At 41.4% G+C, this 144,179-nt stretch overlaps 1 protein-coding gene across 3 annotated transcripts; it reads right to left on the bottom strand.

Moving 5' to 3' along the window:
- Window positions 1-25,133: 25,133 nt before the first annotated feature.
- On the bottom strand, window positions 25,134-134,132 carry TSPAN8 (tetraspanin 8). 3 transcript variants are annotated; one of them, XM_054718841.1, is made up of 9 exons: window positions 134,115-134,132; window positions 59,189-59,356; window positions 45,053-45,115; window positions 39,531-39,665; window positions 36,622-36,696; window positions 36,415-36,522; window positions 32,117-32,251; window positions 29,257-29,340; window positions 25,134-25,428 (listed from the first exon to the last, which is right to left on the bottom strand). In XM_054718841.1, exons 2-9 carry the CDS (start codon window positions 59,246-59,248, stop codon window positions 25,375-25,377), a joined length of 714 nt encoding a protein of 237 aa, XP_054574816.1. In that variant the 5' UTR covers window positions 59,249-59,356; window positions 134,115-134,132; the 3' UTR covers window positions 25,134-25,374. The 3 variants fall into 3 exon arrangements, with proteins under 3 accessions (XP_054574816.1, XP_054574815.1, XP_054574817.1); XM_054718840.1 differs by lacking the exon at window positions 134,115-134,132 and adding an exon at window positions 103,574-103,592; XM_054718842.1 differs by lacking the exons at window positions 29,257-29,340; window positions 134,115-134,132 and having other exon boundaries at window positions 59,189-59,624.
- Window positions 134,133-144,179: the final 10,047 nt, after the last annotated feature.

Genomic DNA, 144,179 nt, shown 5'->3' with positions numbered 1-144,179 from the left:
GGTCTAGCTAACGTGAGAAATCTAACAGAAAACTCCTCATGTAGCTGGTTTTCCAATGGGCTCTGCCTTCTGTGTCAAAATGAAGAGGAAGTAAACCTGCTGTGTGGTTTACCCATGTGAAACTTTCCACTGATTGAAAGTAGAAAGCAAAAATACCCCCCGAGGATTGGTAACAAGTTAACACCCACAGTGGTTTATGGCCTGAATTCATGCTACCCATATAGTCTGAAAAACCTCAAACCGCTTGGGTTGGTGGCATCTCCAGGCAACAAGAAGAAGCAAATACAAATCATCTTGGAGAAACTCAACTGCACGTGAAGCCATAAAGAGCTCAAATAAGTAAAATAAATTCCAAGGGAAATAATCATCTAACAGTCAAAGCGCACAATCAATATCTGTGGTGGTACAATTAACAAAACAATTATTTTAAAAATCAATTTGTCTGCTTGGAGGTGTGCATTCTCATGTGACCCAGTGGTTCCATTCCCAGGTGTATTCCTTAGGGAGACTCCCCTGTACTGTACAAGGATATGTGAATGTGTTCATGGATGTTGAGTACAGCCTGTTAGTAACTCAAAAGAAGTGAAACAGTAAACTGGGATCGTCCTATGCAGTACCTTACAGTAGAATAAACTCTCCTCAGTAAGTCTCAGTATTACAATGTTGAACTTTCATAAGTCAATTACAAAATTATGCAGGCAAGTTGGCACCATTCATCTAGAATTTTAAAACTCAAATGACATGGTTATGTACATATATATTTAAAACCTAAGCGTATATGGAAGAATTTTAAACATTAACCTCAGGACGGGGGTTACTTCTGGGGAGGGGAGGGGGAGAGAAGTTGTGGAAGGCAGAGGAAACTAAGACTTCAGCTATGTCTGTGATAGTGACATCTTTTCTTTTTTGTATGAGATAGATATAAATCAAGTAATGTATTTTAGTCATAGGAGACTGTTTTATTCTTGTCTTGTCTGTATGTTTTAATGATAAAATTTGAAACAAAACAAAAAGAGTAGAAAATCAAAACCTAACTCATGTTAAAAAAAACAATATCTATCATTAGTTGCCTGGTTTAATTTTACTCAATAGTATATAATTAATGACAAATAATCCTTTTTAAAACAACAAATATCTATAAAGAATCTTTTTAAAAATTTATCTTTATTGTTGAAAGTATTACAGATATTCCTCATTTTTCCCCCCATTGACTCCCTCCACTCTGATCCCACCGCCCTCTCCCCAGGCCTTCACCGCGTTATTGTCTGTGTCCATGGGTTATGCATATATGCATATAAGAAAATAAGTCTCTATAAAGAATCTTAATTTGAATGTGATTTGTAGCAGAAAACTTGAAATCTACTCTCCAACAAATATGTCATTTATTACCATATTTTATTCAACTTTGTTTCAATCTTATAATCTAGTGTTATTCTTTAAAAAATATTTTTCCCAAGGCTGTTATTATTAAAATGTTCAAAACTCACAGAAAAGTTGAAATAGTACAGAGAACATATGTATTTTTCTCCCCTCACATAAAAATTAATAATAATTCCAAAATATCACTTTATATTAATACAACTAATATATATTATTAAATATTAATGTACTTACTATTCAAATTTCCCTAATTATTCCAAAAAGGTTTTTATAGTTACTTTATTTAAATTAGGACTGAGAGTCCATGCAGTATAGGTAGTTGTTATTTTTTTAGTCTTCTTAAATCTTAACCTCCACTCTTTTTCCTTTATGACCTTCATAATCATGTCTAGGCCAGTTATATAGTAGAAAGTTCCTACAAAGAAAGGTTTACCAGATGCTTCCATCTTTACTTTTGCTTCAAGGACATACGAGAATTTGATTCTTGATGGCATCTTCCTTTCAATATTAACTTAAGGAATTGTTGGGAGTTTATCTACACCATATCCAGAAAAAAGAGGATCCAGGAGAGAACTATGCACCTCATTTTCTAAATTGTTTATCAAGTAATGAGAAACCGGTCTTAAGAGATGTGTCCACACTGGAGAATGGAAGTCAATCATGTACTTCTGAATGTATCCTACAGCTGAGGCTCACGTGAGCCAGCTTAGCCTCCTCGCTGGGGACCACACGTGTTCCAAACGCAGAGCTGTGCTCTGGAAGTAACAAGCCCTTCACTATGTTGTTTAAATGTGCTTATTGTGTGCTTTTCTTTTCTGAATCTTTTCGTAAAATATATGTTTATGTATAGATTAATATACATATGTATGTGTGTGCTTTTAATTAACTTGATTGCAGGAATGCACAAAAAGCAGTTGACCATACTAAATGTCAATGTCAGGTCTATCTAAACCCAAAGCCAACAGCAAACATTTCCCTCTCCAGATGGAAAAGAAAGTGGTGGTGATATGCTGCTACACTGACAAATGTTAAAACTTGATTTTAGCCCTGGCTGGTGCGGCTCAGTTGGTTGGAGGTCATTCTGTGCATCGAAGGGTGATGGATTCGATTCTCAGTTGGGGCACAAACACAGGTGGCAGATTTGATCCCTAGTCAGGACGCATATGGGAGGCAACCGTTCGATCCATCAATGTTTGATCGATAGATGTTTCTCTCTCCCTCCCTCCTCTCTCTCTAGAATCAATAAAAACATATCCTAGGGTGAGGATTAGAAAACACACACACACAAAAAAAACTTGATTTTAAAATATAGCTGAAGGAGGATGGAGGATGGTGAAAAGGTGAAGGGGAATATAGTCAATACCACTGTGATAAGTTTATATGGTGACAGATGCTTACTAGAATTAGTGGGGTGATGGATTACATTAAAAAGCATAAAAGTGTCGAATCACTATATTGTACACCTGAAACTAATATCCTACCTTATAATAGAGAAACATGCAAATTGACCGCACCTCCGCTATGCCCATGATTGGGCCTGCGAGAGGCTGGGGGCGGGACTCCGGGTGGCCTATCCGGCTGTTGAGAAGACCAAGATGGCAGCGCCCAATCCTCTTAGTTCCGGGGGTCCCGGGGCGATTGCCACCCTGGGGGGGCATGGCCGGGCCGAGCCAGCCGTTCCCGGGAGTCCCTGGGGAGATCGCCAACCTGGGGGGGGGGGGGGGCGTGGCTGGGCTGAGCCAGCTGCTCCCGGGGGTCCCTGGGGAGATTGCCAACCTGGGGGGGCGTGTCCGGGCCCAGCCAGCCGCTCCCTGGGGTCCCTGAGGAGATCGGCACCCCGGGGAGGTGAGGCGGGACTCGCCCGGCCGCTCCCAGGGTCCCTGGTAACATTGCAGGCATGTGGTTGCTGAGACCCAGACCAGGCCTCTGGCCACAGATTCATAGCTTTGCGGAGACCTAGGGCAGGGATCTGCCTCATCTGCAGAGAGATAGAGGTTTTGCAGTGCCCCCAAGACGTGGGTGGGCCCAGCCAGGGATCAAGGGGCATGGAAGAACACCTGGCAGAGGGGCAAGGACCCTCACCCCTGAGGCGGGGGTTGAGGGGTGGAGCCACCTCAGTGAAGGGGTGCTGCACTGCAGGGTACTGGACTGACTGACATGATTCAGAGAAGCTCCCAGTGCTAATGGGCCTCCCTCAGGCAGCCTTCACACTCCAGAGGCAGTGACTACTGCTCCTGCCTTGACCCAAAAGCAAGCTCGCTACACCCTGCCCCATAGCAGAGCATGCCTAGGCAGTGAGTGGGAAGCCTTCCACCTGCTTCAGAGAAGGGGGGGCAGTAAAGAATGGGGGGAGAGGAAAGAATGTGGAGCATCCGCAATGAAGAGGTGCTTGAGAAAGAGGCTGGGAAGTCTGACTGGAAGGTTTGTTCTGTTTGCTGGGCCGCTGTCCCTTAGGAAGCGCAAAGAGCATGGCTCTGAGGGCTTCCTGTGTGCTGAGTCAAGTTCCACAGCCAACTGGAATTGGCCTCAGTTTCCTGGTCTGTAAAATGGATGAAGCGTGTCCCAGTGCCTTCACTGAGCTTTGATGGCCAATTGAGATACTATATAAAGAAAATGAGGGAAGAAGTGAGAAAGAAAAGGAAGGACAAGAAACACAAAAGAAAGACTGAACCCATTGTCACTTAAATAGGGAATATAGTCAGTAGTGTTGTAACGATGGTATGATGCCAGGTGGGTACTAGAAATATCGGGGAACAATTTGTAAAGTATATGATTGTCTAACCACTATTCTGTAACTAATATAAAACCTGAAACCAATACAAAATAATGTTGAATGTAAAGAAATGAAAATTGGAGTGAAATTTTTATAAATTTCAAAGTTTAAATAAAAGCTGTAAAGGAAGGAAGGGGAGAATAAAAAGTGTTTTTCATTTTGCCACTTCATTAAAAGGACAGTTGTCTTTATATGGTGCTTTTATACTTTTCTAAGTCATTATCTCATTTTAATTTCCGGGCAACTTAAAGACAAGATAAGTATTCCCTCCACTATTCAAAGAAAGGAAATCTTGGTGTCTGGTCCTAATGATTCAATCGTCAAGCCCTTATTGTAAAGCAGGGTTAGTAAAATTTTCTGTGCAGGGTCATATCTATACTAATAAAAGCCTTGGGGGTGATCAGGCCAGCAGCGGAGGGTATTTGGGGGCAATCAGGCCAGCAAGGAAGCAGTTAGGGGGCAATCAGGCAGGTAGGTGAGCGGTTAGGAGCCAGCGGTCCTGGATTGTGAGAGGGATGTTCAACTGCAGGATTAGGCCCGATTCCACAAGAATCGGGCCTAAACCTGCAGTTGGACATCCCCCGAGGGGTCCCATATTAGAAAGGGTGCAAGCTGGGCTGAGGGACACCCTCCTCAGTGCACGAATTTTGTGCACCGGGCCTCTAGTAAAGAATATAATACTGTATACCAATTACACTTCAATAAAATAAATAAATTCTTACAAAATTAAAAAATAAAATGTAGATGTAAAAATCGTTAAATAAAATTAATAAGTAACATAAACTTTTTAAAAAATTCTCACCTGAGGATATTTTTCCATTAATATTTTTTAGAAAGAGTGGAAGGGAGGGGGAGAAACAGAGAGCTCCGACCAGGGCCAGGGATCAAGCCCATATCCGAGGCGTGTGCCCTTGACTGGAATCAAACCCAGGACCCGTCAGTCCGAAGGCCAATGCTCTATTCACTGAGAAAAACTGGCCAGGGCAAATATGTTTTTTGATAAATAAAACTTTATATGTGTATACAAGAGAAAAATACAATTAATATTAGTCATCTACTATTATACTAAAAAATGTGGCTAAATGTCATAAACATAATGTATAGTGAAATAAACCAGACAAAAAGTAGTAAATACTGATATGATTCATTCATATAAAGTCTAGAGAAAAGGGGGAAAATCTGTGCGGTTAGAAGTCAGAATTATAATTTTCAGGGAAGAGGGCAGTGACTGGAAGTAGTAATGGAGAGAGTGGAGAAATGTTCTACTTCTTTTTTTTAAAATATATTTTATTGATTTTTTACAGAGAGGAGGTGAGAGGGATAGAGAGTTAGAAACATCGATCAGCTGCCTCCTGCACACTCCCTACTGGGGATGTGCCTTGCAACCAAGGTACATGCCCTTGAGCAGAATCGAACCTGGGACCCTTGAGTCCACAGGCCGACGCTCTATCCACTGAGCCAAACCAGCCAGGGGCATGTTCTACTTCTTGATCTCAGCACTAAGGTGTTCAGTTTTTGAAGTCTTTGATCTGTACACTTTTGTATTAGTTAGTGTTTTTTGCATAATAAGTTACTGAAAACTTAGAGGCTGAAAGCAACAATAAATAGTTCTTATATTTTGCAATTTCTTTGGGCCAGGAGGAGAGGCTTAGCTGGGTCGTTCTGGCTCAGGGGCTCAGGAGGCTGCAGGCAAGCTGCTGGACGGGACGCAGTCTTCCAGGCTGATTCACTCCGAGGCTGTTAGCAGAGGCCTCACTTCTCACTACATACATCCCTCCATAGGGCTGTGCAGTGTCCTCCCAACCTGGTATCTGGCTTCCTCCAGAGCAAGTGCTTTGAGGGCAAGGAGGGAGCCATCATGCTTTTTTTTACCTAATTTCAGAAGTCACACTGTCCCTTTCATCACTTTCTAGCCAATAGAAATGAGTCACTAATTTGGACCCACCCTCAAGGGGAGCAGAATGGGGCTTTACCTCTGGAGGAGGAAGTGGTAAAGAATTTGTGCACACATTTTAGAAATTTCACCCTAGCAGATCATTTTTCTGAATACATATCATACTTCAAGTAGAAATTAAAAATATACAACTTAAATCTATTCTCTAAAATACGCATTGTTAGGGATGTTTCATCCCTGTATTTGATATGTCTTCCATATTCAGGAAGCTCTGTTAATTTAACTTTTTAAGACTCTTAGTATATTCTCCCCACCCTTTTCCCAACATCACCCTATCCTACAGCCCTCCCCTACCCAGGGAAGTCAGAGTGATTCATCCGATGGTAATTGGGGATAAATAAACTGCGCCTACTTGGCTTAATTTCCCCTTTGGAAGCCAGCATGTCTGTTGGATAACTCACTCCAAGGCAGGATAGTTTGGGGAGTATCTCAAACCCAACATGTGGTGTTTGTGCTTTGAACACTGGAAAATACAATTGGAAATAGAGTTTGTCAGCCATGTCAAGAGGATTCTCCAGGGACTTGTGTTGATGGACCAGGGACTTGGATGTGTGGGTAGAGAATGCCCTTGGTGATTCGGAAACTCATATTTATACCATGCCCAGGGGTTTTCACCTTTGGGTGGCTAGCATTTCCCTGTTGCAGCTTGACCTTGACAGCTGATTGTTTCTTTTATGGCCATTTTGTCCACAGGCCAGAGACTGTGTAGTAGAGGCAGGACTGTACACCTGGGAAGCTCCACACAAATCTTCGGGGCCTGCAGGCCTCAGCCAAGCACGGAGGTGGGAGGGAGGAGCTGGGCTGGGTTGAGGAGGTACAGTTCAAATTTCAGAAAAGGTGTGGGTGCTAGACCTTTGTCAGCCAAACGGTCCAGGCTTTATAACCACCACCACCCCCACCCCCCCACACACACACACACCCAGGCCTCTTACTCATTAGACACACCTGAGGCAAAAATCCATGGCTAAAGAAAACATCATCATTCCACACTAGACAGTGGGAGGCAGAACAAGGTTTTGCTGCTTTCAATGCAAGATTGCTGAGTCCGACCTAGGCTAGGGAACACTGGGGAGATAACATCCATGGGTTGGAATTGTTTGTTCACATCTCTAGAAAGGCAGGGCTTGATCGGCTATTCCAAGTTCTGCTCTGAATCAAAGACCAAGACAGAAGCTGTGGAAGGTCGGATGTTGAATTTATGAGGTTTGTACACAGGCTCAAGAGTGGAAAGTATTTAACACACTGAGTGTGTTTCAAGGTGATCCTGTGGTTGTAGGTGGCATGCAGGCGCTCTGAAGGAACACGCCTGAGAAAATGTACGGAATTCAACAGCACAGAACAAAAGGTACTGGGAGCAGATACTAGTTCTCACTGGACTCTTCTAAGGGCCTGGTTACCAATTGCAGCTGCACATTGTAATCACCAGTTAATTAAGACTCGCTAGGGGTAGGACCCAGGCATTGGTACTGAGACACTGACTTGGCAAAAAGTATGTAAGACTATGTGACCTTGAGCTTGGTTCTGGGAGCTGGAGTCATGGGTTCTAAGTCTGGCGGTGAACCTGGCTCTGTGTAATGGCATCTACTAAATAAATGATGGTGCCGGCAACCACTTCCTCTCGTAGATGCTGTGGTCTTCCCTTTTCCTAGGATGTTTGGATGGTTCCATAAGGAAGTTTAATTATTTTATCAACATTGCTTCATAACAGTAGGTAATCCAACATTGCAATTTATTTCAGCAATATCACAAAAGTCTATGTGGACAGAGGTTTTTTTTGGATTCTTAGTGGTCTCATAAATCCCAACATTGCTCCTTCTGTTTCCCCTCCATTGTCTAAAAAATACAAGTGTCTCATTCTTTAACCAGGACACATTGCTACCATTTAATCATAAAGATATAGGATAATTAATATGAGAGCAATCTGGGTGGTAGGAAAAATAGAATTTCTGCTTTATATTTGTCAAATATATGCCCTTGCCAAGATACTTTAAGATTTTATTTTTATTTTTTTTTTATGGCTGGATGCTTCCCAGGAAAGAAAGTTGGTTCTTCCATCTGAAACTTGCTCTTTCTATCTAAGGATTTCTAGGTCTTTAGATCTTTGGAAAGTACTTTTCAAAGTCCAGAATTTTAAACCACTGAGGGATCATTAATGAGGATAAAGAAGGCATTGGGGGTTTAGCCAGCATCACACAGAGCCAGGCTCACAGCCTGACTTACAACCCACGGCTCCGCTTTCCAGAACCATGGGACTCTGCTTTTCCCAGTTCAGCAAGTACTCACCACATCCTACTGCTCATTATACACATTTAATACTCAGTTCATTTCAGAGCACTTAGTGGGCTTAGTCTGCTTGACTTGCCTGTCTCTATAGTAAGCAACTTTTTCGGTTATGGTATTAAAAACACAAGCCCAGTTGCCAGTTATTATGGCTTCCAGTTATTATGAACTAACCAATGATTTCTTGCTTGTTTCTTACATTCCTAACCATTTTCATCTCAAATTTTGCCATGAACCCTAACCTGTTTTCCAAAATCACAATTTCTTCAGAGAACAACATGTTCTACTGGAATTATTTGAAATCGTGTCACAAATTGCTCTTGGAGCTGTGGTGAGCCAGGTGCAATGTCATGTTCGCCTAGTTAGTTACTGCTCTTGGCTTTGCCACAACTGATGCTCAGATTGTATTAAATAGACATGACTTATTGGGGTCTCACCTCGCCGGCTGAGCTGGCGGAGCTGTCTCTCCACTCGATGTGATGCGCGCTCTTTAACAACATGCTGGTTCCTGGATTAAATCCCCTTTCAATTACTGTCTGTCATCCGATGTGGCTCAGTTCCTGGCCCATTATCCCTTCCATGTCTCTTTGGTTCCATTGCTTAACATGAGCGCTGGACAGCACAGCCTTGGAAAGAGCTTCTGAGCCGAAGATTTATCTAATTTTGTGCAAGAGTTTGTACCAAAATTCATTTTAAAAATTCAGAACTTTGAAGATGAAGTCCTTGACAGCCCTAAACTTTTTGCAAAGGGTAAAGAAGCTTCATAATCAAAACCAAAACTAGAGAAGTATTTAAATTCTAATGTTAATTCTACTTACTCTTACAATAATGATATTATAGCTACTAACACTTAGTAGCTATATGTTCCAAATATTGTGCATAGATTGGTTTATTTAATCTCACAACAGCCTTAGAAAGATTTTTTTAAATCTCTGATAAGGACAAGGCAAAGAAAAAGTAACCACCTGATGATCACTCAGCTACTAGATGGTGAACCCATGATTTGAACCCAGACAAATCAGATTCCAGATTCCATAGCTCTTAATCACCACCTATCTTCTCTTTCTATTATGAAAGAAGTGGAAACTAAACAAAGTGGAAACTAAACAAAGTCCTCTCATGAAAAGTGACAGGACATTCTAATCTCTTGGAGTCCATTTAATCGTTTGCTAGTTTCAGAACTTATCAACTTTAATTTATGAATGTGGCCATTTTAATGTCTTTAAAAATGTAAGCACTATTTCTTATTCTTTCATTCACTAATCATTGATTGGGCAACCATCTGTCAAGTATCATGCTATGCATGGGTAAGAATAAAGTTTAAAAAGACATATTTCCTGCCTCAAATTGTTCCAAATCAGAAAAAAAAAAATACATGGAAACACAGCCTTGTAATACAGTGTGATAAGTGTGATGCTGAAGGTGTACACAAAGTATCAGGGGGGGGAAAGGAGACCACTGCATTTGGATTTATGGTCATTTGTTAATACACTTTGATATTCAAGTGTCACCCGCAATAATTCAACTACTCTGGAAAGAATCTGAAACTATATTTTTAAAACAAATTATCTTTTTTTGCCAAGAGATGTACTACAGCATTGTGGTTTAAGAATGTAAGCTGGATAGCTGGTTTGAAACCTGGGCCCATTAATTTTGGTCAACTTAACCTCCTTAAGGCTCAGTTTCATTATCTGTAAAATGAGGATAATAATTTTAGTAACAGAACTGTTGTGAGAATTAAATGTAATATATGTGAATGCCTCAGAGCAGTACCTAACATACAATAAGCACTATATGTATTTGCTATCTATACTAATAAAAGGGTAATATGCTAATTAGACCAGACATCTTCTAGGTGACCTTCTGGACATCCTTCTGGACAAAGCCACAGTGGCAGGGCCAAGGCAAAGGCTGTTAGGGGCGATCAGGCCAGCAGGAGAGAGCAGTTAGGGGGATCAGGCCAGCAGGGAAGAGCAGTTAGGGGGATCAGGCCAGCAGGGAAGAGCAGTTAGGGGGATCAGGCTGGCAGGGGAGAGCAGTTAGTGGCAATCAGGCAGGCCGGCAGAGAGGTGAGGGGTAATCAGGCAGGCAGGCAAAGTGGCTAGGGGCGATCAGGTAGGTAGGCAGGTGAGCAGTTAGGAGCCAGCGGTCCTGGATTACTAGTGGCATGTCCGACTGCCGCTTTAGCCCTGATCCCGAGGGGTTCCAGATTGGAGAGGGTGGGTGCAGGCTGGGTTGAGGGACAACCCCCCCCCCCGCCCCCGTGTACAAATGTCATGCACCAGGCCTCTAGTTGTTATTATAATTACTAATAAATATGTTGATAGTCAATGAAAGAGCTTTGTAAGGTAAAAATTAATGCCTTTCTTCAAGTGGACCAGGTGATATTAAAAACAACATATATGTGTTGAGCTTCTAATTAATATTCTAGGTGCCATGCCAGGGTCTGGAAAACAAATTCAATTCAGGAGCTCAGGAGTACTCAGGAAGTTTATAATGAAATGGAGGCAACAAAATACTAGCCAAAATATATTAGAATACATGGTATTTAAATACAATGTGCTATGGGAAAATGCAGATGAGCAGAAAAATTAAATCAGTCTTGATGGACCCAGAAAAGCTTTATTGAGGAGGTGACATTTGAAGCAGCTGTTGATGGAATCCAACAAAATGAGTACCAAGGTCAGCCCAGGCACAGGGAGCAGCATGGCAAAGATATGAAGGGATAACTGAAGAACAGAACGTGAAGACTCATGGGGTACTTATAGACGGGTGTCTGGAGATGAGCAGGGTGAAGTGAAATTAGTTCTTGTGAAAATCCTGTAGTCAATTCTAATTTGGGGAGAGAGTAATGTAACAACATAACATCTGCATTTTCAAAATATTTTTTGTGGCACCAGGGGAAATGGACTTGAAGAGGGAACAAACGAGGATAGAAAAACTCATCGAGAGGTTATTATAACAATCCCAACGAGGAATGATGATGGCCTGAACTAGCACGAGAGGAAGAGAGAAGATAGAAGTCTCCACAAAACAAGGTGACCAATTAAACGTGGTAGACAAAGAGATGTTCGATGTGACTCTGAGATGCCTGCTCTGAGTCACTAATTTTTAATGCTGATAACCAATATCAAAAAAAGGCAGGAGGAAAAGCAGATATGCCTATGCCATCTCTATCTAGCAGCTAAAATTTCAACTCAGAAGGGCAGTCCTGAACAGGGATATGGATGTGGAAGACTTGAGAGTTCACTGGGGATTTGGAAAGAGTTAGGATCAACAGGAATAGAAAGTAGAATAAAAAGAAGACTAAGACTAGAACCCAGAGAAACTCCCAAATTCTAACAGTGTGCAGGAGAAGAAGAAAAAGGATCAGAATACAGATTAGATATAGAAGGAGCAGCCAGAGTGATGAGTACCTGACGGTAGCAGTCAGAGGGGTGGTGAGAGCGTGGGAAGCAGATGGAAAAGGGGAACAAGGACAGGAGGCAGGAGAATTGTGGAAGCTACAAGACAAGATTTCAAGTTAAGTTGTGGTGACAGGAGAACAAGAAAAGAGTAGAAGCCAGTAGTGTCGATTCATAGAAACAGGAAAAAGAGTAAGTAAGCTCTATTTTAAGTGCCCATTGTGGGGAGGAAAATAGTGGTTTATAGAGATAGGATATAGAGATAGAAAGTTAATCTGGCCAGTTTCTGAAAACCTGAGCTACGGTGGGGGAGTTGAAGGAGCCAATCTGATCATTGTTCATAAGGCCCACAGTTGCACAGGTGGCACCACAGGAAAGACCTCATGCCTTTCAGTCTCACGGCCACTTCTGGGACTAATCCATACTTGAGGTGGAGAGCAAGACTTTTCCTCTTACGCTGGTGCCACAACTGGGACATGTTGCTATTTGGAACACTTCCGTGCCCGCTCTAGACATAACTGTCATTCCTTCCCCGAGGGCTTGCTGCCTCACAGGTGCGTAGTCAAGAAGTCTTACTTCACACACACACACACACACACAGACAGAGAGAGAGAGAGAGAGAGAGAGAGAGAGAGAGACTCCCACATTTTGTCCTCTCATTCTCTCCTGCCCACAGTTTGGGTCTGGGAGATACATATTCTAAGTTGGTGATGGACCAGCAATGCCCCAAACTCTCTGCCTCACTTCTCCCAAATATTTGGCTATTCCCCAAATTCATCAAATATCTCTGAGCAGGACACACAAACTTGAATGTGTACGACAGCTGCACAGGTGACGTAGATGAAGGAGAGGCCCATGGTGGCCATGCCAAACTAGAGCTCTAGCAGCCCATTCAAGGGGCAGGCATTGTAGAGCTCTAGCCACTTCCTCTCCATGAACATGCAGACCCAGTTGTGCCTGATCTCCCAGAGTTTTATTTTATTTTATTTTTTTTTTTTTTTTTTTTTTTTTTAATTTCTTTATTGATTAAGGTGTCACATACTTGTCCTCATCCCCCCATTCCCAACCCCCCCTCTCCCCACGCATGCCCCAATCCCCTGTTGAACTTAACCGTTGGATAGGCTTATATGCATGCATACAGGTCCTTTGGTTGAACTCTCCCCCTCCCCCCCACCCTCCCCCTACCCTCCCCTATCCTCCCTCTGAGGCCCGATAGTCCGATCGATGCCTCCTTGCTTCTGGTTCTGTTCTTGTTCCTCAGTCTATGTTGTTCATCATTTCCCCTAGATGAGCGAGATCATATGTCACTAGATATATACTAATAAGAACTGAATGTGAGACGAGCAATAATAGTTATGCTGACAGGCAAATGAATCAATCTGTAGCGAGCTTCCCCCTGGACCAACAGTTCTTTTGAGACCCAATTTCAATGTCCAGTAGTTCCTTATGTGTACATGTCAGCACTGACCCCTCAGCTCTGGATGGTGGACAAATGGTGGTAATGGAGGTCCGACTCCCTCTGGTTTGGTCTCGGCTGAACCCAGGGGCACGGCGTCACCCGGACTAAGGGGCACGTGGCCTCACCCATACCCAAGGGGCGCGTGGTCTCACCCGGGCCTGGGACCCAGCCTCACCCGGATGGATCCAGGGGCGCACGGCCTCACCCGGACCCAGAATCTGGCTTCACCCGTACCCAGGGACGCTTGGCCTCTCCCAGACCCAGGGCCACTTGGGCTCACCCGGGCCTAGGTGCACGAGGCCTCATCCGGATCCAGGGACACATGGTCGCACCCGGAACCAGGGACGCTTGGCCTCTCCCAGACCCAGGGCCACTTGGGCTCACCCGGGCCTAGGTGCACGAGGCCTCACCCAGATCCAGGGACACATGGTCTCACCCGGACCCAGGGACGCTTGGCCTCTCCCAGACCCAGGGCCACTTGGGCTCACCCGGGCCTAGGTGCACGAGGCCTCACCCGGATCCAGGGACACATGGTCTCACCCGGACCCAGGGACGCTTGGCCTCTCCCAGACCCAGGGCCACTTGGGCTCACCCGGGCCTAGGTGCACGAGGCCTCACCCGGATCCAGGGACACATGGTCTCACCCGGACCCAGGGACGCTTGGTCTCTCCCAGACCCAGGGCCACTTGGGCTCACCCGGGCCTAGGTGCACGAGGCCTCACCCGGATCCAGGGACACATGGTCTCACCCGGACCCAGGGACGCTTGGCCTCTCCCAGACCCAGGGCCACTTGGGCTCACCCGGGCCTAGGTGCACGAGGCCTCACCCGGATCCAGGGACACATGGTCTCACCCGGACCCAGGGACGCTTGGTCTCTCCCAGACCCAGGGCCACTTGGGCTCACCCGGGCCTAGGTGCACGAGGCCTCACCCGGATCCAGGGACACATGGTCTCACCCGGACCCAGGGACGCTTGGCCTCTCCCAGACCCAGGGCCACTTGGGCTCACCCGGGCCTAGGTGCACGAGGCCTCACCCGGATCCAGGGACACATGGTCTCACCCGGACCCAGGGACGCTTGGCATCTCCCAGACCCAGGGCCACTTGGGCTCACCCGGGCCTAGGTGCACGAGGCCTCACCCGGATCCAGGGACACATGGTCTCACCCGGATCCAGGGACGCTTGGCCTCTCCCAGACCCAGGGCCACTTGGGCTCACCCGGGCCTAGGTGCACGAGGCCTCATCCGGCTCCAGGGACACATGGTCTCACCCGGATCCAGGGACGCTTGGCCTCTCCCAGACCCAGGGCCACTTGGGCTCACCCGGGCCTAGGTGCACGAGGCCTCACCCGGATCCAGGGACACATGGTCTCACCCGGACCCAGGGACGCTTGGCCTCTCCCAGACCCAGGGCCACTTGGGCTCACCCGGGCCTAGGTGCACGAGGCCTCACCCAGATCCAGGGACACATGGTCTCACCCGGACCCAGGGACGCTTGGCCTCTCCCAGACCCAGGGCCACTTGGGCTCACCCGGGCCTAGGTGCACGAGGCCTCACCCGGATCCAGGGACACATGGTCTCACCCGGACCCAGGGACGCTTGGCCTCTCCCAGACTTAGGGCCACTTGGGCTCACCCGGGCCTAGGTGCACGAGGCCTCACCCGGATCCAGGGACACATGGTCTCACCCGGACCCAGGGACGCTTGGCCTCTCCCAGACCCAGGGCCACTTGGGCTCACCCGGGCCTAGGTGCACGAGGCCTCACCCGGATCCAGGGACACATGTTCTCACCCGGATCCAGGGACGCTTGGCCTCTCCCAGACCCAGGGCCACTTGGGCTCACCCGGGCCTAGGTGCACGAGGCCTCACCCGGATCCTGGGACACATGGTCTCACCCGGACCCAGGGACGCTTGGCCTCTCCCAGACCCAGGGCCACTTGGGCTCACCCGGGCCTAGGTGCACGAGGCCTCACCCGGATCCAGGGACACATGGTCTCACCCGGATCCAGGGACGCTTGGCCTCTCCCAGACCCAGGGCCACTTGGGCTCACCCGGGCCTAGGTGCACGAGGCCTCACCCGGATCCAGGGACACATGGTCTCACCCGGACCCAGGGACGCTTGGTCTCTCCCAGACCCAGGGCCACTTGGGCTCACCCGGGCCTAGGTGCACGAGGCCTCACCCGGATCCAGGGACACATGGTCTCACCCGGACCCAGGGACGCTTGGCCTCTCCCAGACCCAGGGCCACTTGGGCTCACCCGGGCCTAGGTGCACGAGGCCTCACCCGGATCCAGGGACACATGGTCTCACCCGGACCCAGGGACGCTTGGCCTCTCCCAGACCCAGGGCCACTTGGGCTCACCCGGGCCTAGGTGCACGAGGCCTCACCCGGATCCAGGGACACATGGTCTCACCCGGATCCAGGGACGCTTGGCCTCTTCCAGACCCAGGGCCACTTGGGCTCACCCGGGCCTAGGTGCACGAGGCCTCACCCGGATCCGGGGACACATGGTCTCACCCGGACCCAGGGACGCTTGGCCTCTCCCAGACCCAGGGCCACTTGGGCTCACCCGGGCCTAGGTGCACGAGGCCTCACCCGGATCCGGGGACACATGGTCTCACCCGGACCCTGGGACGCTTGGCCTCTCCCAGACCCAGGGCCACTTGGGCTCACCCGGGTCTAGGTGCACGCGTCCTCACCCGGATCCAGGGACACATGGTCTCACCCGGACCCAGGGACACTTGGCCTCTCAGACCCCGGGGCACGTGACCTCACCCATGCCTAGGTGCACGAGGTCTCACCCGGATCCAGGGACACACAGTCTCACCCGGACCCAGGGACGCCTGGCCTCCCCCAGACCCAGGGGCACGTGGCCTCACCCGGGCCTAGGCGCACGAGGCCTCACCCGGATCCAGGGACTCACGGTCTCACCCGGACCCAGGGACGCCTGGCCTCCCCGAGACCCAGGGGCACGCGGCCCCACCCGGGCCTAGGTGCACGCGGCCCCACCCGGATCCAGGGACACATGGTCTCGCCTGGACCTAGGGGTGCGTGGCCTCTCTCAGACCCAGGGGCACGTGGTCTCACCTGGACCTAGGTGCACGAAGCCACCCGGACCCAGGGGCGCGTTACCTCTCTCAGACCCCTGGTCGCGTGGTCTCACCCGGATCCAGGGGCTCACGGCCTCACCCGTACTCGGGACCCAGCCTTACCCGGATCCAGGGGCCCACGGCCTCACCCGGACCCAGGGTTCAGATTCGCCCGGACCCAGGGGCACATGGCCTCACCCGAACCCGGAATCCAGCTTCACCTGGACCCAGGGGCGTGTGGCCTCACCCAAACCCAGGGGCGTGAGGCCTCACCTAGACCCAGAGGCGTGTGACCACATCTGAGCCCAGAGGCTCGCAGGCTCGCCTGGACTTGGGTCTCAGCGGGGTTTCGTCTTCTTGATCCCAATTCCTGTTGGTCAATTCCCTCTCAGCAATTCCTTCGGTCATTTTCTCAGAGCTCCAGGGCGGCTGCCACAGAACTCGTTGGGCGGCGGGCTCGGCAAGGCTCTGGTGTGCCCGGTGCCCGGCGGTGGGCTGGTCCGGTGTCGCTGCGTCGGCCCTTGGGTCTGCAACGGTGGCCAGTCGCTGAGCGTGCGCACCTGGCCACTTCGGGGCATTGAGATTCTTGAAGGACTCGGAGGTCAGCAAGCACGGAGTCTCCCTCCCCATGTCTCCCAGGGGCTCGTCTGTCCGTGCTCGGCAGCGAGTGGAGCCGTCCCCTCAGCCGGAGACCGCCGGGGGAACTGCGCCGAGCACGTTCCAGGCCACCATTGTGTCGCCTGAGCCATAGTTCTTAAAGTGTGGACTTTGGGTCACCGGCATCAGCATCATCCTGCGTACCCCTCTCTTTTATTCTAGTTGTAGAGCATCTGCTCAGCCAGCCCCCCGGTCTTTCTGGCTGGTGTCTGCTCTGCTCTCCCGTCGTAGACTCAATATTGTTGTGGTAGGCAACGATCAGGCTGCCGCCCTATGTCTCCATCTTGGTCCTCCTTTGTACAGTTAAGTCTTGATTGTTGTTGGTGTCACTGGGAGGAATTGTCCTCCAGGCCAATTGGCCGTGAGGACCCTCTTTGTCTATATAGGAAGAGTTGCTGTGCAGGAGACATGTTTGTGGGCCGGGTCTTGATGCAGCAATGCCTTGGCGCTCACTGAGTCTGCCTCTAGAATGCCTCCCTTATGCAAGTGATTGAAATCTGGTGTCATCTCCCACCAACCACTAGATGCCCTCGTTTCTGGGTCTCCAATGTAGTGTGGGTCAGCCACTACCTGAGGCACTCAGCAGGAAAAAGCTTCTGCTCAGCTTGGCTGGGGCGGAGCTACAGGGTGGAGCCTACAACCTTGGCTTCCTGTCAGCCCCGCCCTATGAGGCTCCTGTGTCTGTGTCCCTCTGTATTCCTTGCAAACACCTCTGAGAGAAACGCGCCCTGGAGTTTCGCCCACTGCCAAACAGTCCAGTCCCTCCCCTAATGAATCTGGACTCCCAGATTCTCGCCTGGAACTGGGTTTCAGTGTAGTTGGAACTGGGTCTCAGCGCAGTCTGGCGTTCCTGTCTCCTTCCCAGCAGGGCCACCCAGTGGCGCAGGCAAAAGTCCGTCCTCTGCGCACCTTCAGTGCGCGCGTCTGGAGCCGCCGCTTCTCTGTGCCTCCGCCACCACAGCCCAAATTCATTCCCCCAGCGTGTGCCTGGCTTCCCAGGGTTTCGCCCGGAACTGGGGTTCAGTGCAGTCGGAACTGGGGTTCAGCACGGTCCTGAGCTTATGTCTCCTTCCCGCTAGGGCAGTTCAGTGGCGCAGGCAACAGTCCGTCCTTTGCGCCCCTTCCCGTGCGCGCCTCTGGAGCTCTGCCTTCCCCCGCTCCTCTGTGCCTGCGCCCCACAGCCCAGATTCATTCCCCCAGCCTGCGCCTGGCTTCCCAGGGTTTCGCCCGGAACTGGCGCTCAGTGCAGTCGGAGCCGGCGCTTAGCACACTCCGGAGCCTTTATCTCCTTCCTGCCAGTGAACGCCGGCCAGGCCGTCAGCCGCCCCTTCCTCTCCGGCTCCATCCTCCCCGCAGGCGCGCGTGCTCGTGTCTCCGCCAGTTTCTCCATACCTCAGGCTTTTACGGCTCCCCTGATTGTCCCCGTGGCCTTCTCCTTCCCCCCAGCTGTGGGCATTTCAGTCCGCCAGCTCTCCTGTGGTTCTGGACGATGTCCGTTCTGACCTCTAGTTGTGCCTTTGAAATTGTTGTGCCCGGCTGCAGGTTAGGTGTTTCACCTATGCCGCCATCTTGGTTTCTCCCAGAGTTTTATATTAAGTATCCCAATTTTAAGTGCTAGGAACTATTTAAAACATGTTATACACTGTGAAGCAATACAGGACACCTCTGAAAGCAAATGCAGCCCAAATGCCAGGGGTTTAAGACAACTGCCTCAAAATTCTAAGTTCTCAAATGCAAAAGCTAGAAGCACCGCTGATTATTTCTGCTTTTCCCTCTTTCCCTTCCTCCTTGAGGGTCCCTACTACGTGCTTGGACACTGTGGAAGTTTAAGGGTGGTGGCGAGACAGGAAAGAGAGAAAGACCAAGATAAAAGTGTATAGCTTAGTATGTCAAAAGTAGTATACAGCAACACAAGATAAAGAAGAATTCAAGCCAAAAATGGGCAGAAAACTAACATTTATTGTACATTTTTATATAACCAATAACATACATGTGTTATCTCACTCATGCTTATAATGATCCCAGTAAGGATGAATCATTATCCTCAATTTACAGGTGAATAACTGAGCTTCAAAGGGATTAAGCAACTTGGCTGTGGTTACACAATGATGGAGCTGGAATTTAAACTCAGATATTTTTTATTCCAAAAGTCATGTTCCTATTCAAACTGCTTTCCAAGTGGCTGAGTGCTCACATAATGAGAAATGTGGGTTTTGCTAATATAAAATATGAATGTGTTTAGGGCCATCTGTTTCTCTCCAGTCCAATACCCATTACCATTTTCCTTGGGGAATAATATATGTTTTGGGAGTTGGCCCCTGTCACTGCTCCAATGATGGTAGCTCCTATTTCATTCCATCCAAGCTCTTCCTCCAAATCTCTTTGTTCTTTCATACTTGTAAATTGCCTAATCAATAATGTTGCTTAAAATGGATTTTTCTTTACACATATCCCTAATCCTATGCTAAATTTTAGTATAATTTTTGTTACAGATGAAACTAGCATCACTAATTCTAGAATTTGTAAAAAAGACAAAAACAAAAACAAACAAAAATAAATCTATGTAACTTCTTTGCACACCCATGGAAGATACCACCTCTATTCAACATTGCACTAAAGGTCTTACTCAATTAAATAAATCAAGAAAAAAAGAAATAAAAATGTGTAATTATTGAAAAGGAAGAAATAAAGCTGTATTATTAGCCAATGACACAGTGGTAAACTAGTACATAGAAAATACACAATATAATCTAAAATAAATTATTAAAATTAATTAGTAAGTTTAGCAAGGTTACTAGATTCAAAATCAACACACAAAAAATGTATTTTTTAACATGTTTTTATTTATTTAAGAGAGGAAAGGAGAAAGAGAGAGAGATAGAAACATCAATGATGAGAGAGAATCATTGATCAGTTACCTTCTGCACGCCCCACACTGGGGATCGAGCCCACAGCCTGGGCATGTACCCTGACTGGGAACCGAAACATGACCCTCTGGTTCATAGGTCAACACTCAACCATTGAGCCATGCTGGCCAGGCCAAAAATTGTATTTCTATATACATTTATTTCTCCTAAGGATGATTTATAAATTTTGTATTAAAAGGCTTGCAATTATTCATTATATTTATTATTAGGTATTTAACATTTCATAATTCTTCGTAAATTATTTTTTAAAAATTCCCACTTATACTATTTATAGTTGATATAAAACAATTTTGCATGTGGTGACTTGAATCCAGCAACTTTGCTAAACTTACTTACTAATTTAGACAATTAAAAGATTTCTAACAGAAAAATGCTGAAACATTATTAAAAACAATTAAAGGAATCTAAATAATAGGATAGCTATACCATGGATAGGGAGACTCAATGTTGTAAAGATGTAAACTACAGATTCAAAATAAAAATTCTAGTAGAAATGTGTGTGTGTGTGTGTGTGTGTGTGCACAAACTGACAAGCTACTTCTAAAATTTCTATAGAAACATGAGGGCAAAGAATAACTACATCACTCAACAACAAAGTGAGAGAGCTTATTCTATAAGCCTTATAATGTTCAATAGCAGGGTATTGGCCCAAGGATAGAACAGAAGAGTTCAAAAGCAGACTTGAGGCAATTTGGGACAATATCCCACCTTTGCCAGTGGCTCATTGTTTGTCTAGTACAGAACTAACTCTTCAAGGAAGGTGCTTAGGAATGGTTTGTATTGTCACCTGACACCGCCATCTCAGTGTGCTTTCCAGTCTGGGCTACAGAAGTTGCAGTTTTTTTCAATTGTTCACAGTTCAATTAAGTGACTCATGTTCAATTTAAAAGACAGGCATCAGGGAGGGTCTCTTTGATAAAATATGATAAAATTCTACTCTAATGCTCTATGTGGGGTTCAATAAATTTAGTCACTTAAACGATGTTCTTATGTTATTGAAAGATTACCTAAAAATGGGAGCAGCCTGCTGCTGCGGAAGACTCACTAATGGCGTGTACACTGCGTGTGTTTGCTAGCTGTGTTAAAGAGCAGTTTCACTGCAGTCGGTGGGGGTAAAGAAAACATTTTAGTTGGGCTCATTATACGCTCATAAATATCAGCGATGTCTCCGTAACAGAGACAAAGAAAGGAAGGATATTGAATAGACCATTAGTTATTTCTACCTCAGGAGGGATTGTGGGAGATCACATAGGATGGTAGCCACAGGGAAGCAGAAAAATGGAAAGATTTGAGAACCATTTGTCAAAATGTAATATATATTTTATATCTAAATGAGTGCAATTGTACAATCTTAAACATAATGGAGATAATTTCTACATTTTTCTTAATTAGAAGAAACATTTCTACCTACATTGAGTTACCAATTTGACCACAATTTCTTTTTATTTTGTTCTTGCTGTGTTCTCAACTAATTTAATAAAATGTAATATGTTTTTTTTTTAATATTGTGGTTTGTTCTGGGAAGCATGAAGGTAAAATATGAGCTTACTCTTAAATCTGATCTTAATATCCTTCCCTTATAATCACCTTCAGTATCAAAGATCAAAATTAAGACTTCAGTAAAATATCATAAGCATATAGCTTCTAGATAAAATTTCTCATTTGGAGTTGATGAGACTTAAGTGAGTTGCAAAGATTACACAGTCATCAAGTTCGGAGCCGGGCCTAAAATGACTCCAGACCCCAAAGCAGTTCCCTCTCCATGATAGCAGGCACCTCCTTCCCTGGGGCAAGAGGATATGTTGTTGTTCAGACGTGATTCTCTAAAGCAGGGTTTGGTAAGCACAGCACTATGGGCAATTTGGACCATATAATTCTTTGTTATGGGGGCACTTTCCTGTGCATTGTAGGATGGTTAGCAGCATCCCTGGTCTCTGCCCACTAAAGGCCAGTAACACTTCCCCTCCGCACCAGTTGTGACAATCAAATGTCTCCAGACATTGCCAAATATCCTGAGGCAAATGGCTCCCAGTGAGGAACAACAGCCCTAAAAAGTTATATCCCTAACACTCTTCGAATTTTTTTCAAAACAGAAAGAACCCAGGAAACTTTGTACCATTTCTCATAAGAATATTAAATCTGCTCTACTTCCCACAAGTTAATCAACGACTTCAGCACCTGTGTGCTTGCTCTTTAAACCTCCCATTGCCAAGACAGTCTTCCCAGTCTGCTCAGTGCAGTCCTTGATACGCTCAGTTAAGCTTCGTATCAGAGGAAACTACATTATCCAGGGGTCCTTGTTTCTTGGTTTCTAGGTGATTTCAGCCAATGGGAGGTGCAGGCAAAATTCTGGAGTGAGCAGGAGGGAATGAACCTGGGCACTTCTCCCCTTCTCTGTTCTGACAGTAGCCCTTGAGTCCCCCTCCTAGACAACCTTCCCGCTGTGGGTCCTGCCATGGGTTCCATCCTCCACCAGGGGGCCCTGGATCCTGGGCTGTGGTAACATTATCTTCCTCTTTCCAGTCCTAAAGGTGGTAGCAACTTCCTACTGTTGCTAATTTCTGGTTTACCTTGCTATCCTGTTTGGCTTCTTCTTCTATCATCTGTATAAGCAGCTGCTATGGACTGAATGTTGTCCCCTCACTCCCCAAATTCAGGTTTGGGCCCTAACCCTCAGGGTGGCTGTGTTTGGCATCAGGAAGTAATTAAGGTTAAATGATATCCTAAGGATGAAACCCTGATCCAATGGGATCAGTGTTTTTATAAGACAACAGAGAGCTCATTTGTTCTCTCTCTGCCATGTGAGGACACACAAGGAGGTGATCCATCCATAGGCTAGGAAGAGAGCTCTCAGAAAGAACGGAATCTGCGGCACCCTGATGGACTTCCAGCCTCCAGATCTGTGAGAAGATCAATTTCTGTTGTTTAAGCCAACTAGACTATTATAGTGTTTTGTTATTGCAGCCCAAGCTGACTAATATAGCAATTCCCTCTACTATATTTCCATTTAAATAGCTAGAGATTTTGTTTTTCTGTCTTAGTTTTTTTATGCCATTGATACCATAACATATCCTAATATGTGCCTGACACTATGCAAAGGCACTTCCATATTCACTTCCTCGCCTATTTCTCTCAATATCACTGTAATGAGCACAGGTTTTGAGTTACTTAGACTGAATCACAGGTCCTCCACTTAACTAGCTGCATAACCTAAGAAAAATTAGTTAACCTGAGTCCTGGTTTCCTCGTCTATAAATTGGGTCTAATAATAGTACTAACCTGCCCTAGCCGGTTTGGCTCAGTGGACTAAAGGGTCCCAGGTTCGAATCTGGCCAAGGGCACATGCCGGGTTGTGGGCTCGATCGCCCGCATTAGGGGACATGCAGGAGGCAGCCAATCAATGATTCTCTCTCATCATTGATGTTTCTATCTCTCTCTCTCCCTTCCTCTCTGAAATCAATAAAAAATATACATTAAAAAATAGTACTAACCTAAGAGTGTCATTTTGGATTAAATGAGTGACCCCCATGCAGAATACTTAGAATGGTTTAGGCATATAATGAGCTCTCAATAAATCTAGCTAACGTATTATGTTTAGCAACAAAATGGGTACAATTGAGTACCCATTATGTGCCAAGCACTCCAATAGGTACTGGGGACATAATGGCAAATAAGAAATAACCATGCCTTTAAGGACTTGCAGTATACTAACAGAGGCAACACATGAACAGGTAATTATAATAAAATATGGCAAATTTATTAGCAGCCATGTCATGGGAAAGCCAAATAATGATTCTCAGCCAAGGCTTGGGAGATAGGAGTCAAGGTTTGAGTCCCAGTTTCACCAGTTACTAATGGTTTGGCTCTGGGCTTAGAGCTCTAATTCTCTATTTTCTCACCAGCAAAATGAGGATAATAATAGATAGTGTTTGCCTCATAAGACTGTGGTGAGAAGGAATGAGGTAATAAAAGTACAGTTTCTGATACAGTGTCTGGGACATGGCCTGTGCTCAGAGAAGGACAGTTACCTTTACCATCAATCGGGGAGCACAGAATCAGGCTGTGTAACCCAGCCAGCGCTCCCCCAAGTTTTCCACTCCTTGCTGGTCACTCTCATCTACTTGACAACGACTGCCTTTCTTCCTCTTTCTCCTCCTCAGAAGAGGAGTACAGATACAGACTTAAAGACGTACAAGAATGTTTATAGCAGCTTTATTCACAACAACGCCAAATTGGAAGCAAATCCAACAGTGCCCGTCAGCAGGAGGATGGATAAATACATTGTGGTATATAGTCCTGTACAATGAAATACTACATAACAATGAAAATTAACTACAGTTGCATGCAACAATGTAGATGAACCTCACAAACAAAATGTTGAAGAGAAAGAAGCCAGAGTGTATATTTTACTATTCCATTTATAGAATGTTTAAGAATAGGCAAAGTGAATCTGTGGCCACAGAATAAATTCAGAAGAGTGATTATCTTTGGGGAGGTATTTGCTGAGAAGGGCAGTGACATACTAGTAACTGTTTAACAACCAGCTCTTGGAAAAAAATCCCCAATCATATGCCATTTGCCAGTTTCCATGGTGTAAATACTCCCACCACCGCAGATTTAAGGCACCGTGTGATGCCGCTGAGCACAGAGTGGGGTAGAGACCCGTGTGGATGGTCTGCTCTGGCATAGCACTGGCAGGTGGCATGCAGGGGCACTCTGGTGTGTTGGAAGTGTCCTGTATCCTGATCTCATCATGCTTACATAACTGCATACTTAAGATTGCTCACCTTATTGTGTGTCTACTATACCTCAAGAAAAGGTAGAATGTAAAAATGTCTGTGAGAACTAGAAAGATAGAAGCCGTTGTAACTATGCTCCAGAGAAGGTCCAGAGAGGAATCAGAGAGTCGGTGGTTAGAAAGACGGCACGCACATCTTCTTGTCCCCATAACAGAGAGGAAAGAGAGACGCCATCCGTAGACATCGGCATAAATAGCAGGGAGCCAGACCACTCTCTCAGTCTTTCAACTTGTGACTTAATTTAATCTTATCACTGATGGCTGAGGCACCACCCAAAGCAGCATTGCTTCTGAAGAGCCTGGATGCACTGCCTTGACTACCTGCCACTCAGAGCCGGCTATTCCCCGGGCTGGCTCCAGGTGAATGCTTTAAGCACAGAGCCACCTCAACACAATGATCGGACACAAAAAGCACCAGTGTAAAGAATGTCACTTTTATTTTGAGTAAAAATGCACTTTCATATTACTTTTCTAGCATCACTAAAATCCTAAATATATCCAATATGTCTGGAAGATAACTAGAGTCTAGCTAAATAAGAAATTTTAATAAGACAGCTGCTCCTAACATAGACAGCACTCATATATTTAAAGTTACAAAGGCAAAGCAACCAATTTAAGGAGCTTGACTGATGACAGCTCGACATATCCACAGATTCACTTGTTCCCAATCTGGCAGAACAGGACCATGGAAAATATCAGACCAAGTATCTAGAAAAGAAAACAATAGCGTTAACATGCAATGCAAGGGGAAATGCCAGATACATTATAAATAGACAGAAAGAACATTATATATGAAAAGATTCTGGCTATGGACAGTTTTAGTTTTTTTTAACCTACGTCATTTCTCTTCGTGGGAAATTAGAGACTCCCCTGGGACAAGAGAGCAAGGAGAAAGTTCTCTGAGGGGTCGTTTAATCGGGGTTTTCAGCTGCCAGTCCACCTCTGATGTGCCCCGTCTGGTTGTTCAGTAGAAGCTGTCCCCAGAGCACTCCAACCTTGGGGGACACACACCCTTCTGTGGGGCATCTGCCCCAGAGCTCAGGGGAACTCAGGTCCCTGGACCCTCGATATACCTATTGCTTCCATGGAAGAGTTATGATCGTCTGGTTTAGATCATCTGCATAAAAATCAAGGAGTCTAGAATTTCTCTTGCCATAGTGAGGGCATTGCCAAGAGGAGTGAACAAAAAAAAGTAACATTAAAAAAAAAAACACAACAACTTCTAAATCTATGGAGAATAGCTTAATTCAGAAATGTCCTCTGAAGTGAAGAAGCACAGCTAAAATCCGGGGCATAGTTTCCCACTCATTAAATGGCTCTCCCAAGAATCAGGCATCGCAAAACTTGCCCCAACTGTCTTTGCAGATGGTGAATCGCATGCCGTGGCTGTGATGTAGGAATGACAGAAGGACCTGTGTGTGTGGCCAAGCAAACGTTTTCCCCCACCAGCCTGCTTAGAGGGGAGGCAGGAGGAGGATGAGCCGCTACTTATGCTGAGTCGTCAAAAGTGCTCCTCGTGTATTAAGATAATAATTTGTTCCTGAAAATGCATTTCAAATGAGAACTACTGCCCAATATTTGTCATCTTAAAAAAAAAAAAAAAAAAAAAAAAGCAGACACCAGCTCTCTGAAAAAATAATGATTTTCATTCAGAGTGTTCTCAAAGTCATTCTTTTAGAATGACTTCAAAAAGCCTTGAAATTTAGTCTTTTTGCCTTGATCCCAAGCCTCAAGTCTGGGAGACAGGTATCAGGAAAGAATAAAGAAAATGGGAAAAATACCGAGATAAGGCAACTATCCTCTTTCACTGTCACACCCTTGAAATAGAAGCCCAATACTTATCAGCAGACTAGACAGTTAATATCCTACTTTCTTGCACTTCGCTGCCTCTGAAAAATTTTTTTATCATTTTTCATAAAAATAGCAAGTAATTAAAAAGAGATGCATCATATGGTAATGTATGTGAAGACTCAGGATAAACTTGCTATAAGTAATGTGCATGAGTTCCCATATTCTGGAAAAGTCTAAAAAATGTAAAATTACCATTTTTCTCTCTTTTAACTACGCTATTCTTGGGACCTTCTGTCAGGATAACGTTTATCCTACAAAGTGATGACTACCAGTGTCAGTGCCCTTTTTTCTTAGTTGAAATGAGAAGAGAAAGTGCTGATCATTTTTGTGCTTGTAAGTTCTATAGTTAAATAAGGAGAGGTATGTTATGATAGTCTGATTATTTAATTTGGAATAATGAGAATTCCAAGAATGTCTATAGCATTTTCTTGCAAAATAAAGCGTTTTGCATAGATTCATAGCATCTTCTCTAAGAAGAATCGTCCAGGTAAGTGGTCTTAAGAGCCTTGAAAATGACTACTGGCCCACTCCATCAGAGCCTCTGCATAAACAGACTAATGCCAACAGTCTAAATGTCAAAGGGTCGTGTTTTCATGTGGTTTTTTTAATGGAGATAGTCTGAATATATTTTATGCATGGAGATGTTTGCCCCTGTTTCCTTTTTAAAAGTATTTATTAGAGAGATATTTTTTTCTCTCTATGAGTCTTTGTGTTTACTTGAATGTAAACTTGGGAAACAAGGACTAGGTATTAAGCCTTAGAAATGGGTCTGTTAGTCAGCTAGGAATAATGAGTATAAGACAACCTAATGTACATATTTTGATACATTTTTATAGGCTGAATATCAGAAGACTATTTTCAAGGCTACAGTTCCTTAAACCAATTATCATATCTACATATAGTCTAGAAATCACACTAACTGGCATAACTAAAAATGTTATATTTTGTGATATTAACATATATAAATTTCATACCCATAAAAAAGGTATTTCCCTAATCATATATTTAGAACCCTCAATAAAATATCTAAATATGTAACAAACACATGGATATACCAATTTCACAGGCTATGTTACTCCTCTTATAATCTTACTTTCCATTAGATGTATTTAGATTCTTGGCAATGCCTTTGACTATGATATATGAGATATCAAACTCCCCAGCTGATTATGTTCTTATTTTCTCTGGCTTTCCTTTTGAGAGACTTCTTAAAAGCATCTGTGGGTTGTAGCCAGTCAGAGCCAATTTGAGTCTAATATGGAATTTGACACTTCTATTGATACTTGCATTGAATACTTCATTGAAAGGCTGCTCTTTCAATCATTCATTTCAAGTCTACTCTTGCAACACGTGTGTGTGTGACTTCTGAAAATATGTGAGTACATGTGTGTGTGATTTCTCTCTCACCTCTATCGCCACTAGCTCATATTTCTAAACCAGAATACAAAGCATTAACCCAGAATACAAAGCAGAGAAATAAAGAATATTTCAAAAAAGGAAGAATCGAGAAAAATTGACTTAATACAGCGCACCATTCAACTTTGATTGTATATCAGACGTAGAGAAGGACATCCATGTTTCCAGCAGAGAATGCTTTATACTAGTATTTAGACCTATTCTGGGCTACCAGAAAGTAATACTCAACACCCCAATTTACTGCTAATTGTCCCAACCCCTTTTCTAATGATTGGCTGGGAATTCCACCAGTAACCTTAATGACCACTTGGGACACTAAGTTGCTTCAATCCCAGCTGAAATTCCTTTCTGGCAGTGATGTGGCACAAGTAAGAGGCAAAAAGCTACGAGAAATCCCAAGGAGGACGTTGTACGGCATTCCATACAAGTGAAGCAGTAGTCACTCAACTGAGCTCACCAACCCTCAGAGCATTAACCAGAGACACCCCACACCTCGTCAGGACTCCAGCCAATGCCCTGCACAGGATGCGAGGGAATTTGACTCACCTGATACTTAAATTCACCAAGAGCCAGGATGATTCCAAAAACCCTTCCCTGAGATCGTTTTATTTCATCTATTTGGCAAACATTTTTAGGCCATGTAAAAGGTATCACTCAGATTCTTTTAAAAATGCCAAGTAAGGCCATCAAGATAAAAACCCTATACAGGAATTGTTTTCAGCATCAGTAATCAAATTGATGAGAGTAAATTTGAGAAATTTTACTCAGTGAGAAAATTAAAGGCAACTGCTTCAAATTTTTAAAACTAATTAGATTTCTGTGGAATGGAATAGCAGGAAAACAGCTCTTCACACTCTTGAGTTAAGTTTTTATTTTCTCTTTCAAAATCAGGAGGAGAGATAAGAAAATGTAAAGACTGTGTTTTGGATTTGTCTGGGCTCTTCCTTCTAACTTTAACTCTTGCATTAGATTTCAATGGGAAAAAGGTACCTGGGCCTAAGAACTATGTGGAAGTTAATTCAAAATTTATTTCCTAGTAGAGAGATCATTCAGAAATAACAGTAATAGGCTTAGCCATGCTCAATTCATACAATTGTAATCCCCTCCCCAGACTCAAGGTTGATAGAGGGAGAAGCTGGACCTTGGCACTTGGTCCCCAGTGCTTGTCTGAAGCACTTGGTTTTTACTTGGCTCACCATAAATGTGCTAGCAGGATTAATGGACAAGCAAGAGAAAAAATAGAGTCATTAATGAAAGATTATACTGTACCTCAATAAATGCCATTCCAAATGCTATTCCAATAATTACGACGAGATGTTTTTTAATTAAGTCTTTTATAAAAACAATGCATGCCTGTTAAAAAATATATATATATAAAGTTACCTTTAATCACATTTTGATGACCTTATCTGAATTAAGATTTTTTCCATTGAGTTGATTTTTTGCACTGTTACCAAGAAACATACTCAACAAAAAGAAATTGGATTATTTCCTCTGCTTCAAACTCCTCCCCCCTCTGAAAGGTTATAGCCAGCACTTGAGGAGCAAAATTTTGCTTCAGCTACATCATTGCTGAATCTAGGGATCTCTAGTTATAAATAATAATTAATAATTTTATCTCAACTGGCAATTTTATAGTTGCTATCACATTGGCTGTGTATAATTTTAGGTTTGTAGTCTGCAACAGAGTTCTCTGGTTGGGGTTTCAGTTAATTATAGTGAAATTTTTCCATTTTTAAAAGGAGATTTATAAAAATTCCCTTTCTAATCTTATCAGTTTATTTTTACCTTAAAAATCATATGTCCACTATTATGTCCTTTAGATAAAAAAAGAGAATTTTGGAAGTTATTTCTCTACCACACTTTTTTAATTTATTCAAACCAGCATGCAATTCCAAGCTTAAAAAATTTCAGACCAAGCTAAAAATTCCAACAATTGTAAATTACATGAATAATTTTAAAAATGAAAAATACTGCATGATGTAATAGTGCTATTATCTGTATTACCAGAAAACATTTCATTCCCATAATAGTCTTATGTGTACAATGGGCTAGCAAAATATTGCTATTTGTTAAATAAAATATACGTTTTCCATAAGGTGTTTTTTTTCCCCTTTGTTCCTGGGTTTCTCCATTCTCATCTGATCCAAAGTGGTCAACATTAGAAGAAATGATCACATTATTTATGGTTAACTATGCGATTAATGATCTACTGAGTCATATTTGTTACGCTTGAGGAGTTTTCTCCCCCCTCCCCTTTAGATAATCAGGTTATCTTGGCAAAAGGAAAGGCGGGTGGGGGGTAGGGGAAGAAATAAATTATGGCCATTTAGATTTCTTATTTTTCCAGACTTCTTGCAAATGACACAAGGCAGATGGAAGTATTTTGTGAATTTATGATCATCCTTTTGGGAAACTTGGTGCAGCTATCACCCTGTATTCAGCTGAATTATGTGTGAATTTGGAGGGAATGTCTTTTATTTTTGAGGATAATGCTAGGACTTTTCAAAATGTATCCTAAAGAAAAACATCTTTGCATTGAATCTTTAACAGAACATAACAATCTGCAATTTGCTATTGAATTTACCATTTTCTTCATTATCCCAAGCAGAAACTACATTTGCTTATACCGTATTTATTTCCCTCTTCCTTATAGATTTCATGTCACTAACATTAAGTAGGGAGGAAGGGAGTGGGGAGAAATGTAAAAAATAAGAATAAAATATTTTTACTGGCATTACTTGGACAATGAAAGACCGGGTAGCTTTGTAGTGGGATAGATAACTTCTTCCACACCTGTTACTTTAAATACCAGTAACAGAAATTCCCCTTCAAAACACAGTCTCCTTCATTGTGATAAGTTTAGTAAAAGGGATGTGATAGTCAGCAGGAGAGATGTTTCTCCTGAGACACTTTCTATGTCCTGATATATAATTCATCTCAGTAGCCATTACTAAGCCAACACTAAATTGAAAATAATCTTGAGGCATTACAGAAAGTAATTTATTGAATCACATAGCTGTTATAGATCTCGCTTCCACCTAGACTATAATCTTCTTGAGGAGCCAGAAGTCTGTCTGATTCTAACAAGGGTCAGTCTGACATATAGTAGGCACCCAAGTATAATAGCAAATAAAGGAAACATTAATATCATTAATATCAATTGTCATTTCTGTACACGATCCTTTCAGGCATAAGGAAAAAATTATATGAAACCCTGTGGCAACAGGCAGATATCAGGTCCTCCAGGAAGCCATAGCTTGTACCTCCAACGCTGAATTAGATGGGGTCCCATAATTCTTGTGCTTGGCCCTATCCAAGAAATACCAATAGTTCATCAAATGGAAGTTGCCGAGTTATCTGTCTGTCCTCCCTATTTGAGCATCAGCTCCATGAGGGCCTACACTGTGCCCTGCACAGAAATTGGTCTCCAATGGCTGGTAGGAGGTAGTCAATAAGTGTGGGATGAATTAAGCAGTAAGAAATATGACATGCATATATTGACATCCACAAGTGACATAATAAATAGGCCATCTACAACACATAAAAACTAAACCCAGCTTTTTCAATTGACTTTAAATATTTGAGGCAACTTTTAAATTTGAGCACTAATTAGATGAAGTAGTAAATAAACATAAATCTAGAGCTGAAATCCCTAAAGGCCAAGTCCTTTCTTTAGGTCGATACAGTTACTTGAGAAAAGGAATCTTTGATTAGAAAGTGGAAGCTTCACTTTTAAAATTAAAGTGAAAATATAGATTTCTAGAATTTATGTTAAAGTAGAAAAAAATGGAGGAGAATAATAATTAAAGTCACCAAAGAGAAGACAACATAAATGTGTATCTGTTAGTTTGCACTTTGCTTCTTCTTGCAAGAAGAATGTTATTTTGATCTATTAGAGTTGAGTTTAAATGATTGCCAGACTCAAAGAAGAAATGAAATACTTTCATCTTTTTATATTGGCTTTTATCTTTAAATAAGGATTTCTTTTTTATTTGGGAAATTCCTGGAACATTTATGTCACGATTCCCATTATAATTGTTGCAATTTAAATTTTTGTGAAGTCTTCATTCTGAAAAAAAAAAAAAAATCAGAACCACTTACTGTGACAAGTTTGATTTTTTCTTACCTGTTTGTAAACATGTTTTCCTTCATAAAGTATACATGAGGAATCTGACATATCTGAACATTCACAGGACTCAGAATTCTGTTGAAAATTACTTCCCCAGTCAGAAGCTCCATCGATCAAACCACAGCATTTGAACTGTTTGATGAAAACATAGATATGAAAAGCAGGCACTAGAGAAGATAAAAACATTGTCAGTACACTGAATCACATTCTCCTGAAACCATTAAGATGTTTCTTATAATAAAATGTCATATATTTTCACCCACCTCTCTGAATATTAAAGCAAAAATAAAGGACTACTCCTTTTGTTCTTAATATTAAAAAGGAAAAATAGGTTGCAGGAGCAAAAGTCTGAGGAACTTTGAGATGATGAAAAACGTACCTTCTAGATTCTAATGACGAAAGAGGAGCAGAATCAGTTCGACTTAGCCTAGATTTTAGGAAAGAAGCTCCCAAAGAGTTTATGAGAGAGTCAAGATCTCTTTAAAGAACTTTTGCTCAAAAGAGATGAGAGGTTTTAAAAATTGAACTTCTATCTCATGATCTTTGACCACTTCTGAAGGCTAGGAAGAAAAGGGTGAGAGGCCTCTCAAAAGCCAAAGATGCTCAGTGGCCCTCCCATGAGATGAAATGGTACATGGACCTCTGCACACGAGGGAAAGGGGCACCAATGAAAGATTCAGCTCTTTGAACGATGTCAGAAAGGCCAAGGCCCAGAACAAACCGAAACATGGAGAAACACTAGGGGAACCTGTGGCCGTGCTTGGGGAAGAAAAACAAGGAAGTGATAAGCCCAATAACACAGAGTAGAGGGCACATGTTATTAGATGAGGGAGAGAAGGAATTATCCCTCATCTGGTCCTACTTGCTGTATTAGATTGGGAGAAAACTCTTCATGCAGAAAGGTAGGAGAAAATGGAGCCAACACTGGGCCCAGATGTATTGCGATGCCAGGAAACTGAAAGGACGTTCACGTACGGGCTGGGTGACCACATGACCCATGTTACTCAAACCTCTCTGTGCCCCAGTTTCTTCATCTGTAAAATACAGATAATAATAGTTGCAATAATAGTATCAATTTGTAGATTTGTTGTAAAGATAAAAATGAGAAAACCAATGTGAAGATATGAAATGCTTTACCCAGTGACTGGCTTATAGAAAGCACTCACTGTGTGGCAGCTGTTATTGTTGTTTTGTTTTGCAGTTGTTATTTCCGCTATGCTTACACTGCACATGATCTATTCAACATTGATATCAGTGATTTAGAGAAAGATATAGAAAGTATCTTTTCAACTCTGTAGCTGATCTAGAAGCTGGGAGTGATGATTAATACAGTGGAGAAAAGCAAAGATAGTTCAAACAATGGATTCAAACTAGCAAGTTTAACTGGAGGATATAAAAAGTCTGCACTTTGACTCAAAGGCTCAATTGCACAAATACAGAGGGGGGCAAAAGTGTGTTTACAGCTGTGAGTATGCAAAATGCAGACTTTATTCTTGTATTATTATTATTGTATGATTTTTCATATGAACAACTGTAAACCTAGTTTGGCCCCTCCCTGCATATGACTCAACAGGCATTTATATGAGAGAGCTGGAGATTTCTGGTGGTTCAAAGGCCAATCAATATTAGCAAATAGGGAAGTTTTGAAATAACCTCATTTCCTGTTCCCATGGTAGATACCAATAATAGCCCACTCTTTCTGATTAAATAATCTTGAATAGTGTTGACTGATAGAGATACTTCAGATCGAAATGAATATAAGTCCTACTCTATGCATTCACAGATCAGTCAATATTAGGAACACAGTGTACCTCAGGAATCCTCAGTGAGGTACAGAAGACAGGGTAGAAAAGCTAAACTTGGCATGATATCTAGTCCCAGATCGGATGTGAGAGAAGCTTGGAAGAAGTCGGTCAGAATGTGTTGAAGGAGTTATAACTGCCAAATGAACAAGGCACTGTGCAGGGAATGAGACACAACAACCTCTAGACTAACAGTCATCACAAGAACCCAGAAGGTACATTACATTAGTATGTTAGCAGGGAATTTGTGTGGGAATTCCCTAAAATCCAAAGAGAAAGCCGTTTGTTATCTAGAACTTCTGTCCATGTGTGGTGGAGTACAGGTCACCCAGCTAGAGTTTGATGTAGGATTTTTTGTTCCCAAAGAAGCAAAAGGAAGGAAGGAAGGAAGGAAGGAAGGAAGGAAGGAAGGAAGGAAGGAAGGAAGGAAGGAAGGAAGGAAGAGAGAGAGAGAGAAAGAAAGAAAGAGAGGGGAGAGATCAACCAAGAGACTTATATGCATGCATATAAGCATAACCAATGGATACAGACAACAGAGGGTGAGAGTGAGGGCAGGATTGGGGGGTTGGGGGGCAAGGGGAGATAACCACACATTTGTAATACTTTAATCAAAAAATAAATAAATAAAAAAAAAAAAAAGGAAGGAAGGAAGTCCTGATGGATAACAGAAAGTAAAGAGAAAAAAACACACCTCAGAATGAATAATAAAAAGGAACTATGGTCCTATGACATAAGGAACTTCAGATATAGGATTAATGTGCAAGAATGAAAACAATTCAGAATTGTACTACAACAAAGAGAACATTTAGAACCCCATTGTTGGCACTGAGACCTTGGATAACAGAGACAATGTATAATAATTATGACTCAGGACCCAACCCAGAGACCCAGTGGTTAACTGTAGTACATTTGATTACAGGTCAGCCACCAGGGAGAGTCAAGGATGCTCAATCCCACTCAGTGGAGGAATTGAATTGCCTAAATTCTTTCTTGATTAATCTGGGGTTCAGGGTGGGAATGACCCAGAGGGGAGTGGACCAAAGGATGCAGCTATGGGGAAGCTAAAAAAGCACAACACAGAGAAAGTTACACAGGACTGACTCATATCAGGTTATGGCTCTTGAAGATGATTCTTAAGGCAGAATTTTTACAAGCTGGAGTCTATCCAAATGGGGACTGAGTAATGCTCTGGGGAAAAAAAGTCATCTGATAAGTAGCTCAAGAAAGGATGTTTGAACTTGAAAGGCAAAGCTTTTAGAAGTCACATGATAGCCATTTTCAAAGAAAAAGTTGCAGCATATAGGCCCATCAGTAGATTTTCTTTTTCCTCTGAAACTCCAGAAGAAAGAATGGGACTAAATGATGCAAATCTTAGGGAGGCAGATGTTGTGTCCAATTAAGAAAGAGCACACTAATGATCAGATGTGGCTCTAAGTGGGATGGGCAAAAATTGGTAAACATTCAGCTCTTCCATAGTTAATTAGAGGGTGTATGAACATAGATATAAAACACGTCAGTCAATGAGAAGTCAGGTTAAGTATTCTATAAAATCCAGCTCTCCTCTAAGATTCTGAGAGTTTCCATGACATACGTGAAATGTAACATGTAATTAAGATGATGGGGATTATGGATAAAGAAGGTGTGGTTGGAAGGAGTTTCACAGAGTAATATTTTAGTCAAGCTTTAAATCACATGTATATTTGGAAAGAAAGAGAAAAGTAGTGAGTGCATTCCAAAGGTGGAGAACAGTGCAAAAGAAGAGAAGCAGAACCGCTTCACATGTCCTGCGTAGATAGACCTGGCTGGACTAGAGTGTTTTTGTTACGGAACCGTGTTTCAGAAAGTTAAACTATTAGGCAAGAGCCAGATAGGAGAATACCTTCGAAGCAGACTAAATAAACTAACTAACAAATGAAGGAGTGGGGGTGTTAATGTACTGATTCAAAAGAATAAACTAGTCAGATCTGAGTTAAAATTGCAACCCTATCACTTGTTAGCTGTCAGACCCCTCATCTGTCAAATAGGGACGATGAAGATAATTATATTATCTACCTCATAGAATTGTGAAGATTCAATGAGCTACTAAATGTAAAGCCTGGTACCTAGTAAGTAGTAATAAATGATCATTATAATTATTTTTATGAGAGAGGGAGCAGTCATGAAGAGAGGGAGGGAGGGAGGGAGAGAGAGAGAGAGAGAGAGAGACCCTCCAAATGCCCAAGCACAACATAAATATTAAAACAATGACTGATTTGGCCCTGAAGCTTGCTCTATCATAAACATATCTTCTTAATCTCTGTCCTTGTGAACTGCTTTAGAACTTTGTAAGATGCTGGAAAAAAAATAGAAATATTCTTGGATTTTTCTTATTGCACTGTGACAGAAGATCTGCAAAATGGATTTTTTAACCTTTAAGGAACCCACCTGTTAAAAATTAAGTAAACACAGAAGAACTAAGTCTAACTCCCCAAATGACCTATGAATTCTGATTACCTCTTTTTGAAAATTAATCAGGGCTTTCTGGAATGACTTTGCTTTTTCATCTGTTCCACTCAAAAGATCTACATTGTTATGGAGAGTCTCATTCAGGATATGCTCATACTGAAAATTAAAAAATAATGTTAAAATTATTCATGCCAGAGGTAGTATTTTTATTTTTCAGACTTTTCCAAAATTATCAAGTATCATATGTGCACACACCTCAGATCTGTAGGTAACTCCTACAATACCTGCCGCCACCTGCAGGAGCAGGATCAAAAGCAAGCCTATGAAAAACTGAAAAAGAGAAAAAGGAACATATGTTATCCCCCAGTGCATTCAGTAACATCTTTGGACATCTCAGCATGGTGTTTCATTCTGCAGTCTGGGTCATGTTACAGTTTGAAGTAGTAACCATGTCCTTTATTGATTCTAACCTTTGCCTCAAGAAGCAATTTTTGGGACCATTACTACTCAGAAATATTTGCTCAAAAGACTGACTATAGAAAGCAGTAAAAAAGAAAAATTATTCATAGAATTGTAGGCATCAGTATGCTATCGAATGGGGAAGTTTCAAAACTCAGATGAAATTATTTGAATACCAATGGCTGGGTGCACGAAATTCATGCAGCGGGGGAGGGAGGGTTTCCTCAGCCCAGCCTGCACCCTCTCCAATCGGGGACCCCTCAAGGGATGTCTGACTGCTCGTTTAGGCCCAATCCCGGTGGAATCGGGCCTAAACGAGCAGTCTGACATCCCTCTCACAATCCAGGACTGCTGGGTCCCAACTGCCTGCCTGCCTGCCTTCCTGATTGCCCCTAACTGCTTCTGCCTGCCAACCTGATCACCCCTAACCACTCCCCTGCCAACCTGATTGATGCCTAACTGCTCCCCTGCCAGCCTGTTTGCCCCTAACTGCCTTCTCCTGCAGTCCTGGTCACCCCTAACTGCCCTCCCCTGCAGGCCTGGTCATCCCTAACTGCCCTCCCCTGCAGGCCTGGCCCCCCCAACTGCTCTCCACTACAGGCCTGGGTCCCCCCCAACTGCCCTTCCCTGCAGGCCCGGTCACCCCCAACTTCCCTCCTCTGCCAGCCTGGTCACCCCTAACTGCCCTCCCCTGAAGGCTTGATTGCCCCCACTGCCCTCCCTTGCAGGCCTGGCCCCTCCCAACAGCCCTCCCCTGCTGGCCATCTTGTAGTGGCCATCTTGTGTCCACATGGGGGCAGGATCTTTGACCATATGGGGGCAGCCATCTTGTGTGTTGGAGTGATGGTCAACCTGCATATTACTCTTTTATTAGATAGGATAGAGGCCTGGTGCACGGGTGGGGGCCAGCTGGTTTGCCCTGAAGGGTGTCCCTGATCAGGGTGGGGGTTCCCTTGGGGTGTAGGGCGGCCTGGGCGAGGGGCCTGTGGTGGTTTGGAGGCCGGCCACACCCCCCAGCTATCCAAGCAGAGGCCCTGGTATCTGGGGTTTATTTATCTTCTACAATTGAAACTTTGTAGCCTGGAGTGGAGCCAAGCCTCCTGCTTGCTCCGTGGTGGCAGCCATTTCTGTTGGGATTTATGTATCTTCTATAATTGAAACTTTGTAGCCTGGAGCGGAGGCCAAGGCAGGCCAGGGCTTCAGAAGCTTGGCTTCCTCCATCACTGGGGGCAACCCTAGCCTCCTGCTCTTTCCAGCTCCGTGGTTGCCGCCATTTCTGTTTGGATTTATTTATCTTCTATCATTGAAACTTTGTAGCCTTGAGTGGAGGCCTAGCTCGGCAAGGGCAGGTGGAAAGCTTGGCTTCCTCCATTGCCGGGGAAACCCAAGCCTCCCTCCTGCCTCTCTGTGGCTGCAGCCATCTTGGTTGGGTTTATTTGCATATTTGTTCCTGATTGGCTGGTGGGCGTGGCTTGTGGGTGTAGCTGAGGTATGGTCAATTTGCATATTACTCTTTTATTAGATAGGATATATATATATATATATATATAGAGAGAGAGAGAGAGAGAGAGAGAGAGAGAGAGAGAGAGAGATATTATCTTTCTCCTCTTTCTTCCTCAAACACAAACTTTAGAACTGACTGCAAAACAATGTTTCTACTGCTATCAGAATCACCGGGTCTTGTTATAAATGTAGATTTCCAAACCAGCCTCAGATCTATTGAATCATAATTTTGGAGAACATAGCCCAAGCCCAGAAATTGATTTTTAAAGCAAGCTCTTCAAGTAATTGAATCTCCAATTGCAAATGAGGCCTTATTAATCTAAAGGCAACCACTAGGGATGCTAATAAAGTTCTGTTAAAACTCCGTCCTTACCTTCCCACATAATAAACAAACACTTAAAAAATCTTTTTTAGGGACTGACACAATACTTACTTTATGGGAGAAACAAGTTTAGGTGAATTCTCATAGACACTTATGTCAGATTTATACCTAATAAATATGTGATGATTTTTCTAATATGTTTTCTATATCCATTTATTATTTTCTACTATGTATTTAAAAAGTGGAGTCTGTGGGTTATCCCAACTGAATCCATCCTCCGCAAAGTTTTCTTAGTGACAGATCGGATTATCTCACTCTCTCACAATTTTCTTAGCATGAAATATGATTTGCCACAGCCCATACTCAGACACATCTCCCATTGTTTACCAAAAGAGCCTCTACCACTCTAGCCATGCCCAAGGCCTAACAGTTCCCCAAACAGGCCAGCCATGCCCAAGGCCTTATAGTTCCTCCAAAAATCCAGCGTGTTTTTTCTTGGAAAGCTCATCACAACCACGTCCTTATTTACTTCTGTTTCTGGCTTGAAGTTCTCTCCTATACCTCCCATATCCTTGCACTTTTCTTCTTGAGCCACTCCCACAGTAGCTAATTATTTATTTGTCCATCTTCTTTAATGGGTTCTAATTGTCTTAATTCCTCTGCCTCATTTAGCACAGTATCTGGCATGTAGCAGGTACTCATCAATAATGAATAAATGAAGGCTAAAATTTATCTTCTCTCAGGGTACCCTCTAATCAAAGCTAAACATATTTGCTTCCAGAATCAAACCTGCTAAACAGAAGTCAAGAGTTTCATCAATCTTGGCAAGACCTTTTGGCACACGGTAGGGGTGGGTGTTGGGATTGGCTGGAGAACTCACCACCAGAAGCATGCAGCGGCTCTCTCTCATGGCTCCACAGCATCCCAGGAAACCCAGAATCATGATGGTAGCACCCACAGCAATCAAGATATTTACAGCAATAGAAGGATGCATGCCAGAGTCCTCCTGGACAAACTGAAAATAAAAAAGAGAAATCAGAAAACCCCTTTCCTTGATGTGTTTTATTCCACAAAAATCCATTGGGTGCCTACTATGTGCCTTAGTACCTTAAGATACTTCAGTGATCTACACCAGCAAAAATATCTGCCCTCAAGGGGCTTACATTCTATTAAGGTGTTACTTGTCTGGATAATGTTTCCAACATTTTACTTTTCTAAGAGGATATATTGGATATTGGACATTGGATGGAGGCAATGTAAAGGGCCTTGAAACACCAATTATTTTAAATTTAGAAGGACATGATGTGTTCTTTGGTTTGGATATTTTGTGTTTTATACATAAAAGTAGCATTGTAAAGCATGTGTTTCTATGGCAATTAAATTAATTATAAAGCCCAAGTTTCTCAAACTACTGAGAGACTCAAGAATATGAATGAATCTCAAAAATGAATGAATCTCTTATTGAGCTAATTAAGCCACATTCAAAAGAGTGATTATTGTATGATTACATTTATATGACGATCAAGAATGGGTAACTCTAAGCTATGATGATAGAAATCAGAGCAGGGAATGACTTTTAGCTGTATAGGAGAGAAAGGAGGAGCTGACTGCAAAGGGATGAGGGAGCTTTTATGGGTTAATAAAATGTTTTATATATTGATTATAATAGTAATTTCACAGGTCTATACATTTGCCAAAACAAACAAAAAATTTAAACTAAGAAAAAAAATCTAGTACCTGACATTTCATATCAATTCTATCTCCTTGTTCCCAGAAGATATATAGTCCATAGAGTCTTCCAGAAACTCTTCAATTTGCCTGACTGTTAAGTAACAGAATATTAAGGGGGAAAAAATCTTAGGTCCCTATGTGTGGGTTGGGCTATACAACCTGCATAATTTGATTCTTCTTCCCCACACACACTCTTCTTCATCACTTTCCTAACACCTAACCTCAGTCTACCACTTAAGTACATCATAATTGAACAGTGAAACCTTGTGCCTGTGTTGAGTGCCACGTGTAGCCCGTCTCTCTTGTATGACCTCTGTTTGCTGGTCTCTTTCTAGGAAGAGCATTAGTTCTTAGACCATCAAAGACTCTGCCTCCTAGAATCTGCTACACATTATGTGGATCAAAACAAACAAACAAACAAAAACACACTACTATGAATGATCTTTACATTTTAAATGACTTTTTCAACCAATTCATAGTCTAGGGGGAACCTTTATTTGACAATCTGTAGGAAGGAATGTGCTGAAGTTGTCAAAGCATTAGAACCAAGATCTGTATTCCAGTGGGTCCTAACATGTAACTAAATGTCTAACACTCGACTAGTCAACTAACAGCCAGGCCCAGTTTCCCATTTATAAAGAGAAGTGGGTCAGCCTCTGTGATATCCAAGGCCTCTTTTGTCTCTAAGAGTCTGTGCTGACAGATAATATTTCAATTTACATATTTAGAAACCTTTCATTTACATATGTCCTAAAGATATTTTTGTCTGTTGTGCATGTTTTGTGTTCGATTGTGTTCTGTTTGCTTGTTAAGATTAGAGCTTAAAAAGTCAATTTTGTTAATAAGGGCATGGCATCTGGGTCAAAATCAAAAATGACAAAACCCCACAAAACATCATTAAGAAACCCGTTCTACCCAGTCACCATCAAATACTGCTTCACTCTGGGACCAGTGCAGGCAAACCCGACCACATCTGAGAGTATTGAAGCCTCACTCACCGAGTTATCAGAACTTTGCTTAGACAGCCCAGACACAGAAGTAATAGGCCAAACATCTGCAAGGGAGACCTGACTAAGGGGTGCGGCCAGCACTTGGCAGGTTAATGAAGCCCGTCCACCTGATCTGGGCGGGTGACCACAACCAAAAACGTATGAGAAAGCAGTCAGTGTGTTGATTTTCTGTGCGTCTCTATTCTAAGTCCAGCCCAACAAGTGGCTTTTCTTATTCAGAAAAGAGGTGGAAATCGAGTTCAAGTGTTTGTTCCAGGACAGGGAAAACAGAGTGTTAAAAGCTGTCTTGGATGAATAGTGTCTGCATGTGTCTTAGGACAAGGGAAGAATTTGTAAAGAAAGAGGAATAGCTGAACCTGGAAGAAAGTGCCTCAGGGTCCTCTTTGGATTCTAAGGGATCTCCTGGGACCTCAAGATGCTGAGTGTTTCCTGAAGGAGAACAAAGCATGCCTGGGAGACACTTTAGTACAAAGAGGTACCCTAAAAGATGTTTGTTAGGTCGAGGCATGGGGGAAAGACCACAGCCATGCAAGCACCCGCAAGGTAGATGTGACGAAGATAACTGGCGCCTTCCCAGACCCTTGCTAGCCTTCCCAGACCCCTGCCCAAGGCAGGAATTCCACACCTCTTATGCTCTCCACCCTCCCCTCACCAAACGGCTGTATAAAGGAAGTACCTAAGCCCCTGTTTTGGCGCGAACTCCCCTGGCCCACTTTCCGACCGGCGGTGAGTTTCGCCCAGGAGCGCAAGATTAAAACCTCCCCCCCTTTTCCATGGCCTGGACTCTGTGTCTTGTTTCCTGCGTCGCAAACCTTTCAATGTTCACTTAGACCTCTCTGACACCCTTCTTTTCTGTGTTTATGCTCAGGTTTCTCCTCCCAAAATTGCAACCACTGTTTTCCACTAGTAAAATTCAGCTCTTTGCACAGCCTGGATTCTTTGTCACTGACTTTGAATAAATATAAATCAAGCCGATTTAACATAAGTCAAGCTGGGTAATGTTGTCCTAAAAAATAATGACTTTTGTTCAGAGTTAGAACCTGGCAGAGGACAAGAAGCAAAATGTGACTAAAGATGCTATCCAGCTCTATTAATTTATTCTTATCCTCAAGGACACTTCTTTAATGCATTTTATCTGGGTAATTTCTTAATAGACTAAACACCAAATTTGTTTACCAGAAGCACTGGGGGGAGGGGGGGGATGTTCCCATATCAACCAGTAATAGTAAAATAAAATAAAATACAGGCTGTACACACATCTGAAAAGGCAAAGCACCCTCTAAATAGGTGGCTGTTAATATATGTTCTTTAATTTGAGTCTCAAAGTCAGAGATCAGTTTCTAGACAACAGAAAGTCTGTGCATCTTCAAATACCATCAATAGGCTCAAAGTTCAAAGCCCAGGGCCATTAGAAAGTCACAGTTACATTTATCAGCAAAAAACAACACATGAAATCCTGATGGACTAGATTAGAATATTACTAACTAGTTGCCACACCTGTCCCTCACCCAATTTCTTCAACACAGTGAGACACAGAATGAGGAACCAGCTAATTCCCACTGTGATTCTCTGGTTTCTCTAATGGTATAAAGCATACATTTAAATGAAAAGAAATAAAAGTAAAAAAGAGAGAGAGGGAGGGAGGGAGGGAGGGAAGGAAGGAAGGAAGGAAGGAAGGAAGGAAGGAAGGAAGGAAGGAAGGGGAAGCCACTCATTTAGAACAAATGTTAATTTTCTTGTAATCTTTCTTTCAACTAGGCTATAGCCAAAGGCATTTAGCTGCACCATGGTATAATAAGAATTAATGGAAAATGCATTACCTGTACAGTACAGGGCGTATAGTCAATAGTATTTTAATAACTATGTATGGTGTCAAGGGATACTAAACTTATTGGGGGATCACTTCATAAGTAATATAAATGTCTACCCACTATGATATACACCTAAAATTAAATAATATTGAATGTAAACTACAATTGAAAAATTAAACAATAAAAATTAATTAATTAAAAAATTCATTACCTTAATTGACAGCTTAATAATAACTTAATAATCTATACTAATAAAAGGATAATATGCTAATTAGACCGGATGTCTTCCAGACATCCTTCCAGACAAAGCCACAGTGTCTGGGGCTATCTGGTCATCAGGGGAGGGCAATTAGGGGCCATCAGGCCAGCAGGGGAGGGCAGTTGGGGTGATCAGGCTGGCAGGGGAGGGCAGTTAGGGGTTGATCAGGCCAGCAGGCAGAGGTGGTTAGGGGCGATCAGGCAGGCAGGCAGGCGAGCAATTAGGAGCCAGCAGTCCCAGATTGTGAGAGGGATGTCCGACTGCTGGTTTAGGCCCGACCCTGGGATCATGCTTAAACCGGCAGTCGGACATCCCCCAAGGGGTCCCAGATTGGAGAGGGTGCAGGCCGGGCTGAGGAACCCCTCCTCCGACCCCTGCATGAATTTCATGCATGGGGCCTCTAGTCATCAAATAAGAGTCATCATTTCTCTTAGAGACAACTTTTTGGTAAAGTTCCTTGGAAAGGCTCTAGCCATAGATAATGTGATCCTGAGTAGTGGCAGAAGCCCAGACAACAAAGAACAAGAAAACTGTCCTGAGGGCAGTAAGGATAATACTTTGAAGGGTGGAGTGACTCAGAGAAGACAGGAGAGAAAAAGTGAAGCAGGGAAGCAGGAAATAGTGCCAGGCATGATGTTGGGTTAAATTAATAGAACCACCACCCCACACCCTCACCCTTTTCCCCAAACACACACTCTTCCACATTTGTGACACTACGGTGAGGAACAGAAACAGCACTTGTGGAATCCAAAAATTGGATATAGAGCTAAATATATGAACTAAACTTCCTCTAGACCTGTGGAAATCTTGGTAAGAGCTTTGCCACAGGACAATGCACAGTGTGTGTTGAGGGGGAAGGGGCATGCTAATCCTATCTAGACAGCAAGGAGCTGGAAATCCCCAGCCAACTGTTGAGTTACACCAGTGTGACCAGCCTCTAACTGTTGAGTTACACCAGTGTGACCAGCCTCTAACTGCTGAGTTACACCAGTGTGACCAGCCTCTAACTGCTGAGTTACACCAGTGTGACCAGCCTCCATTGCCAATGGCCACAGGTAATGATTAACCATCTTTGTACATTGCTGCCTTTAAAACGCAGATGCAAAATCTCCAAGAGGACTTCGTACCTTTTTCCTTTGGACCAGCACCCCACCTTGGGATCAGCCAAATTATTGCCAATACCTTATACTACAAAAATTGTTCCTGGTGGAGAGGAAAGGTGATCATTATCGTCCAGCTACACTTCAGGCTGGCCTTAAGCACATGAAGGAAAAGACTAACTTCCACTCAGGTCCCTTCCCATCTCCACTTTCTTTGTGATCTTCCTATTTTTGGATAAATAACACCTTCATTCTCCAGAAGAACTGTGTCATGGATCTCCAGAAGATCCATGCCCAATACAGCCAGGCACATAGTGAGTACTATTGATTAATTAAATTTAATTATGTTATAAAATCCCTTATCAATGTAAATAATTATATGAGTCAGTTAAAGAAAATGCTATAGAAACACTTATTATAGTCATTACTTTCATCATTATAGGAAAAATGATCTACTTAGGGATAGGAGAAGCTTGTATTTATTTATTTACCTCTTGCTCAGCTTTGCTTACTCGTAGCCATATTGCCAATGCCAGGATCAAGATACCACATAGCTGCAGGAAAAGAAAAAAGCATATATTAGAGTACAACTAAGATAACTGCAACTCTAATCCCACAAACCCCTAGTCATACTGGTTACAATGGTCTATCTGTTAATTATACCATTATACCCTAAAAGACATAAATAGGGCATATTCCCATGCAGGTAACTGCTAAAATGGTCCACTGTAATTGGTAAGTTTGATACGAATAATGTTTCCCATGTACAGTCCAGTCATAGGTCTAAGACAAAAAAATCATCTCCAGTATGGGGCAGATGAAAGATGATTTTCCATTTTTCAACTCTAACTTGGTGGTTTTGCTAGATTTTAACCTACAAACGATAAATCACAACAGTTTAAAGACAAAATATCCTTATGAGGCCCTAGATTGCCTCTGAAAAGCTGTCTTAGACCAAAAAGAAAAAAAAAGGGGGGAGAATAACTGACTAATTACCAAACATTAGTCAAGATCCAAGAAATGAGAAGTTAGACAGACAAAGAAAAGTAGAACGTTTGACAAAATTTGCAGTTAAGCAACAAACATTCATAGCACTTTCTGTACCCAAATAAACTCTTTTAAAATAAGCTTTTAGGTAGTAAAGATTACTCAGAGAAGAGCAACAATGAGGAACAGTACTTAAAGTCTTAAATTCCTTTAATGACTTTACCAGATTATTTAATTTGGACCAAGGCCAACACATAAAATGTGAAACACATTTTACTTTCGTATAAGGAAAACCCTTGTCTTTTAGGGTGTTTTTTTTTTGTTTTGTTTTTTTGTTTTTGAGATATATATGTTGTGTTGTCAAAAAAAAAATTAAAGATCTATTATTAGATAGAGATGTTGAGAACAAACTAGGTAACATACCAAATACAGCAGGCCTTGGAGGACTTTCTAGACTATTCTGGCCTTATGGTGCTCTGACACCCAACTGGCTAAGTCCTCCAAAGCCCAGTGACCCTGCAGTATCATTGCTTTCATGCACAGTTGGACCACATGTCTGGAATCCCAAAGCAACAGTTTCATTTCTAATGGCTTCTCATAAAGTTTGCTATGGAAGTAGAGTCAAGGGCTTTGATGAGGAATAGGGAGTGCCATGAGTAGCTGAATAACCCGAGAATCTGTGTTCCCTAGAAGAACTCAAAATTCATCGAGGTTCAAACCCTTCTTTTCAGGTAAAGAAACCAGAACCTTTAGCAGATCACAGTCATATCGTGAAAATCCAGCACTACTGATCCAATCCTGCCTCTACTGTATGCTTCTACTCCTACAGAATAAGGAATGCAATGGAAAACCAAAGCTCTTTATCAAATCACCAAGTCCGCTGTACAATTTAATTATCTCATAGGCATACACTATAAAATACAAACCATTGAAAAAACAGCTTTGGAGCCTGAGAACCCTCCTTATTTCCTCTCCCTGTTTCAACTAGTTCTAATTTCATTTGCAGATGAAGATAAAATACACATGTTAGCAGTTCTTTGTTAATAAGTAAGTCTAAGAATTTATGTCAAATGACAATGAGACTCGCTGGGATTGTCTATAATTTTATAGCAGTTGGATTTTTTTGTTATTTTCTTTATTCACTGATATTTTCTTTCTTTTTCTTCTTTCATAGGAAGATTTACATTGATTATCTTAATAATTGTTCTGGCTTTTAGATTTAATTGAATATAGTATTAATTATCTAAATAGATATGATTATCATCCTTATCTGATATTTATTGATGTCACTATTAAGAAAACTTTAAGAATTCTAAGAGAGTAAGAGTACAAGATTGTTTAAACCCTTACTTTTTATTTTGTTTCTATGTGACCTTTAAGTTCACTTTTTCAATGTATTTAGACATCAAATTATTCCAAAATCTTTTGAAATCAATTATATTTCCCCCTCAAATGATAACTTTTAGTCTTCTCAACCACTGGAAATTATCTGTTACATTAACATTTAAAGAAAGGATATGAAAACAATGAGATGCCACTACACACCTATTAGAATGGCCAAAATCAGAACACTGACAATCCCAAAAGCTGATAAGAATGTGGAGCAACAGGAATTCTCATTCATTGCTGATGAGGAGCAAAATGGTACAGCTATCTTGGAAGACAATTTGGCAATTTCTCACAAACTACATATACTCTTACCATGTGATCCAGCAAAAATGTTCTTTGGTATGTACCCAAAGGAGTTGAAAAACCTGCTCAAGGATATTTATAGCAGCTTTATTTATAATTGCTAAAACTTGAAAGCCACCAAGATGTTCTTCTTTATGTATATCCAGGCAATGGAATATTACTCAGAGCTAAAAAGAAATGAGGTATCAAGCCATGAAAGAATATGGAGGAAACTTAAATGTGTATTACTAGGTGAAAGAAACCAATCTGAAAATGCTACACACAGTATGATCCCAACTATATGACATTTGGAAAAAGGCAAAACTATGGGGTCAGTAAAAAGTTCAGGGATTTCCCTGGCAGTGTTGCCAAATGGTTAGAGCGTCAACAGAACACTGAAGTTAGATTCCAGGTCAAGGGCACATACCTGGGTTGCAAGAGGCAACCAATCACTGTATCTCTCTCTCTCTCTCTCTCTCTCTCTCTCTCTCTCTCTCTCTCTCTCTGTCTCTCTCTCTCTCTCTCTGTCTCTCTCTATCTCTCTCTCTCTCCTTCCCTTCTTTTGCACTCTCTCTAAAAATCAATGGAAAAAAATATCCTCAGGTAGGGATTAACAATGACAACAAAAAAAAATCAGGGATTGCCGAAGGGAGGATGAAATGAATGGGCAAAGCACAGAAGATTTTAAGCCTGTGAATCAATACTCTGTATAATAATATAATGGATATATGTAAATGTCATTATACATTTGTCCAATCTTCTATACAAGACTAAGAGTGACCCTTAATGTAAACTATGGTCTTTGGGCAATTATAATGTGTCAATGTTGGTTCAACAATTATAACAAATGTACCACTGTAGCAAGTGATATCAATAATGGAGGAAGCTATGCATGTGTGGGGACCAGGGGTATATGGGAAATCTCTGTACTTTCTTAATTTTGCTGTGAACTTAAAACTGCTCTAACAAATTACTTTTAAAAAGAAAAAGAAAGAGTATTCAATTATTTCAGAAGTCAAGAATATTTTGCCCAACTTCAATCTTCCCAATTAGATCAATATTCTTAGGGTTTTTGAAGTTGGCCAAACTATCATTTCCATCCCTTTTTCAAACAACATCATTAAAAACAAGAAACAAATGCTTAAAATATATCATCCTCATCTTATAGAAGAAATTCATATGTAAAAATCAGAGTCTTAATAACATGAAATCATTTATAAATTTATTAAAAGACTTTAAAAGTAAATTGATTTTCTGTCAAGAACATCATTCTAGTATCATGATTGATACTAACCTAATTTATCCCAATTGTTTTTAGATTGGTAATAATAGTACTTGGAGCTCTTTTCCAGTTTGTATTTATGGGTTTGTTCCCAATCTTTTTATAATCCTATCTAATAAAGAGGGAATATACTAATTGACCATCACTTCATCACAAAGATGGCTGCACCCACAGCTGAAGCCAAGTTCCCATAAGGAGCCTTAACAAGCAATCAGCAGGGACCTGAGGCTACGCCCTCCCCCGCCCGCATGGGGCTTGACAGGGGACTTCAGGCCGAGCCCCCCACCCCAGCACCAGGCTGGGGGACCTCAGACTGCACCCCCTGCCCAGCAGGGCTTGACAGGGGACCTCAGGCCATGCCCCCTGCCCCAGCATTGGTCCAGGGGACCTGAGGCTGCGCCCCCCCTGCCTGGCTGGGCTTGACAGGGGACCTCAGACCACACCCCCCAACCAGCGGGGCTTGACAGAGAACCTCAAGGTGCACCCCCAGTGCTGGGTTGGGGGAACTCAGGCCGTGCCCCCCACCCCAGCACCAGGCTGGGAAACCTCAGACCGCACCCTCCACCCGGTGGGCGGGGCTTGACAGGGGACCTTAGACCACACCCCCCACCTGGCGGGGCTTGACAGGGGCCCTCATGCCATGCCCCTCGTCCTGGTGCCGGGCAAGGGGACCTGAGGCTACGTCCCCTGTCCAGCGGGGCTTGACAAGGGTGGGACTGGCCAGGTCTGGATCTAGCCCAATGGGGGCGGGGGCTGGCTAGGTCTGGGTCTCACACGATTTTAAGGCACATGTGGGTGGGCGGGGACTTGACTCTGTGATGTGCCCCAGACTCTGACATGAGGAAGGTTTTCATATACATTTTACTAATTTTCTTTCATCTCTGACACTTCTATTATAGAGAAAGGGCAAATAGCAATATTAAATTATTTCCTCTAATTAATCCCCTTTTAATGTGCACGAATTTTGTGCACTGGGCCACTAGTGTTTTAAATAATTGGGAATATAAATTAAGAAAAAAAAAATGTCTAGCTCTGTCCTTTCTGTTGTTAAGGTTATAAAAGAAATGGGTTATGTGGGGCCCCCAGATTAGCCCAGTGGACACTGCAGAACTGACTAGGTTTACTTCCACTCCCATCCCATCCCCCAATGAGTTATTGTGGTTGTCACTCAGCTCTCATGGGACATCTTTCTTTCTTTTTCAAAATATTTTTATTGATATTTTTTTAGAGAGAGAGAGAGAGAGAGAGAGAGAGAGAGAGAGAGAGAAATATTGATGCAAAAGAGAAACATCTATCCCCTGCCTCCCACAAGCACCCTGACCAGGTATCAAAGTTGCAACCTGGGTATGTGCCCTGACTGGGAATCACACCGGGCCAGCACACAGGCCAATGCTCAACCAACTGAGCCACACTGGCCAGGGCAGAGCATCTTACTTTTTATGGAATTAGGATGCTGTTGATCTGAGGCAGCATGCTAAGAAATGAGGTAATTTTGGTTTGCTTATGAGCATGCTGTAGACTAAATTATATTGGGATGTTGGAAGTCCTAACTCACAATGTGACTGTATGTTGAGGTAGAGCTTTTAGGAGGTAATTAAGGTTAAATGAGATCATAAGGGCAAGATCCTAATCCCATATGATTGGTGACCTTGTAACAAGAGAGAGAGAAAGAGAGAGAGAGAGAGAGAGAGAGAGAGAGAGAGAGAGAGAGAGAGAGAGAGAGAAACCTTTCCTTTTCTATGTACACATAGAGGGAGGAGAGGCCATATAAGAACACAAAAGAAGGCAGCCATTTGCAAGCTGGGAAGAGAGGCCTCACCAGAAACCAAATTAGATCTTAAACTTGATCTTAGACTTCCAGCCTCCAGAACTGTGAGGAAAAAAAATTATGTTGTTTAACCTATCAACTCTATATTATTTTGTTATGGCAGCCCAAGCCCCCTAATAAAGGGCAGGAAGAAAATGGAAAGCAACATCCAGGACAAACAAATGGTATAGAACAAGCCCATTTGTCTTCACAGATAATGTGTCCTCCAACCATCCTTACTCACTCTCTCTCAATTCTCTTTTTATTTAGGTGATTATCAAAGTGTTTTTGAAGAATGGAAGAAATGCATAGTGCTATGCTAAGAGGAAGAATATATTGTGAGCTATGTCATTATTGGTCCAAAGTAGACACTTTTAAGGTAAACTTAAGAGAAACCTTATGCTTCTCCTGAGAGGTTACAAATAAATAAGAAAATATCCAAATGGATAATTTAGATAACTACAAGGTTTGTTTTTACAATAACCCCAGAACACAAGAGATCATGAGTACAGTCCTAACAGTTTGGGACAGTACTACTGTTGTTAATTTTCAAGCTTCCTCTTTTATTAACCATTACTCAAAAGTCTAGTTTAATTGCATGGTAATAAGATAATATGGCCTGTGAAATTGTTGCTCATGAGAATTTTTATAATTTGATCCTTGTTCTGTCCTCTGTTCTCTCAATCTCTCATCTCCTTTCACATCATTTTATCTCTTTTTGATTCTCCTCTGGCAGAGCTTCTCAATTTGGGATTCTATTTTATTGTCTCCATGTAATATGATTTCTGGAGTGGATTTTAATTCTATCATTGTGTTTCTGGTTTACTTAAAGTACTTCTTTATTTTATGCATTTCCCTTTTCATCTCATCCTATGGTTTTCCAGTTAGCTTTATCTTCTCTTATGACCTCCAACCACCATTTCATGGGGGGTTATTTCTTGTATTGCATATGGATACCAATTTCCTGATATTTTTTCAGGACGCTTGAGTGTTTTTTTCAGGGGTGTGTACTTGTCCTCTAAGGCTTCAGAGTGACATTCCTTTTTACTGGTTCAATGGGGTTTTTTATCAGCACTTATGCTGGTTTTCCCTTATTCACTACTTTTTTATTTAAAAATTTTTTTTATTGATTTCAGAGAGGAAGGGAGAGTGAGAGAGACAGAAACATCAGTGATGAGAGAGAATCATTGATTGGCTGCCTCCTGCACGCCCCCCCATTGGGGATTGAGCCCACACCCTCCGGCATGTACCCTGACCAGGAATCGAACCATGACCTCCTGGTTCATAGGTCGACACTCAACCACTAAGACATGTTGACCAACCCTTATTCATTCTTTATTGAACCTGTTCTAATTTCTTATTAATTTGCTTCTCTCTCTAACAACAGGGGATATGTTAATTCTCAGATCTCCTGTTGGAGGGAGGTTGCTGTGAATTTTCTCTGCAGGCATGGCCTAATGCCGCTCTGACTTACAGAGTCGGCCTCCAGCCTTCAGATAATATTGGATTTTCTGATGCTCTAAAGTTAACCAAGAGAGTAAATTAAAACCTTCGATTCTTAGCAGGCTCTGCTACTATGAGTGATATTTTGGGTTTTCTACCTTCCCTATGAATGATATTTACTGTATTAATATGTGTTAAATACACAGTGGCGTGTCCCTGTGGTTGCATTCATGTGCATTTTCTAAACCTCTGAAGTAAGCCAAGAACCCTGCATAACTACTGCAAATTCTAATGTTAAATATCTCTAAATTTAATGGAAAGAAATCAACCACATCTCCTTCTGACACAAATAGGTCCTGGGCAAGCATACTTCAGGTTATCTTTCCTGAAGCATAAAATCACTAAAATTCACATAACTTCAAAATATATAAAGAGAGTTGAATGTTCAGCATTTGATTGGCATCCTAATGTTTCTGAACGATGAAATGATGCACATTCAGGAATTTTTTTAGCACTTTGTTTCAAAGTACATTTGCAGGGCCTGGGGCAAGAATACAAATATCAGACCACAGGTCTCTGTATTGAGAAGTTATAACTCAAGTGATAAATATATACAAAATGTGTTCCATCTTCCTGCTGTCGCAAATGTACCTGCTTAACGACCTGAAGGACAAGGTTTGATTTAGAATTTTCAGAGTTCACTAGCAGAAGGAGGTGGCCCAGGCCCCCATCCCTCACTTCCGGCTCTGTCTTAAATTCTGAGGGGTATAACTGAATCGGTATGGATATCTCAGCCTGCAAGCCAGATCTGTTACAATTTGTCCTCATTCCTGGCAAATAGCCCCCTGCTGACCACCCCTGCAGAAGGGTTTGTGCAGACCCTGGAAATAGGGCCATTTGGGGAGGAAAATTGAAGCCATTGGGCAGGGAAGTTGTGGTCCTGGGTACTCAAAGTAGAGGTCAAATTTAGGGTGAGCATATTCCTCTAGCTATAAAAATATACAGATTTCTTGCACTATGAGACTAGAGGAGGGTCAGAGTAGGGCTAAAATCATATTTAAAGACCATCATGTATAAAATACTATCACACCAGATTCCAATACTTTTAAATTAAAAAGCAGTATGATGGTTGGACTTGGGGAAAATACGATAACCTGAGCTATTATTGTATGTCAATCCTTGGTTATAGGCATTCATAAAACATCTCAGTGAATCCTGACAAATAAAATTATCACCCTCATTTTACAAGTGCAGAGACCAGGGTACAGAAAAGTCAGGGAACATGTTCCAGGCCACAAAGCAATATGGGTGAATTCAGGAGTTGAATCCATCTGTCTGTTTACAAAACATGCTTTCTTTCCATTCCCTTAATTTATGATAGAAGAATTTCTGCCTTATCATAATTTTGACATTTTATTTCACCCTCTGCTTGAAAATCCAACATTGGGATGTATTCATCACTATGCACAATGGTTTTATATTTTTGTCTCATAAAAAATGCCTATAAACCCCAGCCAGTGTGGCTCAGTGGTTGAGCATCAACTAATGAACCAGGAGGTCATGGTTTGATTCCTGGTCAGGGCACGTACCTGGATTATGGGCTTGATCCCCAGTAGTGGGTGAGCAGGAGGCAGCTGATCAATAATTCTCTCTCATCACTGATGTTTCTCTCTCTCTCTCCCTCTCCCTCTCCCTTCCTCTCTGAAATCAATAAAAATATATCTTTTTAAAATGCCTATACAATGTTGGCTGAAGTGTTTGTTTTAAACATTTATTTAGTGTTATTCTGAGTTCTTTATAGAAATGAAATCACTTAATCTCACAACAACCCCATGAGGTAGATACCACTACCACCTCCATGTTACAGGTGAGGAACAGTAAGGCACAGACAGGTTAACTCAGTGGTCGGCAAACTCATTAATCAACAGAGCCAAATATCACCAGTACAATTGAAATTTCTTTTGAGAGCTGAAAACCGACTTCTGCGCATGGGCCACAAACTTTCAATCGCACAGTACATGCGCGCCTGCATGTGGTATTTTGTGGAAGAGCCACACTCAAGGGGCCAAAGAGCTGCATGTGGCTCGCGAGCCGCAGTTTGCCGACCACTGGGTTAACTAATTTCCCCACCGCACAGCTGGTGAGGAAGGAGCCGAGGTGAGCCTGAGCACTCAACCACTGGGCTCCGATGCCTTTTGTCATTGTTATAGTTCCACACGGATTGCATACTGGCAGACAACTGCTTTATTTACAAAGCTCACACGTTTCTGCCATGGTCAAATCTTTATCTCGAGGGAATTTATCAGCTGACAGAATGAAATATAATTGTGCCCTATTTTCTAATTTAGCCTATCTCCTAGTTATGTCTGTTCTGCATCAACTCTTTTAATTGCTCTCAGAACATCTAATGTAGAGACCCAGGCACCACATAAAATACAATGATGAACATCAAAATGCTGGTTTCTGGACACGCTCCAAACTCTAGCTTCCTTCTGCTCTCTTCAAACTGCTTCATGCATGGGCTTCTCTCTCTTGCGGATCCATTTGGCTTTACATGTTGGCTCCTCCTTACCTCACCTCATTTGCCATTGGTAACGTTCCTCCACTCTGCTCTCCTTCATACAGAGCTGGCCTCTCCATGGCTCTCCACCACCGGCAATGGCTCCTCTGCACCCATGAGCCCAAGGCCCTGTGTTCCATGCTCCCCCAGACTCCTAAGACACCTCAAGCATGTACAGTACTCCCAAGCCTGACTCATCTGAGAGGATCAAAAGGAAATGTGGGCAGTTCATCTGTTTTGACAAAAGACTAGAGAAATAGGTTTTGTACCTATAATTTATCTATTATTTATATCATTTGCAAGTCACTGTAACTCACACCACCCTCTAGCATGAGTGATTAGAAGTGATATTCACTTTCACATGTTTTTCTTCAATGACTAATTCTAAAAAATGGAAATCACAGCATATTTGTGTGGCATATCTCAAGTTCTCTCACAAAAGAAGCTGGTATGTTTAACTTAAGTGACCATATGCATATCTTAGAGATATTTCAACATCTGGCCCTACTTTGCAAAGGCTTAGTTTCACAAGTTACACCAGAAAGAATGCATTTAAAAACATAAGGCCCTGGATATCTATACGAAAACCACATCAGTGGGACCCTTGAAATTTTGTGTAAGTAAACATTAGGAATGTGACAAATTGCTAATTTCCTATGAAGGACTGTAAAATTCCAGCTGAGAACTCTGGGTTGCGGGTAGAGAGAAGAATAGAAAGAGGAATGGCTCGCTAACCTCAGAGCCTGCTCCTGCTGTCTAGATTTTGAATGAAAACATGTTGCCTGGAGGCTGAGACGTTATCATTGGTCTTTATAACTGTTGCTCTCACCCAAAGCCTCCATTTCAAGATGCTCATATAGAGATTGTAGAGCTCAGCACTCTGCTGGTGGTAAGAACAAGGCCTCTAGCCCAGGGAAGTTAGAAATGTCTAACTGAAATCTACAGCATCAGACTTTGTCTTCATTATCAGAAAAACAAAGAAATAATGAAACAAAGAAACAAATACAATAATCAGAGCACCCCAGGGAAGCAACAGTAATGTCAAGTAACAGCTTGGTACACATGTCCACAACTCACCTTGAACTCTACTCTTAAATGAATCATGCTGAACCTATAGCATACCCATTTCTTACACCATCTTTATCATAGTAGTTTAAAATTCAGATTTATTCCAAATTCCTGCTTACCTATTTATACTGAATTCTAATGTATTCACTATGTATGCTGTATTTTTACAACAGAGACATATTTCCACTGTTTTATCCTATATAATAAAAGGGTAATATGCAAATTGACCCTAACAGCAGAATGACCAGAATGACCACTCGACCAGTCACTATGAGGCACACTGACCACCTCTTGGTCCCTTTCCCCGGCTGGCAGGCTCCCATTGCCCGATGGCAAATGGGGAACTGGGGGTGGGTGGCTGGGTATGTGGGCGGTACCAGGCCAAGGCCCCCAACCCACCGGTCGCCCCACACACAGAGGGCGACCCGCGGCGGGGACAAGGTCAGCCAGCGGGCTGGAATTGCCTACCTCTTGGTCCCTCCCTCCCCTCACCCCCCCCCCCCCCCACCAGCAGGCTCTGATTGCCTGATGGTGAATGGGGAACCGGAGGTGGGTGGCAGCAGGGGGCGAGGCCAGCTGTCAGAAGCCGGGGAAGATGGCCCTGATCGCAGGCCAGGCCTAGGGACCGTACCCACACACGAATTTTCGTGCACTGGGCCTCTAGTAATTTCATAATGAGGATTACTACTGGTTCGAGTACTTTGGGACATGTTATTAAAATAGAAGCCATGCACTTATTGGCATATTCATGTTTTGGTTTGTTTAAATGAGACATATTCTGTACCATGAAAAGACAATGGTTATAGTTTTTTTTTAAAAGTGGATATCAGTACTTCTTGGAAAAATAGCTGAGTCCAGGCTGGGGCAGGAAATAGGGAAGTGAGCCTGAAATATCTTGTCATACCTAGTAGTGAAGAAGTTATCAAAGTTCTAAGGATCATGGTAAAAGAACTCAGGAGACAACTTTTAAGGATGCTCCCACTGGCCAAAGATGGAATAAATTATACATCAATGAAGATGAGAACTCTAATGGCCTTTAAATGTATTAATGCATAACCTACTTAAAGAAAATACTTGCTTATTGCTGTTGTATGATACCAAAAACTTAACTCATCATTTTGAAATCTGCTGGGTAACGAGTAAGAAACATTTGTGCTGCCTTTTAAAATAAAAACTGGGTACCACAGTTAATCAATGAGTCAATGATACATTTCTCTTCATGGAAAACATTGTAGCTAATAAATAAAGGAAAAATAATAGAAATGTAATATCACTCGTTTAAAACTCTTACAGAACTAAGGATTTAGGTTCTTGAGTATCTGTTGCTACTAACATCATCAAAAGTAACATGTTCAGACATTATGTGCCTCCTGATGAGAGAACACAGTGTCACTTATAATGTAGTTATACTAGTGGCCTAGGACATGAAATTAGTGCAGGGGTGGGGGGAGATCCCTCAGCCTGGCCTGCACCCTCTCCAATCTGGGACCCCTTGGGGGATGTCCCTCTTGAAATCTGGGACTGCAGGTTCCTAACCGCTCACCTGCCTGCCTGCTTGATTGCCCCTAACCACTCTGCCTGCCAGCCTGCTTGCCCCCCAACTGCCCCCCCTCCACTGGCCTGCTCACCCCCAACTGCCCTCCCCCTGCTGGCCTCATGGCCCCCAACTGCCCTCCCCAGCTGGCCTCATAGCTCCCAACTGCCCTACTCCTGCCAGCCTCATGGCCCCCAACTTCCCTCCCTGGCCGGCCTCATGGCCCCCAACTGCCCTCCCCTGCCAGCCTCATGGCCCCCAACTTCCCTCCCCTGCCAGCCTCATGGCCTCCAACTGCCCTCCCTGGCCAATCTCCCAATGGTCTCCCGGTCTAATTAGCATATTACCCTTTTATTAGTATAGATCTGACAAAAGAAATAACCTGAATTTTTTCAAGTTGCCAGATGTGACTATTAAATTAGAGTAAATACAGAGAATGGGGAACATGTTAATCTATATACACTGTGGGTATGACAATAGCAAAATCCAGATCGTGAAAACTGTGACAAGACAACACACACCAGTACATAAATTTCAAAGGGGGAAAAAAAAAGAGATAAAGATGGAGGGATAATCTAAATGTGAAAATGGATGTAAAAGATATGTCAGTGTGTGGGCACAATGTATGGGCCTTATCCGGATTCTGATTCAAACAGGGACATTTACAAAGCCATGGGAAATTTGAACCATGGATGGATATTTGATAGTCAATTAAGAAATTCTTAATGTTTTTAGTGTGATAATGACATTGTGGTTACATTTTTTAGAAGAATTATCTTTTAGAGATATATACTAAAATATTTACAGTTGAAATGCTATATCCAAAATGTGCTTCAAAATAATATGGGCTGGGGAAGTTGGATGAGACTATGAACAGGAAAAGATTTACAATGGTTTCATGGCTATTGGGGTTAGATGATGGCGTTGATTACCCCTGTCCTGTTATGTGGATGTTTAAAGTTCTCCGTAATAAAAAGCTAAAAACAAAACCAGCCATTTCCTTGTTTACATTCTACTCTTGATGTTTAATCAATTTTAAATATCCAAGGAAAGAAATTTATCAGGACTAACTTAAAAAACCAGCATATATTCATGCACTTCATTTACTATTTACAAAGGCGGCCCATTTTTTTAGAGAAAAGAGAAAGTACAAAGAACAAACCTTCTTTATTTTATCTATTTATATGCTCACTGACTTCACCTACGTATCATCTGTACTCATTATGGCTACTGGACATGGAGTGGAAAGTCAGTCTGTACAATAAGACTGTATTCTTATAGTTATTGTTTAATTAAGTATATCATTAGTTTACTAGAACAGAAATTTACCAACATTTAGATACCAGCTGCCTGTTTACTAGAGGTAACCAGGTAAAAAACAAAACCACAACTCTCTTCTGCTTATACTGCATTAGCCAGTTTTTAAATCAGTATACAAAATGATATTTTCCTTTGAACAATCTAAAATTGCACCATATTACTAAAAATAATGTCAGTTTTCCTACATCCCTGCCTGCCCTTTACTTTATTGCCTTTCCATATCTTATTTTTCCATTTTCCAATGTTAGATTCCACTTACCAATTTATTTGCTATGTCTTATGTCAATAGACTTTTAAGGAAAACGTAAGAACTTGCTAAAATACTAAACCTGTTGATTAAAAGGTGGGGTGATGACACATCAAAATCCTAACTTTAAATTGCTGATACAAACCGAGTGGCTTAGTTTCACCTTTTCACGATTAAATACTACTTTTATTGTTTCCTTCTCCAGTTCTTTATGACCCATTGTTTCTTCTGTGGGTTTCTGAAAATAATCCTTTTCTCAGGCCTTTATCTTCTGACATCCCACCGTCCACCTGCTTCAACCCCAGATGTAAAGGTTACAATTCAGGGGCTTGGGCTTCATCCAGATGGAATCAGATCAGAATTTTCCCACAGGGTCCTAACACCAGGGAGGCCTGCATGATATACAACTAAGAATAATTATCCTTTAATTAGGGGGTATTTTTTCCTCTGTGATTGTTTTGCAACAATATCAAAATAGTTATAAAATGTTTATCCTCACAGATCCTGAGGTGCTCTTTCGAGAGACATGGGCTCCTTTTCAATGACTGAAATAACCAAAGAAAGAACAAACAAACCCAAACAAGTAAATGGAAAATACATTTTCCTCCTCCTCTTATTTCTCTAGTACAGAGCCTATTCTCGTTTATATTTATATCTAGATCCCCTTTGTTGCATAAAATTGATAATTAAAAAAAAACAAACACTTACCCAGAACAAGAAGTTGAAGATAAACATAGAATATTTTATACAGTTATTCACACCTGCCATGTCGGAAAAGGATCAGGAATCAGATGCTGAGAATTTAGCTGTTCGTTATAGGATTGTCCGGCAATATGCTCAGGAGTAATTTGCCTGCAGAGATTTCTGTGTCCGCGGCTTCAGAGCAGAAATAGAAAGCAAAGAAGTGGAGGGGGGGGGGGTAATCTAGTTATTAAAGTGGATAAAAAATTAACCCACACATTTAAATATCTCAAGGGCTATCTCTAGGCGAGTGTGTTCTTTTGCTTGTCATGGCTCTGGGGCACCAGGCCAGGATATTTATGATCCTTTTTCAAAAACTGCCTCCTCCAAAGTAAACAGATATCAAGTTAAGGGAGTGGCACTGAACCGGGAGAGAATGGCACAGCGATACTAGGCTGTTAGATTTCAGAAACCACAACCTGACTTGCCTGCCCCCTATTTCAACTATACGGAAGGAAATAAGGTTGCTTTGCTTTGAGATAAAGGGACATTGTGTCTCAACTCATTTTTGCATTGCATTTTCTCAAGAATGCAAGTTTCTTTCAGATGCAATAAAATGCATTTAGAATTCTGCCCAATCTGAAGGTTTAGACATAGCAGCCTTTTATCCTTAACCCCAGAATAGTGGTAACAGCCATTACTTGTACCTGCGTTCCAAAGTTTCTAAATGTATTTCAAAACAATTTCATGGAGCTTCTTCAAATGCAACACAGTTGGGGGAAGTGCGGAGGGAGAGGCTGCCCTGCCTATCATAAGAACATTCCATTTTTATCTTTATTTCTTTACAATGTAAAAGGGGGAGTCACTCTCTGAAAATTCTCAGAGAGTGACTCCCCTTATTGCATTCATTTTATAATGTGTAGCCATTCTGATAAGTCAGTTTGTTTATAAGGTGGACACTAATAAGTTATGTCTAGCAAAGCTCCTCACCAATTCAATTTCTGGATTCCGGGTCTCTTGGACAGAAAAAAAAAATAAGTTTTTTTTCAAAAAGAGAAGGTGGTCATAGTTCAATGACCATAGATTGTAGAGTTTGTTTCCAGTACTAATAGAAGGCAGCTGTTGCAGGTAAAGGCAAAATTTTCTGACCTAATTAGGGAGGTGTGGACTGCTTTTGTGTAAACAATTTGGGTCATGCTAGTATCCACATCCTGCCTCTAAAAAGAAGGGTTCCCCATCCCCCCACCCCTGAAATAAAAGAACCCTGTACTTCAAAAGGTTTTTTTGGAAAAAAAAAATAATTCTTTAAAATCTTTGTTATGTTCTATACAATAAGCAATCATGAACTTCTAAAAATATGTGAATAGTTGAAAGAATATTTTTCTAACTTTTACTGACATACAATGATGCTTTTAAAACAATCCCAGTACTTGATTATAAACATAATATGTTTTTCATGTATTAGTAGCAATAATATTTAGTGTCAAGGCCAAATTTAGAACTAATTTTAAAAAGTATTGCTTAACATTTAAATCACTAAAATTATTGGTGTTCTGTGCTGTTTCCTCCTAGAAAATGGAAATTATTTGGAAATGCTATTGAGATATCAGTACATTTAGCATTATCCACAGCTAAAAGAAGAGAGAGTTTTTAACTGAATGAAAACCAAATGGATTTGGTTTTTATTTATCAAAGGAAACATGTAGGTGAAAATACTATTTTGTTGACAAGCATGTAATTGAGTGTCTCCCAAATTCCAGTTTGGAATAGATTTTTTTTTTATAGATACTGAATCTCCTTTAAAAAATTATAGTCTTTAGTTTAAATCATAATTGAACTCTGAAACACAAAAACCAATGGATGTGTTTTTCAGGAAAAGTACTCAACGTAATAGATTCCCCAGTCCAATTGAAAATCTATATGAAACAGTTCACTTCCCTAAATTCCTGTCCCAGTAAGTTTGAGAAGACACATTTGCCCAAGCTAAATACCATAGAAACATTTTGCATTCCGTCTTCTTTCTTGTCTCATATCCTATCACACAATCTGTTGAGCTTCTAAATTTTCTTCAAATCTGTTTCTTCCACCTCATTCATTCACCGCTGTCATTATTCAACCTTTTGTCATCTCTTACGTGAACCATTACAATAGTATCATAATTAGTTCCCCCATCCTATTTCTCTCCCCCACCCCATATTTGCCTAGCATTCTAGAATGTTCTCTCAGCACTATAGAATTTTCTCTTTTGCTTTCCATAATTCTCTTTGTAAAATACTTATTGATCATGCAATTTCCCTGATTAGGAACCAAGCTAAGGATGCTTTCCCGTTACCTACTGGATAAATTACAGGCTCAGAGTGACAGTGACAGCACATGGCAGGCAGACCCCTACCACTTCCCAGAACTTCGTCTGCTCCTTTCTCCCCAGGCAGCCTCCACTCCTTGGCTCCAGAACCACAAACGTGTTTCATAGGACTAGAACATACGCTGGTATTTTATCCCTCTGTGCCATGTCATTTCTTCTGCCTGGAATACCCTTTCCCACTTTCTCTACCTGGTAAGTTATTACAGACACTCCTCAGTGTTCAGTTCAAACGGCATTTCACCTGTGGCACTTCCTTACCTACTCTGGGAAGACCTTGCTTCTCAATACTCATGCCCATTATAAATTGGAAAAAGAACACACACACCTTTAGTCTAAAATTGCCATCCCTTGTAACACTGATTTTCCTCTCTGTCCTATGTGATCTTTTATGCCTGAAAGACCAAAATCCTGACCTACTTATTTCTATACTGACAGCAGCTGACATTGAAGATGAAGGAATATATAATTGCAGCCAAGATTCCCAGAAAGTTCCACTATGGATTCCTTCATAGAGTTATATGGAACCACCAACATGTTAGCCCTCCCCCATAAAAAAAAAAAAAGTAAGTTATCAGCTAAAGAAAAATAGTTTCTTAATTCAGGACTTGTCAAAACCTTAACTTGCTAATAGTTAAGAAGGTGGCAAAGTACATAGCAATTTCCAAACAAATGTGACCTCAGAACATATTTTTGAAAGACATATTCTTGGACCAGTGTTACAGCGCTTACTTATAGAAACACTAACCTAGCCCTGGTCGGTTTGGTTCGGTGGATAGAGCATCAGCCTTCGGACCAAAGGGTCCCAGGTTCAATTCTGGTCAAGGGCACATGCCTGGGTTGCAGGCTTGGTCCAACCTGCAGGAGGCAGCCAATCAATGATTCCCTCTCATCATTGATGTTTCTGTCTCTCTCTTCCTCTCCTTTCCTCTCTGAAATAAATAAAAATATTTTTTAAAAAAAGAAAAGAAAAGAAACACAAACCTAGACCAACCCTCACACTTTCTACATGAGAAAGTAAGCTCAGAGGGATTGAGTAGCCCAAGTCAGAGCGCTTTCCAGAAATGAGGCCTCATGGTGATCAGATCAGTATCCTTGCATCAACTATTTCTTGAGATAAGTCCTAAGATTTTTGAGTCAGTTATCAACTTATCTTGAGAAATTGTGTTAACAGATTTAATTTAACACATTAAATTAAATGTGTTACTAATTTAACAGTAGAAGGTCATGGTAGAGAGGGATTGGAGAGTGTTAGTAATAAATCTTAGATCCAGGGAAAGACCAGGCCAAGAAGGAGAGGCAATGGAGAGTGGGGTATCACAAGAAATAACAACTGAAGGAAGGAGAAAAAGGAGAGTTTCAATAGATAAAGTTTTCCGAATGCTTCCATCATGTCAATTACTATCACTCATAGGGAATGCACTAGGAAAAGCAGGATGAAGATTCAAGTATGATTAATCATGAGAACTCTCCAAGAGGCAGTCTTATTAAACTGAGTTTTGATAGCAGTATGGGAACCCTGACAGGAAAAAGAGAGAGACTTCTTGTGCTCAGAGTAGAGAAAAGAGCATGAATAGAACCATCTGCTACCCTATGCAAAATCTGGCATTTTCTCTAAGTCACAAGCAAATCAGGCTTACCTTTGAGACTTGAACTAGAAAGCAGGCATATATAGTGGTTTATATTTTCATCATGACATCATGTTTCCTTCTACTAGATACACCCAATAATTCATTCAACAAATGTACTGAATGCCTACTATACTCAAGGCACTATACTAGGTGCTGGAAATATAGCAGTTTAAGAAACAAGACAAAAATATTTACCCCATGGGGGATTTTATTATCTATGTACACAAATATATTGGGTAACTAGATTTCCGAAATAAAAATATAACAATGAAGCTTTTGTTCCCAAAATCTAGTTACCCAATATATTTGTCTGTGGAGTAGATACTGAAAAAAATCATGTTTCAGAGAAAATATTATATTCCTTTATTTTATGTACTAGAGGCCTGGTGCATGAATTTGTGCATCAGTGGGGTCTGGCCCAACCCTACTGGGGGAAGGGGACGTGGGAGGTTGGCCGGCTGGCCCTGACCCCAATCGGGCTGGTTGGTTGGCTGGAGTGCACGTCATAGTGACCAGTCATTCCAGTCATTCCAGTCACTTGGATTTTATCCTATCCTAGAGGCCTAGTGCACAAAAATTGTGCATGGGGGTAGGGAGGTCCCTCAGCCCACCTGCACCCTCTCACAATCTGGGACCCCTCAGGGGATGTCCGACTTAGGCAGTTAGGTGTGATCAGGCAGGCAGGCAAGTGGTTAGGGGTGATCAGGCAGGTAGGCAGAGGAGGTTAGGGGTGATCAGGCAGGCAGATGAGTGGTTAGGGGTGATCAGGCAGGTAGGCAGAGGAGGTTAGGGGTGATCAGGCAGGCAGATGAGTGGTTAGGAGTGATCAGGCAGGCAGGCGAGCAGTTAGAAGCCAGCAGTCCTGGATTGTGAAAGGGATGTCTGACTGCCGGTTTAGGCCCAATCCGCAGGGATTCCTGTGGGATCAGGCCTAAACTAGCAGTCAGACATTCCCTGAAAGGTCCTAGATTGCGAGAGGTACAGGCTGGGCTAAGGGACCTCCCCCCCCCCCCCCCCGACCCCCCCCCCCTGCACGAATTTCGTGCACCGGGCCTCTAATATATAGAGAGAGAGATGAAAGAAAGCTTGTTGCCACTTAGATGTCAGGCAAAGTTATTCACATTTGAAATTTCAAATATCCACATTTTTCTGTGAGGTACTATATGACAACAGGGTCTAGGGAGAGATGTGGTCAAAGAAATGTGAAGTCAGAGCCTGCCACAGCAAGGTTAAAGGGTACGGTACAAAAGTTTCACACTTTCATTCCTCCCAAATATTGTCCAGGTGTGTGTTCGAGGAAGAGATAAGATGGAAAACCATTATTTCTACTCATTTGGTCATTTGGAAATGTTGTAAAACCAGAAAGGGTTTTGTGATTCAGGTGACAGACAGGCTTCAGCCTTAGGATTTCATCCGCAGTACTTCTATAGCTCTACCAGGGTAATTTTCCATTTGAATTGAAACTCAAATTGAGAAGGTGAGAGAGATAGAAGGACAGGGTGACAGAGAGACTGAAGAAACAGAACAACACAGAGAGGCTGCTTGCTTGTGACAGCCATGGGGGCTACCACACTTATCCAATTTTTGTCTAATCACTACCAAATCCCTCCAAGAGGAAGTTTTTATTTACAGACTAGAGGCCTGGTGCATGAATTCATGCACCAGTGGAGTCCCTTGGCCTGGCCTGTGGGATCGGGCCAAAACCGGCTCTCTGACATCCCCCAAGAGGTCCCATATTGCAAGAGGGTGCAGGCCAGGCCGAGAGACCCCACCGGTGCACAGTCAGGGCCCGGGAGGGATGTGGGAGGTTGGCCAGCCAGGGGAGGGACTGCGGGAGGGCTCCAGGGCATGTCTGGCCCATCTCGCTCAGTCCTGATCAGCCGAACCCAGCAGCAAGCTAACCTACTGGTTGGAGTGTCTGCCCCCTGGTGGTCAGTGCATGTCATAGCAAGCGGTTGAGCAGCCTTAGCATATCATTAGCATATTACACTTTGATTGGTTGAACGGACGACCAGACGACTGTACACTTAGCATATTAGGCTTTGATTATATAGGATTGCTGTCACTCTATACCTATATGGGTGTTTTTTTATTGTATTGTGAATATTCCATTCATTGTCTCAAAGGCTGGTGGAAGTAGCAAGAAAAGTGATGTTGAAGTTTCTCTTCCTTATGGCTGTTCTTATGTGTGGGTATGTAAGTGCATGAGGCCATGTGAAGAGAAAGATCTAGTATGCCTGAGCATTTCTCATTTTGAAAAATCACTTTTCTTATTTTTGGAAAATTGAGGTTGCTCACTTACAGTTTTTATGACCCCTTTTACAGGGACAGAGCCTTGGCTCTTTTCCTCTAGTTCAATGCCAGCATCCCTGAGACCAACATTCTTCTTATGCTTTATTTGAACACATGGTCTATCCTTCCTACCCTGTATGCTTATGGAACCTGGCTTATAAAAACCTTCTGCATATTCCCACTGGGATGGGAAGCATCTGGTATGAAAATGATCCCTCTCCTTCCTTAGGATATTTTTTTTAAATATATTTTATTGATTTTTTACAGAGAGGAAGGGAGAGAGATAGTTAGAAACATCGATCAGCTGCCTCCTGCACGCCCCCCCACTGGGGATGTGCCCGCAACCCAGGTACATGCCCTTGACCAGAATCGAACCTGGGACCTTTCAATCCGCAGGCTGACGCTCTATCCACTGAGCCAAACCGGTTTTGGCAGGATATTTTGAAATAATAATATCTACTTGTAGTATTAATTCCAGCTCAAAAAACATGTGGCTTGGAATAGTCATGAAGTAGCAATACAGTGTCCATGAAGAATGGACTTCCAGTAGTGTTCCTCTTTTATAGATATGTTTATTCTGAAATGTTCATCATTTGCACCTGGACATAAAGTGACTGACTAATCATATATGTCACATAAGGAAAAGTATGAACGTGTGTATAAGACAAAAACGTAGACTTTAGATCACCCAACTCTATTGTTAAGAGTTTATAAGTAAAGACAGGCAAATGGTACAATGATTTCACATGCACTTCCTAGCCCTGATGGATTAAACATGCCTGTGATTTCTTCTTAGGCTTCACTGCAGTGTTCATAGCCCTTTTATACTTGTAGCACTTACAGAAAGATGAGAAAGAGGCCAGCTTCTGGGTCAGGTCCTTGGCTCGGCTGCCCCCGAAACTCAGCTTTGCCAGCCCTTCCTAAAGTGATCTGCTTCTTAGGACTGATTCACCTTAAGTGATCTCACAGAAGCCAGACTGTCAATTTCTTAGTTTATCATGAGAAATGCACCCATCAAGCCTTCCAGCATAAGTTAGTGGCTGATCAGAAAAATCTTCTCTCTCCCTGTAAGAGAGCAGCACAGAAGCCAGAGCATACACATATGGTTTCTTGGAGGATAGATTCAAAGAGTCAGGGAATGCACTGCCAAGATTTGATAGGCTGATGAGTCTAGAACCACAGCAGGGATCCAAAAGCCAAACCCTCCAAACAGCATTCCCGATGGGGGCAGCATCCCCTCCCCCACAAAAAAAAGATCACTAATACGCCACCAAATTCTTTGTCCTGCTGGTTACCTCTCCTGAACTCTGTCTGTCCAGTCCAGTCTCCTCTGTGCTCACAGCCTATCCCCGGACAAGGGGACCTGAAAATTGACTAGACATCCGTTTACCAGACTGTAATTACAATTCAGTCCTGCTCCAAGATCGCATTTTAATTGCATTTTAGATATTTTTAAATTTCTTCACGTAAACATGACTGCTCTCTTGGTCCATTCCTATAGATTTTACTAGTTGATTTCTCAGAGGTCAATCTTATTTTCCTTTTCTCTAAATTGGGATGTGGCCACATCCCAATTTAGAGAAAATACTTATCACGAAAATAAAGAATACAAAACAGAGCTTTGTAATCACCAGCCCAGGATCACTGGATTCTCCATTTTTGTGCTGAATATTTGCCTGGTTGTTTGCTTTTTAAGTTTGAAGTTTAAATGCCAACCTGCTTTTCTGTGAGTTCTCTCTGAATCAGCCCTTTGTTTGGTCAGTTCACAAGGTACACATGAGCTGCCAGGCATGGTTAGGCTCTGAGGTAACAGTAGTTAAGAGGCAGGGAAGTGACTGAAGGCCACCAACACAGAATTTTTTTTTTAAAAAGAAGAAATGGAATGGGGTGGGGATGCTAATACTCTATTAGACACCAGCTTCTCAAACTGAAAGAGTCAACCAAGTGTTACAATGCATGTAATGTAGGCCTACCCTATGACTGGTCCGAAATAAACATAGACATTTTACTCATAATGTTAATTAGGATCTCACAAGTGACTAATTCTAAATTAGAAAGGTTTATTCATCCTCACACAGTGGGAATGTATTGCATGGCTATTCTGGTTCCCAGGGGGAAATTAAATAACAGGAAGTCGCTGTGAAAGGTCATTGATCAGGAAATACCAAACTTCCACTTCGCACCTTTATAAGAAGCAACAAAATGTACCCCAAATAAGCTGGCGAAAGGAGAAAAGTCAGACTCTGGTTTGAATTATTTTTAAACTGCTGAGAATACTATTCAGATTTCCTTGAGCACTTGGAAGATCTAGTTCTCTCTTAATGTAAGAAGGCAAAAGAAACTGAAATATTCCAGGAAACCTGTGGCTTAGCACCCAAGCCATAGTTCCAGAAACAAAAGGGCCTGGCTATATTATCTTCACTGTCATCCCACAGCAATAGATCACCCCAAATTCAATTCATAACCAATAAAAGTATGTGTCTTTAAAAATACAATATTCACATGCAGTCATTTCAAAAACTGGGCCTGAAATACACCATTTCTCCTAGAATTCTCTTCTAGATCCTTTATTCCTTTATACTCAGCCACAAAACTGTCCTTCCCTGACTTTCCCAGTAATTCTCTTACTTGTTAACACCCTGATTGATTCTGAAATGCTTCATCCATAGGCCAACAGTGTGAGGAAGTAAAAAATGTTTTCAATAAGCTACTTTTGGGATCACTGAAGGCCTATGGGTAAAACAAAGCAGAGGGGCTGTTTTGCTTTACACAGTCATGCTGACCTCTAATTTTGCCTACACTCATCATTAAACCTTCAGAAAATATTCCAAAGGAGAACTTACCGATAATGTTTTTATTATGGAAAGGACCCAAACACTTTCTGCGTACTAATTTATTTATACCATATTCATACTTGAGGTTTCAGAGAGCCAGGATTTCCCGTAAGTGCTCTGCTCTCTTTCCTCTCCACTCTTCATACTTCCTTAAATACGTGAGTATGAAGAGGTATTGTGAAGCCAGAAAAACTGGCCTAGCCAAAGCCCCTCAAAAAGGAATGTGCAAATCTGGGAACACATTCCAGGATTTCCAGCTACCAGTACAGGGCTTGATGTATCAGAAATATTGGCCAGAAATGTCAAGTTTCTTGAGAATCACTGATTCTCAGACAACCCCTAAGGAGCTGAGAAGGAAATAGTTCACAAAACAATTCTCTGTGCAGTACAAGATTATGTCACTCACAGGCTTTGAGCCCCCTAATGGATTTCCATCACAATGAGAATGAAATCCGAAGCTACACAATCTGAGCCCTTGGCTGCCTCACCGGCCTCGTTTCCTCCCGCTTTCTCCCTCACTGACGCTGCGCCAGCCACAGTGGACTCCTTGCTGGTCCTTGGAGTTGCTAAATGTATTCCCAACTCAGGGTCTTCCCATTTCCTCTTCTCTCTCTGGAATTCTCTTCATCTGCAGAGCTAGAGGGTTTGTCCTCTCCATCCATTGCATTACATATTGATTTACTTGTATTATCTGCTTTCTTTCTGCAATCTAAACTTTAGGACATCAGGAACATTTTCTATGTTGTTCACTGCCATATCCCCAGAGCTCAGAATGTAGAAGGTGTTCAATAAATAGTGATTGAATGAATGACTAAATAGCAAGTTATCTGACTATACCACCTAATGCATTTAAAAAAATAATAACAAAGAGCATCTTTGTTTGTATTCACCATTACATTGCTATGCCTAGGCCAGTGACTGGCAGATTATAACCACCATATGTGCTAGAATACAGCACTGCAAAATACAATTAAAGTCCAGGCTGCTTTCATGGACTTTATAGTCCGCCAAATTGAGATAGCAAACAAACAAACACACAAATAAATATGCAAGAAAAAAAACAGAAAAATAAAGGCAGGATACTGTCTACAAAGTAACTGAGGGAACTATTTCACATTAAATGAAACTCTGACAGGGTAACACTTAAATTGAGTACTGCACCTGGATCAAATCATGGGGAAACACTTAACAAACCTAAACTGAGGGCATTCTACAAAAATCACTGGCCTAAATCATGTAAAGCATTATGGTCATGAATGTTAAGGAAAGACTAGGGAATTATTCCTTACTCAAAGAGCTAGAGAAAGACACAGCAACTTGGTGAAATGCGTGATCCTAAATCAGATCCATTATATAAGAGATGCTACTGGACAAATTAATGAACATGAATGGGTCACCAAACAAAAATACGTGAGGATTATATATATATATCCTTTCTGTAACTTTTCTGTAATTTTGAGATTATTTAGAATAAAAATAAATGGTTGCTGATGGGGTGGGGGGTACGGGGAGAATGAGGAACAGAAAAGTTAAATAACTTTCCCAAGGTCCCAAAGTATGTGATAAAGCCTGGATGTGAACTCAGGCAGTCTAACTCCAAACTACGTGTCTTCAACTACTCTGCATGCTGTTTCTATCAAACAGGGCATATAAGTGCTTAGCATAGTGCTGTATGCACAGTAAGCTCTCAAGTGATATTCATTATTATTATTAAAAATTAATACACTGAATAAATAAATAGATAAATATTACAAGTCCTGCATGATAAGAAGGCAAAAAGCAGGGTAAAATAATTCCAGACAAAAGAAACAGCTGGTACAAAGGCCCTAAGGTGAGCACGAACTTGGCATGTTGGAGGGAAAAGGTTGGTGTGCGTGCACTATAAAGAGTTATGGGGAGCATGGTTTGAGGTGAGATCAGAGGAAGTTCTTCAGGTCCCATCTGGTAGAGAGCTGTAAGCCAGGGAAAGGAGAACGAAGTGCATGTAAGTGTTACTGGATGTACAGGCAGGTGTTATAAGCCGAATCCTGCCCTCCCCCGATTCATTTGAATGTGACATCAGCAAGATGTTGAAGTAGGAGGCCCTGGGCCATGCTGCCCACAAACACACCACTTAAGCAACAATTCATGGGCAAATTTCCTTGATGAGAAATGTAGAAGCAAAGTGAAAGGTTCCTAAACAAGAAAACAGATTGATTAGCCAGTAAGGAGATTCAGGACATCCTTTCCCTGCAGTCCCTCCCTCTGATGCAAAGCCATGCGATTAGAAAGAGATCTCCTGGCACCCAGCTCTCCCAGGAGAGGGAAGGGTTTGGCTTGCCCATCCGGTGCTCCAACTGCTCTGAGGAGCCTCCCCAGAGAATCAACCTCAGTCTTGCCAGTTTGGGAAGTTGGATGAGTCACCACAGTCTAGCAGCCTAAGAGAAAATGGAGATAGCAACTTGGGCTCACAGACACATAGCCCCACCTCCTGTTCAGCATAGACTGAGCAAATAATAAAGTCCAGCCCTCAGCTTTCCTGGGGAGAGAAAGAGGAGAGCCATGCGCAGAGCACACCAACTTGTGTGCTCTGCCAGTCTTGAAGCTCAGACAGGTTAACCAACCATAGTCTAGCAGTATGTTACCCCAAAAGCACAGGCAACAGGAAGAAACAAATAAACAGGTGGAATAACAACAAACTGAAAACCTCCTGCAGAGCAAAGCAAACAATCAACAGAGTAAAAAGATATTCTACAGAATGAGAGGAAATGTTTGTAAATCAAATAGCTGATAAGGAATTAATATTCAAAACATATAAAAAGTTCATACAACTCAACAAAAAAACTAATAACCCAATTTTTTAAAATGGGCTAAAGATTTTAATAAACATTTTTCCAAAGAAGACATACAAATGACCAACAGATATATGAAAAAATTGCTTATTATCACTAATCATGAGGGAAATGCAAATCAAAACCACAATGAGATATCACGTTATTTATGTCAGGATAGCTATTATTAAGAAAAAAATGTTGGTGAGGATATGTAGAAATTAGAACCCTTGTACACTGTCAGTAGGGATGCAAATGGGCAGCCACTATGGAAAACAGTATTATGGTTCCTCAAAAAATTAAAAATAAAACTAACATATGATCCAGCAATCCCACTTCTGTATGTAAATATACCTAAAATTGAAATTAGGATCTTACTAAGATATCTACACTCCCATGTTCATTGAAGCACTATTCACAATGGGTAGGATGTGGAAACAACCTAAACTTTGATCAGCAGATGAATAAATAAAGAAAATGTGGTATAAATATAAAATGAAATACTATTCAGCCTTAAAAATGGAAATTGTGCAATATGTGACAACATTGATAAAATTTGAGGACATTATGCTAAGTGAAATAAGCTAGACACAGAAAAACAAGCACTGCATTATTCCACTTATTTGAGGTATCAGAAACAATCAAATTCATAAAATCAAAGACCAGAATATTGGTTGCCGGGGTATGGAGAGAGGGGAAAATGAAGATTTATTTATTAACTAGGGGCCCGTTGCACAAAGATTCATGCACGGGGGGTGGGTCCCTCAGCCCGACTTGCACCCTCTCCAATCTGGAAGCCCTCAGGGGAGCCCTCTCCAATCCAGGAGTTTCTGTCTGTCTTTGCAATCATATGAGCGAATTGTCTGAGACCCCAACCCAGTTTGTTTTGGTGCTCACAGAATAATAGAAGTCTTTTTCTTCTTTGCTCCATTGGTGGAGATTTCCTAGAAGTTGCAGGATATCTTCCCTTTAATTTTTCCTCAACACTGTGACTTTACTTATACCTCTTACCTTTGCTTTCCCTCCATCCCCTACCCACAACAGTAACTTGCTCTAGGCTCACTTTGCTGTAGTGTCTAGGAGCTTCCGCAACATGTATGCCACCAGAACTACAATTCCCAGCATTCCTGGTGCTCCCCCGCACAATGGGCTTCTGCTTCTACTCCAGGGCTGCCACCAGAACTATGATTCCCAGAATTCCTGGTGCTTCCCGCGCTCTTGGTTTTAGCTTCTAGTATAGGGTCTGCACAAAGGAAAAGGACTGCGAATTCCAGCTGCCCCCAGACCAGGCTGACAGGACTGGACACTCCAGTGGCATCCCCAGGATCCCGGCTGCTTGGAGCCAGCGTGCGCTCACGCTGGCCACAGGCTTGAAGCGGGCCGAGTCCCAGGGATGCCCACCCCGCCACCGGCCGCTCTGCGCCTGCGTACCTCTGCGACGTCCACAGGTCCACCATCTTTGTCAGGTTAATTTGCATACTCGCTCCTGATTGGCTGTGGGCGTCGTGGAGGTACGGTCAATTTACATATTTGCCTATTATTAGTGTAGACAAGTATAAAGTTTCCCTTAAGTAAGATAAGTAAGCTCTATAGATGTGTTTTACAATTTTGTACCTATCTGATCTAATAAAGAGGGAATATGCTAATTGACCCTCACACTGTTGCAAAGATGGAGGTACCCACAGCCAATAAGGAGGGAATATACTAATTGTCTGCCCTGCCCTCAAAGATGGTGGCACCCACAGCCAATAAGTAGGGAATATGCTAATTGATTGCCACGCCCTTAAATATGGCAGAGCCCACAGCCACAAGATGGCAGCGCCCAGTCTCCTCAGTCCCGCCGGGGTGGCAGGCATGTGGTAAGGCTGGGCCCGCCTCCAGGCGGGTCCAGCCACTCTGCGTGCCTGCCTCTGGATTCCCCCTGTCTTCTCAGCCCCCCAGCCGCCCAGGGCCAACCCGAGGTGCTTGCAAGCCTCAGCGCCCCCAGCGCCGCCCAAAGCTCAGGTAACCAGGGCCAGCCGAGGCTTGCGCTGCTGGCAGTGGTAACAGCAGCGGTGTGATGGGGTGTCACCTTCCCCTGATCACCTGGTTGCCTTCCGCCCCTGAGGGCTCCCAGACTGTGAGAGGGGTAGGCTGGGCTGAGGGACCCCCCCCTCCAGTGCATGAATTTTCATGCACTGGGCCTCTAGTATTCAATAATATTGTATTATTGTACACTTAAAATTTGTTAAGAGAATAGAGCTCATGTTGTATTCTTACCATCCTATCTAATAATAGAGTAATATGTAAATTACCATCACTCCACTACGCCTATGATTGGGCCAGCAGAGGCGCAGGGGGCGGGACTCGGGGTAGCCAGGGTAGCCGATTGGCGACGCTGAGGTGCGATGGATGGCAGGCAACTGGCGGTTGGCTCCTGAGATCCGGGACGCTGGGGTGCGGCCGAGCCCAAGGCCGAAAAAGCCTCCTGTGGAGGCTTTTTGCGGCCTTGGGCAAAAGTGGAGAGCCTGCGACAAGTGGCAAGCAACTGGCGGTCGGCTCCTGCGACAACCAGAGGCTGACCAACTGGAAGTCAGTGCTGGCCCCGCCCCCAAGCAAGCGGTTAGGGGCAATCAGTCAGGCAGGCAGAGTGGATAGGGGTGATCAGGTAGGCAGACCAGTGGTTAGGGGTGATCAGGCAGGTAGGCGAGCGGTTAGGAGCAATCAGGTAGGCAGACCAGTGGTTAGGTGTGATCAGGCAGGTAGGCGAGCGGTTAGGGGCAATCAGGTAGGCAGACAGCCCCTTGCATGGCTGGCCCCACCCCCCAGCAAAAAAAGAGGGAGGCCCAGGCCAGCCAATCCATTGCACCCCAGCCTGTTGCCTGCAGAGGGAGGCCACCGGTGGCAGGGGAGGGGAAGCAGTGCTGCACAGATGGCAAGCAGTGGCAGTGGTGGGGGGGGGGCCAGCTCCCTGCAGACATGAGAAGAAAAAACCCGATAGGCCCTGATCTCAGGCCAGGCCTAGGGACCCTACCCGAGGGGTCCCGGATTGTGAGAGGGTGGTTGGGCTAAGGGACACCCCCGAGTGCATGAATCTTCATGCACTGGGCCTCTAGTAATAAAATAATAGGTAAATAAATGAAATGTGTCTATATTTGGACAAAGGTCTTTAAAGAGATAAAATTAAGTCATTAATGTTGACCCCAATCCAATAAGATTAATGTCCTTAGGGAAGAAAAAATTAGGACACAGGCACAAAGAGGAAAGATCATATGAAGACATAGAAAGAAGACAGCCACCTAAAAGCCATAGTTAGAGGCCTGCTGACAACTTGAACTCAGACTTCTAACCTCCAGAATTTTAAGACTAATTTCTGCTGTTAAAGTCACCCAGTCTGTGGTACTTTCGTATGATGGACCTAATAAATTAATACAGAAGGTTTTAAGCAATTAAAGTGACATAATGAAGTCACTTAGGCAGAAAATGATGGTAGTTGATCTTAAGGTAATAGTCGTGCAGAGGAAGTGAAGTGACTGGATTCAAGACAGCTTTAGAAGAGAAATCAACATTGGGGATGGGAGAAATAGAGGAACATGGAAGCCACCCAGACGGCAGCATGAACCACTTGGTAGACAGTGATGCTACCAAGATGCAGGAAACCGGGGGAGGAGGAGTTCTCATAATTTGAGATCACCTATCAGACACTCAAGTGGAGATGTTAGGTGAACAGTTGAATATATAAATCTGGAATTGATATATAAATCTGGGCATCCTTGCTACATAGATGTTTAAAACCAAAGTACTTTATAAGGTTACTTAAAGAGAAGGCATGGATAGTTAACATCAGAACCCTGACCCAATTCCTGCAGCATGTCAATATTTAAGGCTTAACGGTGGAGTAAGTAGATAGGACTGAAAAGCAGTTAAAAGTGAGTTAAGAAGAAAACTAGCAAAGTAGTGTCCATGAATCAAGGGGGAAAAAAGTGTCTTAAGAAGAGAAGAGAGTGGGACAACTACCAAGTGCTGTTGAGAGGTCTAGTGAGCTGAGAACTCTCAGTCACCACTAGTGTGGGTAGCATGGAGATTACTGATATCAAAGAGAGACCAGTCTTAGTCACATGGTGAGAACAGAGTCCAAATGGAAAGGGATGAAGAAGAAATGAAAAACATGAAAGTGAAATCATTTACTTTAGGCAATTATTTTAAGTGTCACAGGAAAGGGAAGCACTCAGTATATGGAAGCTGCGATGACATATAGTTCTACTGGAAATTTCAGAGGGATCTGGAAATTTGACCCCATATTAATTAAATGGCATGGTTTCTGACCATTTGTACAGTTAAGATTATGAGGTTGTATCATCTAGAATTAAACTGTTCATTGAATCTATGAAAACCTATATGAAATCATAAATGCAGATTACAGCTTAGAAAGTGGTCATTTAAAAAAGAAAAAAATAGAAATGTAGGGTGTAAATGAAAGTTCCACAGGACTCTTTTGAGGAATTAAAGGTAATTTTATTCTGATCTGATTTGCAAATCAGAGAACATAGTCTTCAGCATGAACCAAGGACATGTTCTAAGATGGGAAGAATAAAGCAAGTGTTTTCAAAATGAGAGTTAAAGAAATGAGTTGCTAGGAAAATAAGACCATAAACTTATCATTCATTTTTGGTTTGGTGGGTGTAACTAGGCTATCAAGGGTCGTCTGACTCAGTGGTCAGCAAGCAAGGTTATAAGATGAGAACAGTGGATCGTTTCAGTTCACTCATGTTCAGCAGATCTGACCAATAGTTGGAGTCGAGTCATAAGACATACTAGGTGTACCAGTTAATAATGTCAGATTTTGTAATCAAAGAAAACACGATAATTTCAAGAGAAACATCAAAAGTGCTTTATTCAAAGTAATGTTCATCGCTAGCTACACATTTCCCCCAATTTTCAGGTAATTTGTGGATAACGTCCCAATAGAACTTTTCTTGTTTTGAGGCAAACCATTCAGAGACCCAATTTTCCACTTCTTCGTACGTTCTGAAGTGCTGCTCAGAAAGTGCGAGTGCCATCGTTCAGAACAAGTGGTAATCTGAAGAAGCAAGGTCTGGTGAATACGGGGGTTGAGTTAACACTTCCCAGGCAAGATCTTTTAATATGTCTTTAACTGGTTTTGAAGTGTATGATGGTGCGTCATCATGAAGCAAAATTATTTTGCCATGTCTTCTGGCCCATTCTGGTCATTTCATGATCAAAGCATGGTTCAAATTGATTATTTGTTGTTGGTAGCGATCAGTATTAATGGTTTCACCTGGTTTTGGAAGCTCATAATACACCACACCTTCCTGATCCCACCAGACGCAGAGCATTGTCTTCTTTCCGAAGCAATTTGGCCTTGCAGTCAATGTTGATGGTTGGCCTGGATCAGCGGTCGGCAAACTGCGGCTCAGGAGCCACATGCAGCTCTTTGGCCCCTTGAGTTTTTAGCAAAGGCCAGCTTAGAAGTACCCTAATTAAGTTAATAACAATGTACCTACCTATATAGTTTAAGTTTAAAAAATTTGGCTCTCAAAAGAAATTTCAGACTCTTGAACCAAGATGGCGGCATAGTTAAACAACTAATCTGCTGCCTCACACAACAATTTCAAAAATACAACTAAAAGACAAAAACGTCTACCACCCAGAACCACAGGAAAGCTGGCTGAGTGGAAGATTTACAACTAAGAAGAGAAAGAAGCACAATCGCTGAAAAGCTGAGGTACGGAGGCACGCGAATTGGGCCGGCGGCGGGCGGCTGGGTGCTCGGCTTTTCTTCAACCCGCAGGGAGACAAGCTCCCGATCACTCTGAAATCCAGTTTCTGGGGACACTCGGGGGACCCAGGCACCTATGGGGAGAAGCTGGACTCTCGGCCATCGGGTCGGAAAGTGAGAGTGACTTTTGCAGTGGTGCGCCCAGCAATCATTGTTTACTGCGCTGGAGCGCGGGGCGCAGGAACTTGGAAACGTGGAAAGGCAGAGACGGCTGACGGCAGCCATCGCCGTTGGCCACGCCCCAGCCTAGTGACGCCCTGAGACCCCGCCCAGCCCAGAGGCCCCGCCCTGAGGCCTCACCCCGCACATTCTACAAACCCGCCCCAGCTCCACACAGCGGCTTTTGCATATAAATGGCCTGTTCTGGAGCAGCTTAACCAACTGCAGCTCCAGTCAGACTGCTCCAAAACTGCCCAAGCAAAGGAGGAGAAAACTAGCCCTTGCTGTAGCTCCTGCTGGGGGACACACAGTACACAAGGGTACACCAAGAGTGTCCACCTCAAGTAACTGGGAGGCTGACCCGTTGATCCAATAGGACACCTAGTACACAAAACTACCCTACCAACTTAGGGAAGCAGAGAATATGAGAAGGCAAGGAAACAGATCACAAACCAAAGAAATGGAGGAGAACAAGCGACTGGACATAGAGTTCAAAACCACGGTTATAAGGTTTTTCAAGAATTTCATGGAAAAGGCCGATAAATTCAATGAGGTCCAACTAGAAATTAAACATACACTGACTGAGATAAAAAATATTATACAGAGACCCAAAAGCAGACTAGAGGATTGCAAGAATCAACTCAAAGATTTGGAATACAAAGAGGCCAAGGACACTCTTCCAGAGAAGCATGAAGAGAAGAGAATTCAGAAAGTTGAAGATAGTGTAAGAAGCCTCTGGGACAACTTCAAGCGAACCAACATCAGAATTATGGGGGTACCAGAAGAAGAGAGAGAGCAAGATGCTGAAAACCTATTTGAAGAAATAATGAACGAAAACTTCCCCCACCTGATGAAAGAAATAGACTTACAAGTCCAGGAAGCGCACAGAACCCCAAACAAAAGGACTCCAAAGAGGACCACACCAAGACACATCATAATTAAAATGCCAAGAGCAAAAGACAAAGAGAGAATCTTACAAGCAGCAAGAGAAAAACAGTTAGTTACCTACAAGGGAGCTCCCATACGATTATCAGCTAATTTCTCAACAGAAACCATGCAGGCCAGACGGGAGTGGCAAGAAATATTCAAAGTGATGAATAGCAGGAACCTACAACCAAGACTACTCTACCCAGCAAAGTTATCATTCAGAATTGAAGGGCAGATAAAGAGCTTCACAGATAAGAAAAAGCTAAAGGAGTTCATCACCACCAAACCAGCATTATATGAAATGCTGAAAGGTATTCTTTAAAAAGAGGAAAAAGAAGAAGAAAGATAAAAATTATGAACAACAAATACATATCTATCAACAAGTGAATCTAAAAGTCAAGTGAATTAAAAATCTGAGGAACAGAATAAACTGGTGAACTTAATAGAATCAGGCATAGAATGGGAGTGGATTGATAATTCTCAGGGGGAAAGGGGTGTATGTGTGGGGAGTATGGGAAGAGACTGGACAAAAATCATACACCTATGGATAAGGACAGCGGGGGGGAGAGGTAAGGGAAGGGGGGGGAGGAACTGGGTGGTGGGGAGATATGTGGGGAAAAAGGAGAAACAATTGTAATCTGAACAATAAAGATTCATTAAAAAAAAAAAAGAAATTTCAATCGTTGTACTTTTGATATTTGGCTCTGTTGACTAATGAGTTTGCCGACCACTGGCCTGGATCAACCTATGATTTTGTGCATTTGGGATTCTCAAAATAAATCCACTTTTCATCACTAGCCACAATTTGATGCAAAAAAGACTTTCTTTTGTGCCATTGAAGCAACATTTTACTGATGACTTTTCGGTTTTCCATTTGTCTTTCGTTCAGTTGACGTGGCATCCATTTTCCTTCCTTTAAAATATTTCCCATGGCTTGTAAACAATTGAGAATTGTTTGCTGAGCAACGTTTAATCTTTCTGCAAGTTGTTTTTTAGTTTGACACGCATCTTCATCCAATAATGCTTGTAATTATTGGTCTTCAAACTTTTTCGGTTGACCTGGACTTTCTCTGTCTTTCACATCGAAATAATAACTTTTAAAGCATTTAAACCAGCATTCACAAGTATCTTGAGATAGAGCATGTTCACCATAAGCTTCCCGAAGTATACAATAACTTTTTCTTTAAAATAAAGTAATGAATTAAAATTTCCCGCAAATGCTCTTTTTTTTGGCACAAATTCAACATTTTTAAGTGTAAAAATATCTATGATGTTAAACACCTTCAGCAAATTTGACATATGAAGTTTTGAAGCTTGCTGTCAATACAACAAAATAGCATACATATCAAATTGCATATATATCAACATATGTGTAACTCCATCTATTGAAAAAAATCCTCATTATTAACTGGTACACCTAGTAGTCAGCAGGGGAAGAGGGTTACGAATGCCAGAGACTAATGCCTCAGTTTCCCATGAAGTCTGGTAAGACAAGTTATGTGGTAAAATGAATAATGCAGGGAATGCAGTTCTTTAGGTAGATAGATTCAGAGTTTAAACTGCAAAATGGTCTAGTCACTCCAGCAGGGTCAGAGACCAAACTGCAGCAGGGTTTATATATTAGATCACAAAATTATGATATTAGAATCCTCAAGGGTTTCTTGGATAATAACATCCTATGAGCTCTTAGGTAAATCTCTCTAAAATGCTTCAGTAACTAGAAATTGTACCTGCCACCATAGATATTAAAAAGCATTACACATCTTACCCTTTTCCTGCTTTAGATTTTCCTTATTCTTTCTTTTTAACCCCTGTTAAAATTTCACCCTACTTATATATGTAATTTCCAATCCCCTGCTCCAAGTCCATATACACCTCTCTCTTCTCTGTCTTCACTATCCAAAAAATTGGTTTTCTCTCTGTCCTTTTGTTGTTGTTTGCTTAAATGTTGATTATATCGATTTTTTTATGCTTTTTTGTGAGATTGTTTTGCACATTCTTTTTTTGTTTTGTTTTCTTGTTTGCTTTGTTTTTGTTTGTTTTTTGCTTCTGTTTTCCCTTGCCTCGCTTGATATTAGTTGTTGTTTGTAGTTTGTATTAATCTCCAGGTACTTGTTACTGGCATTTGTTGGGATTAGTGGCTGTTCTATTGCAGTTTTCTCCCCATATATATAGTTTGTTCCCCTTTTCTTTCTTATTCTCTTTCTTTTCTCTCATACTTTTTTTTTCCTTTTCCCAATTTCATTTTGGCACTCCTTTCTTTTTTCTCTCTCTCTCTTCTTCTTTCTCATTTATCCCCTAATTTGCCTTTCTCTGGTGGTCACCTTTATTTGGGGTTATTAATATCGTGAATACATTCCTGTTCAGTGCTTTGTGTGCTGTACCTGGATGTGTTTTATTTTGTGCCTTTAAATCAATGCAGGAGAGAGAGAACTACATAACCAGACATCCGGAGAAGAGAGACCATGGGGAGACAAAGAAACAGCCCGCATATAAAAGAAAAGTAGGCATCACCAGAAAAGGAAGTAAAAGAAATGGAGGCAAGCAACCTGTCAGAGAAAGAATTCAGAGAAATGATCATAAGGTGGCTGAAAAGAATGGAAGATAAACTCGATAATATGAGTAAGAACCAAGAAGAAATGAAGAAGAACCAAGAAGAAATGAAAAATGGCATCACTGCTGTAAAGAACTCAATCGAAAGCATCAAGAGTAGACTAGAAGAAGCAGAGGACTGCATGAGTGAGCTAGAAGACAAGGTAGGAAAAAATACCCAAGTAGAGCAGCTTCTAGAAAAAAAATATTAAAAAGCAGGAGGAGAGCCCAAGGGAACTTTGGGACAACATGAAACAAAACAACATCCACATAATAGGGCTTCTAGAAGGAGAGGAAATTGAGCAAGGAATAGAAAACCTGTTTGAAGAAATAATGACAGAAAACTTCCCTGATATAGGAAAGAAAAAACCCACACAAATCCAAGAAGCTCACAGAGTCCCAAGCAAAATGAACCCCAAAATACCGATGCCAAGGCACATCCTATATAATAAAAGCCTAATATGCAAATTGACCAAACAGCAGAATGACCAGCAGAACGACTGATCACTATGACACGCATTGACCACCAGGGGACAGACGCTCAATGCAGGAGCTGCCCCCAGGCCACAGGCCCCAGGCCAGCCAAGGTGGGTGCCAGCGGGGGCCCCCCGATCGCCCCACCGGTTGCCCCACAGATCGGCCCTGATCACCGACCAGGCCTAGGGACCCTACCCATGCATGAATTTCATGCACCGGGCCTCTAGTTATAATTAAATTGGCAAACACCAACAACAAAGTCAGAATCTTAAAAGTGGCCAGAGAGAGACAGAAAGTTACCTACAAAGGAACCTCCATCAGACTAGCAACTGATTTCTCAACAGAAACTCATCAGGCCAGAAGGGAATGGAATGAATATACAAAGTCATGCAAAGGAAGGGTCTAAATCCAAGAATACTATACCCAGCAAGGCTATCAATCAAAATTGAAGGTGAAATCAGGAGCTTCACAGACAAAAAAGGACTAAGGGAGTTTATCAGCCCCAAACCAGCAATGAAAGAAATGCTAAAGGTTCTGCTGTAAAAAAAAGAAATAGGAAGCGAAGAAGGAACACAGGGGTAAAGAATAAAAATGGCAACAAATAAGTACCTATCAATAATAACTATAAATGTAAATGGATTAAATGCCCCAATCAAAAGATATAGGGTAACGGATTGGATAAGAAAACACGACCCATATATCTGCTGTCTTAAAGAAATCAACCTCAGAAAAAAAGACCCACACAGACTGAGGGTGAAAGGATGTAAAAAGGTTTTTCAGATGAATGGAAATGAAAAAAAAAGCTGGGGTAGCAATACTTATATCTGACAAATTAGATATCAAAGTGATGGACATAAAAAGAGATAAGGAAGGCCACTTCATAATACTAAAGGGAGGAATCCAACAAGAAGAAATAACTCTGGTAAACATATATGCACCCAATACAGGAGCACCCAAATACATACAAAAACTCCTGGAGGATATCAAGGGAGAGATTGGCAGCAATACAATCATAGTAGGAGACTTTAATACCCCACTATCACCATTGGACAAATCCTCTAAACAAAAAATCAGCAAAGAAACATCAATCCTAAATTACTCACTAGACCAGATGGAATTAATTGACATCTTCAGAACATTTCACCCCAAAGCCACAGAATATACATTCTTCTCAAGTGCACATGGGTCATTTTCAAAGATAGACCATATGTTGGGTCACAGGCAAAGTCTCTTCCAATTCAAGAAGATAGAAATCATATCAAGTATCTTCTCAGATCACAATGGCATAAAACTGGAAATCAACTACAATAAAAACAATCCAAAAAAATCAAACACCTGGAGACTAAACAGCATGCTATTAAACAATGACTGGGTTATCAGAGAGATCAAGGAAGAAATAAAAAACATCATGGCAACAAATGACAATGAAAACACAACAATCCAAAATCTATGGGACACAGCAAAAGCAGTCTTGAGAAGGAAGTTCATAGCTCTACAAGCCTCCTGCAAAAAAACAAGAAACAATGGTAATAAATTACCTAACCCTACAACTCAAAGAGAAAGAGAGCAACAAGAAAAGCCCAGTGTAAGCAGAAGGAAGGAAATAATAAAGATCAGAGCGGAAATAAACAACATAGAGACCAAAGAAACAATACAAAAGATCAATAAAACCAAGAGCAGGTTCTTTGAAAGGATAAACAAGATTGATGAATCTCTAGCCAGGCTCACCAAGAAGCAAAGAGAGAGGACCCAAATAAACAAAATCAGAAATGAAAGAGGTAAAATAACAACAGACCCCACCGAAATACAAAGGATTGTTAAAAAATACTACGAACAACTCTACTCCAACAAACTGGACAACCTGGAGGAAATGGACATATTCCTAGAAAAATATAACCTTCCAAAACTCAATCAGGAAGAATCTAAACAGCTCAAGAGGCCAATAACTATGGAAGAAATTGAAGCAGTCATCAAAAAGCTTCTGGCAAACAAAAGCCCGGGGCCAGATGGCTTCACAGGAGAGTTTTACCAAACATTCAAGGAAGAACTAAAACCTATCCTCCTCAGACTATTCCAAAAAATCCAAGAGGAAGGAACACTTCAAGCTCCTTCTATGAAGCCAGCATCACCCTAATACCAAAACCAGATAAAGACAACTCAATGAAAGAGAATTGCAGGCCAATATCCCTCATGAATATAGATGCCAAAATCCTCAACAAAATTCTAGTAAATCAGATCCAGCAGTACATCAGAAAGATCATACACCATGACCAAGTAGGATTTATCCCAGGAATGCAAGGATGGTACAATATATGCAAATCAATAAATGTGATACATCACATAAACAAATTGAGAGATAAAAATCACATAGTCATATCAATTGATGCAGAAAAAGCATTTGACAAAATCCAATACCCTTTCTTGATAAAAACTCTCAACAAGGTGGGAATAGAAGGATCATACCTCAACATAATAAAAGCTATATATGATAAACCCACAGCTAACATCATACTCAATGGGCAAAAACTAAAACCATTTCCCCTAAGAACAGGAACAAGACAGGGATGCCCACTCTCACCACTCCTGTTTGACATAGTACTGGAAGTATTAGCCATTGCAATTAGACAAGAAGAATAAATCAAAGGCATCCAAATTTGAAAAGAAGAAGTAAAGCTGTCCTTATTTGCAGACGACATGATATTGTACATAAAAAACCCGAAAGACTCCATCAAAAAAACTAATAGACTTAATAAATGAATTCGTCAATGTAGCAGGATACAAAATTAATGCCAAGAAATCTATGGCCTTTCTATACACCAATAATGAACTTACAGAAAGAGAGACTAAAAAAGCAATCCCATTTAACATTGCACCAAAAACAATTAAGATATCTAGGAATAAACTTAACTAAGGAGGTAAAAGACCTATATGCAGAAAACTACAGGACACTGAAAAAGAGATAGAGGAAGACGTAAACAGATGGAAGAACATACCATGTTCATGGATTGGTAGAATCCACATCATTAAAATGTCCATACTACCCAAAGCAATCTATAGATTCAATGCACTCCCCATTAAAATACCAATGGCATATTTCACAGACCTAGAAAGAACTCTCCAAAAATTCATCTGGAATAAAAAAAAAGACCCCAAATAGCCACAGAAATCCTGAGAAAGAAGAATAAAGTAGGAGGGATCTCAATACCAGATTTCAAGCTGTATTACAAAGCCTCTGTTCTCAAAACAGCCTGGTACTGGCACAAGAACAGACATATAGATCAATGGAATAGAATAGAGAATCCAGATATCGACCCAAACCACTATGCTCAATTAATATTGACAAAGGAGGCATGAACATACAATGGAGTCAAGACAGTCTCTTCTATAAATGGTGTTGGGAAAAATTGAACAGACACATGCAAAAAAATGAAACTAGATCACCAACTTCTTACACCATACACAAAAATAAACTCAAAATGGATACAGGACTTAAACGTAAGATGGGACACCATAAAAATACTAGAGGAATCCACAGGCAGCAAAATCTCAGACATATGCCAAAAGAATTTCTTCACAGATACTGCTCCTAGGGCAATGGAAGCTAAAGAGAAAATAAACAAATGGGACTACATCAAAATAAAAAGCTTTTGCACATCAAAAGAAACCATCAACAAAACAACAAGAAAGCCCACTGTATGGGAGAACATATTTGCAAATGTTATCACTGATAAAGGTTTAATCTCCAACATCTACGGGCAGCTTATACAACTTAATAAAGGGAAGATAAATGATCCAATAAAAAAAATGGGCAACGGACCTAAATAGAATCTTTCGAAAGAAGACAGAAGGAAGGCCAAGAGACACATGAAAACATGCTCAAAGTCACTAATTATCTGAGAGATGCAAGTCAAAATGACAATGCGGTACCATCTCACACCTGTCAGAATGGCTATCATCAACAAATCAACAAACGACAAGTGTTGGCGAGGATGCAGAGAAAAAGAAACCCTCGTGCACTGCTGGTGGGAATGCAGACTGGTGCAGCCACTTTGGAGAACAGTATGGAGTTTCCTCAAAAAACTAAAAATGGAACTCCCATTTGACCTAGTAATCCCACTCCTAGAAATACATACTAAGAAACTAGAAACACCAATCAGAAAGGATATATGCACCCCTATGTTCATAGCAGCACAATTTATAATAGCTAAGATCTGGAAACAGCCTAGGTACCCATCAGAAGATGACTGGATCAGAAAACTATGGTACATCTACACAATGGAATACTATGCTGCCATAGAAAAGAAGGAATTCTTACCATTTGCAGCAACCTGGATGGCACTAGAGAACATTATGTTAAGTGAAATAAGCCAGTCAATGAAAGAAAAATACCACATGATCTCACTCATTTGTGGATAGTAAAGAACATTATAAACTGTTGAACAAAAAGATAGATACAGAGACAGTAAAGCATCAAACAGACTGTCAAATTACAGCGGAAGGTTAGGGAGAGGTGGAGAGATAAGAGATCAACCGAAGAACTTGTATGCATGCATATAAGCATAACCAATGGACGCAAAACACTGGGGAGTGAGGGCATGTATGGGAGTGGGTGTGGGGGGGGGGGCAATGGTAATATATGTACACATATAATACCTTAATAAAAAAATGGAGGGAAAAAAAAGTATTAGGTGGGAAAATATGTGGTGAAAGTTTTAATAGCTTTATCATGACATGTCCCAGAAAGAATCTTAGGTAACTTACACAAATATACACATAATTATGAAATACATAAATAAACAAGGAAATTAAAGGAATGGAGGGGGCAAGGTGGAGGCAAGACTTCTTATGGTATACTTTTTCTTTTTTATCTTTGGTTGATACAAATATATTAGCTATTTAGAAAATTAAAAATGTAAAAATCCAGAGTTTCAATCTAGAGCTGAGGAGACAGATAGCTGGACAGGTCTCAGCATTAGGCTGGTGATGATGCTTTAGATCTGCTTTGGTTCCTCTCAGAGGGGAAGCAGCGAGGTGTGAGCACTGTGTTGCCTGAGTAGAGACAGAGCCTAAATATATAAAGAGGAAGTCAGAGACCAGGACCCAATAAAACATTTAGGAAATTTTTCAGGATAAGGAAAATGAGCATAATTATCTCAGGATAAGATGCAGGCAGGCAGATATACATAAGAAAACAAAGTTCTATGAGCATCCATTCTAGAACAGGGATACTTTGTTCTATGTTTTCATTTTCAACTTTTTCTCAAAGAATAGGGGCCAATTTGGTACGTTATAATATTCTCCAGAAAAAAACCAAGTGGGTTCTTCCAGAGCTGGAAGCTAATTATAATGGCAAAGGAAGAGCTTTAGTTCCTCTCAAGGACACTTAGGGTTCAAGCCCCAGATCTAGTATGGCTTTCACAAGGTACATCAGTCAGATACGGGCAGTGTTCCTGATGTGTGTGTCAGGAGGTGGGGGATCTCTCTCTTTCCAAAACCAGGATAAGTCACTGTTCTTAATTTGTTGCTGTTTTACCCAGCATTTTGTTGGTCATCCTACATGGGTCACTTTTTCCCCCTGACTTTGTAATTCCTTTATGTACCCTATTAATGTCTTTATATATCTCAGGACTTCAAACTCAAGACTGTCAAATTAAATTATTTGTTGTCCCCAAACAACCATTATCTCCTGTATTTACTTTGTGTGGTTTTTTTTTAAATAACAGACTTCATTTTAGAGCAGTTGTAGGTTTATAGAAGTACTGAGCAGAAAGTACAGAGTTCCCATATACTCCCTCCCCGAACCCTGTCACACTTTCCCCTATTGTTAGCATTTTGCTTTACTATGGTAGATTTGTTACAATTGATGTGTTAATATTCATACATTAATAACTAAAGACCATAGTTTACATTAGAGTTCACTCTTTGTGATGTACATTCTATAGGTATTGACAAATATACTAGTATAAGGATATGTCCACCATCACAGTATCATACAAAATCATTTCAGTGCCCTAAAATTTCTGTGCTCCACCAACTCATCCCTCTCTTTCCTCCTCCTCCAACTCTTGACAACCACTTATCTTTATATTCTTTCCATATAGTTTTGCCTTCTTCAAAATTCCAGAATTAGAATCATACAGTATATACCTGTAGCATAATAAGAAATATATATTTGGTGTTTGTCTCCTAAAACCCTTACAGTTTCCAGAAGGATAACAAGTGTCTTTGTATGCTAATGTAATGACTGGTGGTGGGGAAGGGGGCCCTAAATAGCTTCAAGAGAATGGCTGGTTGCCAGAAAGACCAAAGCTGGCATGAAATATTCAACTCCACCTCTTGACCTCCAGGAGGAAAGAGGGGCTAGAGATTGAGTGTATCATCAATGGCCAATTACTTAATCAATTATTCCTGTTTCTTAAAACAAAATATAAATTCCTTAGAAGAGCATTCAAGGCCCTTCAACACCAGTCTCCCAATGCGCCTTTCTAATCTTCATTCCTAAAACTTCCTAACTAGTGCCATCATGACAACCAATTTGGACTTTTTGCCTTTTTCCTGATTTTACCAACTGTTCTTTTTTATTCCTTCTATTCTCCCTATCTCAAATGTTCTCATATCAACAATTTCATTGATACAATCAGATCTGTTTGATTCTTAACTCAAATGATACCTCTCATATGAGATTTAGAAATATTTTTTGCTTAGAATAATTGGGTATAGAAATGATTTGTTGCTTATAAAAAAGTAATTTTTACAAACTTACTTGCCTGGTTGAATTTCCCACCACTTTTTGCCTTTGAATTTCTGGCTTTTTAAATTTTATTTATTAAATTTATTGGGGTGATATTGGTTAATAAAATGTTATAGGTTTCAGGTATACAATTTTATAATACATTATCCATATATGTATTTTGTGTTCACCACCCCAAGCTAATTCTTCCATCACCATTTATCCCCCATTAACCTTCTTCTACCTTCCCCCACCCCCTTTCCCTCTGGCAATCACCATAACGTTTGTCTGTGCCTGTGAATTGTTTTGTTTTTTGTTTGTTTTTTGCTTAATTGCTTCACTTTTTTCACCCAGCCCTCCAATCCCCCTTCCTTCTAACAGCTGTCACTCTCTTCTCTGTATCTATGCTTATTTTGTTCATTAGATTCCACATATCAGTGAAATCATATGGTATTTGTCTTTCTCTGACTGGTTTATTTCACTTAGCATAAACTCTCCAGGTCCATCCATCCTGCTGCAAAAAGTAGGACTTCCTTTTTTACTACCTAGTAGTATTCCATTGTGTAAATATAACACATCTCTTTTATCCACTCATCTACTGATGAGCACTTTGGCTGCTTCCAGATCTAGGCTATTGTAAATAACACTGCAATGAACACAGCAGTTGTCCCAAATATGCCCCCAATTAATTGATTATCTGTCTAGACTTAGTGGGACAAACGCGGGTGACCAGGAGTCAGCAATAACGGCCTATCTCCTGGTGCTTCAATATCTAGACAGCTGTTGCCGAACCAGAACACATGAGCACACAAGACAGAATTAGTGTGCAATCACACAGGGTTTATTTACCTACTCCTAGTGGGTCCTAGGCTCCAGCAAAGGCCACCCAGTGATGCACACCAAAAGACTGGACAACGAAAACAGAGACAGTTAAGCGGCCGCAGTTGGTTCAGGCTCACAAAATCTCAGACATATGCCAAAATCTCAGACATATGCCACAGAGCAGTCAGGGGCTCATCTCATGGAGCGACGTGGAGTCCTCCTCTATCAGGCAGGAGACGTCGACTGAAGAAGGTCCGGTGCTTATATAGCCAGTAGTAAACAACTTGTGTCTTATCAGTGTGGGCCAGATGGTGTGCCTTATGCTAGGAGCAGGGCGTTTACACTTTAAGGGCTCAGGGCTTTTACATCAAGATAGTGGGGTGTTCATCAATTTGGAAGTTACAGAGTATTGGGGTTTCCACACAGCAAACATTTCACACAATAATTATTTCATACATTAGAGGGGTTTCCTTATGACCATAACATTATTATAACAGCAGTTCATATAATCTTTCAAATTAGTGTTTCAAGTTTCTTAGGATATATTCCCAGAAGTGGAATTGCTGGGTCATAAGGCAGTTCCATTTTTAATGGAACTCCATACTGCTTTCCATAGTGCCTGCACCCATCTGCAATGCCACCAATAGTGCACAAGGATTCCCTTTGCTCCACATCTTTGCCAACACATGAGATATTTTTAAAATAGGTATCTTTCTTCTAATCTCTTATAACACTTTTTATTCCGTAATTCAAGTTAAGCATTTTCTATTGCAGTTATTTGTCTATTTGTATTTTCTTTCTACTAGCATGCACGTAACCCGGGCCTATATTTCTTCAACTTTATGTCTCTCATAGCGTAAATGGTGTCTAGCAAATATTGAGTGAATAAAAGAGTAAATAAATGCTGTGATTCCCTTTTTTCATAAGGAATTTCTAGAAAGAAGAGAGGGCATGATTTTGGAAAACAATCTTTTTTTTTTTTGTCAATGAAACAACTGTTCCCCAACTTTTTTTCATCGTCACCACAAGTGGAGATTTTCTGATTGTTTTGGCACAAAATCCAGTGCTTCCTTTTATTAAACCTGCTGCAATATTTTAACCTAATGTGAAAGTAGCAAAACCAAAAACTGCATTCTAACGTGTCAGCATACTTTTTTAAATCTCTTTTATCTCTTAACTAAAATCCTTCCCCAACTTGCCTATTTGACATCTTTTGAGTGCTTTCATGTTAGCATTGCCCATCATGAAGTCACCTTGCACAACCCAGCCCTCCCAAGAGGAGGGCAGGTTCCAATTATGCTAACAGACAGCAGGCTGGAAACAGTGTCCATTGACATCAGAAAATCACAATGTTTTCAAGAATGAGAGCTTCACAACTTTTTCCCAGAACCGGTAACGTACAAAGCAGCTCAGTTTGCAGGGAAGACAAGAAGGCTCCATCAGAGAGACTGTGAGGTAAAAGGGCATAAAGGGAGAGATAATGAGCTCTCCAAAGAGGAGGAGTTGCAAGCCAAATACTCTTGGCAAAAGCATGGGCTTTGTCTTCAGAGCTCTGAGTCTGACAGTAAGAATCTGCTTTTTACTAGCTTAAAAACTTTGTTCTTTTGTCTATCCCACACATATTTTTAAGTGCCTATAAAGTGTTAGATTCCTGGTATATTATGGTCAATAGACCAAGTATGGTCAGTGCCCCTAGTAGAGTTTACGGTCTAGCAGGATATAGGTGCAAAGCAAAAAAAGCAACAAATCAGTTTGTCCTTAGAAAGTATGATGAGTGCTATGAAGGAACTGGACAAGGTGTTAAGAATGTCAGTAATGAAAACTAAAAAGCCAGCCATAAAAGAGTGTGAGGGAATATTAGTGTCCCTCGTTCGAGTGCCATAATGCCGCGGTTCTTTTCCCAGACTTACAAAGCATTCCGCATTCTGGAGAAAGGGGCTGGGAGTAGATGATTAAGAAGTCTGGAGACGAAAGGTAATTTTGAAAAGCATTGGGGGTCAGATGATCTTCAGTTAAAGGAACTAAAGACTCTTTTCTCCACTCAGGACCCTGCTTTTATTATTACAATTTGTCCTAAGGCAAGGTGGAGATATACACTTCAAAGGGTAGAGTATCAAAGGATATTGTCAGATTGGGGAATAGCCTACAGCTGTTCAGGTGTTTGGCCAATAGGAGGCAATAAAATGCCCTGAGCTGTCTGGCAGTTAACAATCCTATTCAGGTTTGGGGGAAGTGCCATTTAGCCGTTTCCAACAGGTAAACTACATATGTGGCTCACCCTTGTTGAGTCGCCCAAGCTTCACCAACCTTTTGGTGAAACTCTTATAATTATTACATGCTGGAATTGGTTCCCAGCAAGGGAAGGAAAAGGTGTTATACTTAATTTACAAGAAGAGTGTTCTTATGAGAGCTTACATATAAGGTGCTTGGTACAAGACTAGCCCTTTGTAAATTTTCAACAAATAATCATTCTTATTGCTATGGCCCTTGACCTTATACAGTTGTTAGCCAACCTATATAAGCCTACTGATCACTGAGAAATCTTTGAAACCTAAAATTTATTGAAATAATAAGCATCAATAGTTATATCTTTAAACAGGAGGAAAATAGAAACTTTTATAAAACACAGAAAAGATCTCATGAGAAATTCAGCATCCTTTTTCCCATTTTTCCTTGATTAGTACTTCATCTTCATTTCTGTATTATGACAAAATCTCTAATTATGCTGATAATTAAAGATTTTACATTTGTTCTGGGAAGCAAACAAATAATGTAATCAAAATGTAAGGAGCAGAGGCTTAATTTAATTAAGGAAAACTGTTGTTGTTTCTGAGCAGATTTAACCACATACATTTGCATACAATTAATGTGTTGATTACAAATGACTTGAATTTTCTCATTAAAGCAAGGCAAGTTAAGATCTTACTCTGTAACTCTTGACCTTCATAAACTTTCATTTCTTGTCAAAGTTTGCCATAAATAAGGTATGCCACTAACACAGACTGGTTATTTTCTTCAGTTAGTCCAAATTACACTTTTCTGTTTGGCCAGTCCTAACCTGACCTGCTTTCCTTTAGTAGTTTTTCATCATTTTTGTTTTGTCATTTTCCAGAAGTTAGTGATCCAATTAAGGTGGACTCCTTTGTGGTTAAATGATCTTTGTAATAGTTATAATTTGATAAAGATTGAAAGGGTGTTCAAGGTGTAATTTTCCTCCCTTTATTATTCTGCCAAATCTTCCTTTTTATAATCCTCAAGACTATTCCCACATATCTGATTCCATATGCTCAGAGCCCCATAAGGGCCCCATATGATTCTCCACGTGCTTTAAAAAAAAAAAATTGTCTTTGTTCTCCGCCTTATGGGAAGAGGAGATGAGTTGTTAGAAGAGTTGTGCAAATTTTAGCACAGAGATCCTGAAGTCAGGCCTCCTATTAGGCTTCAAAGTTGGCCCTGAATGACTAATATGTTTTAATAATCTTGAATGATAATCTTGATATCTTCTAGGAAGGATGGTTTCAGGTCATCTCTAAAGTGTGTCCTATTCAGACCATCTCATGAAATATTTTAAAAAATACACAATCATCATTAGACAAGTGTTAGGCATTGTTAAAGAATTTTTTAAAATACATATAAAGTCACGATGCTCATAAAAATATCAAATGAACATGTGTTAAAGGTTTCATTTAATTTAACATTAATGAAGGAGTTGATACGAAGTTACAAGAACTTTAAAGAAGACTCCAAAGATAATTTGTAGGTCAAGAATATTGAAATGAATGTACAAATGGAAGCAACATTTAGCTACTTTTATAGTGAGGGAAAGGAATCAATAGAATCTCTACAATGCTGAATTTATTTGCATACCCAAAACAAAAATTATTATTTATTGCTAATAATTATCTACAATTTGCAGAATTAGAAAATAGCTCAAAGGCAGTTAAAGGCCTAGCACCTCCATAAAATCAGAATTGAATAACCCAGAAGGGAATGCTGTAACCAAAGCAGAGTTTTCCATTGAAGCACAAATTTTTCTCTAGAGTAAAAATGGCACATATGCTTTCCACTCTTATGCCCATATTCATTCAGCCATAAATATATATTGAAATATTTTGGTAAGCCAGACTGAAAGCTATTCTCTGGGCACCCAGAGGTGAATCATTCACAGTCCTTGTCATCAAAAAGCTTAAAATACCACAGGGAGAGAATTATGCGCCAGCAAATGAGTGCAAAAACTGCCAGAGGAATTATAATAAAGGTTTATTTAGGACAGATATAATAAGTAACCTTCAGTAAGTACTTATATGTCTGGAATAGTTTTAAATGCTTTTACATGATTGTTTTCTTTAATGCTCATAGCCCCATGTGGTAGGTACAATTTCTAACCCTGTTTTACAGATGAGGAAACTGAGGCACAGAGGAATTAAAGAAATGTACCGAAGATCTCACACGCCATAATTGTTAGAGCCAGAATATAGGACTAAGAATAATTTCAGAGCCTGTACTCCAATCTCTATACTACACATTTCACAAGGATAAGACATTTACTTCTACCTTGGGTGAGTGGTACACAAGGCAAACTGGAGAAGGAGACAACTGAATTGAATTTTGAAAGATGACTGAGGTACGTTTATAGGTTGGGACATGGGCTTCCCAAAAAGAAAGAAAGCCTGGTCACTGAGGCTCAGCAGTTGAACATCGACCCAGGAACCAAGAAGTTGCCAATTTGATTCTCGGTCAGGGCACACGCAGGCTCAATCCCAAGTAGAGGTGTGTGCAGGAGGCAGCCAATCATTCATTCTCTCTCATTGATGTGTCTATCTCTCTAACCCTCCCTTCCTCAATCTCTCTAAAAATCAATAAAAATAAAAAAAGAAAGAGAGCCAAAGCACCAAGAACTGTATTGCTAAGGAACGGCCAGATCATGAAGATCCTCAAAGTCTAAACTAAAATGTTTACCTTTATCTATAGTAAACAGATAACTGACAGTTAAGATCTGGGGAAAGTCATGAACTATTTTTCTTTTTAGAAAGAACTATGCTGTTATTTTTCTGATGGCACTATGAAGGATGGATAAGAGACTGGGATAATCATTTAAAAACTATAGGAATAGGGAGCATGTGTGTGCACACACATACACAATGTGAAGAAAGTAGAACTCAGAATAGCGCTGTCAGAGTCCAGTGATTTTAATATCACTTATTTTAATGTGACTTGTAACAAAGTTCCTATTTCAAGTTACTAAGAGATGTTACTCATTGAGGTAGAAAAAAAGTTAGAAGAAAAAATTCGTAGGAAAGATGAGCTTAGTTATGAACATGTTGAAGTTGAGGTCAAAACACCTAGAAGAAAGTTGGATACCAAGGACTAGAGATCAGGAGAGAACTCTAAACAGTGATAGAGAGTCATGATTCTCTCATAGCAAGAGGTAGTTAAAACCATGAAATAATGCAATGATCCTGGGTAGGCAGAAAAGTCAAAATAGTAAAGACAAAAGAAAGTAAGTTGGGGCACAACAGCACTAAAACTATGGACCAAAAAAGAGAACCCTATGAAAGGACTGGGAAGGAAGAGAAGTAGGGATTCAAGAATAAGAGAGTTGCCTTACCCTTTGAGACAGCATGGAGGGATCTGGAGAGTATCGTGCTAAGTGAAGTAAGTCAGTCAGAGAAAGATAAGTATCACATGATTGCACTCATATGTGGAATCTAAGTAACAATATAAACAGATGAATGGAGTGGATCCAGAGACATGGAAACATGGAACAGAGTGCAGAATCTCAGAGGGAAGGCAGAGGAGGGTGGGTGGGTGGGTGGGAGGTAATCAACCAAAGACCTTGTATGCATAGATGCATAACCCATGGATATAGACCATAGGGTGCTGAAGGCCTGGGGCAGGGGTGGAGGGGATGGGGTGGGCTGGAGGGGGTCAATGGGGGGAAGGGGGGGGAAATATGCAATACTTTCAACAATAAAGAATTATTTTATTTATTTATTTATTTATTTATTTATTTATTTATTTATTTTTAAAATATATTTTATTGATTTTTCACAGAGAGGAAGAGAGAGGGATAGAGAGTTAGAAACATCGATGATCGAGAAACATCGATCAGCTGCCTCCTGCACAACCCCCACTGGGGATGTGCCCACAACCAAGGTACATGCCCTTGACCGGAATCGAACCTGGGACCTTTCAGTCTGCAGGCCGACGCTCTATCAACTGAGCCAAACCGGTTTTGGCAATAAAGAATTATTTAAAAAAAGAAGGAGGAGGAGGAGAAGGAGGAGGAAGAGAGTTGCAAATCCTAGAGAGGGGAATGGTTTTAAAGGTAGCAGATTGGAAACATGCATTTACCCTGGATCTCTTCTGAATCCACCAAGATAACAGTGAAGAGATTTTTAAAGCCATTAAAACCTACAAAGACAAAGCAAACAGTCAAGGAGATAACCTTTTGGAAGTGAGAAAACTGGTGGATGAGTGGAAGATGATTTAATAAAGTCAAGAAAGAGGAATCTTAAACCAACAGTGAAGAAAGCTAAGAAGCCGAGCAACCCCCATCCCACATCCCCACTCAAGTAATCTGGAAGTGGTGGCATCAGATTCCGATGCAGCTGGAAGGCTGAGTGAAGACAGGGTTACAAAGAGGACTGTTTGAGTGTTTGTATGAAAAAGCAGTCAGATTCCAAGATGGCCTTCAATATGCAACAAATAGACTTCACTGCTTTATGGAATACTGGAAATTTACAGTCTACAGTGTGAAAAAAAATATTGCACTAGAAGACACCAATACAGCCACTGGAGGTGTGCCATGCTGAATTCAAGAGGATAAAGAAAGATGTAATACCGAATATTGGAACCATCAGCCCTCTTCCCTAACTCTGCCTCTAGAAAACTGGCGGTCAGGGTTACACCTTCCAAGCAGGAGAACAAAAGTGTCTTCTCCAGAGACTCTGGCCAGCCTAAGGGAAAAGACCTAAAAAACACTGACATCGGGGATTCCCCAGAGAATCTACTGTGCATAATGCAGAATGCACTCAACCCTTTCAGAACTTCCCATCAGCTTTGTAGCACAACTACCTTAAACATGAGCACAGTCAAGGCTCCCAGACAACTAAAGAAAACCTCTAACATGAAAAACAGAAAATAAAACATAATGAAAAAAATCAGCAAATAATCAACCATGCAGGGAGGTAGAAACCTCAAAAACCAACATGTATATAGTTGGAGAAACTAAATGTATTACCCTTTAAATTTGAACAGAATTTATAAATAAAGAGAATAATAAAAAAATAAGAGCTCTTATAAAAATAAAAATACATTTACAGAAATAAAAAACTTAGAAGGAGGGTTAAAAGATATCCAGCAAATCTATAACATAGATAAAAAATAAATAGATAATAGAGAAAGAAAATTGGAGAATTGATCAAAGAAGTCCAACCATTCAAATAATAGAAGTTTCAGAAAAAAATGAATAGAGAAAATAGAGGAAATGAAATCATTAACTAACAAATTGAAGAACATTCCCTACATTGAAAGCATCCATAGAGTGCTGAAAAAATACAACAGATAAAAATATATTCACATCAAGACACATCCTGAGAAATTTCAGAACACTGAACAAATATATGTTCCTAGAAAATGACTAGAGAGAAAAATAAAAAAATAAAAATTATAAGCAAAATTAAGTCACCTAAGAAAGATCAGAAATTTGAATGGCTTTGGATTTCTTAACAACACTGGAAAAATGGCAGAATAACTTTAAAATTCTAAGGGCAGGTGATTTCCAACTCAGAATTCGAGACTCAAAACTCAGCTACACTACCAATTGAGTGTGATGATAGACTGCACACATTTTTAGACATTCAGGAACACAAAATATTTATACACATCCCCCATGCACTCTTCCTCCGGAAATTACTGAGAGTATTCTACCAAAATGAGGGTGTAGGAACAGGAAATCCCCTCAAGGGTGAGGCGGAGGAAATCCTGAGTGATGAAGAGAGATTCCAGGACAGCTGTGTGCCAGGTGTGGATAACCACCACCCAAACTGGAACCAGTTAGAGGCTTCAGGAAAGAAGCCTGCAAAAGGTGAATTGGATAGAATCCCTTATGTGTTTGAACACACTGAGAGCAGGTTTAGACCATTGAGGAGGGGTTAAATAAGTGCATTGAAAATACTGAGCAAATGAGGAAAAGAAATATTGCTCACTCCAGGGAATAGAAAAAAGGTGCACAGGAAAGAAAATGTAATCATGTGATTCACCTGTAAATGATGATTAACAGTCATAGTCATATGACACCAGAATTAATGTATAAATGTAAAAGAAAGGGAGTTCTTAGAAGTGTATGTACGAAGAATATTGTTAGTAAGAGAGAAATCCTCATCTTTCATAGACATGGTGAGTGATACTGCCTACAATGGAAAAATGAAGAAGTAATATGTTATACAGAAATACAAAGAATACAAAGATAAAGAAAATAAGTGTATTGCTTCTGGGCTGCAGGAGTGGCAATGCCTTAGAGAACTATTTGACTCTTTTAACTGCAATTTCTATCAAATTTACATTTTGATAAAAATGTAAACTAACTTTAAAAAAAAATGAATGTCAGCCTTGGCCAGGTGGTTCAGTTGGTTGGAGCACTACCCCATACACCAAAAAGTTGCAGGCTCAAATCCTGGTAAGGGCACATACTTAAGTTGTAGGTCCAGTTCCTGGTTGGGGTGCGTACAGGAGGCAACTGATCGATGTTTCTCTCTCACATCAATGTTTCTCTCTCTTGTTAAAAATCAATAAAAACATATCATCAGGCCCTAGCTAGTTTTGGCTCAGTGGATAGAGCATCAGCCTGCAGACTGAAATGTCCCGGGTTCTATTCCGGTCAAGGGCACATGCCAGGGGTTTTGGGCTCAATCCCCAGTACGGGGCATGTAGGAGGCAGCCAATCAATGATTCTTTATCATCACTGATGTTTCTATCTCTTTCTCTCCGTCTCCCTTCCTCTCTGAAATCAATAAAATATATATAATTTAAAAAAACACATATCCTCAGGTGAGGTTTTAAAAAATAATAATAAGTGACTGGTAGTTGAGGTCATAGAGATAAGCACACAATTTTTGGATGAATGTAGTGGGGAAGAGAAGGTAAATAGGTAAAAAGAACACAGGAAGTTTAAAAATATTTATGAGATGCTTAAGCATGAATACAAGTTACAATGTCACGGTCAGAAAACCAAGAGAGGTTGAAAATACAGATGAAAGAGGAAACAATAAAAGTACAGGGCCCTGGCCTTGCTGGGGTGGGAAGACTGACCTGGAGAGCACACCTCTGCACAGCCAAGAGGCACCTCTTCTGAAACTTGAGACAAGGAAGGGAGAACGTAGACATTTAGATGCAGATAAAAATGAAGAGATCTTGGCAGGGAGGAGAAGGGAATACACACCATTTTAATGCTGAATTCTCAAAACCCAGTGAATCGTGGAATGTGATACTCTTTCTAGTTTCCATAATCAGATTCCACTATTTTTTTGTTTTTAAATTTTGTGGGGTCAATACACTCATTGATCCCTATTCAAGCCACTCCTGCAACAGCAAATGTGGGCTTGTGTACACATGCGCACGCACGAGTGCGCGCACATACACACACACACACACACACACACACACACACACACACAGACTCACCTAACACTTTTACTCACTGATAGCCATCTATTTACTAGAATTTCTCTTCAGGAAAAGCTATGTTGATAGCATTAGCAAAGAAGGCCTTGATATTCTCTTATAATCAGGAGAGATTCTTTTCCTCCTTGCATCTCTCAAGGAGACTAAGGCAACAGCACTATCTCGTGGTAGTTACCAGCTCAACTCTTGGAGACTCTACACTTAACTTAGGGATTTTAGCTCAACAACTGGTTCATCACATTACATTTTCTATGCATTTCTTGGGCTATGTTGACCTGGGAAGCCACCAACAATGTCCTATCAGGTCACATCTTCCAAATGACAAGTCATAGCCCTGGAACAATACATACTCAGTTGCTTCCACCCTCTTCAACAGTTTTCAATTTTTAGTTTTAGTTTATTCAGATTAATGTACCTTTTATTATAAGTCGTTCCTGTTTTCATTTCAAACACATATAACTAATATTCGTAGAGAATTTATAATGTGTCAGATACTGTGCTAAGCTCTTTATATTCATTTATGTGTTTTACATTCACTGACTTGTGCTTCTCTCCTAACAGCCACCTTAAAATATAAGTATGGCCGAAACCGGTTTGGCTCAGTGGATAGAGCGTCGGCCTGCGGACTCAAGGGTCCCAGGTTTGATTCCAGTCAAGGGCATGTACCTCGGTTGCGGGCACATCCCCAGTAGGGGGTGTGCAGGAGGCAGCTGATCGATGTTTCTCTCTCATCGATGTTTCTGACTCTCTATCCCTCTCTCTTCCTCTCTGTAAAAAATCAATAAAATATATTTAAAAATATATATATATAAGTATGATATTAGCCCCACTTTAAGGAGTTTGAAGTGACTGAACTAGAATTCAAACCCAAATCTTTCTACTTCCACAGTCCTAACAGCAGGTGCTACTGCCTCTCTTGTTCCCATAGTCCAGGGACAAAAGAACGAGGCTTAAATCTGGACAGTGGTCCACTGGGAAAGGTGGCATAGATTCCTTCTCCTGTTCAGCCACAGCTCATTTGATTCAAGTCTTTAACAGAGCTGACATCCACTACAAAGTTATATAAACACACCCTCCTGTTACAAAGCTCCTTCTTGAATTATTTAGAGTTTGAAGATAACTCTGTGTGTGTGTGTGCATGTTTGTGTTCATATATATGCCAGAAACTATGTACATGTTAATTTATAAAATCTGACAGTAATGTAGTGCATTATACGTTATTACCTGTTTTATGGAAAAGAAAATGGAGGTTCAAATGGCTAAGTGATATATCCCACTGTAAACAGCTTAAGACTGCTGGGCCTGAGAGTTTGGGAGAAAATGTAGCAATAGGACAATCTTTGGAGCCAAACTTTGAATACTGTATCTGGGAACAACTCTATGTAGAACTGTACTTTCCCTCTCTGTTGCTCTTTTGTACATGGCCCAGAGGTAATGGTGATATGTAAATATTTTTATTAATTAAAAAGAAACATTGATAGTACCCATTTAGGCAATCATCCTATATAATAAAAGCCTAATATGCTAAGTGTCCAGTTGACGGGTCATCCATTCAACCAATCAAAGCATAATATGCTAATGATATGCTAAAGCCAATTGCTCGTTATGATGTGCACTGACCACCAGGGGGCAGATAGTCGACCTATCGCTATGACATACACTGACCACAGACACTCCAACCAGTAGGTTAGCTTGCTGCTGGGGTCCAGCCTATCAGGACTGAGGGAGATGGGCCGGACATGCCCTGGAGCTCTCCCACAGTCCCTCCCAAGCCCCGATCATGCACCAGTGGGGTCCCTCAGCCTGGCCTGTGCCCTCTCGTAATCCAGAACCCCTCAGGGGATGTCAGAGAGCTGGTTTTAGCCCGATCCCACAGGCATAAAAGGCTAATATGCAAATCAACTGAACGGCGGAATGACCGGTCACTATGATGCACACTGACCACCAAGGGGTAGACACTGAATGCAAGAGCTGCCCCCCGGTGGCCAGTGCGCTCCCACAGGGGGATTGCCACTCAGCCAGAAGCCGGGCTCATGGCTGGTGAGTACAGTGCTAAGGATGGCTGACTGATGGCTTTAGGCCCAGGGGAGTGGGCCTAAGCTGTCAGTCAGACATCCCCCAAGGGCTCCCGGACTACAAGAGGGCGCAGGCCAGGCTGAGGGACCCTCCCCTCCAAGTGCACGAATTTCACACACCAGGCCTCTAGTATATGTATAGTATTATGTAGAAGCACACCAAGTACATCCTAATTCCCATGGGATTTAAATTCTAGAATTTATAGATTAAACCCAGTTCATTGTTTTTTGTTGTTGTTTTTTTTGTATAGGAACAGACCAAAGGTGTTTATTGCACATACATATAAGGTCATGCAACAACTGTTCCTTCATAGGACTTAGGTTGTACAACACAAGGTTTACCAAGCGCATGTAGGTGCTGCAGACAGATGCACCTGGTCCTCAAAAGACAAAGGTATTTCACCCAATGACTTGTTTCTTTCCTGCTAAAGCAGGCATGCTAATCTGGAGTTGCCCTTCCTTGCCATATTCAAAGGACAATCTTTTCTCATCATGAACCAGGAAACAATACTCTGTTTCCTATGGAAAATTTGCCTCATGAAAGTATTCTGACCTTGAAATGTTTCTGAAGTAGAATCAACATGAAAACTGTCCTTGGGCTACCCCTCTCCAAAGAAGAGTTTCATGATAAATGTTCATTACCTGAACTGTCTAATAACGGTTTTCACTTTCCTCACATCTTACTCTTTGCATGTTGAAATGCCCTTGTTTGTTTATTTTAGTGGAAGCAGACCGAAAGAATGGCATAGCACAGGGCCATTTTAAACCATGCCCTCGGGAGTTAGAAAAGGATAATTTCACTTCTTTTTAAAATGATATAAAAGTGTATTTTCCTTATAGGCTATCGTGCTGTACACTCCAAATTAAAAAAAAAGAAATGAGTATGTATATCCATGCTCTGTGTCATCTTCAGAGAGCTCTGCCTGTTTAACAGACTCTTTCTTCCCCCAGGGAAGCTTATCTTGCTAGAAAATTTAAAACACACACACACACACACACACACACACACACACACACACAATGAATTTGCACACATGCCACCTAAACCAACAACAGACTTTAAAATATAAAACAGTTCCACATTCATAACTATGCAAAGTATTCCAAAGATGAGGCTATCACACCCAAGGGAAGCATACACATTTAAAAATCTCCTCACTTGTGTGACTTTTGGAGACTTGAACTCTCCTCCCATTTCATGAGACATCATGTGTTACAGTTTCCTCACAGTAAACAGTTTGTTCCACTTAAAATATCTTCAATGAGCTTAGTGAGAACAGCTGCGATGCAGGTCTCTCCTATCACATTAATACTATTGAGTATTCCTTTTTGTTCCATTTCCAGTCTAGACTTTATGAACCAGAGCTGCAAAAAATCTGCTCAGCCACCTGTCTCTATGTTCAAAGTTAATTGTTGTTTTTCTCAGGTGAGTATAAGAGTAAATGAACAACATTAGTGTACGTTTTACAGGAAGAACATACAAGCTATTAACAGTTAAAAAGCATGGAAAGAAGGAAAGAAGGGAGAGAGGGAAGAAGAGAAGGAGGTGAAAGATTTCTTTATAAATGTTTGTCCTAGTCATTTTTTTTTGTTGGGGGGAGGGGACATGACTAAACAACATAACAGTTGTATTATCATTTGCATAAATCAGTTACCCTGGGACAGAAGTCAGGGCAGAGGCAGGAAATATTGTTGTCCCTGCTGTCTTCAGGATATGAAATATTGTGTTGAATCTTAACACATGTTATCTATCATGACATCATTTGGCCAAAGAGTAGGTAGTCTCCAAGATGGAAGGCGTAAAGCACTCCCCTCTCCCCACCCTGCCATTATGTGAATAATCTAACTTCACTACATTATGTTTCAAACTGGTTACAATTCAACAAGTTATTTTCTGCAAGAAACAAAGATATACCAGGTATACAGAAGTCAAAGAACAAATTGAAGAAAGCATTTTAGCTATTAAGATTAGCATACGTACATTCTGCTTTAATAAACTAATCAGATGTTCATTCACACACTGCATAGAATCCCATATTAGAACTGTCAAGATTGAATCCCAGAAATCAATTAAAGGAAATGCTGGCACTAAATTTACACACATTTTGGATGTATGGCTTTACTCCTTTAATTCTCTTTAATTTCACACATCTGGTCCTCTTTTTTTCCTGTGAACCTTCATATATAAAGAAATACGAGGTAAAGTCATAAGTTTTGTGTTGTTCTCTAAGGCAATACAGTTTCTTTGGAATGGCCCAGCATGCAACTTTACAAATGCATGCGTCTTTGTTTGGGGTAGCATATTCAGAAGACTAGAAACTCCATCACCTTTCAGAGGTATGGTTATCGCTTTAAAAAACCTGAGTGTGCAAAAACTCTAGTGTCAAAAGCCATTAACTCAAATTCACACTGTCAAAATACTGGTAACAAAATATATGTACCAGACGGCCTTGATCACATGTATATCATCACCTAAGCACATCCTATATTGTAAGAGAGCCTTGTCTCTGGGGGGAAAAAATCTGTATAGAACATTAATGTATGTATCTGTTATCCACTGATTAGGGATGAGAATCTAGGGGTCATAGTACATCGGTGCTAATTTCAAGCTTCATCTAATAACAATCCCATCAAGTATAAGAGTTTGGGGAAAAAATTCCCCCAAGATCCTGTTACCTACTAATGAAGAAAGTGGATAGATTAGAGCTAATTTAATTAGCTAAATGCCCTTACATTTCTTTTCCAGGGAAATAAGTTCAAATACAAGAGCCTCAGTCTGAAATCTGTAAGAGTATTCTTCACAATGTTGTACATATGGCAATTTCATTAACAAGAGCAACATGATGCAATGAGGTGCTGGAATACCTGGTTTTCCCATTCAGTAGCTCTGTGATGTTAGAAAGTTAGTTTAATTTCTCTGTGCCTTCATTTGTTCACATTTTCCACATGGATAGGAAATACGTTTGTTTGTCTTGCTTTGTTCTGTACCCATAATGGTTTTTAAACTCAGTTACTGAAATGTATACAGGGCAGAAAAAATTATATTATAAAACTAATAATGTTAACTGGAGTTATATCTCCTATTTCTATTTCATTATTCCCGTGCAGGGCACAGCCATTACTAGGCAACCTAGACATCCCAGCATCCCAGGCAAATATTAGCTTAATTGTCCAGTATTAATATCCACTGATGCAATTAATCAAGCTGGCAGAGCTTCCTGGGAAAACAAATGCCTACCAGGGAAAATCGCATGGAGCTGCTTCACAATGATTTCCAGGCAGCTCTCCTAGCTAATGCCAGATGAGTGACTAAATCAGGATCCAGCAAACGTTTCCTGTAAAAGGGCAAGAACAATATTTTAGACTTTGCAGGTCTTCGTCAAAACTGCTCAGCTTTGCCCTTATTGTATAAAAGTAGCCATAGATGGTATGCAAACAAATGAGCATATGTTCCAATGAAACTTTATTCATGATTGCTGATACTGGAATTTCATATAATTTTCACATATTGCAAAATATTCTTCTTCTTTTTATTTTTTTCAACTATTTAAAAATGTAAAACCCATTCTTAGCTGTTGGGTGTACAAAAGCAGGTGTTGGCCAGAATTTGACTCAAGGGCCTTAGTGTCCCAGTTTCCAGATGAATGTTAGGAAATTATATAGGTTTTTCATCTGGGCTCTGATGAGATATCTGTTTGGGTTATACTGTGTGGTTATTAATTATTTTCAGCACTGATAACTTTTTGCAGTGTGGTGACTGTGTCCATGAATTGGAGATGATGCACAAAGTGAATACACAGGGACAGAGAGAGGGTGGAAAATCCCATCTCACATGTGGCACTCAGAGAAAGACAAGCAGTGGAGTAACAAGTCCTAAGCCAGGTGGCAGGTGCTCTGATCTCTGACTCTGCTTTTGGCACAGAATCGCCATGAGACCAGAGAAAAGATAAAAGCAGGATCCCAGATAATAAAAACAATGCCATGCTAATGCCTGAAAAGAAAGCACAGCCTTCTCCCATCTTACAGAGCTTATCATCAAACCTGCTCCCAAACTGGTTTGACAGGCCTTGGAGGCCCCAGACACTGAGGATAGTACAATTCTACCACGTACATTCTGTCTTACTCTAACCTCCTTTGAAAATTGCCAATACTTCTCAAAAAGAGATAGCTCGGTAAGTCACCAGTATCAGTGTGATAAAGTTATTTTACTTAGGGCTTGGAGCAGACAGAAACAGGAGGTAGTGACTAGGGCTGACCAGGCATCCAAGGGGGAGGGAGAGGGGGAGAAGGTCAAGAAGAAGGAAGAAGCACCCAAACTTTGCCAATTTCATATTTCAGGCTAAGTGGATCCTTGCCATTCATTCCATGGCATTTATTGGGCTCCTGGGTCAATTCAAAGTGTTTGGTAACCAGAACCTTTACCTTCACTATTCTTACAAACACAGGAATATGATTGAGGCATTCTTACTGGGTTAATAATAGTGAACATTAAACTAATAGGTCAATTGTACTCTAGTAAGAAAGCCAAAGTTAATTGAGAATTTCGGAAGTATCATTTTCTTTCAAAATAACCCATAATGAAATTCTCTGTAGAATGATATACTGAGCTGACTGCCTAGCAGATTCTTTTGCTTATATTTTTTCCACATTTGTAACCAGAATATGTTGGTTATTCAATACTAATGTAATGGTTATAATGGTTAATCAACCATGTGCAAGAAAAATACATAAGGGGAATAATGCCAATTTGAGTTTGGCAAGAATTCCTACCATTTGCTTCACTAATATTTTGTGGTAAGAACAAAGCTCAAGAAATTCTCTGTGGAACATTCAGCTCCTTAAATACATATCAATTACCATATTGCCACTAACAATGTTGGAAAGACAGACCAAAATTGGAACTGTCTAAAATACAGGGGGTAACACCAGGGGTGAGGTAAACTTTAGAGTTAGATGGGTCCAGATTTGAGTTTCAGCTCAGCCATCTAACAACAGTGTGACCTCAGGCAAGTGTCCACTCCCCAAAACTCGGTCTTCATCTGTAAAACATGGCCAGGAACCCTTACCCACCGATTTGCTGTGAGCATTACGTGACACACTCTCTCTGAGAGGGCTCAGTGCAGGAGCTGGCACTGAGCAGGCTTTGGATTCATGTCGGTTTCTCTTAAAAGACCACAGTACACTAGTCTCTATTTGAAAGCCCTGCAAAGTCAGAATTGAGCTCAGACATTGGCTTTCTGGTAAACTGAGTTATAAAACAGTCCCCTGTCCCCAGTCGCTGGAAGACCTGGATTTACCTTCCTGCTTCCAGTAAGCAATCCCTAAAAAAATTTAGTTTTGTTTTGTTTTGTTTTGTTTTGTTTTGTTTTTGGTAACTGAGGATCTAGCAGTCACTGTCTAGATTTGAATCCTGTTATCTACCAACTATCTAACATTGTAAGGTGTGTTTTTTTTTTGTTTGTGTTTTGTGTGTGTGTGTGTGTGTGTGTGTGTGTGTGTGTGTGTTTTGTTTTTAACCCTCATTGCCTCATTCGTCTACCTTTTAAATCAGAATAAGAGTACCAAATTCTTAGGCTCTCGGGTTATGGGTGGAGGTTGTTGAGAGCCAGCCTTCAATTAAAAGGTATATTCTTCATAGAGAGTACATTTAAGTGCAGCTTCCAAGTGCAAGGATTCCTTTAATGGGCTTCATCTCATATGGCATAGCAAGGACGGTACAACCTCCACTCGGAATCTAAATTGAGAGGTGAGAGGACTCCTACAGAACTAACCAAAGGAACAAATCTACAATGGGACCGTAACTAAGAAAAAGACTCCAATGGACAAATGGTTTTTCTCTCCCTTAAATTTTTAGAAGAAAGAGGTAAATGGTCATTAACACTATAGAGATTTTTTTTTTAATTTTAAAGCAAGCAAATAGCTTTGAAGATACAGCGTATGTGTCTCCCCTTACCCAGAAGAAGGGTGACTGACAAAGAATAGTGCCTTGCACACTACAGTATTCAATAATGATGTCTTAAGTGGATAAATCCTGATCTTTTTATACATTTATCTGACTCACAATCTTTTAGCTTGTGCCTAGTTTCTCAATCTTTTAGCTTCACTATATTTTCTCTATAACCTTATCATTAATGTCTGGAGTGTTAGTGTTAATCATAATGGTTAATATTTACAAACTTACATAGAATTATTACTGTTATTAAACTATACATACACATACATATAACCTAAGTAAGAAGATGGGATCTGGCAAACTGGACTTAGGTCAGAGCATGAAAAAATTTAAGTCAGTTTTGTTTGGTTACCAATTTGGTTCAGTCAGGAGAAACAAAGTTTTGCCAACTTAAGTCAAAGAGAGCAGCAAAAAGGAGAAGGCAATTTATTGAAAGGATATGGATAACATTCAGAAGCAAAGAAAACATTGAATAAGCAAGCATGTCTCTGAAAGAATCCTGGAAGCTAAAAGATCCAGGTAATGGGAGAAAATGGGCAATCTCTTTAGAGTGAATCATCACTGTGAGTCCGCGATGCAATCTACACTATGTGTCTGAAACAATTCACCTCCCCTGCTTCCAGTCATTCCTTCTCTTTTCTCAAAATCAAAAATTCCCAGGAGAGAATCCACCTGTCGTGGACAGGGAAGCAGAGGGCGTCCTGCAGAGCAGGCCTGGTAGCCTGCAGGCACTGTGATTTGGGCAATTCCCCAAACTAACATCAACTGTACGGGTCCTAGGGGAAACTGAGGATGAACATTCCTCAGACAAAAAGAGACCCACAAGAGTCTTGCATGTTCAGCCAAGGAGTTTGGACTTCATCCTATAGGCAGAGAGAAGCCCAAGGATGGAGATGACCAATGCTTATGTTCTCTCGGGGAACACAAAACACTCTGGAACCTAACAAACAAGGTCATAAAATGAGTGTCGTGTGGTTTTGTGTCAAGGTTACAAGGTGTAAATGACAAATTCTCATGACATTTATTGGTGGGCAATATTGCAGGATGTGAGGAAGAAGAGTAAATTTAGAAATCATGGAGTGAATCCGATTTCATTTCATAGGTAACCACACAGAGGCTCAGAGTCTGTGGCTCTCCCTAGGCCACGAGTCTACTTCTCAGCATTCAGGACTTGAGACTAACTTTTTTGGGGGCATAGTACAACACTATCACATAAAGCCATTAATAAAAGCTCATATAAAAATGTATTTCTTCACTAAAATATTGTGCTCTAACACAGATCCTGAGGTGCCTTGGGTTATGTGTGCATACTACATAATATAGGGCATTTCTCTCACCATTAGTTAGAATGTTGAAGAAATAATGGTGTCTTCCTCTATCTTTCACTGTTTCGTTTTTTCAGAAAGTACCTAGTAATTACTGGGCACTGCATTGACTGAGAATACAAAGATAACTGTAATGATATTGATAATAATAACATGAATGATAGTATCAGCAATCACTTATACAGCACTTACTAGGTGGTGCCAGACAATATTCTGAGTGTTTTTCATATATTAATTCATTTAATCCTCATAAAAACCTGTGAGCTGGATTGGGGAGTGATTACTTATGTGATCAGGATTTCTTTGGGGAGTAATAAAGATGTTCAAAACTAGACTGTGGTGGATAGGAAGGTGTGGAGTTGGGAGTGGAAAGGAGGAAGGGAGGGAGGGGGGAAAAAAAAAAACAAGAGACAAAAGATTGTAGAGATGGTTGCACAATTCTATACTAGAAAACACTGGCTTGTACACTTTAAATGGGTAAATTTTGTATTTTAATAAAGCTGTCAAAAATAAAGTAAAAGAAAATCCTAGGAGACAGATTATTAGCCCCACAATGCACATAAGTAACAGGAGGCACAGAAATGTTATATCATTTCTTCAAGGTCACAAAGCTGTGTGGCAGAGCTAGGATTCGGATCCAGGCAGTCAGATACAGAGTCTGCACATGAAGCAATACATAGTCTCTGACCTGAAACAACTCACAATCTGGGGTATCTTGACAAACATGAGGCATAAACATCTTGCCCTTGAATTTAAATTATGCAAATACATTAAATACACCCTGGAAGAAAAAGGAGAAATATGTAAAGAAAAACTGACAGATAACAGAATGCCAAACATCTCTAGATGTGCCATCACATCTAAAGCCTGATCCTGCTTCTGATGAGGCTAGTGTAATCAGGAAAAAGTAGGATGAAATAAGTTACATTAGAAAAGAAAAACCCGGCTGGCATGGCTCAGTGGTTGAACGTTGACCTATGAACCAGGAGGTCATGGTTCGATTCCCAGTCAGGGCACATGCCAAAGTTGCGGGCTCGATCCACAGTGTGGGGCATGCAGGAGGCAGTCGATCAATGATTCTCTCTCATCATTGATGCTCCTATCTCTCTCTCCCTCTCCCTTCCTCTCTGAAATCAATAAATAATATTTTTTTTAAAGGAAAGAAAGAAAAGAAGATGAAGAGAGCAGTTTACTCGTTGTCCATTAACAGGACAAGCCCAAGTTGCTCTATGTGCACATGTGTCTGTGCAGGTGTTTGCTGCGAGGGTGTGGCTGTGGATGCGTGTCTGCTGGGAAACACCCCTCCAGGAAGTCCTTCATTGTGCCCTCAGCACCTGGCAGACACTTAGGAGCTAAATGGATGACAGTGAATGAATAACTTCCAACTAGTTAAAGAGTAGCTTACATTGATCTCCAACTTCCTGGACTCAAATCTAGGCCAAAGGAAAAAAGTACACATGATGATCTGAAGTATGCAGGCATTAAATGACTAATAAGTCACTCGGTGAGCACCTGGTGTTAATGAGGTTATAGCTCCAAGTCTACACAGGTGTAGTCTCACACAAAATCCTTTTCAAGAAAACAAACTATAGCTGTCTGAAAACGTATTTAACTGGTTGTAAAAAGGACTGGGTAAGAGAAAAATGGGTGAACAGGCTCAAATTCTATTCTATTACAGGAAGCACTCACAGTGTGTTCCTACTAAAGAAGAGCTAAGGACAAAGCACTTGCTTAAATAGCATTCACCCTGCTCATACAACCAAAATGCGGCAAGCAGAAACAGAAAAATTCTTAAACCATCATGCAGTGCCCAAATTTCACTACCACAAACTAGAAGAGACTGCTCTAAATTTTACTCACCAGTATTTTATGCACATGTACTGTCTGAACTGCTGAATAAATAATATCTGACCTTTTCTGCTGAAGGAAGTCACAGTATAAATGTTTATACCTCCCCCAAATTTTTAGAATTCTGTATTATTACTTAGTTGAATATTCTTCAAATTGGGTAGTGAATTATGAATGTGATATTCATTAGGTCCCAAATAAAACTAATCTTGTCTATGAAAAACAAAAAGAGGTACATAACAACTACCAAGGGTTAACTTCTTACCAGAGTTTGAACAAAAAGCTCCACTCATCATTTAAATAGCAGAGGAAAATTTTAAATAGGGTAATAAATCCCAAATAATTTATATTTAGCTTTTGATTGTTCAAAAATATAATCTCTATCCAGACTCAATGTCCCCATCTTCCAAGAACTTTACACATTCCTCTGTTAGTTTATTTAGTGTTTGTATTAGAGGCAGGAGAACCAACTGGTTAAGAGCTGGAGTGTCCATATCCTATCTAATAAAAGAGAAACATGCAAATTGACCGTACCTCTGCTACACCCACAAGCCACACCCACCAGCCAATCAGGAGTGGGTAGGCAAGTTAGCCCAACCAAGATGGCAGTTAATTTGCATATCTGGGCACAGAGCAAAGACTGAAGACAGCATAGAAGAAAGCCAAGTGCTGCAGAAGGGAGCGAAGCTGCGGAGAAGCAAGCAAGCAAGCGGGGCGGCAGAGAAGGGAGGAAGCAGGCGGGGTGGCAGAGAAGGGAGGGAAGCAGGCAGGGTGGCGGAGAAGGGAGGGAAGCAGGCAGGGTGGCAGAGAAGGGAGGGAAGCAGGCGGGGCGGCGGAAATGGGAGAGAAGCAGGCAGGGTGGTGGAAACCGTTGCAGGAAGCCCTATTCTTGCAGGAATCTTCCTACAACAGGCCTCTAGTCCTACATAATAAAACCCTAATATGCAAATTGACTGAACGGCAGAATGACTGGTCGCTATGACATGCACTGACCACCAGGGGGCAGACGCTCAATGCAGGAGCTGCCCCCTGGTAGTCAGTGCACTCCCACAGGGGGAGTGCCACTCAGCCAGAAGCCAGAATCACGGCTGGTGAGCGTAGCAGTGGTGGTGGTGGGAGCCTCTTCCACCTCCACTGCAGGCAGGCAGTAAGGAGCAAGGGGTCCCGGACTGCGAGAGGGCGCAGGCCGGGCTGAGGGACCCTCCCCTCATGCACAAATTTTGTGCACCGGGCCTCTAGTAATGTATAATGTAATCCAAATCAGAGAACTTTTGAAAGTGAATTAAGTCACAATAATTACATTGGGGCAACAGAAGTAACCGGGGGTCATCCCAGGAAAACTGAGACACATGCTCATCCTACTAAAGCCTGTGCTTTGAGGTCAGAGTTTGCTGGTGAGCAAGGAAAAGCAATGGAAGGCTTTTGAGTAGTATCGTTAAATGACCAGAACTTCAGGAAGCTTAGCATAGAGGCGGGTTTTGGCTGGACTGGAGGAGAGAGATAGGAAAGCCCATGAAGATGTTCTTGTGGCACTAGGAAAGAAATAACAAGAGGCCAAGCTAGGATGGTGACAATAAAAAGAAAAAACCCATGTAAGAGATTGAGCAGTTAAAGAAGTCAAGCAGGTTATAAAATGAGCCTAAGTAGGTAGAAAATATTGAACACTTCTCAAGGGACTTTGGCAGGTAAAGGTCAGGAATAGCAGAGAAGCCTCCAGTAGGAGAAACTAGGGAGAGCTCAGATTCTAGGGCAAAAGCTGTTTGCTCCCTGTCCATTTTCATGCTTCCTGTTCATGAGTGCTAAAATCACAGGTGCGTGCTTCATCCCAAGGAGAAATGAAGGCCCTAAGAAAATGCCACCAACAATTGCTCCAGGCACCACTTGGTGGCATCAGTACCCTAAAATGATTGAATGCATCCTGCTCTTGATCTTACACTGGAAACCTTAGACTCAAAGGTCATCAGCCAACCTTCAAGTTCAATTTTTTTTCCACGGTTATCTAAGTTCTTCTAGAAATTTCACACCCTCCTTTATCTCAATCTATGAAGATACTGAAAACCAGAAGATGAAAATCTTTTATTTTAATGTCACTTATTTTAAAATTTTTTGCATGTATATATATATAATTTTACATAAATGTGACCATATCTTTCATACCAGATTTTTTCTTATGTTAGTCTTTTCCTTTTTGTTTATCTTGCTCACCTGCCATCCCATTTCAGATAATCCATTTTAACAACCTCGGATGTATCCATCTAAATTGGTTTCCATCATCATATAATCTTATACAAATGTATGTATATACAAATTATAGAGAAATAAACAAATAAGTATTTTGATCAATGGTTTATAAAATGGGATCATATAATTACTCTTCTATACAACTTGCTTTTCTCCCTCAACAGTATCTGGAGGTAATCCTTCTGAGCAACTGGTATTGCTCCAATTTACTCTTTGGAGATGCTATATGATATTCTATGGTATATACATTGAAGTGTGTTCACTTGGTTTAATATTTTTAACCCAATATTTAATGTTACTGTAGAAATCCTATCTATATCCATTATATCAGTGGTTCTGTTTCTATGACTTAGATTCCCAAGAGAAAAATGACAGATTGAAGGGTATCTTTTTTAATTTTAAGAAATATTTACTACCAAAACCCTCTTTAAAATTCCCATTTTCACCAGTAATCAATGAAAGTGCCCATTTCCTCACCTCTCCACTAGCAATATATACTTATACCTTTTGCTTTTTGCTTTCCCAACTAGTTGTGATTTTGAGCACCTCTCCAGATTTATTTTGGCCTTGTTGGTTTCATTCTTCAGAGCCTTTTTCCAAAAACAAGGGTATTTTAAGAGGATTCTGGGTTAGTAAAGAAGCTAGAAGATTATTGCTAGAATATATTGAAAAGTAGAAAAATAGGATTTATCATAGCCACCAATATGTCTCTGTGATACTTAGCACCAACTAAAAGAACTGGAATACCAGATAATAATCTTGTGAGTGCTCTGCCACTCTGGAATGTCCACGCTAAGGGCAGATGGTAATTTTTCTCTCCATAAGAACTGTCTCGCTCTTAGTGCTTTGTTTCTAATTGGACGATGTAGCTATTATTGTGAACATTTAAGTAGGATTTGGTATTAAATAAAACCAGGCCCTTTTATTTCAGTGTCATTCAAAATACTTGTTAAAAAAGAAAAAGAACAAAAATCAGTAGGGAAAGAAATTGTATTTTTAAGCTTCTAAGAAGATTTTATAAACAATGGAGCCCAGAGAACAAAAAAAGTCATAAAATGACTTGACAGTGCCCTTTTAAGTGAACATATGTGAGTTGTAGGCATCCATATGTGTTCACATATGCCGTACATATGCACAGCCAGCTGCTAACCAACCAGATTGTTCAATGTGTATGTTTACTGTAAAACAAGACGAAAGTGTTTGGTCTCTTTGTTAGAGAAACTGTTCATAATTTCAAGTATACAAACGTCAGTTGTTTCTCATTTCTTCTTCTTCCAGGCCAAATGAGCTGTTGGTGCTCAATTTGGCAGACTCCTAACTGAGGCTGACTCTTCGCCAGCCACAAAACCGGCCATGAAAATTCAGGAAATTTTTACAAGAATAAGGAGCTCTTTAAAAATGTCTCCCTAAACCATCGGAAGTTTTTTTTAGAGCCTCAGCCAGTTCTTTTCCACTCAGTATCCCAAAGAATAATCACTAACATTGCTTGGATGCTAAGGATGGAGTTAGGGTGCAAAATGAGGGTAGCACATCTTCCCATACTTAGGTCAACTACTCTTTTGAAACCTGCTATCTACAGAGAATAGCCTGCAGGTGTGCAGATTATTTTTGTGATAACAATTTTATCTATGAGCCCTCAGTATTTCATCCTTGATTTCACCCTTATGACAGTGCCCCGCAGCTTAAAATGGTGCCATTTAGGCCAATTTCTACTTGGAAATGAAGCTTTGGAGCAATTACGTGCTATGTCTACAATCACAGCATTAAACCCAATTGTCACTATCTAATAATAACATTAATATTCTTTGAATAGCAGAGGAACAAGCATGTAAGGCACAGAGCTTGTGAAAAGAGCTTGTGCTGTCGAGTGGAAGAGTCTATACTCGGCGCTGGCTCTCATTCCTGTGTTGTGTGGCCTTAGCTAAGCAAGTAGCTTCAGGCTTCCAACATTAGTTTCCCCATCAGCTAGATGGGAATAGCAATGCTGAGCTCCTAAGTTTCTGATGAAGATGAAATGAGATAACCTATGAACAATACCGGAGATACTATAAACAAACAATAAATGTGAATTCCCTTCCTCCCCAGGTCTACCTTCCTCACCCTAGTCCCTACAAAAAAAGAGTGATGAGAACCAGGAATATTTCTTGATCAAGCAAGTCCCCAATCCCAAGGATGGGGGACAAAGGGGAATGCTGAATTCAACAGAGAAAATTAATTTAAAATGTTACCTTTCTATATTATTAAGAGACTAGACTAACAAGTTAGATTGATAAGTATATACTTAAATATATACAATCATACTTACCAATATATATGTTCTTAAATGTATGCTCACGTATTTTGCACCTACTCTGTGTCTGGAACTGTGCTTGACATATAGTAAATGACCATAAATATTTCTTAAGTAAATGAAAAAAGACCAAGCCCTTAAAGCACCATGGTAAGTTCTTCCTTGGCATCCCGATCTCTGGGATGTATACATGAGTGATGATGCCGTGCTTTCCAAGGTGAATGTCATAACAACACAGAGTATGAGTATCTGTTGTCACTGACTTATGCAGCCTATGAAAACAGCTAGAAGTATCCTGTCCAACTTCCAGCTTGGCAACACAGGCTCCTTCTGTATCGAACCACCTTTCATTCCCTCTTTTCCTTCATCCATTCAACCTTCCTGAATCTGTCCAGTGTTTCTCCACAACTGAAAAATAAAATTCCTATTGCTGCAGGTGTCCATGTGCTTGGGGCAAAATGAGCCACTGCTGGCAATTGTAAAGAAAGAGAGAACAGCAGTTTGCATCTGGATATGGAATAAGAAAGAGAGAACAGCTGCTGGCTGCTGTAGCAGACAAGAAAGTGAGCAAGTAAGCAGCTGCTGGTAATTCAGAATCTACTAGACTGCCCGGAATAATTGAAATCCAGAAGAGGCATGCAAGACTCGACTTAACTGCTCTACTGTATCCTGCTCTGCATTAGATCCTACTTGTCCTTCATTAGAGACATTCCCATGACAACCACATGAAGACTCCCAGAAGGAATATCAGCCCCCGCCCCACTCCCCACCCATAATTCTTTGGAAAATCAAACCAAGAGAGGCAAAATGGCACAGACTTTTCTTCCAGTAAGTCTATACCTATTTTTAAAATAAGAAAGTAGTCTGTGGTTGGTCAGGAAAGGAATATTGACCAACAATGTATCTCTCACAAGATTGGGCAAAAATAATTATTTCTATATTATAAGAGATTATGGTCATTTTGATGATGATCCCACACTTTAGAATTCAGTAGGCTAGCATAAAATGTGATAAGTATAATTTAAACTTGTAAAAATACATTTTAAAATCCTGTCAATGGTTTCAGTGTTTCTTTTCCCTTTATATATAATCACTAGAGGCCCGGTGCACGAAATTCGTGCACGGAGGGGGATTGTCCTTCAGCCCAGCCTGTACCCTCTCCAATCTGGGACCCCTCAAGGGATGTCTGACTGCCCGTTTAGGCCCGATCCCAGTGGGATCGGGCCTAAACGGGCAGTCGGACATCCCTCTCACAATCCAGGACTGCTGGCTCCCAACTGCTTGCCTGCTTGCCTTCCTGATTGCCCCTAACCGCTTCTGCCTGCCTCTCACAATCCAGGACTGCTGGCTCCCAACTGCTTGCCTGCTTGCCTTCCTGATTGCCCCTACCTGCTTCTGCCTGCCAGCCTGATCACCCTCTAACCACTCTGCTGCCAGCCTGTTTGCCCCCAACTTCCCTCCTCTGCCGGCCTGGTCACCCCTAACTGCCCTCTCCTGCAGGGTTGATCACCTCCAACTGCCCTCCCTTGCAGGCTTGGTCCCTCTCAACTACCCTCCCTTGCAGGCCAGGTGCCTCCCAACTGCCCTCTCCTGCTGCTGTGGTGGCAATCCTGTGTCCACATGGGGGCAGGATCTTTGACCACATGGAGGCAGCTATATTGTGTGTTGCAGTGATGATCAATCTGCATAGTACTCTTTTATTAGATAGGATAGAGGCCTGGTACAGGGGTGGGAGCCAGCTGGTTTGCCCTGAAGGGTGTCCCTGATCAGGGTGGGGTTCCCTTGGGGCATGGGGAGGCCTGAGCGAGGGGCCTGTGGTGGTTTGCAGGCCAGCCACGCCCCCTGGAAACCCAAGCGGAGGCCCTGGTATCTGGAATTTATTTTCCTTCTACAATTGAAACTTTGTAGCCTGGAGCAGGGCCAAGCCTGGGGCTCCCTCCGAGGCCCGAAGCCATTTGTGTTGGGGTTATAATTGAAACTTTGTTGCCTTAAGCGGGTGAGCCTGGCCAGGGTGTGTGGAAAGCTTTGCTTCCCCTGTTGCCGGGGGCAACCCTGGCCTACTCTCTCAAGCTCCATTCTGTCGCCATTTTGTTTGAATTTGTTTACCTTCTATAATTGAAACTTTGTAGCTTGAATGGAGGCTTAGGCCTGCAACGGCTGGCAGAAAGCTTGGCTTCCTCTGTTACCTAGGAAACCTTGCTCTCTATAGCTGTAGCCATCTTGGTTTGGGTTAATTTGCATGCTCGCTCTGATTGGATGGTGGGCGTGGCTTGTGGGCGTGGCTTGTGGGTGTGTCGGAGGTATGGTCAATTTGCATATTTGTCTATTATTATATAGGATATGAATTGCATACATACAAATATTTCCCTCTATTTTTATAAAATGAAGAGGAAAGTGTACACCATGATTAAAACTAAGGCAAAAATCATGGACATAGGACAATGATATAAAAGGAATTTTTTAAATATATTTTTATTGATTTCAGAGAGGAAGGGATAGGGAGAGATAGAAACATCAATGATGAGAGAGAATCATTGATTGGCTGCCTCCTACACGCCCCGCACTGGGGATCCAGCCCACAACCTGGGCATGTGCCCTGACCGAGAATTGAACTGTGACCTCCTAGTTCATAGGTTGACACTCAACCACTGAGCCAAGCCAGTTGGGCAGAAAGGAATTTTTAACAGAAGTCAAAATAGGATAGTAGAGGGAAAATTTTTAATTTCTTTTGTTATTTTTCTCTTCATGCTGATAAATTATATAATTTAAAAGATCTAAATAATAATTAAATTATTATTAAAATTACTAATAAGATCACTAAGATATACCCTCATAAATACCAGGTCCTTGCCTGTTTCTGATCATCTTTTATCTCCAATACCTGCCACAGTGCCTAACTACCAATAAATATTTGTTAAATGACGAGAATAAATGAAATAAGTAAATCATCAACATTTTTAAACCACTGATGTAGAAGAAAGAATGAAACCACTTCCACCAATGACATGTGTGTGACTGAGATCAATCAGAAGCATCCTCAAAAGTGTGCACTCACAGCATTTTGAAAGTGGCTCTCCCTTGGTGAGATGTGGCCAACGAACCAGACCTAAAAAGCTCCACAATTCTGAATAAGAAGGGAGAAATTAGCCAATCCCTAAATATGCTCCTGCCTATAACACATGACTCCATGAATTGGATTAGAGAAAAGGGGGAAGCAATTAAGTTGCTAAAGGACTAATGTCACAAGCACCTGGCCCTTAATTTACCAACCAGAATGTCCCATGACAAAGCTCCCAGATGGTTTGTACTTCAGGTGCAAAACTTTACTCAAATTGAATTTGATTAATGTTTCTATTCTCATCTCCCCTCTCAGGTTCAGGCTTTGTTCCCTGCTCTGGCACTGACAAATGTGCTTGAGTTTTAAATAAAGTGGTAAGAACACGAGATGCTGGTTGCTCTTGATTTTGCTCTCATGCTCCTGCAACAGGAGACTCCAAAGCTTGAAGACTTTTCACTATGTCAAAGGATGCCTCTGAATCAGCCTCATCTATGAAACTCTTCCCTGAGGAAACTCTGATATACTCATGAATCCAGTATGAACATCTTTATAAAAGGTCTGTTGTCCAGATATTTTGAAACTTCCCAAGTCCTGCTTGTATGAAGTGTGAATGTTCCATGTTAACATAAGGTACTCCTGCACTCTGGGCATGGAGTAACTCAAGACCCTGACAAATTTGTATGTTATCCAAAATACGTTTGCAGATTTTTCCCTCTTGCCTATAAAATAGCATTAAAGGAAATGGTTTGCTCCATAAATATAACTGTCAAGTATTTAAGTAACTTGCACTTCATCATCATCATCATCATCAAAATCATAAAGTTCCTTTTTTATCCAGGACTGGGGTCATAGTGTACTCAGCCTATTCAAGATATATTTGAGTAACACACTGAGAAGGTGCAGTCACCAGGTTTTTATCCCTAAAGGGATCATAACATCCAGTTATTTCCAGATGTAATTTCTGTATCAGAAGCATGGTGGTTAATTTTATGTCTTAATTTGACTGGGTCATGGGATGCCCAAATATTTGGTCAAACATTATTCAGTGTTTCTGTGAGTGTTTTGGGGTGAGATTAACATTTAACTTGGTAGACACAGTAAAGAAGATTGCCCTCCATAATGTGGGTGGGCCTCATCTAATCAGTTGAAAATCCAATAGAACAAAAAGTCTGCCTCTCCCCTGAATAACAGAGAATTCTTTCTGCCTGATGATCTTGGAATTGGTTTTTCCCTGCCTTCGAACTCAAATTGAAATATTAACTCTTCTGAAATCTTGAGCTTATTAGCCTTCAGTCTAGAACTATACCACCCATTGGCTCTACTGGGTCTCCAGCTTTGCCAACTCACCCTGCAGCTCTTGAAAGTTGTCAGCCTTCATAATTGCATGAGCCAGTTCCTTATAAGTCTCTGTCTCTTTATATACATACTAGAGGCCTGGTGCACAAAATTCGTGCACTGGGGAGGGGGGAGGTGTCCCTCAGCCCAGCCTGCACCCTCTCCAATCTGGGACCCCTTGGGGGATGTCCGACTGCCAGTTTATGCCCAATCCCTGTCTCACAATCTGGGACTGCTGGCTCCCAACTGCTCTCCTGCCTGCCAGCCTGATTACCCCCTAACCACTCCCCTGGGAGCCTGATCGATGCCTAACTGCTCCCCTACTGACCCGGTAACGCCCAACTACCCTCCCCTGCTGGCCTGGTCGCCCCTAACTGCCCTCCCCTGCTGACCTGGTCACCCCCAACTGCCCTCTCCTGCAGTCCTGGTCACCCCCAACTGATCTTCCCTGCAGGCCTGGTCACCCCAACTGCCCTCCCCTGCAGGCCCCATCACCCCCAACTGCCCTCCCCTGCCGGCCATCTTGTGGTGGTCATCTTTGACCACATGGGGGCAGCCATCTTGTGTGAGGGTGTGAGGGTCAATTTGCATATTACCTCTTTATTATATAGGATCCTATTTGTCTGTTTCTCTGAAGAACCCTGACTAATACATCACAACACATATAATTAAACACATAAAATTTCATCCACTGATAGACAATTTGTGGAAGATGGAAGAGTAGGAAACACTAGAAATCTGTCTCCAAACTCAGACAACAATTGTACTGGCAGAATCTCTCTGATGTAACTATTTTAGAACTGGGAGTTTGTTGAAAGCTTGCATCTTCCATGGAAAGAGAGTTGGATAGTAAATTGCAGTTAATTTCAATCAACTTCAGCTCTTAGAAAGTAGCTGCTATCCATGCCCCATCCCCAGTTTCACAGCAAGCAACTGTGCACATATTCCTTGAGCAGCTTGCACACAGCTGGCAGGAGCCAGGGTAGGCAAAAAGTACCCTGTTTTCTAAACGTAGAAAATCTATGCTCTGCTCATTAACTCTGCTTCTCATCACAGAGGTGCAGATAAGGAGACAGCAGCTATTGTTGTTGAACCTCCACCTATTGTTGCAAGCCCCTCCCCTTCCAGAAGTGACTTCAAGGGGCTTTAAAGGACCAGCATTCTCCACCGCCTTTAATTTTCCCTTTTTCCCCTTTAAGAAGCCAGATATTAGAGAGAAAGACTTTTAAAATATGAACAAAAGGTAGATTCTCTGAAAAGTAAGCGCACAGGGTGCTCTGATCATAAATCCTAACTGGGCAGGTCATGGTGAGTAATCAATCCCAGGACATATAACATTTTAGTAAAAGGTTTATCTTTGCCTTAAGCAAGCCAAGCCCTGTCCATTGTTTCTGTGCATCTAGGTTAATACAGTTTGAAACAAGTCTCAAGAGAGCACATAATCTTGTTAACTATCCTGTAATCTAATCCCCAACCATTTTTTTCCCACCTCCATGTAATCTTCCTTAAGTTCCTTCCTTAATATCCTACCTAATAAAAGAGTAATATGCAAACTAACCATCACTCTGCGACAAAATGGCAGCGCCCATAGACACAAGATGGTGGCGCCCAGTCCTCTCAGGCCCGCAGGAGTCCCCCAGTCCCAGGGAAGGCTGCCGCTGAGAGCAGGCAGCGAGCAGCCCAGCCTGTTGGCCTAGGAGGTGGCTTTGCCCTCTGGCCAGATCCTCTCCTAGCCCTGAACCTGGCCATGGGTCTGGGAGGCGCCCTTGCACAGCCGCCATGATCAGCTGCCCGCCCTGACCCGGGAGGTGGGTCTGGGAGGCACCCGCGCACGGACGGCGCAATCAGCTGCCTGCCCCAACCCGGGCAGTGGGTCTGGGAGGTGCCAGTACTGGGCCGGCGAGATCAGCTGCCCGCGGATGCCTGGGCCGTGGGTCTGGGAGGCGCTTGCACATGGCCACCTTCATCAGGTGCCCTCTGAGACCTGGGCCGTGGGTCTGGGAGGCGCCAGTACTGGCCAGCAAGATCAGCTGCCCGCGGAGGCCCGGGCCGTGGGTCTGGGAGGTGCTTGCACATGGCCGCCTCCATCAGGTGCCCTCTGCGACCTGGGCGGTGGGTCTGGGAGGCACCTGCACTGGGCTTGCTAGATCAGCTGCCCGAGGAGGCCCGGGCCGTGGGTCTGGGAGGCGCCCGCGCAAGGCGTGCACAATCAGCTGCCTGCTGAGGCCCCTGCCGTGCATCTGGGAGGTGCCAGTACTGGCCGGCAATATCAGCTGCCCGCAGAGGCCCAGGCTGTGGGTCTGGGAGGCGACTGCGCAAGGCCGGCGTGATCAGCTGCCCACAGCAGCCCGGGCATTGGGCCTGCGAGGTGCCCGTGCAGGGCCGGAGCCATCTGCTGCCTGTCCCAGCCTGGGAGACCCAGGAGCTGCCTATACACCTCCCTCCCCACCCCCCCACTCTGCCCCCTCTGAGATCAGCTCCCATCTGCAGCTGGGGGGTGTAGGCCTGGGAGGCAGCTGTGCCCCCCAGAGCTATTCCCTCCAAGAGGCAGCCTGGGGTGTCAGGCTGCACCCCCATGGAGTGATCCCCCACACACACTATAGCCTTGGAACTTCCCTTGCCGCCAGCCGAGTGATTCGAGATGGGCGGTGATATCTGGGCAATGCTGCCCAGCAAACCTCTCCCATTGGGTAGAAACTTCTGACCAGGTTAGGGAGGTAAATGGGTTTTGTTTAAAATCTTTAGGAACCACATGGAAATGTCTGAGGTAGGGTTTCACATCTGAAGTAACTTACAACTAATTTCTGAAGGCAAACCTGGACATTGCAGTTACATTACTGGAGAGTACCCCGAGGTCCGGAGGTTGGCTCTTGCAGCGGCAGTGCAGAGTGCTCCCCACCCTGGTTCCTCAGCACCTTGGGCAGGGCTTGAGCCCACCCAGGAAGGCCTTTTCCCTACAGTTTTCACCAAGGCAGGGAGGTTTTGTAGACATGAATAAGAAGTGCCCATGCACAAGTCCTGAAGATACCTGGGGCCGGCAGAAATGACAATCAAACCGGGAAAAGAGCAAAACCAGAAACACCACCGATCCCATCATAGATCATCTTTTTCTTCAGATGACTGTGTGTTTCCCTCTTCTTTGTCTTCTGGAAGCAAGACAGATTCAAGTACTGACAATTCTACCAACGGAAAAGTCAAGAGAAAGAGAGGACAGAAAAGGAATAAAAGGAAAAAAGAAAGAAAGGACAAAAGTTGAAACATCAAGAAAAAGAAAGAAAGAAAAAAGGAAGAAACAACCACATCATATCACCTTTCTAAGGTCTCATGAAATTCCTGTTTAAGTTTATTTTATGACACTTTTAGTTTGGGTTTACATTTTTACTGGTTTGTGAAGACCACGGCAGGTACACTGTCCAATATGTTAAAGAAAAAAAACCTATCTACTAAAGAGGTAATATGGAGGGGAGAGCATTTGGGGGTGACCGGGCTGTCAGGGGAAGGCAGTTGGGGATGACTGGGCTGGCAGGGGAGCAGTTAGGCATTGATCAGGCTGGCAGGAGAGTGGTTAGGGGGTGATCAGGCTAGCAGGCAGAAGTGGTTAGGGGCAATCAGGAAGGCAGGCAGGCAAGCAGTTCAGAGCCAGCAATCCTGGATTGTGAGAGGGATGTCCGACTGCCCGTTTAGGCCTGATCCTACTGGTATCTTGAGGGGTCCCAGATTGGAGAGGGTGCAGGCTGGGCTGAGGGACACCCCACCCCCGTGCACGAATTTCGTGCACCGGGCCTCTAGTAAAATGCATAAAAGAAGCTGCAAAACTGTTATTCTCTGGAGCATTTGAGATCTTTATCCCCAGCATATGTCATCAGTTTGGCTCAGATAAACTCATAAAAATTCTTTACAGGTTTGGTTGTTCTTACATTGAAAAACAAAACAATACAACTGCATAAATGAGAAAAATTAGAAAGTGACCATGCATACCCAAGGAAGGGCTCAGAAAAGACCTGAGAAGTTTATACTTCAGGCTGACCCTTGGCACAGAGACAGCCTACAAAAATTAAAAACAATAACAAAAACAGCTAAACTTGGGGGAAGAGAAGAATCTGACTTCCATGGTTATCATATTATTAAATTCGAAAATCCAGTGTGCAATAAAAAGCACAAGGCATACAAAGAAAGAAAAAAAAACTATGGCCCATTTTAAAAAATAAAATAAACAAAAACTGTCCCTGAAAAGAACTAATAGCAGGTCTCCTAGACAAAGATTTTAAAACAACTATCTTAAAGATGTTCAAATAACTAAAGGAAGATGAGGAGTAACTCAAGTTAATGATGTGAGAACAAATTGGAAATGTCAATAAAGACAAAATCTTTTAAAAATTCTGGAGCTGAAAAGTACATTAACTGGAATGAAAAAATCCACTACAGGGATTCAAAGTCAGATGTGAAGACAGAAGAAAGTATCAGTGAACTTGAAAATAGGACAATGAAAATTAAGTATGAAGAACAGAAAGAAAAAAGTTTGAACGAAAATAAACAGAGCCTAAGGGACCTATGAAATACCATAAAGCTAATCCTGTAGAGCTAAGCTGTACAAAGAAAATGTAATGCCTTTCTGTCCAATTAGCAAACTTTTGGTCCTGTCCAAGATGTTGACCAATAAATAGCTGAGGCTGTAAAACAAATTAACAGTTTATTTGGGATCTTAAAAAATTCAAATCCAGGAAATGCAGAGTCAAGTAACAACTCAAACTGCACATCAAAGAGAACAAAGAAAGGTAGGGTTTATAAAGGCAAAACCCACAAAGTTTGTAACAAAGTAAACTTTTCCTATTGATTGTCTAATGGGGTGTGATGACTAATTCAAAAGGAATTGGCCAGGTCTTGTTTATGAGACTCTGAAGGTAGCAAGCTCCGGGATGTGTCTCTCAGGCAAGCCTGGAAGTCCAAGAGTTCAATCTTCATTTAGGTCTTCTATGCAAATGAAGGCTACTGGTGGCTCCTTTCAAGATGAAGAACACAGATGGACTGGTTGCCATGGTGAGGAAGAAGCAATGTTCAGGATGTGGTCTCACAGTTGGTTCAAAAGTTCACAGTGGAACAAGCATTGAGCAACCTCTTCGTGATCTTTCAATTCCATTTTGGTTTCTTTGACATAAGTGATTCTATTGTGGCAATTCCCATTCACATCTCCCTGTTTTCATTGAGATCTTTCCAAAGAAAGCATCAATGATTAAGCATTTTGGTACAGAGTTATCCAGGATATTTGGTTTCTAGTCATCAGTAAGGCTCATTCCGGTGTGTCATGTCTCACATAGTGATAGGGGCGGGGGAGAGGTGTTATCTGAACAGAAATCATAGTCCTAGGGACAGTTTCCACCTTTGAGCCAAAAGGAGGTTAGAAGTATGTCTTAGGCATAGTCCTTACCCAGAGTTGTCTTTCATTGGGGTTGTGGTTCTGGTGAGTGGTCTTTTGGAAGGGGATGCTTAGTTGATCATCTCTGATCTTTATGCAATTATTATGTGAGTTAATACAGGGCACTTCAGACACTTGGGTATACAAAACATCAACAGTTTGTCAATGACATACATCAAATAAATTAGAACAATAATAAGTAGAACAATTTACAATCCAGACATTTAAATCGTCCCAGTTCCAGTTGAGAACCAGCTGAAAATATAGGAGAATTTAAACACTAACGAGTTAGTAGCACTTGCGAAGAAATTGAAATGTCCCTTAAGGAACTTTGAGAGTTAAAAAAGCTTGGTTGTTCCTGATTCTACCTGGAAAGTGGTATTTTCCCAGGTATAGCAACACGTATTAGCTATGGCACAAACTCTTCCTTGGGCTGAAAGCAAATAATCTAAAACAGTCCTGCTGCAGAGGCCTACTCAAGCTAGGGAACCTAAAGATTTTGTTGAGCTCTGTGGCTCTAGTGCAGCAATTTTTAACCTGTTGCCACAGAAAATTTACAACACACAATACCTGACTAGTTAGGGGCACTGACTTCTTTTCCCTTACTTTGTCAAACAAAAAAATGACAACAGCCAATACAACAATAGCCATTCAGTGTAAATGAATCAAAATTATACCTTTTGTTTGTCAGTTTGGCAAAAAATACATTTTTAGTGTGCTACAGAATTGTAGTGATTACTTTATGTGTACATAAGATGAAAAGGTCGAAAATAGCTGCTCCAGTGGCTAAGGAGGATATTATGTTAACGGCTCTGGTCAGATTTTGCAACATTATATCTAACTGAGTAGGGCCAAGGCCAGCTCATGACCCTGCATTTATACTTTTTAACATTTTTTATTGATTTTTTTTTTTTAGAGAGAGGGGGAGAGGGAGAGAGAGAAACACCAATGTGAGAGGGAAACATCAATTGGCTGCCCTCCTGTATGCCCCCTACCAGGGATTAAGCCTGCAACCTGAGCATGAGCCCTGACCAGGAATTGAACCAGCAACCTTTTGGTGCACTGGAAAAAGCCCAACGAACTGAGCAACACCAGCCAGGGCAGGAACCTAAAATTCTAAAGTTGTCCTCACATATTGATCTCAAAATTCTACCTGCCCTTATCTTGGTATGATCAAGATTTAGCTACATCTAAGAAAAGGTAAAAGGAATGGGACTGATGGAAATGAGGAGCTATTAATTAAACACCAAATTCTTACATGCATTTTACATGCACTTAAAAATTATACAACTGAATTAATTTGGTATATACATAAACTAGTGTTGGAATTAGAAAAGTATGATTCTAGCACTTACATTCACAGAAGTACTAGGGTCATAATAAAGAGGCATAATAAAGTTTACCATGCAACTAGCTATGAAATTTGTAATTATTATTACAACAAAATTCCTTATGAACATAGTACTAATGTGTAGCAAATTATGCCATTAAGTAAGCAACTCAATTCAACATAGTACTGGGAGTCCTAGCCACAGCACTCAGACAAGAAGAAGAAATAAAAGGCATCCAAATTGGAAAGGAGGAAGTGAAATTGTCATTATTCACAGATGACATGATATTGTACATAGAAAACCCTCAAAACTGCACCAAAAAAACTATTAGATTTCATAAGTGAATTTGGCAAAGTAGCAGGATACAAAATTAACATCCAGAAATTGATGACATTTTTATATGCCAATAATGAACTCTCAGAAAGAGAAACTAAAAAAAAAAAAAAAACATTTACCATTGAAAATAATAATAATATTAATAATACACCCGAGAATAAACTTAACCAAGGAGATAAAAGACCTGTATTCTGAAAAATATAGGACATTGAAAAAGGAAATAGTGGAAGCATATACCTTGTTAATGGATTGCAAGAATTAACATAATTAAAATGTCCACACTGCCCAAAGTAATGTACATATTCAACACAATCCCTATTAAAATACCAATGGCATATTTCACAGATCTAAAACAAATATTCCAAAAACTTTATATTGGACCAAAAAAGATCCCAAGTAGCCAAAGCAATCTTGAGAAAAAAAAACAAAGTTGGAGGGATCACAATACTATATATCAAACTATACTACAAAACCACCATAATCAAAACAGTTTGGTACAAGCATAAGAACAGGCATATCTATACTAATAAAAGGTAATATACTAATTAGACCGGGTCGACTGGCCATCTTCCGGATGTCCAACTTCCTTCCGGACCAAGCCATGGTGGTGGGGGCCAAGGCAGAGGCAGTTAGGGGTGATCAGGCCAGCAGGTGAGAGCAGTTAGGGGCAAGATCAGGCTGGCAGGGGAGAGCAGTTGGGGGTGACTAGGCCATTAGGGGAGGGCAGTTGGGGCGATCAGGCCAGCAGGGGAGGGCAGTTGGGGGCATTAGGCAGGCAGGTGAGTGGTTAGGAACCAGTGGTCCTGGATTGCGAGAGGGGATTGGGCCTAAACTGGTAGTCAGACATGCCCCAAGGGGTCCCGGATTTGAGAGGATGCAGGCCAGGCTGAGGGACATCCCCCCCCCCCCGCCATGTACAAATTTCATGCACCGGGCATCTAGTAAACCAATAAAACAGAACACAGACCCCAGAAATTGACCCACGCCAATATGGTCCATTTATATTTGACAAAGGAAGTAAGAGTATACAATGGAGTAAATATAGTCTCTTCAATAAATGATGTTGGGAAAATCAGACAGGTACATGAAAAAACACAAAAACCACTTACTTACATTATACACAAAAATAAACTCAAAATGGATAAAAAAAAACTTAAATGTAAGTGATGAAACCATAAAAGTCGTAGAAAAAAACATAGGCAGTAAAATCTCAGATATCTTACGTAACAGTATTTTCACCTATACATCTCCTATGGCAAGAGAAACAAAAAAATAAAAAATAAACGGGACTATATCAAACTAAAAACCTTCTGCACAGCAAAAGAAACCATCAACAAAATGAAAAGGAACCGACCTATTGTTTTGGAGAACATATTCGCTAATGATACATCTGATAAGGGGTTCATTTCCAAAATACACAAAGAACTGATACAACTCAACACCAGGAAGACTAGCAATCTTGGCCAAGATGGCCAAGAGACATGAAAAAAAATGCTCAACATCACCAATCATTAGAGAGATGCAAATTAAAACTATAATGAGGTATCTATCACCTGCCAGAATGGTTACCCTCAATAAATCAACAAATAACAAGTGCTGGCGAGGATGTGGAGAAAAGGGAACACCAGTATATTGCTGGTGGGAATGCAGACTGGTGCAGTCACTGTGAGAAACAATATGGAAGTTCCTCAAAGAATTAAAAATGTTACTGTCGTTTGACCCAGTGATCCCACTTTTTGGAATATATCCTAAGAATCTCAAAACACCAATCAGAAAGAATATATTCATCCCTATATTCATAGCAGTGCTATTTATAATAGCTAATATTTAAAACAGCCCAAGTGCCCATCAGTAGATGAGTGAATAAAAATGCTGTGGTACATTTACACCGTTCAATACTATGCAGCTGAAAAAAGAAGGCATTCTTACCCTTTGCAACAGCATGAATGAACGTGAAGACTATTATGCTAAGCGAAATAAACCAGTCCGAGAAAGACAAGTATCACATAATCTCACTAATATGTGGCCTCTAATGACAAAATGAACTGATGATAGGTCCAGAAACAGGGAAGCATGGAACAGACTGACAGATCTCAGAGGGAAGGGGAGGAAGGGGGGTAGGAAGAGATTAACCAAAGAGCATATATGCATATATGCATAACCATGGACACAGACAATGTATGGGGAAGGCTGCGGTGGGGGTGAGGGTTGGGTGAAGTGGGGAAATGGGGGACATCTGTAATACTTACAACAATAAAAATAACATAAGCAGCTCAAATTTATAAGGGTAAAGACACAATATCCCTGGATTTCTAAAGTCATTTCAGTGTTAACATGGTTTTATCTGTTATCCCAATAGAAAAGAGATTTTAAATTTCCCTTTCTTTTCGATGCATCATCATCCTTTCTGAGGTGAAAAGAGAACAATTTCATTCCTCTACCACTTTTGCCCACTCTCATGAATCTGATATAGTGTTATTACTGTGTCTAGGCTTTGGTATGTGCTCTAAAGAATCCTATGAATTGAATTTCTAGGATCCAGAATATTGCTGATATTGAACAATAAGCTTGTCTGACAAAATGCCTTATCTCTGGATGAAATATCTTCCTGGGTCAATAAATGAGAAGTTACTAGTAACACCATCTGCCAGTAAAGTCAGACTATTCTCTAAATTGTCAGGTGACAGTTGATTTTCTCTGTTAAATTAAAATTTCATATTGAATAAGGCTCAGGTCTCACTCTTTCTCATTTATCCCCGATAGCAACTACTAAAGTGCTGGGCAAAGATATATGCTCAAGGAAATAATAAGTGATGAGGAGAACTGAATTAGGGTGAATATGGTCATGGCGAAGCCCTATTTAATCCATCGCTCAAAAGGTCGTCATCAGAGTGAATCTCTGATGTTGTCACCAAAGAACAAAGGCTTGTCCCCTGTCAGTATCTAAAGGAGAACAACTACTTGGACCTCTTTATTTCGTTCTTAGTCATAAAATTTTACCTTACCATGTTGCTCTAAATCACCTCAATTGAGACCCAGGACCTTTCCATTTGAATAACTGATCAGATACCAATATAGAGGTTAGATAAAAAGCAAGATAAAAAGAAATATAATGTGCTATTCACAAAAGCTAGTAGCATTTCACTTTACCAGGACATACAAAGTTGGCTTTGTTGACTGATCAGAAACAAAGAAAAATGCAAATAGGCCCCAAACAGCTCCTTATACCAGTACAAGGAAAATGTGAGGCTTCAGTTTTTCCTGAAAAATGATTTCCCCATGAGGTGGTTCGTGAAACTACTGACATGTCCGTTTCAGTGGCAGAAAGGCGGCAGTGAATAAGGCTGTTTCCTGCTATAGTGGGTTTTGTAAAACCAACAGTGAAGTTAGAGAAATTGCTAACAGGAAGAAACATGGGATCATCAGTTTTACCAAAGGCAGAGACGGGCATAAGATGACAATCCAGCATTCAGACAGATTCCCTGCAAAGGCTAAGGTTTGAGAGTATCTATATACCGTATTTTCCGGCATATAAGATGACTGGGCTTTTCCAGGTAAAATATAAAGTTTGGGATATACCCGCCCTATAAGACGACCCCCGACTTTTGAGAAGATTTTCCTGGGTTAAAAAGTCGTCTTATATGCTGGAAAATACAGTCTATAAAATAGAGAAATATGCTAGTTAACCAGGATGCTGTAACAGGTCGACCGGACAGGAGGAGGTTGCACACACAGCATCGAGGGTGGGGCAGCAGGGACCTCCACGCACCTGCGCTGTGCGAGGGCCTGATCAGTAGTGGTCACAGCTGCTTCAAGGGCCAGAGACATAGGCAGGGCCGGAGACAGAGGCAGGGCCAGAGACAGAGGCAGGGCTGGACCGGCAGTGGCCATGGCTGCTGTGGGGCCAGGGGAGGGAGGCAGGGCTGGACTGGCGACTCAAGGGCAGGCAGCGCTGCTCGCTGGGCTCCTAGTTATAACATAATTTTTTTAATCCTCACCTGAAAACATGTTTTTAGTGATTTGAGAGAGAGAGGAAGGGAGAGGGGGAGAGTGAAAGAGAGAGAAACATCCATGTGAGAGAGAAACATTGATCCCATACAAACCCAGATCAGGGATCAAACCTAGGTATGTGTCCTTGAATGGAACCCAAGACCTTTCGGTGTATGGGATGATGCTCCAACCAACTAAGATACACCAGCCATGGCTGTTTCATACTATTTTTATGACAAGTTCTCCCAAAGGTTAAAACAACAAAAATCGGGAAGTACTGCTGTCAGAAGCGAATGATATGGGATGATCAAAATTTGCAACCTAAAATACAGGGAAGGTGACTGACTGGTCACAAGAGTATTGAGATCCTTAATATACCTAAGAATATAATTATTGCGGCAACTATAAAGTAAACATAAGGATTATTTATAGCAGGAATCGGCTTTACTGGTCTGGTTCCAGATCTTGGGAAAAGCCCCCTGCTTCACATGTTACCTGCTACTTGTCTGAGCGGATGTCGGCTCTGGAAAACCTCAATTGGAGGTCTTCTACAGACTGGGATGTCCAATCAGGGGGATTACCTGTACATGAAGTGTCCATTTTAAATGAGAAACTTGAATCTATGAGTCAATACCTTTCGATTTTGCAATGCAGGGATTGGTTAACAACCCCTGGTACGTTCCATTCCAGCAAAGCTGGAGGGAAGCTTTGTGGAGATGTCATTTCCAATAAACTATATCTCCAGGTTATAGGCTATGATGATAAACATCGTCATCTCCTGGGAGTGCACCGTGAAAAGATTCTTCTACAAACTTGTATTATTCTTGAAGTCTTTCACAAGTTCCTTACAATACTTGAGAGCACTATAACATCATTTCACAAGGTCTCCTTTTAGCAAGGCAGCTTCCTACATTCCTTGGTCTAGTCTCTGTGATGATGTCAAGAGGAGATAGTACATATTTACCAAAGGGGGGCAGATCTCAGGTTAAGTAACACTAAGGGAAGGGCTGTAGGCCAATGCACATGAAAATATTCAATTAATTTTGCCAGTTGAGTTTTGATTATTGTACTCACTTGTTCTACAAAGCCAGAAAAATGGAGATGATAAACAGAATGGAAATGTTGCATTAGTGGTCAAATTTGTCCTGAGTAATTTTGTGTGTTGCACACACCCTCGATGCTGTGTGTGCAACCTCCTCCTGTCCGGTCGACCTGTTACAGCATTCCTAATGCTGTAACTAATGGTGTAGAATTTGTCCTGTAAAGTGTGTTCATTGATCACTATGAAGCTCTGTGGAGATTCCCAAGTTGGAAAATCCTTTCTAGAAGTATTTTAGTGACTTCTTCAACATGGGAATGCTTCTGACCAATGAAAACCCATACAAATCATCACTAGCACATATTTATCCTTGAGAGGGGGCAAGTGAGTTAAACTCCACTTTTCAGATCTAAATTCTGGCATATCAAAGAGAGATTGTAGCATATCAGATAGGCCTAATGAGTTTAATTTCCCCCTTTTGTAAAGAGAGATTCCTTATGAAAAATTCCAAAGTTTTCAAGTTAGGATCAAGATTCTATTAAATTTTAAAATTGTCAAATATATCAAATGTTTTAAAACACTGGGTTAAATAGGGATCATAGGTCACTGTGAAACCATACTTAATGTTCCATTTAACTATCACAGGCAAATGCAGAAAGTTAAATGGTTGGAAGCAAAATTTACTCCTTTTGTTATTAAGGAGATTTGGCTTACCTAAGCAATCAAAGACCCATGATGCAGAGCACAGGAAATTACCTTAATAAAACACAACATCTTTATTTTCCCTTTATAGTTCTATTAAGAGAATACTAATAATACAGGAAAACTTTGCCCTTTTAACAGAGAGAGAAAACCAAAATCTAATTTTGTATCAGCATATTTTTATATTAAGATTTAATTTAAATAAATCCATTCCAAACTTGATTAGTTTGACCATACGAAAAGATTTCTTTTTTAAGATCCCTTTTCCATAAACCTTTTGTAACTTCCACAAACCTTCACAAACACTTCAGATTTGGGTCCTATCTTTTTCCTTACTTGTTCTGGAGCAATCATTTTACTTTAGGACAAAATTGCTTTCTTTTCCTTCATTAAAAATGGTTTCCATTCTTCATACCTTCTTTAACCAAACACATATACTCCACTTCCCATATACAATCATTTTCAATCATCATAACATCTTCCTCTTTAGTTTCATCAATTTCCAAGAGATCCCACCTCTTAGCATCCTAATCAGCTTTTGTCAGAAATGTTTGGTTTTTAATCTGAGGCATCTTGTGCCCTCCTAACCTTGCAAAAGGTCCCCAACTTATTACCCCGCTGTCCCATCTTGTCTGCTGGCCCCAAAGCTAGCAGAGCAGTGGACAACCACATGTCTGTTTCTCATCTCAGCTCTTCCTTAAAGTTTTATTTAATTCATCATTTAACTTAAATTAGCAGACTTTAAGGAACTGAGTATCCAAAGATTTTAGAAAACCATTTACTGAAAAGTTCACTTAGAACCTCTTATCCCATTTACCTCTAGTTTAACCGTCTTTTCTAAATGTATTTTTATTTTATTTTTATTTTATTTATCACCCATTATCCCTTCTGTGCCCTCTTCCACCTCCACCCTTCCTCCTCCCTTACAATCACATTTAGATTACTCCTGGAGATTTCATGAGACTTTTAAGTGATTAGCCATGATCTTAAGTTATTTTTCTTGCTGACAAATTTTGTTATCAGAGATAATATGAGCTTAATGTATTTGATTAGTAAGCCCAGGTGGAATGAGAGTGGTTTGTCAGCATTATTGTACAGCATTAAGAACTCAAAAGACCTGCCTGTTTTAATTAAACCAATAACCTTAAGCTAGCTTTACTGTACTAAAGATTAATCCTAGACCACATGCACTTGGAAAGCATTTGGGTTACCTTCTTCAATTCATATAAGCACTTGTTTGTTTTTAAGTCAATTGAACAGGGCTCCTTCACAATTCAGTCTTGATTTTACAAATTAAGTTTGGTAATATCATCCAGAGATAGAAATATCATATCTACAACTTACTTCCCTGGATGTACAAAGACAGACAGACACAGACAGAGATCTCATAGCTTGTATTTTATAAACATTAGCTTTTGCATCCCAAGCACAATAATACAAAATTCAAATTATGTACCGAGTTAAGGTTATTTGCTCAGATCGCCAAAGTTTTCTGCATGCCGTAAGGATCTTCTTGAAGCCATTTTTAAAGTCAATTTTTATTTTAGAAGTTTCTGAATATCAATCAAAGAATGCATTCCATTTTCCCTGATGGGCCCCAAACAACAGTTCCTCTGAATGGCCATTTCAATTCCAAATCATCCAAAAGTTCCAATTATCCAAAATTCACCCATTTTTCCAGAAAGGCACAAGATCCTAGCTCATAAGGCAGGGGAAACCTATTTTGTCTTTGGATTCCCTAAAATGTCTTAACTCTGAGGGTCCCTATTTCCAACAGCTGTTCCAAAACACTGGGAATCACGGGTTTTCCCCCCTTTTTGAACAGGATGGGTGACTTACCAGGAAGCATCAACAAACAAAAACAGAACAAACAGAAATAGAGAGCAAGGGTGAATATTAAAGTTGGAAAACTCGGAATGTAAGAAGAGTAGCTTCAGAGGGCCTGATTCAACAGGGGTGGGTTTCAGAGAAGATGGCAGGGCCGTAGAGCTTGAGCAGAAGCTGCTGCTGCATGTGGCAGACAGAGATGGGGAGGAAAAGAAGAAGCCTCAGAAGCCATTTTTACTTCTTTCAATGGTTCATTCTTCTTTGTTAATTGAGTCTGAATACATTTGGAAGCCTCAAGGTACCACTTAAAATAGATATACCATTCCGTTTGTTTTATTTCAGAGCTGCGTTATTTAGCTTTGTGGAAAGCAAGTTTGCAAAGGTCAAAAGTTTTGCTAAATAGCCAATTCAGCTCTGAATCATCCCTGGTAATAGTAGCCTGTTGAGAAAAGGAAATTGCAGGACAAGGGCCCACAATTTTCAGACATAAACACAGCAGGAATTTCAGAAAGTGGTTGTTCAGCAATCAGCCCCTTAGGCACATGGCCTCGCCATTTTACAGAAGGGATATTCTTCTCTCTCTCTCTCTCTCTCTCTCTCTCTCTCTCTCTCTCTCTCTCTCTCTCTCTCTCTCTCCTCTCTCCTCTCTCCTCTCTCCTCTCTCCTCTCTCTCTCTCTCTCATCTAGTTCACTTGCACCATCCCATCCCTAGGAAAGAGCACATAACCTCTTGGTTATTTTAATGAGGCAAGGGTTGGGGAAGAACTCATGGTACACCATCCAAGCAAAATACCAAGCTGTCCTTGATAAAATAAAGCTAAAGCCTAAGAGTTATAATCTCTGATTTTAAGGACATTCAACCTCAGGGGAAAGCCAAAACCTGTTCCACGTGAACCTTGACTTACACAGAAACCCTACATGGATAGGTATCCTGACAAAGACATAGAAAAGCAATGACTCACCAGACGAATCCCGTTGACTCCCGAAGGCAAAACCAGGCAGGAGTGCATGTTAAGTCCGTAGACAACAGAGGACACCCAAGTGAACCTGAACCCCGGCCCAGGTGAAGGGTCGGGTCCAGGAGGACTTACCCGGCCCCGAGGGGACGACACGGCACAACGGACTCTTTGGTACCTTCCTCCAATCCCGCGGCCCTGGGAGAGGCGAGGATGAGCCCACGCACCTGACACCCTGACACCGTTTAACGCTGACCAATCAGTATCTGAGACTGTAAAACAAAATATAAGTTTATTTAGCGTCTTAAAGGATTCAAATCCGACAGATGCAGAGTCAGGAACCGATCTAAACGGTGCTTCAAGGAGAACATGAAAAAGTAGGGTCTCCAAAGGCAAAACCCACAACGTTGGTAACAAAAGAAACTTTTATTGACTTCCTAAAGGGGTGCGATGACTAATTAAAAAAGGACTGCTCACCTACTGGCGGTGAGACTCGGAGGTGAGCAGCTCCAGGAAGTGGCCCCACTGCAAGCACCGAAGCCCAAACGCGCTGCCTCATTAAGATCTTCTATGCAAATGCAGGCTACTGGCTGGTGAAGCTGATTGGCTCCTGTCCCGATGAGGAGTGCAGTTGGTCTGGTTGCCATGGTGAAGAGGAAGTAATATTCAGATGTCGTCTCACAGTTGGTTCAAAAGTTCATAGCTGAGACCAGCATCAGGCAACCTTTTCCTCACCTCCCAGCTCCATTTGAGTTCCCTTGGCATAAGTGATTCTATCATGGCAATGTTCATTTACAAAAACATCCACAGTGACATTGGCCCGCACCAAAAGGGCCTTGAAAAGTAGTCCTGTCCACAATGGTGATCCTTGGAAAACATCCCTGGGTTCAAACAGCCCATAATGTTTATTTATCCTTTTGGTTTACTGGATGAATACATAAAAATTGGTCTAGCAAGTGTGTTATGGCTAAATTGCCAATAATAATCCTCGTTACCTCAGTGGCCTAGCTGGTAATAGTACCTGGGGGTTAGGTAGGTGGGTGGACACAGACTAAATGTCTCCGTGAACTTTTCAAACAGACCAAACATCAAGGACCAAATATCACGAACCTTTTGGCGTGGACCAAATGTCTCTGTGGATGTTTTAGAAGGACCAGATGTCCTGTATGGTTATTTTCTTATCCTTATAAATGCAATCTCTTCCAGATCAAACAATCTCTGGTTGGTAAATGCTCAGTCCTTCAAATGTTCTCGCTCTCCTCTGCCCCAACAGAATATATCATATTGGTGTACACAGGCACTAATGTGACTTCATACTGGTAAGGGTGTGGTGGGGACAGGGAATCTCAAATCCCGTTTACCATCTGAGTTCTCACTGGCTTCTACTATGTTATTGCTGTCCAGTTCTTGACCTGCTGTCCAATAAGGTAAAACTGAACCTGTCCATCTTTGGGGCATTCACTACTGAAGTAAAAAACAGCGACCAATTATCTCTGGTCTTGAACTCTTTTGGATCCCCCATTGTGTTCTTTGTCCAGCCCATAGGCCACCATACAATCAATCCTACACGCTTGCCTCTCTGACATCTTCCCTGTCACTCTTCCCCTTGCCTACTCTGCCCCAATCACACTGGCCTGCTCCGTGTTCCTTGAACACCCTGGTATGTTCCTTTCTCGGGGTCTTTGTACTGCTGTTCCCTCTGAAGTCAGGCTTGCCCTCTCTCTGGTGCCACTTTCTTTGTAACACATTCCTGGACCATCTTTTTAAAAACTGAACACCACTCCTGAGCTCCCACACTCCTTTCTTGCTTCATGTATTTCCATGGAAAATATCACCATCCAATGTATCTTACATGTTACTTATTTGTTTGGCTTATTGTCTGACTTCCTTGAGAATGTAGGCTCACTGTAGAACCTACATTCAGAATTAATGTGGTATTTTCTCCATAACCGTGGGATTCAATGAAGTGCATAAAAGCCTTAAGTAAGTTTGAGCAATGAATGGTACAATAAACACTTAATAAAATTTTGAGTGGGATGAAGTCAGTAACAGGCCTCCCCCCATCCATTCATGACCTCCACTTTTCAGATTTCCATAATTGCTCTCTTTCTCAGTGCCTACTTGCTTTCATTTTAAAACTCCAAAGGTACTAATAAATGACAAAGATGTTCTATTTTTTGTCAAAAATGTATTGAGAGCCTACTTAAATTTTGTATTAGTGGAAGTCATAGTATCTGCTGTACCAAAAACATTTCAACCAACCAGAACTTTATTTCTCACTGAGACTATCAGCCCAATGTGGTATATCAGCTGGCAGGTGGGTTTTCTCCATGGTGGATTTCAGGACCCAGGCATCTACCTTCTTATGGCTTCACCTCCCTATAAATTGCTCAGTATCTAGATGGAAGAGGAAAGAGAGGGCTAACAGATATAATGGATGCCTAAACACCCAGACCACACACCATTTATGCTCATCCTATATAATAAAGAGGTAATATGCAAATTGACCCTCACACTCACACAAGATGGCCGCCCCCATGTGGTCAAAGATGGCCACCCCCATGTGGTCAATGATGGCTGCCCCAAGATAGCTGGCAGGAGAAGGTAATTGTGGGTGATCAGGCCTGCAGGGGAGGGCAGTTAGGGGCGACCAGGCTAGCAGGAGAGGGCAGTTGGGGGCGACCAGGCCTGCAGGGGAGGGCAGTTGGGGGCGACCGGGTCAGCAGGGGAGGACAGTTGGGGGCAATCGGGCCAGCAGGGGAGCAGTTAGGCGTTGATCAGGCAGGCAGGGGAGTAGTTAGGGGGTGATCAGGCAGGCAAGCAGGTGAGTGGTTGGGAGCCAGCAGTCCCAGATTGTGAGAGGGATGTCCGACTGCCAGTTTAGGCCCGATACCTGTGGGGGATCCAGATTGGAGAGGTTGCAGGCTGGGCTGAGGGACTACCCCCCCCCCCCGGCCCAGTGCACAAATTTTGTGCACTGGGTCTCTAGTATACTATGGGTCAGAACAAGATCATGGTAAAAGTGAATGCAAAGAGCTATAGAATTGTATTCTCAGCCTAGAAAATTGTTTCCCTGTGCCAATTCAATACCATGGAGGGAACGCATAGATTGTTTTTTCAGACAGCTAGCTGTCTCTATCATGCATGCCACATGTGTAAGCATTCTCAAATACATTGCTTCATTAATTCTTTCATCATCCTTATCAGGTATTAATATCATTCCTATTATACAGAGAAGGAGACTGGTACTCAGAGAGTAGAACTGACTTCCCAGAGCTTTAGAGTGTGATTTTATTCATAGAGATTTGCCTTTTTAATATGGGCTTCCTTTTTGAGATATAATTCACACCTCATACAACTCACTGATTTAAAGAATATAGTTCAATGGTTTTCAGTATGTTCAGCGTTGTGCCATTATCACCGTGATCGATTTAAACCTTGTTTTTACCCAAAAAGAAATCTTGTACCCATTGGTTCCTTTTCTTCCCCAGCCCCTTCCAGCCCTAAGTAACCACTAACCTATTTTCTGTCTCTATAGATTGGCTTATTCTGGACATTTAATATAAAGGAAATCATACAATATGTGTTCTTTGTGACTTCTTTCACGTAGAATGCTTTCAAGTATTATCCATGTTGTATCACGTACCTGTACTTTATTTTTATTGCCCAACAATATTATATATGCCACATTTTGTTTATGCATTCATCAGGTGATAGAGACGTTTGTTTCCATTTTTTGGCTATTGTAAATAATGCTGCAATGAACATTTGTGAACAAGTTTTTGTGTGAACATACATTTTTCTTCTTCTTGGGTATATAGCTAGGAATGGAATGGCTATGTCATATGCTAACTTATGCATATGAGGGTCCCAATTTATCTATATCCTCCCCAACACTTATTATTATTTATCTGTTTTATTATAATGGAACTTGCATTTTGAAACATGTCCATTTCTGCAACTTTAAGATTTAGGATTATGATGCAGTCCCCCCAATAAGAAACTAGATAAAGAGAGAGAGGCTTAGGAAAATTTTTAAAGGATAAAGTTTGTTTTTTGTGCTCTTTCTCCCAGGTACACACTACACTGACTTTAACCGCTAAGTGCCCAGGAGCCTGAACTTGTGTTTCTCCATGAATGCTCACTCTCCTTGGGTTCACTTCGTGTTCCAGACTTTTCCTGATTGCTCATTTCTTTACACTCCACAGTATTGAGCCTTTTGTTTTGACCCATCCATTTTGATGCTGTGCACTTTTTGACCTGAGAATGTTTTTACCACTATGTTTAGAAATAGAAATTTTACATCAAAATTATCTACACTAATAAAAGAATAAGATGCAAATTGACCATATCTTCACGACGCCCACCAGCCAATCAGGAGTGAGTATGCAAATTAATCCAACAAAGATGGTGGGTTAATTTGCATACACAGGCCTGGAGTGGCTGGGGGCAGGGTGGGACACTTGCGTCATTGCCATGGCAACGATGCAGGCGTTCCACACTGCCCCAGCTGCTCCGGGCCTCTGGGCAGTGTGGGAAGGCAGAAAGGCGGCTCCAGCCGGAGCGAAGGCGGTGCCGGCAGCCAGGGGAAGGAAGGCCCATTCTTGCACGAATCTTCGTGCATTGGGCTTCTAGTGTTTATATGAATAAACACTCACTTTAAAAGTATTTTTAGAGCAAATTTCTCTTAAAATACTTTAATTTCTGGGTAAAATTTTTATCCCAAGGTATTAAGACATTTCTAATTTTTTCCATTTTGATTTTTAATTGACTGTAATTCTTTTCATTGGAATTAATTATATTCCACATAAGGTTTAAATGAAAATGTAATTAATGTGGCATTTGTCCTTGTTGCTCATATCAAAATTTTACTGATCATAGTTTCTGCAATTGCAAGTTTTCTTTTATAGCCATTATTTGTACCAAATCCAATTGTCTCAGGTCAAATTGTTCATACCTAAATTGAGTGAAATAATTGGATTCTTCTGTCAATCTTTGGGCAATAATAAAGCTTAACATATGCCTGTTAGCTGTTAGTAGTGTTATTTAAGTTATTACTTCTGCCAAGTCTAATTTTTCCTTGTTCAATAATTGCATGTTTCAATGTATCAAAACATGATTCTTCAGATTTTCATCATTAACAAATGTTATCATGTGTCATTTCAACTGTTGTCATTTTCTTTTGTGCTGACCATTCCTACTATATATATATATATATATATATATATATACCATGAATTCGATCAAGGACTGATATTAGACTTTTTTTCCTTTTTAGCTAATTCATGAGAAAACTATGGAACATTTCCCTGAGGTATTTCAAAATTGCTCTGATGTCTGGAATTTCTCTATATTGATGCCCCAATTCTTTAACATATTTCTAATTGATTTGTGTACTTTGCACTAACTACTTATGCTAATGGCAGAGCAAAGAGCAAATGGTGGGACTGGAATATCCTTAGGGTCTAACATTCTCATATCAACATATTCTAGGGTTTAAAATAATCCAGCATCAGAAAATTAATCAGTTCAATATGTTCTATACCTGGCTTATCATTGGAATCAGCTGGAAAATGTCTTTGAAACATACAGTTTCCTAACCTGCCTCTTCCCATCTCTGTCTGTCCTGGCCAGCAACTCTCACTTAGTAGGTCTGGGATAGGTTCCCAACATCTGTAATTTTTTTTAAAAGTTCCTCCAGTAATTCTCATTTCTAGCCATGAAGGTTTGGGAGTCTCTTGGGCTAAACAATACCCAGAAGGGGGCTATCCACATGGGCCATATATTTGTCAGAATACTTTTATAACATTTATAGAGATACAGTTGATATATAGCATTATATTAGTTTCAGGTGTACAAATAATGATTTGGTATATTTATATATTGCAAAATGATTACTAAAATAAGTCTAGTTAACATCCATCACCACACATAGTTACAAAATTGTTTTTCTTGTGATGAGAACTTTCAAGGTCTACTCTCTCAGCAACTTTCAAATATACAATACAGTGTTGTTAACTATCATCACCATGCTGTGTGTCACATCCCTAGGACTTATTTCTTTTGTGACTGGAAGTTTGTACCTTTTGATCACCTTTGCCCATTTGGCCTACACCACCACCACCACCCCTGTCCCACCTCTGACAACCATCAATCTGTTCTCTGTATCTATGAGTTAAATTTTTGTTTATAAGTTTTTAACTTGAACTTACAAAGAATAGGACATGAAAGAGGAAAAAGGAGACTGCTGGTGGCCAGGAAAGAATGAATGGGTATGCTACCTGGAAGGGCTTGGTAAAGATGTAAAAGCAAGCTGTGGTCATCAATTTGGAGACTGAGAAAAGGAAGTGGAGGTGAAGTACATTTCAGAATCTAAGTTCTCAAACCCTAGGCACTATCCGGTCTATCCTCTTTTATGTTCTCTGTTCTGTTTTTCCTAGTCTAGGGCAGACTTTTAAAGGAAATAGGCTAGACCCGTGGTCGGCAAACTGCAGCTCATGAGCCACATGCGGCTCTCTGGCCCCTTGAGTGTGGCTCTTCCACAAAATACCACAGCCTGGGCGAGTCTATTTTGAAGAAGTGGCGTTAGAAGAAGTTTAAGTTTAAAAAAATTGGCTCTCAAAAGAAATTTCAATTGTTGTACTGTTGGTATTTGGCTCTGTTGACTAATGAGTTTGCTGACCACTGGGCTAGACAACATGATGCCCTGCTCATTGACTAAATCGTCAGCTAACTGGATATAGCGGACATGACTCTCAGTCTGCATTTCAAGGTGGAAAAGAAATAGAACTTCGTTTCTTTGCTACTATCAAAGCAATAGCTTTATGGAAAGAAGAAGCTGCTGGAAGACCAGGAAACAGAGACACGGTAGGAAGGACATATTCGTAATCATATGAGGTGAATAACAGATTGAAATCCATTTGTAGATAGATATTCAAAAGGTCCTAAACATTTTGGCTTGTGTCCATGCCCCAGTTTAACAATTTTCTCAAGATAGTAGGTTTGACAAATGTGTAATGTGGCAGAGATAGACTCTGAAATCTTTCTGAGTGTCCTGCCAATGCCTATTTATGATGGTTTTTACATTTTCTTTCCCATAGTGGGTCACAGTATGTGGGGAAGCACAGACTTGGTTGGAAAGTCTGTAAGGAGGAATCTCTGAAAGGTTGGGGGCCTCCAGGAGGAGCTGACCGAAGGTGACCGCCCCTGCCTTGACTTTTCCAAACAAGTCTGAGCCCCTGGGTGTCTTACTGGAATCTTTATGTTTAGTCTTTAGATGTCCTTGCTTAAAGGACACTGCAGACACATGTGTCTTCTTGAGGATGCTTACCCTACTGATAGTATCTAATAGTTATTTTAGTTCAAGCTGTTGTTACAACAAAAGCCTAAGGAGGCAGGCAAATGGGGCTGTTTGGTTTCTCAAGCCAAGCAGTCCCTTAGCCCTCTCTTTCACAGAAACATGTGTCAGAGTAATCATTCATCCATCACTCAGGGTCTACTGGTCAGCCCCAGAAAGAGTATGTAAAATTATTTGAGAAGGTCCATTTCAGCAACTTGGGGCAGACCAAGAGCCCATCTTTGTGCCACCATAGCTATCTGAGAGAAGAAAACCATGTAATCTTTTCCAATATACTTCTTCAGAATCAAATGCTTGATGCTAAAGTTAACTCAAGCCCTGATGCCAATAGTTAGGAGTTAGTTTTGGCTTTGACTCTTGGACTTGTTGGACTGCCTGGAGGTGTTAAAGCAGTTCATTTAATATAGTAATCTGTTCAAGTATTACCCTTTGCTTCTTGAGTCTGCTTTTTACTGTGGGGCTCAATTTTAATATAGCCAGAATCTTTGGAAGAAACAAGGCATCTAATAGGAGTTTTATGTGACTGCCATGTTTAATTGGAATACCAAATGCGGTTAAGAGGCTGAATTGCTCCCAAAGCATACCAAAATTATGAACTACTCCAAATGCATATTTTCTATCTGTATAGATATTTGCTCTCTTATCTCTACTTAACAAGCAGGTTGTCGTATGTGCTACAATTTCAGCCACTTATACAGATTTAGCCTCTAGGAAAGAATAATATTTGAGTAAGTCTGAGTGGGTTGCAATCACATACTGAGCTTGATAGCCTCCTTCTTTGGTTCTCAAATAGGCTCTATTTATGAATAGTTCTAAATCTGGGTTGTGTGAAAGAGTTCAAGGGGATCAGAGTGAGGCAAGGAAAACTCCTGAATAAATGCATGATAGATGTGAGGTTTTCCCTCCTCTGGGAAAGGAAAAAAGTTTGGGGGAAAGGGGGAGCAGTCTTTAAGGGATACAGCAATGGATAGAAATATATGTGAGTGAGAATGATTTTACATAAGGTCAGTCTAGAAGCAGAAAAACATTGAGTATTTTCAGTCAAGAGTGAGGTCTGAATGACATGAGGAATCATAAGGTTAAATGGAGAGCCTAAGACTAGGTCAGTAGAAGCCTCAGTTAACTTTGTGGCCACCACACACAAAGGCTTTTGCTATAGAGTAAAATGAGGGGCTATTATAAGTGATGAGTGAAGCCCATTGTGCTTTTTAGTTAGAACCCTCAAAACTTGTCTTTAAATATTTCATATACAAATTAAAAGAAATGTCTGTTATAATTGAGGAATCCAAGCATAGGAAATATTGAGGGACTTTTTAATATATATATATATATATATATATATATATATATATAATATAAATTTTAATGATTTCAGAAAGGAAGGGAGAGAGTGTGATAGAATATCAATGATGAGAGAGAATCATTGATTGGCTGTCTCTTGCACGCCCCCTACTGAGGATCAAGCCCACAACCCAGGCATATGCCCTGACCGGGAATCAAACTGGAACCTTTTGATCCAGGGGACGATGCTCAATCCACTAAGCCACCACAACTGGGCTAAAAACATATATCTTTTATTGATTTCAAAGGGAAAGGGAGAGAGATATAAAGATCAAATATGAGAAAGTCATTGACCAGCTGCCTCCTGCACGCCTCACACTGGGGATCATGCCCACAACCCGGGCATATGCCCTGAATGGGAATTGAACTGTGATCTCCTGGTTTGTGCATTGACAGTCATCCCCTGAGCCACGCTGGCCGGGTTTGGGGAGCTTTATTTTTTAAGTTACAGAAGGCTCTATGTCATTTTCAGGTACTGGGAAATCAATCTGCACCGACATCAAATAATTATTCTCTTCTAGGGAGTTTCAGAAAGAGGTTACCCAGACCACATTTACAACTGCCTCCCCATTTGCAAAGTAGATCTCACCCCAACAGATCCACCATGGTAGAAAAATATGTTAACAAGTGAGTATCTGAGATTCTTATCATTGAAATGTATTTGTTACTCCAAGGAAAAAATGATGGAAAGGTGGGTTTATGGTAGTGTGTAGATCTGGTATCAACTTTAAAAAAGGAACATACTAGATTTTTTTGCAATTGCATAAAAATTATGTTCATAATATTAAATCTGTATTCTTCCTTTTGTTGTAAGGGCAATTATGAACAAACCAGAGAATCTACTTACTCAAAATTGATCCTTTCTCATTTTAGATACTGTCTTTCAGTTTTAGGCAGAGCAAGTGTTTTCCAGTGTTCCTTCTCCTTATAACATTTACAAGTGTCTTTGTCTAGACTAGCCATAGAGATGTTTTGTTCTTGGGTTTATCTAACTGCTTAATCGGAATAACTATTACTTCAATCTGTATATTTGTCTGAGCAAAAGTATTTTCAAAGTGCTTCTCAAAGTCTTGTAATTCAGAGAGAAGGCAGTCTGCCATCTTCTGTTTTCTAACTAAATCTGTCACCTCTGGTTTAAGACTATCAACAGAGAAGATGGTTATGCAGTTCTGATATCTTCATTCCTATTGAGAAAAGAGTATGTGGAAGGTGGTAGTTCCACTGTCTCTGAAATCAGAAATGGGTCTATTTTTCTTCCTCCTTATATAACTTGATTTTTGACCAGTCATTTTAAACAGAAAAGACCTAGGAATAGCTACTAATAGATCTTGCCTTATGTAATACTTTTATATACATCCACAATTAAATTTTGTCCCATTTTTATGTCATTTTAGTAGTCCATTCATTCTGCTTTTCAAATTAACTTCTAACATCTCTAGTTCCCACAAAGAGATGAACTAATTGATAGAAATTAGGGATTTCCAGACTATAAATTCCTAAGA

The sequence above is a fragment of the Eptesicus fuscus genome, chromosome 7, assembly GCF_027574615.1.
Source record: "Eptesicus fuscus isolate TK198812 chromosome 7, DD_ASM_mEF_20220401, whole genome shotgun sequence".
In the NCBI taxonomy this organism is placed as follows: Eukaryota; Metazoa; Chordata; class Mammalia; order Chiroptera; family Vespertilionidae; genus Eptesicus; species Eptesicus fuscus.
The sequence above is the reverse complement of the archived record's forward strand: the minus strand, read 5'-3'. Positions and strand labels throughout refer to the sequence as shown.

Excerpts from the sequence above, each read along its gene's own strand:
- TSPAN8 (XM_054718841.1), bottom strand. The coding sequence starts at position 59,248 with ATGGCAGGTGTGAATAACTGTATAAAATATTCTATGTTTATCTTCAAC. Across the intron at positions 39,666-45,052 it reads TAAGCAAAGCTGAGCAAGAG|TTTGTCCAGGAGGACTCTGG; the intron begins GTAAATAAATAA and ends TTTTATTTTCAG. Across the intron at positions 32,252-36,414 it reads TGATTAATTTTCAAAAAGAG|TTCAAATGCTGTGGTTTGAT; the intron begins GTAATCAGAATT and ends TTCATCAAACAG.